The sequence below is a fragment of the Rhea pennata genome, chromosome 3 (assembly GCF_028389875.1).
Source record: "Rhea pennata isolate bPtePen1 chromosome 3, bPtePen1.pri, whole genome shotgun sequence".
NCBI classification, from domain to species: Eukaryota; Metazoa; Chordata; class Aves; order Rheiformes; family Rheidae; genus Rhea; species Rhea pennata.
The window spans coordinates 81,320,599-81,464,777 of NC_084665.1; the positions used below are offsets into that span (position 1 = coordinate 81,320,599).

General features: G+C 37.7%; 1 protein-coding gene across 10 annotated transcripts; it reads left to right on the forward strand.

Moving 5' to 3' along the window:
• Positions 1–5,708: 5,708 nt before the first annotated feature.
• Positions 5,709–64,228, forward strand: HACE1 (HECT domain and ankyrin repeat containing E3 ubiquitin protein ligase 1). 10 transcript variants are annotated; one of them, XR_009957988.1, is made up of 24 exons: positions 5,709–5,885; positions 10,242–10,296; positions 11,514–11,603; positions 13,518–13,622; positions 16,441–16,516; positions 16,796–16,927; positions 17,349–17,431; positions 20,198–20,294; positions 24,395–24,496; positions 27,413–27,519; positions 31,546–31,792; positions 37,572–37,906; positions 41,299–41,367; positions 42,015–42,102; positions 43,797–43,908; positions 43,996–44,093; positions 44,287–44,374; positions 46,399–46,548; positions 51,614–51,810; positions 56,438–56,569; positions 57,297–57,395; positions 57,681–57,751; positions 60,944–61,054; positions 62,848–62,936. XR_009957988.1 is itself a non-coding variant. In XM_062572698.1 (24 exons), the coding sequence occupies exons 1-24, from the start codon at positions 5,810–5,812 to the stop codon at positions 63,613–63,615; spliced, it is 2,826 nt and encodes a 941-aa protein (XP_062428682.1). In that variant the 5' UTR covers positions 5,709–5,809; the 3' UTR covers positions 63,616–64,228. The 10 variants fall into 10 exon arrangements, 9 of the variants coding, with proteins under 9 accessions (XP_062428682.1, XP_062428684.1, XP_062428685.1 ...); XM_062572698.1 differs by lacking the exon at positions 60,944–61,054 and adding an exon at positions 63,513–64,228 and having other exon boundaries at positions 62,848–62,961; XM_062572700.1 differs by lacking the exon at positions 60,944–61,054 and adding an exon at positions 63,513–64,228 and having other exon boundaries at positions 31,546–31,696; positions 62,848–62,961.
• Positions 64,229–144,179: the final 79,951 nt, after the last annotated feature.

Sequence of the window (144,179 nt, forward strand, 5' to 3'; positions counted from 1 at the left end):
ATGCATGTGTACTCTTACATACTCCTGCACACTCTTACAGAGTTTATGGAATAAAGCATGTAAAGCGTGATTCTTTACTTGGTTTCCACTCCCAGTTGCGGTAGTGTGTACTGTGGTAGTTTAGGAACTAAGCCAGGCTGCCTCCAAGCCCATCATGCTTACAATTTGCTAATGACCAGGAATTGTTTAATCTGCACTAGAATCTACTTTGTACACTGGCCTCTGAAACGTGTTTGTTTTAAGATTGTTGCCTGGTAACTTTATTTTATATTCACCTTCTCCATATTGTTTGAAATTTTATAAATCTTTATCATGTCCACCTGAGTCTTTTCATACATGAGTCCTACTCCTGTTTACCTTATCTCAGAGACAGGACATTCCATGCTGTTGACTATACTTCTTGCTCCTCTTTGTAACTTTTTTTTATTACCTCTTTTCTATAATAGAGTGGCCAGATATGTGCCCAAAATACTCAAAATGTATAATTTTTTTTCTACCCATAATTCCTTTATCAATAATCACTACAGCAGTCAAGTTTTGCTTGCTTCCTTCCTGTACTTTGTTTTGGCTTCATGGATGTTTACATATTGGGATATTTCTCAAGTTTTCTAAAAAAGTGTGCTGATAGCCTGTCTTCTGAGAATCTGCAGGATTAAGTCTCAGGATGCAACATCACACAGTTTTCAATCCTTGGTTTTCATTTCTGTGTCATGGCCCAGGATGTGTTATAATTACCTGGGCCAGACACTCAGAAATCTGGCTATCCACAAACCTTGCGTAAGCATGGTGAGGTGATTCTGTCAAATTAAAGCAAGAGCTGGTGTGTGTGTGTGTGTGTGTGTGTGTGTGTGTGTGTGTATATATGTTTGTGTGTGTGTGTGGTGTGTATGAATACTGGTAAGATCAGAAGGTTTGCAGTGGAAAACAGACAATATACCAGAAAATGTAAGTAAGGTTTGTGAAAAAATAAGCCAATGAAAACTTCTCAAGTCTCTGTATATATGAAATATTTCTAGGAGACATAGTCCAAGCATTAAGGTATGTGAGCTCAACTTGAAATGCTACCTATGTATTACCCAGGGCACTTTAGGACAACTAACAAAACTGGGGAAATTGCTATGCCATCTTTTGAAGTCAGTGTGAACCCTGATGTATAAATTACATATTCTAGCACAAGTCAGCACAACAGCATTATAACTAGTGCCTGTGTCCCACTGTGAGCACTTCTCAAAGAAGTGAGACTGTTCTGTGCTTTAAAATAATAAATGAGGACTGTTGTGTTTTTGACATTCTCTGTGAAGCATCTCCAGGATGAGATAACCAAATCACCCAGTAATAAATCCAGACAAAACTGGTAGTTTTCACTGCATAGAGAATCCCTTTAACAGTCTGATCCTTGTTCATTAATTGAATTTGAGTAAACATTAAAAATAGTATCTGCAGCAATTTACTTTTTGCTTCAAATATTCAGGAGATGCTCATCACATTTAAGAACTAAAATTGATACTCTTACAGCCTTTGAATCCTGCATTGTGAATGCCTGTTACTGAGGTACCTAGAGAATACAATATAAGTTTAATCTTCTTATTTAGCCCAGAAATTGTGAAATAACAGTAAATGTGCTCAGAACAGCCCTTTGTTGATTATCTCATTACATTTTAGAGGTTGATACACTATTGATACTTGCACTTTCTTAATGTAGTGACTGTTAATATTGTATATAATTCACATATTACTTTATATAGAACTATAACATATATATTTTTTCTTTTAGAGTTCTTAAAGTCTTAGATCCAGAGCCATTTTCATCTGATGTAAATTTTTTCACTAACTCACTTTTTTTTTTTATTATTATTGTATAAGTCTTGCAGGTGAAGGGAAATAACCACAGGCGTTCTCAAGTCTAGGTTAGTATCTAAACCACTGAATTAATGTTCATCTCTCTAATGGAGTTCTGTGAAAACTGCCAGAGTTAACTGAGAATGGAACTGGCACTTAGTATAAATAATTCTTCTGAAAGCACAAAAGAACTTTTCCTCAGATAAGTTGAAACATAGCTAATAAGCAGCTGCTGCTAAAACAGAGATACTCTGTAATTATTTTTTAAAAAGGACATTTTCACTCCAAAAGTCAAAAACAAAGTAAATGTAAATATTTGTAGAACTAATACCTAGAGAAATCATCTCGAACCACAAACAATTAAAATGTATCAGTATTCATATTACATGGAAATAGTAATTTTACATGTTATAAAGTTAAAAAGCAAGAGCTTTAAAAATTGTCATTTACAGAAAAAAAACAAAAAATACACTTCAATTGCCAATAAAACAAAGGTTTGAGAAAACAGATAGCTTTGCAAGATTCTTGAAAGTTGAGATTCAGACATTAGGCCAGTGCAGACAATAAATTCCGACACTGAAAGTCTTCCACTGTGTATTCCCCCTTAGCACTTCCCAGCTATTTTAATCTACTGACTCTTAGATGGAAATACCTCAGCTGCTATCATTTACCATGGGGGTTCAGGCTGTCACTTGGGTAGCTAGGAGCTTTTTGAAGATCAGGCAGTGTTATTGTATGTTATTTTTTTTAAGATATGTTAGCAGGTTAGCAACCCCTTTCTCTAAGACTAAACCTCCATTTAATTTCTGTTCTTTTTTTTTCTCTTTGTTAAAGGCTGTCTTCAGAATTTAAACAACTACTCTGTTTTTATCTGCTATCTGTAAACCAAGACTGATCCCTAGGAAGTACAAAGTCCTCTCATTCATCATCACTGGTGTGTTAACTTCATAGTCTTGTCTGCACAATCAATATCTCAATTACCTTTTAAAAAAACATTGTGAAAAATAAATTTGATACAAGGACTGAAAGCTATCTGATAATTTCTTAGAGTAGACTAGAGTCTAGCCACCACATGTCTAGGAGGTATTAGTTTGAGACAGGATCTTACTGACACCGGACACTAATCTGTCTTTCTCCTCTTTTTTGACAGGTCAAAAAAGCAAACTGTACATAGTTAGGTGTTTTAAATTTGGCAAACAGAAGTGGACGTTTTGGTACATACGATTGTTTCTAGTCTATTACAATAGTTTATGGATGCTAATCATTAGAAACAGACATCTAAGTTACTAAATTTTCATTCAAATGACTAATTTTAGTGAGTCGGGTAAGTATACCTGGTTAGCTGCTATCTCATTCATACATTAATGATAAGGCTTCATTTGTTAAGCTTACTAGTGTTTTCGATATAGAAATAATCATCACTAATTCATAAATTATTTTTTACAACGCTGTGAATATTTAGAACATTTATTTTTGAAAAATGGAAAAGCTTTACGACATTTTCACAGCATTCCATCAGCTTTTGCTACATTAAAAATCATTACATAATTTTATTCTCCCTCAACAATTCTGTGTTTTCATTTAAAAAATCCTGCTCATTTTTTACATAAATTGCTTATTTTTGTGACTCTTGTTTGAAGTACATCAGTGTTATTGTGATATAAGTAATAAATTTTTAATATTTTCCACAGAATTTTAGGAAATATGGCTGGAAGGGACTCCAAGGTGGTCGTCTGCTCATCTCTTTGTCCTAAAGCAAATCAATGGATCTATATCATTTCTTTGATTTGATCCTCTCATTCATTCTTAAAGCTCTAATGCTGGAAACTGCATGACTCCTCAAACAATCTATTCTATTACCACTACTATTAGGAAATATTTTCCTAATATCAAACCTAAATCTGAAACTCCAAAAAATTTGCAATTAGTAACTTCCTGAGGCAGATATGACTTTTACATATATAGTTGTCTTCCATGGATTTTCCTTCCATGAACTTCTCAAGTGTCATTACGTCAGTTTTTAGCAATCATCACATCATTTGATGTGGCAAGAACTGCAGTAGCACTACCTCTTTTTGTTTGCTTTTGACACTAATTGCTACCAGCTTTGTTCAGTGCCTCCTAGTCCTACTGCTGGGAGACAGAGAACAATAGATCCCTATTTACTGTCTCCACGCCACTCATGATTTTATCCGCTACTACCATAATCTCTCTGTTGTTTCTTTTCCACATTGTACCTTAGTTATCACTTATATGGAAGCCATTCCATATCTCTGGAACTATTCCATGCCTTTCTGAACCTCTTCCACTTCTAAGGTATCTTTTCTGATTTATCGTTTGAATTTTAATCCTTCCAGGTCAGTCATTGGAACATATAACAAACATTTGTTACTCCATTATCTCAGTCATTACTGAAAACGTTATACAGAATCAGATCAGGATAGTTTCCTGTGGATTCCCAAACAATACCTTCTTTCATTTAGAAGTAAAACATTAACAATAATTTTCTGGGCTACAGTTATCCCATCATTTTTATATTTCCACTTTACATTATTTTCATGTAACCACTCCCATGTCTTTGGCTTGATAAGATTAAATAAAATCTAAAGCATTATTAAGGCCAAAACACCTGACATTTAATACTTCATTTGACAATATGTATTATCCTGCCAAAAAAAGAAATTGAATTGACACAGTTACTGACAAACCCATGCTGGCAGTTCTTTCCTTCTTGACTGTTATGTTTCTTACTAAGTTTCAGCTAGTTCCTGACACTCTTAGGAGGGAGTTCATGATGCCTATGTGATTTGAAAACACTCAACTGATCTTTCCTTAAGCCTCTTCTCAGAGCTTAACAATTTGTGCTTGGAATCAAATGTTTTATCTGCTTTGTTGCAGTTGATAGTGATGACTGAAACAAAAAAAAGACTTGAAAAATAATTTATGAGGATGTTCTTTGCTTCTCATGTGCTATTCTCTCGGTACAGTTGCTATTATTAAACGCTGCTTACTTTTTTTTTTAGGTTACAGCTCCTGAACCTTCCTTCTCCTGTGTTTATTTTGAAGGTAGTGAATGCTAGTGAAGTCAACTATATTTTTCATCCTTGCTACACGCTTGCTTCTTTATGTTCTTTAATGCTGTGTTCAAAGCTCTGAATATTCTGCTGGTGAAAACGTGTTTTTCCCTGGCCTGGAAGGCTGTACTTTCAGGGCAGAGACCACAAACGAGGCGCCCATTCTGTATGTATGTATTTGCTAAACCACTATTGCTGTCCCCCAAGGTAACACTGGAATGATTACTCTGCAGAGTAGGTTTTAAAGGGCAAGAAGTGTTTACAGAAAGTGTTTGTAAAAAGCAGTTGTTGAAATATTAGTATTCCAGAGGTTTTGGTAATTTTCATTCCTTTTCCTCGGGGAAATTTTATTCCTGTTTTTCCCTCAAGGATCATGTGAGAGAAGGAAAAACTAAACTAAAGCCTCTCGGATTTCCGCACATACCCTGGCATGCCCTTAAGCACGTCTGACACCCCCACAGGCCCCTTTCCCTCGGCGAAGCGGCAGCGGCGGCCGTTGGGCGGCCCGGCCCGGCCCCGCGCCTCCCTCCCGACGGCACTCCCCAGCCCCCGCCGCGGCGGGCCCGGGGCACGGCTCTCCGAGGCACAGCGACCCCGCACCGCTCCCTGGGGGCTTGAAACGGGAATAAAACACGTCTTAACGGAGAGCCCGCCACAGTGGCCTCATGGCGACTCCGCCGCACACCGGCCCGGCAACGCCGCTACGAGATCAGCGAACGCCCCCCGGCCCCCGGGCACGCGCATGCGCGCTGCGGGCCGCGGCCCTGTCAGGCATCTGAGCATGCGCGGAGGCGCCGGGGCCGGCGGCGGAGGCTCCGCGCCGCCACCGCCGCGATGGGCTGAGGGGAGAGGCGGCGGCGGCGGGTGTGCGCGGCTCCGAGCTGAGCGGCCCGAGGATGGAGAGAGCCATGGAGCAGCTCAACAGGCTTACGAGGTCCCTGCGCCGCGCCCGCACCGTGGAGCTGCCGGACGGTAGGACGAGGGCGGCCGGGTGTCGCCGCCGGCCGCCTGCGGCCTGGCCGGGCCGCGGGGCCTGGCCGGGGCCGCGGGGCCGGGGCCGCGCGGGGCGGGCCGGGCCGGGCCGGGCCGGGGCCGTTGGGTCGCCACGGCCGGGGCCCGCTGGGCGCCTGAGCCCCAGCGCCCCAGAAGTGACTCAGGGGAATGGAAACCGGCGCCTCCTTCGGCTCCGAGGGACTTTCTTTCTTTCTTTCTTTTTTTTCCTTTTTTTTTTTTTTTTTTTTTTTTTTTAATGATGACGACAACAGCAAAGATTTCTCATTCTTCCTCCTCCTTTGCCTAGTGCCTCACCCGAGGAGGACGCCCCAGCGTGGGATTTTGCACGTTGCTGTCGTGTGCAAAGTGACACTGTTTACATCTGTGTCACATCTGGTCCGAGATTAGTGGTCTGTGGTACTGGACCACCTTCTTTCTTTCATCTGACTTTAAAACCTTAATTTGATGCTTTGTGGACCATGTACTACTGATGATGAAATTTTTTTTCTTTGCCTAATGCTGAATTTTGTTTGAAAAGATGTTGTGAGTCACTATTGCTGGTAACAGCCTAAATCTTTTGGCTGTAAACTTGTCACGGGTGCTAGCAGCATTACCAGGGTCAAGGTGGACTTAAAAATACAGCTTTAGATCTTTATAAGAAATAGTGTATTATTTTTTCAAGATCCAACTATTGAGAAGACTACCTCTGTAAAAGTTTTTGGAAATGTAAAAGTTTCTGTTCTTCTGAGAACAGAATATACTGTCATTTTACTTTTTTCAGGAACTTTTTTATACAGACAGGTCTTTGGCTGTATATCTCTCAACTTTAATTCCCAGTGGTAGAGGGAAGGGGAGAATATTCTGTTTTCTTTGTACTTTCTCTGTTTGGACTTTTCCTCCACTGCTAGCTGTTACTGAGGAAGAGCCAATCTTGTGCACCCTTTTCTTATTGTCTCTAGTGAATAGTTTCAGTGTCTGCCAGTGCAGAGCAGTTGCTCATAAATTTCACAAAATGACAGAAGAAGTTCAGATGGATTTTGCTGTTTCTGACAAGCCCTTGAATGACAGGAGTGAAAATTGACCTAATACTATTCAATATAAGCTCAAAGTTACAGGAATGTTAAAATAGGACCAGGTCAACTGATTGTTGATGTTAATATGAGTAATGCTTAACACAACCTGCGCCAGATGGGAGTAGCTTTGAATTTACTTCAATATTAGTTTAGACAAATTCATTTGTAATTTGAGTTCAATTGTTTTTATTATATCTGATACCTGAAAAGCATATGATAATAATGTAATTATGTCCGTGGTAAGACAAGTACAAGCCCTCTACTCTTTATAACAAATAATTTGTTTGCGTTGTAATGTGAAATGAGTGTCAATGCTACTTATTCTCTATGAATTATGTAAAACAAATTACACCTAGAGGAAGTAAGGGCTCCAGAAACTGAAATTCCAAATAGCATTCCAAGAAAGCCTCTGTTCAGTGGCCATCTAACTTTGGATACATCTTAACTGGCTAGTTGTTTACTTTCTTGACCTTGATTTTCCCCAGGCTGATGTAGACCTGCCTCAGTATATGTCTCAAACTGCCCTTTATTAGCAACTAATGCCTAAATAGGTTGAGGATCTAGCAATTTACTTCATAGATCTAGTGAGATGCCCGATTCTTAGCACTCTGAATGCATACTGACAAGGTCTGTGTAGAAAATAGTGTCTTTACAACACTTCTGGGGAAGTGTTGTAAATACACTGTAAGCACTTTTTATGTCTGGCTATATTCAAATTTAACTATGTGTCTTCACTCTAGTATGGCCTGCAGTTTGGTGACTTCTTGTGTGCTGACCCTGGCCTCATGAATTTTTATATAATTTTCCCTTATGTTTGAATAGCTTTAATTGGAAAGATGGAGAATTCACTTCTTCTGCCTGTCCTTAATCTGTGGGTTATAGTGCTCAAGTAATGGAGAGGTATTTCCGTATGCTGAAGAAGGGACTAAATCCAGACAATCAACTTCTTGTGCATGTGTTGTAGCCATTAGGGTATTATATAAATGCTCTTGGCACATCTTCCTTAATGTTGTGATCTCTGCCAAAATCGAGACAATTTCTGTTATAAAACAAAATAGTGTGTGCATCTTGTCAGGGGAGGATTCTGGATGATAGATCTTAGTTTTGTTTGTGTTTTTGTAAAAATGTGCTTGAACCCCTGAGTCCAGGCCAATGAATACACTAAGCTGATCTTGCCAACAAGAAAAAGTTTTTTTTTTTTTTTTTTTTTTTTTTTTTTAATCACTCTTCTGAAGTAACCTTCAGCAGGCATTTTTGGATGCTTGAGAACTCAGCACAAGTTTCTGGACTGTTCTAGACTTCTACTGTTAGGGCCTAGTTCTAGGAAAACTATGCTTTGTACACTTAGGTTGTAAAATTTTAGACCTTTTTTTTTTTTGTTTGTTTGTTTTGTTTTGCTTAGGTATTCATGACTTGAAATGCAAACAAGTTAGATAACAAATAATTTCTGTAAGTTCACTAGGCATATGATGTTTCTTCTCTCCCTTGTCATGTAGTTTTATTTTGAGTCAGTAGGAGTTTGTTTATGAAGAGAAGTAATATTTGACGAAAATAAACGCTCCTTAGTCCCAAATCCTTTTAATTAGTTTTATACGGTCAAAAATTCTGGGGAAGTGTTGTAAATACACGGTAAGCACTTTTTATGTCTGGCTATATTCAAATTTAACTATTAGCTCTTTGTAAATCACTATACTTGCACAATAATTAAATTTAGTTAAGATCAATCTTAAGCATTTGAGTGAAGTGTGCTCATGTATTTAAAACTCTTTATTAGTTCTTTTTTTTCCCCCCCCTTATGTCCGTTCTTTAGTAGAACGTGGTTATGAGAACACACAAGAACGTCATTCTCAGATTTAATTCATGCTCTTGGGTTCTAGTTTTTGTTTTAATTAGAGACCTTTCTCTTCCTGCCAAGAGATCTATGGAACAGAGCTCAAGCAAGATTTTTCTATTTTTGTATATTATGAGCTAATCTTGGATACATTTAAAAAAAATAATTGAATCTTCCAAAAGTGACGCCTATGCTTAGTATCTGTTTAGATTTATTTCCGACACTTTTCTTTCTTTTTTTTTTTTTTTGTTAAGTCACATTCTAGTGGTATGTGTCAAGGATGGACTGATGCTTACAGAGCTCTGTCATAAGGAGTAAACTATATCCTGTCCAAACTTTTGAACTTGCTGACAGTTAGTGACTCACTGCAACTTTGAAACTTAATTTGGTGTTGAGAGGCTTACATCTCTTCTACCATGCATTCAATATAAGCAGCATTGATTTTTATAAAAATCAAAATTAATATGGTTAGTTATCTCATTTTAGTGTTCAAAAGTACTAATAAATTAGCATCTGTCTTCTTACTTTTGTAAGTTACAGACAGACTGCTTCAAATAGTGGGTAGCAGCAGAAAAAGCATCTTGGGGCAGTACACAAGACTAATAATGAATCTTATAGCTGTTGAGCGATAAGTGTTTCTCTCAGTCCATTTGATAACTCGTAAGAATTATTTATTCAGTATTTGATAAATGTCAGCTTGCCCATCTTGGTAGTATCAATAGTATAAATAGAATGTACATGTAGTAAACTATGTGCACATAGGCACATAGTGAACTACGATGCCTAGAAATACAAAAAGTTACACTGCTTCAAGTCTGTTTTAATTCTTCTTGTTCTGACAAGAACAAGAACTTGTAACTTTGGTATATTAGTTCAATTAAGATAATGAACAAAAAGTTCAAATTAAAGTTTGACTGGAACAGTCTTGTATCTTCATATTCTACCTGAGTTGCCAGTAAGCGTAGTTCCTGCAATCATGGGTCAAAAATCAAGCTGAAAGAGTCTGTGCTCCCAAAGGTGTACTTTACTTCAAGCTAGAAAATACTGCCTAACAGTTACTATGTTCTAAAGCGTTTTTTCTGTTTTGTCAATTTTTAAGTAGTGTTTTACTGCAGAATGACTATTAGTGATTAAACAGGCATGTGGCACAAGCATATATGCACTGGAAATACTGACAGAGAGTGTGTTAGTTGAACGCCAATCTGTTTCCATCACTGATCTGCACCTTTATCTGTTCTGGCCTTTTTCCTTGCCTTCAAACTTGGGATGTGAGAAATGGTGGTTTTTTCTTTATAATGTAGTTGTAGGTACCTAAAACCTATAATAATAATCTATTGAACCATAGCACCAAAGACGAATAAGTGTTCTAGATGAACTTATTTTATGTAAAAAATTACTTTAGGATGATGGAATAATTTAATTTTTACACAGATAATGAAACAGCTGTCTATACGTTGATGCCAATGGTTATGGCTGACCAGCACAGGTGAGAGCTATTTTAGTTTCCTTTATTAGTAGTATCTTTTAAAAAAGAAACCATGTTAGATTTGCAGCTGCTAGAGCACTTTGAGTTCTGTTGCTGAAGTGCTGTGCAGGTTTACAGAGATACCTTCTAGCTGAAGCTAGTTTATTCATACATTCTCCCATATTCATACCTGAGTTGCCTTTGGAGTTCAGAATTAGAAATTTATTATCCTTATGCTTTAGACTAGAACTGGGAAATGTTCTGTTGATGCACATGGAGAAATTTGGCCAAGGATGAGATAAAAAAGCATTGCTTTGTAACTTAAGTTGTAGTTTCAAATGTGTGTTTACTGATGATATAAAAGCTCTTAGTCTCATGTTACTGGTTAAAAAATATAGGGAATAAGAATTGGACAATAAGATTTGTGCTTCTGGAATTCCCTGGATGAGCAGCTGTTTCTCTTCTCCAGTAATGGTTGTTTACTATCTGGAGACTGTGTAATGCTAATTAAGTGGTGCTGCCATCCATTGAGCTTTGTAGGCAAGCAGGTAGCACCTCCTGATGACGTTGTAAATTGTATATATAACCAGGATAAATATTTGTTCTACTGCATAATATCTTGCTAATATTGTGTACAAGGGTTTTAAATTATGTGATAAGCTCATTACTGCAGGCTAAAATCACCATTTCACTTGCAATTAGACCTATTTAGAGAAGTTTTATCTTTACTAATGCCATGATTCATTAAGGCTTAAATGAATCTATTTAAATTTCATACCGTTATCATACCAAATGTTTCCTACATCATCATCATGATTTCATGTATCAGTCTTTCTTCTGAACTTTGCCTATGTTTAGGAAAGCTGCTGGATATCTGGATAGGATGCTTATGCTGAGATAACGAAGAAAACAAGAATTTGCGGTTTTTCAGTCCAAAGCTAATTATATGCTTGTTTTCCATATCAATAAAGAAGTGAATTGGCCTTCTGGTCTTGTTCTTACTAGTTTACATTTAAAGCAGTTGCCCAGTGTCACAATTTGTCTTTAAAAACAAGGGAGAAGTGAAGAGTAAAAGTATTGTTAATATGCAGATGTTGAAAGGCTTTTGGATCTCATGTTTAGAAGGTAGCTGGAGGAAAAAGAAGTGATAATGAAAGAGAGCTTTCTTACAAATTACAGTATATAATTTGGATATTATGAATTTTTTAAAAACATTAAAATTATTTCTCTGTTTTAAGGTCTGTTTCAGAACTTCTGTCAAACTCAAAATTTGATGTGAATTATGCATTTGGACGTGTGAAGAGAAGTTTGCTTCATATTGCAGCAAAGTAAGACTTGTTTGAGTCCCCTCCAGAAGTTAACAATGAAAGTATTACTACAAATCTAAGGCACAAATGTAAGCTGGAAACTCTGTAGCATCAGTAGCATCAGTTAACTTTTTATTTTTACACTTACTCTTGTATTTTGTTGGTTCACCCCTATTGAGAAAACAGATTGTACAAATGATATCAAATGGCTTTCCAAACTATACTGAGGGGAAGTCTTGGTGGATTTTTTTTTTTTTTTTTTTTTTTTTTTTTTTTACTTTCTCTGGAAGTTCAATCTGAGAGAAGTGTAGCTACTAGTGTATTCTTAATAGCCAATTTACCCATGCTTTTCTAGATTTAGAGAAGCCTGGTCTACTGCACTAGGTGCTGCTTGTTTTTTTTTAAGCATTTTGGTATGCTGCTCTCAGTGGGGAGCATTTGGATACTCATTGGGAAGCAGCTGTACCAAATTACTTTGTGTGCTCATAACTGAATTGAAGAAAACTTGGTCATTCACTTCTAGTAATTTTTTGTACTCTGGATGAAGGACTTAACTGGAAACTTCCAATTCATCACCTGTATTGATTTATTATCATTTGATAACTGAAATCAGATGAATATGTGTATATTTGTATAGCTCTTCCATGAGATAAATCTACATTTCCAAGAAACAATCCACTTAACCTTTTTTAATAGAAATGAACCAAATGGGTTTTGAAATAGCTTTGTAGAATACTGACTTAAAACTAAGGATTAAGTGCTTTGTTTTTTAGTCCTATTCTAAGTGTCTTGACTGCTCTTGCATTTAAACTCTCTTTTTAAAAAAAAAAAAAAAAGGGTGGGGAAGGAGTGTTTTGAAAGTGTATATACTTTCTGCAACAGCATGTTTTGGGGCACAGTGAAGGTAGAACTTCCAGGTTTTTAAAGCAGGCCATTTTAGGAATATCTTTTTCCTGAACACTACATCTCATAGTACATCTTGTATAAAATCTACTTAGCAGAAGAAATAAGCTAATTTTAATTTATATCTGAAAAGTTTTGAAATGTTATCATCTTGTTGATCATAGGAAACTGTCTAAATGTCTTCTGTTTTTACTTTTGTAAGTGTTTTTTATTACTTCTTGTTTGTGAATTCTCACTTCTTGGATGTCTATTGGGTATCTCATTAAGATACTATTTTTGCAAGTTATTTATTGTACAGCTAGACTATTTTCTGGTGGGTGGTGTGCAGTAGTTCTGTCATTGATGAGACTGGTAATAATGGATAAACCAGTCAGGAGAAATACGAAAAATACTCTGTAGTAGTCAGCCCCTTCTGCAGAGTACAGGAGCAAGATGAACATCTAATTCAAAGTTTCTGTACTGTAGGTGACACTGGTTATCTGGAAGAGCTATTCTATTATGAAAAGTAAAAGGAAGATAGACACAGATTCAAAGCAAATAGAAAAGAAGTAGTTGTATGAGTTTTATTTTTTACTGTTATTTAAGCTTTTAAATGTAACTTCTAGAAACTGAAATGTAACAAAAAATTATACTGAAATTGTTGTTTAATGAACATTTCAATCCTGTGAAATAGCAAAAGGATGAAGGAGGTTAGAGGTGGGAAACAAAATGTTGAGGGAAAAGCACATTTTAAGCAGTTTTCAGTTTAAATGGTTAACAGCTTTAAAGATTCCTTGTTGGATTTTGAAGTCACTAAAATCACATAGAAGTCTAATACCTGTTCATTAGTAAAAGCTGGTTGTAGCTTCTACTATATTTCAGTGTCTTTCCTTTAGCTTTATGTAACTTGAAATATGAGAGTGTAAAACCAGTTCATGTTAACATTCTTTTGTGCTGATTGTAATCTGTAGGTAGTACTGCTGTTGTGTGTGCATCAGTAATAGGCCTAGTTTTTAAATGTCTTTGTTATAGTTTTTCCTTATCTATTCTTAGTTGTGGGTCAGTTGAATGCCTTGTCCTATTGTTAAAAAAAGGAGCAAATCCAAACTATCAGGACATTTCAGGATGCACACCTCTTCATTTAGCAGCAAGAAATGGGTAAGAAAAAAGTTTTTTGTTCTTTCTTTAGGAAAAATAGTGTACATTGTGCACTTGAGTTGATCTGTAATATTTTTGTATAGGTTAAATAAAACACTTTGTTTTTCACTTTTGAAAGTGGCACATTTACGGTGAACTTGGAGGTTGATGTTCTAAATATTCAAAAATAATTGTGTATATAAATGGGTATGTCTGAAGTGGCTAGTGTTATATAATTATTTTAGTGTTTTCTGTTAACCAGCATCTGAGGGGACGGGGATGTTTGATTTTGTGACTGACACAATGATCCTTATTTCAAACAAAGCATGAATTTACCTTCCAGTTAATTAAGTAAGGAAATATTTAGAAGAGGAAACTGAAAGGGTTTTTGCTGTTCAGCTGTTCAGATTGTTACTCAGAAAGTGTTTCCAAGGAGACTTTTCCTGCAGGGAGAGGAATACAAAATTTGCATGAACAGTATTAAAGGGGGGGGGGAAGGTATATATTTGTACGAACTTCATGAACTTCAATTTGAAAGAAGAATTTTACAGTAAAAATACTTTAATGCTTTAGTTTCTCTTTGTAATTATTATTTCTTTGTTAAAGGCTCCTGTGAGATATCTTCAAGTTTGCAGGAGAAGAACCTATTACATAAGTTAGGGCAGTGCATGCAAGATGTTAGTGTGCGTGACAGGAAATAAAACTGGTCTTCTGCAAAGGAATGGAATGCAATTTATGCAACATAGCAAGTCCAGTACAAAAGAACTGGACTTGAAATGCAAAAAACCCACCACTGGGTTTGTGTATACGTGTGTGTGTGTTTATATGTATACACATATATACAAAGAGAAAGACAGATACATATAGATACCTGTCTTGCAGTCCTCTATAGTTGCAATGTTTTCCATTTGGAAGGTGGTTTTCGATGTTATCTGCAATACAAGGAGTGATTCTGGGACTAGACATACGTTTCTTTTTTTTTTTAAAAAAAAGTTTTAATATTATATAATGACTTAAAATTCACAAGAAACTAAACTGTACTGCTCATCTCCATTTGTGCCATCCATCATCTAGTTTCTACCTTTGTAAGTTATTCATGATTTGATCTTATCTGTACAGGTTTCTCGCATTTATATTACCGCTTTTCACTTGCTGTAGGGCTACTTCTGGAAAGCCTTTGCGTTGCTATTCCTGTGATGACTTCGTGAATTGAAGTGAAATAGGAGAGAAGTGGAAGTGTAACTCAAGATTTTAGTTGCCTGCATAATTCAAAAGAAATTAAAAAAGCAATGTCACTTGAGAGATTTACTTTTGACAAATAATGGAATGGCAACAAAAATCTCCTATTAGAAATACGCTTAATTTGCCATAGTTCAGCTTTAGTAGCCCAAGTCATACTTGAATCAATTTGCAGCAGAGATTTTCCACTAGGAGCAAAATGTCTGGAGATGAGCAGCTTGTCAGTTGAAGCAACTCTTATATTATTTGTGATAGAATAATTGTGTAACTGATCACATCTTTAATAATAAAACATTTTTTCAAGAAGGGTGATACTTCAGTTATTATGGGAAGTGTTTTTAATGGCATTCAAACATTTAAGATGCATTTACTGTGCTTTCTAGTTGCTCTCTGAGACAAATACCAGTTTCTTGTTTTGGTTTATCAAAGAGGTTTTTTTCTACTTTTCTTATGAGAAGACAACGTTAGCTTTGAATAAACTGTGTCTTTCGAACTGGATAACTTTTAATTTTGAAAGTAAATTTCACAATGTTAAAAATAAACCAGGTTCTAACTCTGAAACTGGTGACAGCTTTTTACTTCCGATCATTACTGAATTTTCTGAAAATCTATTTAAATGATGCATGAAATTTCCTTTCAGTAAAAGTTGGTAAAACTACCAAATCTTTATTAATAAATAAATAAATAAATAAAGGTTTTAAGATCTTATTTTTCAAACTGTAGTATGTGGAAACACACAGCTGTTAATTATACTATTGTCTTTTTCATTTTAGAGCATATATATAACACAGTAACTGAATTATAGTAGGGGCAATACTTCAAGTGATTTGGAGGAGTTATTTAGTGGCTCTTAGGTATGTGGAAAGAGTATATGTAGGAGAAGGGAGAAATAGCAGTACATATTCAAATGCAGAAATTCATATACAGGAGATAGTTATGTGGAAGGGAAGTATGAGAAAGGTCTGAGATATACTGATAAAAAGAAAAAGTAAGAATAAAAAACTCTTTAAGGAATCAAACCCTTTAAGGGTAAAGCATTTACAGAACTAGAGAGCATTAATAAACCGGTAAAATATGAAATAGGAAAAAAAAAACTCTACATTTATGAAAGCAGTTGTAGTTACTGAAGATTTACTTAATGTTAGAGCGAGTGTCTCATTAAATAACAATGTAGTAGTGTACTAAAGATACGTTCACTGAAGTGCGCTGATGATGATAAACTTTATGGATTCCCCTTATTTGAATTCTAGCTTTTTATCTTCAGGGTGTAGTTCATGCTCAACTGAAATTGTTAAAGTAGTTAGATATGTGTACAGTCTCCGCAACTGCGCAATTATGATTTCTTTCCCTTACCTCCTGCCTTGATGATTAATATGCTGCACTTGCACTGTATGAGTCTCCAGTGCTATGGATGATTATTTCTCTTTTTTAGATGCTCAGTACTGTGCTCCTCAAAAGTTAAATCTACCGGCTATGGTTTATACATGTGATGAATTATTGTGAGGGAAGCTTGAGAAGATATTTGGTCTCTGTAAATCATTTTGCATGACTGGGATTTATTGTATTTATTCTTTTATTTTTATTTATTTATTTTTTACAGCCAGAAGAAATGTATGAGCAAGCTTTTGGAATATAGTGCAGATGTCAACATTTGTAATAATGAAGGCTTGACTGCAGTAAGTACTTTTAATTCTAGTGATACTCTAAAATGAATGCAAAATTTGAAGACACTGGTTTCTTAAGCCTCTTCTATCTTACATGTAACTAAAGAAAACGGCTGTGTGTCCAGTGACCTTAAGAGTCAAGAAGTGTGATCCCAATATCTGAGCATGATATGATAATTTTATTCAAAGCTTTTCTTTGTTTCTCTGTTGACAATAGTACAGTCAGGTTTAAAAACGTATTTACGAAATACCATTATTGCTAAAGAAAATATATATTTGCTTTGTACTTAGATTCATTGGTTGGCCGTCAATGGACGAACAGAATTGCTTCATGATCTTGTACAACACGTCAGTAATGTAGATGTTGAAGATGCAATGGGACAGACAGCACTTCATGTTGCTTGTCAAAATGGCCACAAGACAGTAAGTTTTGTAAACTTTAACATATGTTGGAGTTGCCAAGAATTGGATATTGCTTTGGCTTTTCATATGCTCACTATAACGTTTAGGAATGTAAAGAATTCTGTCATTTGGCTAAGTAAATGGTATGGACTGCATACACTACTGCATACACTTCTATGGAAATAATTAATTCCAGGTCTTTGAGATTAGCTTAAGTTCTATAAAAGGCATCGTTATTAAAATGGGAAGTGGTAAGAAAGCTTTATTAGCAACAACAGCCATAATTCTCCATACAGTATTTAGGAATTTTGTTTTTGAGATTTATTACTGGAAATTAAATCCTTCAGTATAGTGCAAGATGCATGACACTAAATAATTGCAAGCCAAGCAATATCTCTGTTGATGTCTTTCTAATGCTGGCATTTTCTTCTGTTCCAAAAAGACAGTGCAGTGTTTGCTAGACAGCGGTGCAGATATTAACAGGCCCAATGTGTCAGGAGCAACTCCACTCTATTTCGCTTGCAGGTATAGTATTCTTAATACTGAGTTAAAAAAAAAAAAAAAAAAGTTGAGTATTTTGGGAGTACACAGGTGCAATAACAATTATTAGAAAGCACAAAAATGAGGCAACATAAAAGCTGACTTGTATTTAATCTTGCCTCATGTTTGAATGTAGTTTGCTTCATCTGAAGGCTTATGTTAGTACTGCGAGCTAAGATACCTGTTTCTAACAGACATGTTAAATACATAGCTCTGCATGTTTTTGCATGAGTCATAAATCAGAGTACTGAGCTTTTCTCTGAAAAAAATGAGATCTACCAACCTAGCCTATTGAGTAGTCTTTTTCTCTTTTTTTTCTGTGGCTATTTAAAATCAGTGAATTGTTAAGATAAGAATTTGACAAGCTTTTTGTACTGGGTCAATATTCTTTGCAAACAGTTCTCAGAGATTGTTAAGCAGTGATAACCTTCCTGCCTCGTCCTTCCTAGACCATTCATAAATACAAGTCTGCTAGACATTTTTAAGATAGCATCTAAATTAGTTTCTTTCTTTTTTTTCTTTTATTTTTCCTTCTTTTTTTCTGTGTGAGAAGACCCCATGTTAAAAAGTAGTAGTTAGGCTAATAATTGCTACATTCATCAATTTATAAAAAACGAAAGTTTTCATAGGGTAAGTTTGTCTATTCTTTAATGTACATTATGTCATTATAGTGTACATGAAATTACATCTTTAAGGCACATATGTACATGTTGGCCTGAAATTATATTGTCACAGGTCAGTTCTGGTTTCTTCATTGTTTAGTTTTATTTCAAAACTAATCACATATGATTAATGATGTCTTGTTTTAATTGGAGCCTTTCAGCTATTTGTTAGAACATTTACAATTCTGTAATCCCTGTGCTTTGGTTACAGGTTAAATAGTTCACTTATGATTAAACACTAATATAAACAAAGGGAGAAATGGACTGACCTGGTGGCCTGCCAAGGCTTATGTTGTGGGAGCCCTGGTCTCTGGAGCTCATGTGTGCTGACTCTTGGCAATTGAAGAGAGGGGAAAGTAGAGAATAAATGGCTGCTAGCTAATTGAATGCCTTGGTGCTTAAAGGCATCCTGGGTGTATTGGCATCCACCCTAGATGAAGAAAGTGACTTGCTTCAGCTCAGAACCTTTCGTGAGAAAGGAATGCGTTGCAGGTACAACACTGGTATTTTAGAAATGAACAACTGGAGCAATTGAAAGTGTGGAATGAGCAGGGTGTGTAGTGGAAATAAACACCTGTTATTGTCTGAGGTACTAGTTGGTGCCACCCAGGAAGAAGGGCTATATAGGTTCCTGATGGAAGAGTATGATAGCAGTGGCTGGTGATGGCTGGAGAAAGTTTCTGAGCACTGGTACCCTAACTTTGAAACCCCTGTTCTTCAGGGTGTTAAGTGGACATACTGTGCACTTACTTTGGAGGTTTAAACTGAAGAATGCTTCAGAAGGCTATTAGTTTTAGCTCCTACCAGTTGCTGGTAGCTGAGTGTTTGCTGGGGAAAGTCTAGTATGTTAGATTAATCTACTGGTTTCCTGAGTTGGAAAGGACATTGAAGAGGAGAATACAGTCAGGAACTGTTGAGAGCTCGATAAAAATAACTTTTGCCCGCCCCTCAGCTGTTAATTGTCGCTTTTCCTTTGCTCTCCTGGAACTGTTAGCATAGGTGGTCTTTGTGCGTTCCAGAATGGCAAATATGAATTTATGTTTATGTAAGAGCCACGCCACAAACTAGTTATAATCTAAAACATAGTTGTAAAGCTTGTAGCTGTAGCATTAGTTGATATGCCTTTTGTACCAGTCTTTAATTTCACCCATTGGATTTTGCTAGCATATGTACTAGATATCAGTGAAGGTATGTGCTCAACTAGACTTTAAGGTAAGCTTAATAAAGTTAACGTCTATTCACTGGTTCCTAACTTTTCATTTTCTTCAGAAGTGTTTTGGAAAATAATGCTCTAATTGTTAAAGGATATGTAATATAAATAATAATTCATGTTATTTTATTGTAGCCAGTGATGACTTATTGGAATAGTTGATTGTGACATTCTTCACTCAAGGGAATGTACAAGTATCTTATGTAACAGACACACCAGTGAGAGTGTGAAATAGACTCTGAATGGAACAGTAAAAGTCATCTCCCTTTATACATTTAAAGACTAGGCAAAACATTCAAATTCACTGCTTTTAAAAAGCAATTACTGTAATAGATCATAGAATGATAAGGTTGGAAGGGACCTCTCACTCTTTGATATATCTCTTGTGGAAGACTGACACTTTAACAATTAAAAATTTTTATTAATCTCTTTCTGATAATTAAAGCACAGTTAGACTCTGCTTCACAAAGGTTGTATCAAAATCTGGGAAGAGTGAGCAAACAACTCATGTAGTAAAAATAACTTTTCCTGTGATGTAAGTTAGGATGTAAATTTACATGGAGCTCTTTCTATGCCAAAAGTGCAGCTCATACAGATTTATGAGACTAGACAAAGATTGATTGTTTCTGAATGGTGAGGACCACTCTGGTTTCATAAATGGGCCGTATCTGGACAGTGTTGCTCTGTGCTTCTGCAGTGACCTTGAAATACAGTAAAGGAATATCAGTGGCATCATCTTTCATCCCTATTTTTCTACCATCAACTGTTTGTGTTTTCTCCTACCTTATTTTGTTTTTGCTAGTTGGATGAAGTAGAAGCAGATTTATTACTCTTGGATGAAGTGCTGTGTTAACTCTCTTTCTTCTCTGTTTTTAATAGTCATGGTCAGAGAGACACAGCACAAATCCTTTTGATGAGAGGAGCCAAATATTTACCAGACAAAAATGGCATTACTCCCTTGGATCTCTGTGTACAGGTATTGAGTTAGCAATGCTTTTTTTTCTGTGAACTTATAGAAGTTTATACAATATCAGCTGGTTAATGTTGTCTTTTTAATTTGAAGGCTTGTGAAAGATTATAGTCTTTGCAAAACAGAATTACAAACATAAAATTTAACCTTTAAGTCAATGGTTCCCAGTTTGTAACTTTTACAAAAGTCTTTAATGAGATCTGATTAAAGTCTTTAAAAACTTTGCAAAATTGAAGAAGCAAAGAATTTGCAGAACTCTTAGACTAGAAAGTTTGAGAATTCTTTGATGGTAAAAAGCTCTGTTTAGGTGTTTGTGTGCTAAATTGTTAAAAAGTAAGAGGTAGAGACATTCAAAAAGGAGTAATTTTTATTGCCTTAACTAATATATTTTCTCTTGAAGAAATGTGACTATTAAACAAACAAACAAACAAAAAAACCCTTACATGCTGTTGGCTGTTCTACTTTTCCAAGGTATTACAAATTCTACATCTGGATGATGAATTTTGAAGAACAAAGCTATAAAGTCTTGCATGTTCTCAACTGCTGGATAAAACATAGTCTTTCTAGTTTGATGCAAAATGTTGCTTGTACTGCTTGCTGATACATCTTTCTGTGATTTGTTTCCAATAGAGTGAATTTTAAGATTACTACTTAATCAGCAGAGTAGAAAATGTTTTAAAAAAAAATCACTGCACTTAGTGGGCATTATGTAAACCTGGTGAATGTCTAACAGGATGCTGCACTAATAGATTAAAATATTCTCAAGTTACTTAAATACTGAAGATTCCTCATTTTCCTTAGGACCAGTAGTTGAAGTAGCTATCTGTATCCAGTAGTGACTGCTGTTTTCAGTACACTTCAGGTACTTTTGGAATATTTAATGTTTAATTCCGAAAACTTTATTTCACGGATTGTCTGTGGAAAGTCTTGATTAAGTTAGGTTACTGAAAACATTCCTTTTTGGATATGAGACATCTTAATAAATCCTCAGCTCCAGTCTCTATTTTATGAATTTTTTCTTTAATTTTGACCTGTTCCTAGAAAAATAAGGATATTACATCTAAGTAGAAATAACAATTTTGAATTTATTTCAAGTCTTGGTTGTACTATAAGGTTGTACTATGTACTGTCATGTTCCAAAATCATGCTAGTGTTAATTAGCTTGTGTCTAATTAGCAAATGCAGTAAGGCTGATGCTGACCAACAAAGAAACTAGCTATTCTTATTTCCCAAATAGCAGGTGGAAAAAAGGTGGTCGTATTATAAATGTGTAAATATGCCATAAAAAATTAATGTAGCAACAGAAGAGAGTCTTAAGCATGTTACTGTCTTTGGGTCACTTTAAGTAGAATGCCTGGAATAATTAGAAGTACAAGATTTTTAAATTTAACACTAAAGACTTCTTTATGTTTTTTAAACCTATTTTCATGTTTTATTATCAAAACTATATATACAATTCATTTCTAATGTTTATTTCTGACTTCAGACAGGACAGCTTCTCTGGTTGCTTTGTTGGAGTAACCAGTCTTTCCATGGATATTACTTATGTAGATTCTGTTTTGGCCTCTCTTTCTTTTTACAAAACATTTTGAGTGTCCAGCTGGTATGTTGCTTTTAAAAAGAATTCTGCAGAAATTGCACTGAAGAAATTCGAAGTCTCCTCAGAAACTTAGTGTGGAATATTGTCCTCACATATGAGGATGTCCTAACATTCACCCTCTTTTATATCTGTAATGAAGCTTAGTGTTTGTAGGAACTTGGGGTATATTTAAGTGTTCTTTTACTGGAAGCCTGTGCTGGGGTCACTTTAATGGAATCTGAGTTAATGATGCACAGAATTCTGACAATGATATTTCATATGAGAATGTTGCAGAAATAATCCTTCATGTTGCAAAATGTGCTTTTTTTCCTTATTATGAAAAATGCTTCCCTTTTTTAATGCTCACTTGCATATAGTTTTTTTGAATATTGGCATATATATAAGTGCCATGTTAAGTATGCAAGGGAGTGCGTGTGTTTTCAGCATATGTCAGGAAGAGACATGTTCTCAGTTGTGAGGGGGAGGGTAAAAATGGGGAAGCAAGCATAAACAATCTCAGAAGAACTTGTAAGTTCTTAAATTGTAGTTTCTTAACTATTCATGCTAGACTGAAACACTCAGGTAATTAATTCCATGATGGTTATGCGATTTCATACATTTTTGTTTTCAAGGCTTAAGGAATTTTGTCATTACTTTTTTCTTCTTTTTTTTAATCTTCTGTAAAAAATCTTTGTTGTGAGAGTCAACGGTAGGTGTGTCTGATACTGTATCCTTCCCCTTGTGAAGAAAGTACATGCAGGAGGGGGAGGTAGGAGGTGTGTATATCATTTAAGGGAAAAATCCCCCAAAGTGTAACATAAAGCTATACCTGATGAGTAGGCAATGCGTCTTCTGAACCAGAACTCATGAGTCATGGATCTGATTACACTTCATCTCAAGCTGATTATTTTGTTATGAGGTCTATAAAAAAAATGGTGAGGTTTGTTTAAAAGAAGATCTATTGCTCTCATCTTCTGTAACCCAAAGCTTTAAAAGCATTATAAGGCATCAAAAATAGATGAGGCATATTGAATGTGTCCAAATGATGCTCTCTAACTTTGTTGTGACTGGATTTTCAGTTGTCTGCTTCTGTCTCCATTTTTACAATTCCTAATGGGCTAAAAAAGATGGGCACCACTCAACATCCAAATTCTGTTCCCTGCCCCGCCTTAAAAAAAAAAGGGGGGGGGTGGGTATGAGTAATGAAACCTGGTGTTTGCTCTTTTGTAGTGATGATACTGCCTTGAGTCAAGACAAACTTGTGATACTAAGTAAAAAAGGAAACAAATGGTTTCTTTCATTTTACATCTAGGATTTTATTTTTTACTTACCAGCTTGCTTTTCAGTGTAGATGCATGTTTTTGGTAGACTGAAATAGTAGATTCATATACTCCTTGCCAATGTGGTCTAACCACAGGTTTAGCGAGCTAACTTAAATTTGTCCTCATGGATTCTGAATTATTAAAATAGATAGGTCCTTGGCACTAGGAACAACTTAATCTGTTGCCATTAAAGGAATTATAGACCATTTGTACAAACAGAAAGGAATTTCTAGAGTTGAAGCATTTAATGGATTACATTTTTTATTTTCCAGTGTTGAATTTGATGTTTGCGTTCAAATGTTGGGTACCTCTTCCAAAATGCAACTGTCTTAAATAAGACTTGATGTAAATAAGCCTTGAACTCAAATTCCCCCCCCCCCCCCCCAAACCCCAACCTTTTTCCCCAAAGGTTCTGGAAAGTTAGTCTGAGCTGTTGATTTAGGAGCATATGTGGGATCATACTTGTGTAATAGTTTTAATGTTAGATAACCCTTTAATGGATTTAACCAATTTCTGCCTTTAGAAAGTGAGATTTGTGCTGAATCATGGAATCAGAAAGGTTGGAAGGGACCTCTGGAGATCATCTAGTCCAACCTCCCTGCTCAGCAGGGTCACCTAGAGCACGTTAGACAGGGTTGCATCCCGGCAGGCCTTGAAGATCTGCAGAGAAGGAGACTCTACAACCTCTCTGGGCAACCTGTGCCAGTGCTCTGTCACTCTCACAGTGAAGAAATTGCCCCTCACGTTCTGGCGAAACTTCCTGTGGTTCACGAATATTTGGAAAAAGCGTTTGTTTTGTAGGATTAGATTCCGGAATGCAATTAGCTGGTCTGTTGTCATCCATCAACAATAGGACGTAACTGAGCTAAGTGTTGTACTGTTCTTTGGTGAATTGTTAGGGGAAATGTTCCGATATAAAGTAACTGTGGCTTTCTAAAGCTTTATAAAAGAGGAGAAAGGGAGTGGATTTGTATGAGTTGGTATATTGAAAGAATTTGGATATCAGTCTGTCTTCTCATAAACATTATGTGATATCTAATTCTGACACTTTATTGAATTTCAGTTTATTTGGGGATTAAATTTCTGCATTCAGCTTTTTTTTAAGTTGTCTATATTTCTCAGTAGGTTTTAACATCTACAATATTATAAAATTCAAATTCTTGTATTTGTTTTAATTAAGTGTTTCTTGAACTATTGCTTTTTAGGGTGGGTATGGAGAGACTTGTGAAGTCTTAATACAATACCATCCTCGACTTTTCCAGACAATAATTCAAATGACACAGAATGAAGATCTGCGGGAAAATATGGTAATATGATATTATGTATTGCATAGCTACAAATCTATCTGTTTTGTAGAGATCTCATTGTTTAATATGGGTGTTCTGATTAGAAGATGCTATCCAATAGCTAACCACTATGCGCTATTTTTTTTCACATGGAGAATTTATGACCTTAACTTAACTTTAAACAAGAGAATTCAGTATTAAATGTAGAATCCATTTAATCTAGTCTTCTAACTTGGCAGAGTGATCTAGACAGTGCGACAACTGGAAGAGCAGACCTCTTCCAAGCTCTCTTAGAAATGATGCTGATAGAACACTCTAAATACACAATTATTTTGTGTAATTGAGCATATTTGCCTTCACTTATTCGTTACCTGCATCTGCATCAATTCTAGGATTTGTCTCACGTTTTGAATCATCTAGAATGGAAGTAACATTTGGAGTGAACACTCATCCTTATGAAGCTAATGTGTAAAAATAGAGTGCGAAAGACTGCAAACGTAGTTTCTTTCTTTATTAGTGCCATAGATGGAACTAGTGCTAAACTATTCCTTTCTCAGTGGTTCTTCTGTACCTTGTTTTTTTCGTTATTGTGGCTTTAGTGCACTCTAAAGCAAGAAAAAAAACAAGTAAAAGAATACTTGTTTCTTCATTGTTTAGGGGGGAAGGAAGTATGTGGTAGTTTTATCCTCCTTTCCAAACCCAATTACTTACAGATTTTTAATACATTGCTTGCTTGAAAATATCTGCAAATAATTGTACAGACCTTAGATTAAAAAAAAAAAAAAAAAAAGAAGAGAAAAACTCTGTAGTATTATGATAAGATGCTATCTGCCAATTTACTGAACTTGATTTGCCAGATTTTTGAAGTTTGTGGTGTTTTCTGTACTTCGGGTGTTTTTATTGCTTCCATTACAAGACTGAGCACTCACAGATGCGTATAGAAACAGTGTTTACATTTCTGAGACTGGATTGGCTTTTACGAGGTAAGATGATAGGTGAAAACTCTGGAAGAATGGGGGAATGGTGTAGAGGATTTCAAGTAAAAGATAAAGAATTGAAACAACAGAACAAAAAAGATCCTCGAAAAGTAAATGAGAAAATGTTATTGTAGAAGACAAGAAGGAAAACAATGGTTTTTTTTTTTTGTTTTTTTTTTTCCTGTGTGTGACTAGTGGTGGAGGTGTATGTAGAAGAAAGACCTGATATTCACTGTCAGAATGGAAGAATGTTTTTAAGTATGGTTCTTTCATGACTTAATTCTGAGCTGTTTTGCCCAGAGTCTTGGTTAAGACCAGTTCATTTTATATTGAAGTGATAACATGAAGATAAGAGATTGAAGGTATGTTGGAAGTCAGGAGTCAAATTTTAAATTTTCTTGAAAAGCTAAAAATATTATCAACACACTGCTGGCAGAATGGATGAGCTTCACTGGGAAGAGAAGCACGGGGCTCCTATGTTTAGATAGGAACAATAAACATTTGAATACAATATGGGAAGCTGCTGCCTATGGAGTGGTTCTGTAGAAAAGGTTCTGAAGTTCATAGTGGGTTACAAGTTGCATGTGATTTTGAGATGGTGAGTGAGAGTAAAGGAGTTTCTGTTGCCTGTAAGACACGTGAAGCAATCTTTATGCACTAGTCGTCATTGGCTGTCTTAGTTGAAATATGTTGTCCATTTTGGAGACTACGTTCAAAGGAAGATGAAGATAAATTGGACAGATACTGAGGAGATTAATGAGACTTACAAATATAGGGAATGCGGACTCTTATGAAAAGGTTTGAAGAACTGAAGTTACTTAGCTTAAAGGAGTTTAGGGTAAGAAACGGCTTGGTGGTTATCTTATATATGTGAAAGGCTGCTCAAAGGAGCAAAGAAATAACATTTTACAGCAGATAAGATAAAGGTATTGCCATAGAAATTTGTAGCTAAAGATTCAGTTTGTCCATGAGGAAAACTCTAAAATAGTTAAGGATAGTGAAATATTAAAAGAGATGATGTGCTGAAGCTCCAGAGCCTTCAGAATCAAAAAGCCCTAAAACGATAAGCCAGTCTGGATCACAGATATTTTTTTCCTGTCTTGAGGCAGAGAATTGGACTAGATAACCTCCTGAGATTCCTTTTCATCTCATGTTTCAGTAATTCTATGAGAAGGATTACCAAGCTTTCTGAAAATGAGAGTGAGATAAGGGAGGAAACAATAGGGATGCATGAAGAACAGTGTCACTGAAGAGTTAATTTATCTGTAAAAAAAACTGCTTAGGTCCGAGAAAGGTGTAGAACAAAGGATTGGAAGACAGAGCAGTGTTTGGACATTGATGGCCTCTAGTCTTTGTGAGCCAAATAATGCTGCTAGCAAGAAAAAGAGCAAATTAGATAAGAGAGAGTAATTATAAGGAATTATTGATTAGCAGGATATGAATTTTTACCCAACGGAGGGTATTCAGTGTTTTGAGCAAGAATGAAGGTTGTGAAAGCAAACTCTATAATCTAAAGTTCGTCTATACCATGCCATAATCTAGCAGAGGAGTGAACTGGGGAGGTGGGTAAATGGTAGAATTATGAACTTGAAAGATGTATGCTAATAGCCTTCAGAATTTGAATGTGCATTCCATTTATTTTTCAGATGAAAATAAATTGTATAATTTATAATTTGTACAAATTAACACTATATGACTAAGCACTTAGCGTTCTTAGCATTCATGCGATGATTATATCCTGTAGTCCATAAAATGACTATAAAAAGTATATATTTTCTCTAAAGTTTTGTTTGCAAGATGTAATGGAATGTTAGGTTAGACTGGATATTGGATAATAGAGAAGCGTGCATTACCATTTCTAGAAGCTACAGCTAGCTTGGGTGCTAGTGATCTGAATTAAATTTAAGTCAAATTTTGCAACTCCTTGACATTATGCAATTTCTTCTGTTTAATTTACCAGTTGCGGCAAGTTCTGGAACACTTGTCTCAGCAGAGTGAAAGCCAGTATCATAAAATCCTAACAAGTCTTGCTGAAGTTGCTACAACAAATGGTCACAAACTGCTGAGGTAAGTGTCAGAGGATCATAAGTAGGTTGCTAACCTACCTAGCAGTTGATGCTATTTAACAGGGTTAAAAATTTAAACCATCCCTTATTGGCTGCATGCTGAAGTAGATGGGTCTCAGATCTGATTCTGTATGACAGTGCCTTTTTAGATTACTGCCTTCACAAGAATTTCAGGAGAGAAAGTTGGTGTCCTCCTCCTGTAGCTACTGGCAAGTAGAAACTTAGGTTGTGGGAAAAGAAAAATGTTTGTTTGAAATAACTATGTAAGCTCTAGAAAGGGAAGCTTTTTAGCAACTGTAATTCTTTTTCCTTTCTTCCTTTCTTTTTCTGTTCTACATCTTTACTATCTGTGTGCTTTCCTAGCATGTTTGAAGAGGATTTTGTTACCTCAGACTTGTCTCATTTGTTACATTTGCTGTCCTTTTGTTGTCTGTAATATATAAGAACATCTCCTCTGCAGCAGACCAAAAATGCATCTAACAGTGACTTACCTCAGCAGTGTAAGTAGTTACTTGAGAAAGCACCTCAAATAAGCAAGCATATTTTCTTAGTATGCTTTCCTAACTTTTGTGGCCTTTGTTTGAGGGACTTTGTGTAAAACGCCTCATCTGTAGTCTGTTGAAACATCAGTAAAATCTGACAGTTTTCAATAGCTAGCAGAATTTGTTTTAACCCTTATGCCTATTAGAAGCTAAGGAAATGTTTTCTGAAAGGACTCAAGAGCACGAAAGCCTAGCAGAAGTTCTTTAGTAACATGTTCTTGGATGACTTTTTGGAAAAGAGAAGGTTAAGAGATCATTCTGTATCTGGAGAGGATGTCTGCATAGGCTGTAGGAGGACAACATTTTGAGTGATTCTGTTTAGCTGTTTGGGGGCTTCTAGCAGCCCATCAGTTAGCAGGGAGACTAAATTACATACTGTAGTTCTAGCTGTTTTTTTTTCCTTCCCTATCAGTCGTGTTAAGTTTCTATCCAGCTTGTAAATGGCAGATTAGAACCACTAGGCATTGCTTGGGATCTCCTGACCCTGTTAATCACCATGTTGTTTTGAGAGGCTTTTGCCTCAATGAATATGCACAAAAGATTTAAACCCCACAAACTTTTGGGGTTAAAGTGGAAAGAAGTGTTAATGCCATTTTATTTTGCTGTTGCGAAGATAATTTTTTTTAAAAGAATTCTAGCTGTTGGTGTGGTTAAGTATGCAGTCAGCTTAACTAGTAACACATTCCTACTTCTGTAGAGCCAGTAGGTTTTCAACATGTAAACTGTGCTAAAGTTTAAATCCAACCTACAGGAAAGGGTTTCGAACTTGCTTTGTTAGGTGGATATTGTCAGAAACTGTGGGAGCTGGATTAGATCATGTGAGGCAGTATTTGTTTCTATTTCAAGATCTTCGAAGATGAATTGGTTACTTTGTGTTTAGATTTGATTTATTGGTATTGTTACTCATTTATATCAAGCAATGTAAAGTTTCCTCTGCAAGGCTCTTGAAACAATATTTATGGAATTGTACTGTTTCTGAATCTGAGCTGATATTTATTCCTGTATTGCTGAAGGTGGATTTACTAGCTCAGGTTGGGGACAAGTTGGAAGCTTTGCATTGTATTGGGTGGGAAGGCACTTCCAGAGATACCTGTAGCTAGGGCATCTTGTGACCTTATACTGGCCCACTTATATTTGATATGTTGTAATATGTCTCAAAGGAAATAGGATTATTTTCTTTTTCTATTAAAAGAGGCAATTTTGCAAAAACTACATCTCTGATTATTCTCAGAGATCGCTCTCTAATCTTGCTAATTCTATTCTATGTCAGAGGTTTCAACCTCTGCTTCAACTAAGTATTTCTTAATTATTTTGTTAATTGGCATAATGAGGATGGTACTTGGTGGATATAGACCTCTAAGCATGGGCCTCTTTCTGCCCTATCTCAGTAAATAATAGGAAATACACCCATTCTGCATTACAACCTCAAATAATGATACTTACATGGCTGAACTAGTATCTTCAAAAAGTTGGTTTTGTGAGTCTAACCCTCATCCAATTGATGTTGAGTTGGTTTGTCTTTTAAATCCAAAGAGTCAAAAATATATTTTCTGTAATACTTAACAGGAGGTAGCCTGGAGTTCCAATAGGCTTCTGGCTGAGGAGTTCTGCCTTGAATGCCAACAGGGAGCTTGTTAAGCTAGCATTACCTCAAATGAGTATTTCCTCTTTCCAAGAAATAATTTTAATTTGACATAATTTGGTTTTGCTGGTTCAGACTGGGTTTAGCTATATATTTATGCTGGTAAAAGAGTCAGTAAACTATTAAAAGCACTAGAACTTTTTTCAATTTATGAATGTCATGCGGAAAACACTGCTGAGGGATGATAAAGCTCAGTTAAAATATATTTTTTTCCAATATTTAAATTACTTACTTGTGTTCATAGATTGTATATAAGTAAAGATTTTCTAAATGCTTACTTATAGCTGTGGCCAGAGCCTCTGGTAAACATAAATAATTTTGAACTAGGTAATGCAAGTTTCCTGACTGGGGTGGACTTCAGTATTCCTACCTTTGCACTGTTCACTCTTTGTATTGCTTTGTTACCCAGATTTACCAAATACTTCTCTGGCAGAAATTTAAATATTGGCAAGAAAGTTGTATTTTGTGTATCAGTTTGATAAAATCTTTATTTTTTTTTCTTTTTAATTAACACCTCACCAGTAGTCTCACTGCTGTAAGCAAATTAGTTCTTTTCTTTACCCTTTATTACCTCTATACCATAGGGAGGGCAAGTGATGATAAAGGTGCTGTGATGCTACAAATAGTCCTAGACACAATTCAACAGTAAGTATTATACATACCTAATGTTAGAAATTCATCATACCATTTACATTTTTCTGAAGGCATTAAATTTATGTGTTATTTATATTATTGTGGGAGATCTAAGATGCTTCTGCAAATTTGCCTGTAGGAGAATGAGGGAAGAGTGCTATTCAGAAGTAGAATTCTGTGATCTAGTTTAGATAGATTGAAACTAGCTTTTTTTTTTTTTTACAGATTTGTGAATAAACAGCATCTCATCAGAGGCTTACAGCATCTTCTATGGTGTCTGTTTTCTGGTATAAGCCAATCATATAGTTAAGCATACTTTTAAATTTACAAATGTTTTGAGGATAGAGTTAGATATATAGTCAATTATAAATATTATCTGTATAGAATTTTATACAAGAAGTTTTAATTTCTTACAGTTTTTGTTATGTGTTCAAATTGAAGAATTTTTACTACTTGGGTCTAAGGAGAGAAAAGTAAGCTGAATATGAGGCTGTTCTGCTTGTACATGAACCTGTGGATATCTTAGATACTACACTGTATTGGTGCTAAAGGAATTCTTGTAGAGTTCAGTGTTGGTTAATTTATTTTAAAAAGATGTAAAACTTCTCATATATTTATTGATGACTGTACTAGTAAGGTGTTTTTTTATTTATGTAATATCTTTTAGATCACTTTTCTTGAGTAGAATCAGTGCCATTTTTATCATCCTCATCTCTTATCTGACTGAGGTAGTTTATGCACATTTGAGATAACAGGTTATGTTGGGCTGTGGCAGGATATCCAGTTAATACAGTTGACCAATGAACTGAAAGATGCTATCTTTTCTGTATTGAAAAACATTTCCAACTGGATGTCCAAATTTGTTTCATATGTTATAATCTTTATAGTAGTAAATTGTGTTTCTGTCGTATGGTTCATAAGAAGTGTACATATGCATAAAATTAATTGAATTATTTTTCAAGATCTGGAATTTGCTGTTTTATTTAACTTCAAATTAAACTTATGAATAGATATTAATAAAAATGTGGTGTTTATGTTTGACTTCCTGGGATGGTGCAGGGAATAAAAGTTCAAATTTACTAGGGTTAAAGCCTACTTTTTTTTTTCAGCATGCAAATCGGACCCTAACATTAGGTTGTTTACTCCTTGATATACTAAATTGTTTCATCTGGAAGAGAAACTTAAATATTCAATTTTTTTTTTCCCTCAGCTTGTCAAGTAATTATGAAGCTCAAATGAAGAGTCTCTTAAGGATCGTGAGGATATTTTGTCATGTCTTTCGCATTGGCCCATCCTCTCCCAGTAATGGAAATGACATGGGCTACAATGGAAATAAAACTCCAAGAAGTCAGGTGTTCAAGGTCAGAAAAGTATATGATGTTGTTAGGAAGATAGACGTTAAAGAGATGAATTTCACAAAGCATGCATTCATTAATCAGACATCTCATGAACAGGAAGTAAGTTTGGTTGATGTCCCTATCCCTTCTTAAGTTAAGTCTACCTCTTTTCTTCTCTTTATTTTTTGCGCTAGATTCATTTAACCACTGATGCACATCTCATCTTACAATTTTTGTTTATTTCTTGTTTATTATTTTATTAGATGCTTGGCGGTTTAGTTGCTTGATTATTTTTCATAAACTTTGGTTTTATTTCTAATTTTATTTTTAACAGTATAGTAATCTAAAAATGTGCTAATATTAAGCAGTAGACTGGATTGTATTAATGTAACTTCAAAATCATACTTAGAGGTTTATTGAGAGTTCTTGTGATTCAGTTTTATCCAGCTCCACAAGATGGATGGAAAAAATTGAATTCTTCATCTGTTCATTGTTTGCACTCTGATTGTGGATTTTTCCCCCAAATTCCTGCATTTTATTATTACACACTTTAAAACTTAACGGTTTACTACTACCCTCACAAACTTACTGATTTATAGCAGCTTTCAAGCACTTGAGTTAGGTGCTAGCCATTTGTGTGTTTAATTTCTGAAGGTTTATTATATTTGTTGGTGAGGAGTACCTAGATAGCAAGAACAGAAGGGTTTTTGTTTGTTTTTGTAGTCTGTGTGCTTCTGTCCTGTTACACAGCACAATTTATATCTCCCAGTTTAGATGCCAGTGATTACATGATGTGAGTTTTCCCTAAACTTTGCATTTCCTGCAGTACTGCTATGAAAATGATGTATTTTAAAGTTGCTGCATTTGTTTGATGATTTGATGTGTTCATCAGGTTACCACTAATGACTTTTAAGACAGAGCTACACTGATAATGTCATGTGAGGTGATACCTTAATTACAGCTATATTTAGCTAAGTAGTTTTTTTTTTTTTTAATTCCTTCTCTTGGAAGGAAGGATAATATTAGACTAAGAAAACAAACACAAATGATTTTCTGATGGCAAAATTATTTTAATAATAAATTGATTTATATCATAGATATTAAACTAGTGCTTGAGTGTGAAAAAGTACTGTGTGCTAAATGTACGTAATACTTGTCCTTCAGAATTGGTCTCTGAAATATTTTGAGCTAAACTGTTCCATACTGAACTTAATCTGATTTTTCAAAACCAGTGACCTACACTGTCATGTATCATTTTTATTAAAGACAACATTTTCCAGTAGTTTTAGTTAAAATTGGCTAAAATATATCAGATCAAGTAAACAAGCAAATGCTAAGCGTGTTTAATAAGAATATATCTACAGTGAGACGATTGTACAAGTAGTCTCTTATACTTTCTTGTCAAATCTTCATCTCCCTGTGTTTAGTTTTTCACTCATAGCCTAAAAGGGGGGGGGGGGGGGGCGGAGCTAGCTATGTTTCATGATTTTCAGCTCGATCATTTCAGAATTCACTAAAAAGAACAATTATTGAACTGCAGTTTGCAAAACAAGTAGTATTTCAGGAAAATCACTTAGCTGTCTAGCCATAGTACTTTGTATGCTGAAAAAAATTGTTTCTTAGTTTGCTATGGAGTTAAGTCTTATGTGGTAGACTTGTATTGCAAAATTGATCTTGTCCCAGAAAAATAGCAGTATTCTTAATTGTATAAAAACAGTGTTAATGATTTTTAACAAATGAGCAAAATACAACTACTGTTGTATTAACTAACAAAAAAATTTCAGGATGGCTTTAAGTTTATTATTGTTGTTATTTTAATGAATATATTTACTTTAGAATTTTGAAAACAGAGGCGGAGCTGCGTTTAGGCCAATGTTTTCACCTGTGATATTTCTTAGAGTGATTAAAATATCAGGGTGTGACGTATAAAACTGGAGATGCAGACTTACTCCAGTCTGGCAATGGGCACACTGGTCTGGCAATGCTAACTTCAGCTGAGAATAGTTTGTTCTCATTTAGAGTTGCAGTAACCCAGTAATGGGAGATTAAACATACTGCTGAGTCTGTTGGATAACTTCACATTTTTGTCTTCCTCCTGTCTTCACTTTTTCTTTTTTTTTCTTTTTTTTTCTTTTTGTCCTCTCCTTGAGGACAGTGTTGCTAAAAGGGAGAAAAGAACCCCAACTGTATCACTAGGTTATTGCAATGGTATGGAAGCTACTTGAAGACCTGGCAGTTGTATGATTTTGTTGTTTAGTGCTGATACTTAAACCTATGGTAAAAATTGTTTTTACATTAAAAGCCATGGCGGATGCGTGTGGGACACTCATGTCAGTGGACCAGAATTATTATTATTATTTTTTTTTTTGTAGGCCGTGTAACTTCTAAGGACAGACTATGAAAAAACCCATAGAAATTGTTGTTCCAAAACAACATTAAATCCATATTTTCAAAGAACCAAAAAAGTCAAATATACTGGAGTCTCTTTAATGGAACCTAAAGTTTTTGAACTTGAGATCAATATTGAAAATTCTGCAGGAAGGCACCTTTACAATGTAATTTGCCATTAGTCTTAGAATTCAGTTGTAGGGATAAATGTCCAAGATAATCTTAATTTTGATACAGTTTTTATGAAGGAAAAGTCTTTCATGCTGCTGGATCATGTCATGTAAGATTTTCTTTGACTTGTTTCCAGATCACAAGAAAGTGTGATGCAAATGACTTTCCTTTCCCTCTCTGCCTGCCTTGACAGATGAAGACTTCTAGATATGGTCTTCAGTATATAGGAAGCTAATTTGTGTTCAGTAGTGGCTTCTTTAGCTTCCTTGAAACTTTTGGAACGGTGGCAAAACTGTCTTCCGATATCCTTGTAGCTTATGCAGAGGAACAGTAGTCAAGCTTTATTGTGTATTATAAGGACCATTCTCTCTTTTAATCTCAATACACTCCTCCTAGGTCCAAAAAGGTCTGGATCTGATGACCTTTAAAGATGTATGTCAAAAGTCCTTTTAAAAAGCTGGTGCAAAAGCATGTTTTATCCAATACAAGAAATGAAGAAAAACTTATTTAGAAGTTTTTCTAAATGCTGTGTATTGGTTTTCTGTATTACTAATTCTGATTCTGATCAGCATACTATGCTGTGATCAGATCAGTATGCTGATGGGCTTATCTGATCAGATGAGCCCATCAGAAATTTTTAGAAATTGAGCCACCTGGCTTCTGAATTTTTGTTTTATTTTATTTTTTTTTTTTGAAAAGTCACACTGTACTCAGCCTGGAAATATTTGAAAATGTGACTACATCTTGATCAGAGATTATTGAAGAATTTTATCTCTGACAGGACAAGAAAATGACAGGGCCATCTTTGCTTTTCTGAAGTCCCATATATGTAATTTATTACAGGCTTTTCCAATTCAAGCCTATCCAAGTGTCTGAAAGTAGCACTATTAGCAAATCAAAACACACTTTGATACCCTGATCTTGTAAGAAACTAGTTATTGAATTTAGATGCTTGAAAAAGAAACCTACTGTTAACTCAAATGAAATTCTTCTAATTGCTGTTCAGTAAAATTAGAGAAACTAACTATAAAATCTCCCTCTCCAATTGAGCAAGATAGGGAAGCTTATAATATTTTTTTTCCTCATTTTAAATACTATCCATTTCTAGAACCGAGTTGACTTACCTGCTGTGATCTCTTACTCCCTGTATTTAGAAGTCTGTCACCTGGTGAAAGATTTTGCTCCAGTGTAGAAGATTTTGCTCCAATGTAGCAGTTTGAGTATGGGTTTGATTTCTAGTGTCTTGCTTTCTAGGTAGGTCAGGAGGAGGGTGTTGTGTAGTTATATCAGTAGATTTGAGAGATTAGATATGCAGTGGCAGAAGATTGGTACTCGATCCGACTCTGATGTCTAATTCCAAAAAATCAACTGAAAAATGCTGACATACAGTTTTGCAAAAAAAGAAAAAAAAAGTTTCTAATGATTTGATTGAATATGTCCGTACCAGACTGAAAAGGCTTGATCATGGGTGCTGATATAAAATGCTGACAGCCTTGGATGATAGTGTTGGACAGTATGTAGAGAGGAGTGCTTTATGCTCTGAAAAATAGAAGGTGAAGTATTCAAGTCACTATGCTTGACTACACCTTTGAATGAATTTGTGATCAGGATCTATGAAATACTAGCTTTGGAAAAAAAATCAGTTATAAGAGTTCTGAAAGGCACGCAAAGTCTGTGAGGAAGTTAAGGGTAAGACCCTAATACCAGTAGAAAAACTGTCTGACAAGCTAAGTGATGAAGGAGTAGAGAGGAAAACTGTGTTTTAGAGAGGTGGAAATACTCTGGTAAATAACTACCAAGTAGTTTTCTCTTGTTGAGTTATATGTATGAATACAGCTGCTTTTTCATTCTTCCGTATGTTCAATAAATCTTATTTTCCATTAGAATGCTTGTTCTACATTGTGTTTTGTGGTGAAGGTCTGGCAAGTAATTCTTGGAAAGAAGCCAGGCTCTTGATGTTGTATGGCAGACATTTAAGTAGAAAATGATACATATACTGGAGGTATTCAGTACATCATCTAGAGAAACTTATCGGTAGTAGGAGCACAAGGCTTTCTTTTCTCAAATTCCTTATTTAAAAATTAGGAAGCACTGGAGTGTTTTAACAAGTAAATTTCAGCAGATATGTTGAACACACAGTTTTAGTGAGAAATAATTTATTACATATTGAGAGCACATGGCTATTAGGTATACTGATGCTAACCCAAGTGGTGTAGACTTATGGTATTGTATGTTACAAATAGCTCTTAATCTCTAAAAGCAGCTTTAGAAATTGAGAATGTAATTTTCAGTGTCTACTAGTCTTTAAATGCTTTAATTGATGAAAAACGTTGATGGAACAGTAATATATAGACAAGGAAATGCATTAGATATTCACTCTTGTTTTTGGAATGCAATGAAAGATTTCAGTCAAATTTGAGTATGTAGAATGAGCATCTTTGTATTTAATAGACTCTACCCTTCTGAAATGTCCCCTTTAAATATCTCCAGAGAACCGTGTGGTCAGTCCTCATATTTTTTGAAATGCTTCTGAGAAAGCAGCAGACTCAGTCCTTTCTCTTCCTTTTAGTAAGCCCGCAGCTGAGAGCAAATGCGTAATGATAGAATAGTGCCAGATTTTGATTATATTGTTTATAAGCTGGTGATCCTGAATAAAAAGTGACTTTGTTCAGTATATATATAAAAAAAATACAATTAATTAAATGAGTAACTTTAAAAATTGATGTTAAATTCCACTGTTACTCATTTCCATTTTATAAAGCTAGTGTTAGTGACACTTACTTTGAGACATCTATGATACTATCGGAACCTATATGATCTTGCTCTGTGCGTAAAGGGTATCTGGTAAGATATGTGCATGAGTGTGAATATCAACGCCTTTATTTAGGGTTTTTGATACTTACAGTGCCCCATCTGCATGATGAGGGGAGCTTCTTTGACCAGCACCTGAAAAAAGAACTGGTATACTCTTGTTCTGAAAACCCAGCGTGTATATTATCACCTCTGCTTGACTGCAGCAGTCAGGCAGTAGTGTGCTGTGTAAAAACCATAAGGCCAAAATGTGTTAAAGCCTTCAGTGTTCTACTTTTTCTGAATTGTTTTGTCTTTGGTTCATCTACTACTTGATTGTTTTCCTTCTATATGAAATTTTCTCTTTATGTATTCTGCGGCTACGAATAAATAAGTTTTTATGAGTATCTGACTTCAATCTCTAACACGACTTCTAAAGTATCATTGAAAGCATAATGATATGTGTGATACTTAATGATGTGATCATTCTGTGTCTAATCTACATCTGTCCTGTTTTTTTTTTGTCTTTTTTCGCATGTGTTTATTGCAGCCGCTAGAACTGCTCTGGCATTCTTTAGATGAATGGCTAGTCCTTATAGCCACAGAACTGATGAAAAACAAAAGGGACTCTGCCAACATTACTTCTATTTTACTGAAGCAAAAAGGACCAGATCACCAGGATGCTACTCCTACGCCTTCCTTTGCCACTGCAGGAACTGACAGCAAAGTGCTATCTGCTGACACTGGGGATTCGAAAACATATGATGTTGCCGGGAAGCAGGAAGCTTATGCTGATTGCCAGGATGTTATCTCCATGACAGCAAACAGACTAAGTGCTGTCATTCAAGCATTTTATATGTGCTGCTCCTGTCAGATGCCTCAGGGGTAAGGAGGATCCTGCTCATTACCTAAACTCTTTTATTTTTAAAATCATACGTGCTTTCTTGAAGAATGTTGGTGCTGACTAGATGATATTAATGGCAATCAAGTGAATGCTTTCTAATGCTTTCATGAGTTCAATTTGAATATTTTTTTTCCTGCTCTAATGGCACCTGCAATCAACAGAGCAAATTTTCCATAATGCTGCTGCCTATGACCTTAGCTACACTGAGACAGATTTCATATTGAACATCTAGTGACTGTTTTAATCTTGGGGGATTCTTGCAGGAAATGTCCTTTTGGTTTCTTGAAATTCAGCCACTTCTGCTGTTGGTTTGTAATGTGAAATCGTCCCTAAATTTAAAGTTATCTTCCAAAAATAGCTATAACTGAATTCAAAAAAAAAAAAAAAAAAAAAAAAAAATGGGAATTTGTATGTAAAAAGGACAACTGGGGCAAAACTCATTTGGCTATATTGCAGAGGATTATAATGAGATGTCTTTCACCTCAAAGTAGCATCCAGTTGGAATTCTGCCCAGATTGGCAAACATTGTGCCTGTTTCACACAAAATAACTTATGTAAGTTTATTACCTTCAGTATCTGGTTTAAAAACAGTGAGTGTCCCACTGTAACTGAACTCGATCTGTCCAGAATTGTCATGGATAATATTTGTCAAGTAAACTTGCTTGGTATGCTACGAGTACAGCATTGAAGTGCTGTAAACTAGAAAGTTGCAGGTGAACTTGCAGGAGGGGATCCTTTGACCCTCTTGCAGTGAGGATTAAGTGTGGTAGTATGATAAAGTCCCCGAGGAATACTGAAATTCAGGAAAGGTCCCCACTACTTTGCTATGTGAAAACTCTCTTGGTTATTCCAGCTACTACGAAGGTTCTTTTTCTGCAAAGCCTTCTGGGAGAGAGAGAAAAAAAAAAGTTTCCAAATCAGCATGTACTATTTGGGTACACTCTTCTGCGGATATTCTGTGGATGAGCTAGAGATCAGCACATTCAGCAAGCACTTCTGCACTTTGACATTTAATTTCACCCACCACGAATAAGGAGCTCCTGCTTAGCTATTTGCCTTGGAAACCTCCATCAAACCCTGCTAAGATAGAATGCTGGTAAAGTCTTTCTTACAACATCCACATGAACAATAGAAATGTTTATTGAAGTGAAGAAGTGCATTTATTTATCTGTTAATCCTGAGATGAAATCTGAGCAGTGTCTACTTCCTGTGTCCAGCTGACTTGCTGACAAGCCTTGTAAGGGGGTGTCTCTCTCTGTGTACTTCACACTTCCATTTGCTCCAATCCTTCTAGAGAATCTCTGTGGATATGGGATAGGTTTAATTTGAGAATTCTTACCGTAGGTGCCAGGATAGGAAGGACTGATTCAGTGACGTGGTAGTAACTGAGAGAACTGCTTGGGATGCAGGAAAGTAAGGTGGAGTACACCTGCATCCTGGGTTTCCTTAGGGTTTTTCAAAACTGCGTTGAAAAGTGAAAAGCTGAAACTAATTCTGTCTTAAATAAATTTTTATAGGAATAGGAGTAATTGGCACAACAATGTAACTGAATCCAGTTGATGTCTTCAGATGACGTTTGAAATTATATAATAACATTAAATAATTAATTAAATAACATTTCCAGACATAATATATAATGACTTTAGTTTTAGATTTAGATATCGATATATTTAGTGGAGGAGAGTTAACAGAGCTCATAGTTTTCCGTTGTTCCTAATGTTTATACAATAAAGACTGCAATTTTTGCTTAAGTGAAAAATGGGTTGGTTAACAAATTACTAAATGTAAATAAAAGGTAGGCATGTGAACTCTGAAAACATTTGAAATATTAAGGCCATTTTGTTTTACCTGTCATGATTGCTTTTGTTCTGCAAGTACTGGTATTGAATCTTGGCATTCTGTGTTAATGTGCTGAAACTGTGTCCCAAGGTTTTAGCAACAAAACCAAACTGTATAGTAAGTGTTCTTCTTATGTTGAATCATACAGCTTATATGGCACTTCACAGATAAAGACAGTTTCTTTCCCTTGGAAAAAGACCCTCTTATAGGTGTTTAATACTTTCAGGTCATCTTGGAAGAACTATCTTAAAAATTCCGTGCTTGGGTTTTGCCTGAAAGATTTCACTTGATTTTTTTTTTTTTTTTTTTTTTTGGGGGGGTGGGTGGGACAAGGAGGGAGTCTGGGAGGGAATAGAAGTAATGAGATTCCCCCTTCAAGGTAGGGGAAGGGTGACTAGGAAAATAGCTCAGTTTTATGTAAGATGAGCAGCTCTTTTGACTAAAATAATGTGGGGAACTTGCTGACAAGCCTTGTGAAGGGGTCTGTCTCTCTCAGTACTTCACACTTCCATTTGTTCCATTCCTTACGGAGAATGTCTGTGAATATGGGATAGGGTAATTATTTTCAGACTTTTATTTTGGTGGTTGGAAGTCCATTTGATGTGATCCTTTTCAGCTTTTTTTTTTTATAGCAGTCAAATTTTTAATTTTAACCTACAGAGCTTCAGTAATTTTGCAGAGGTATTCTAGGATTACTGCAATAGACTTCCTGAAGCACTGTCTTTCTGGAGCTTTCTTGGCACTGAATGAGCAAGGAGTCCTTCCTGGTTTGCAAGTCTTCATTAGTTCTGGTGGAAGCTAAAAGACCAAATCAAGTATTTCTCTATTTTAAAATGCAGAACACACATATAACCAAATGGAGTTGAATTTGCACCCGTGTTAATCCTTCGCTTGTTCTCCAAACATTATATATGAGAAGAAATTAAATTCTGTACTAGTATATGAGACTCTTGCCTGGCAAGTAATTCTGTTCTGCTTTTGCGAAGCCACTAAATACCCTCTTGGCCTTCAATATTAACAAGTTCACTAAGTTTATGATATTGTTTATTCCTGCCTGTTTTCCTCACTTACTACGATTTACAAGGTATGAAATTGGAGTTTTACCCAATTAATAAAAATATAGTACAATATGCATATCATGTACATTGTGCATATAATCTTGTTCTTTCATATATGTACTTTATTTGCTGTATTGAAAACTGGAAGCGTTTGATGGAAAAAGTGTATGTCCATTAATTTGAGGATTTTTTGATCATATTAACTATATGTTAATGAACATATAGTTAATACAGAGTTAACAATCAGGTTGCTTGATCTTCTTGACCACAGGCAATTTTGCCTTTTTCCTTGGTTTATTAGGTAAACTTAATGATGCTGATGTTTTTGAAAGTATTATTTTCGTAATTAACGCAATTAAAAACCATCAGTCGTTTTTACTTACATAGATTTTTCAAAAAAAGCAAAAATTTGTCATGTAATTTAAATTCTTTTCAGTTTCATTAAACAAAAGCATCTTCTGTTTTTATTCAAACAGGATGACATCACCTCGTTTTATAGAATTTGTCTGTAAACATGACGATGTCCTTAAGTGCTTTGTTAACCGGTAAGCTTCAAAGAATACATACTTTTTTTGGTCCAAAATAACTCAGACTTTTTTTTACTGAGTTGCACTTTTTGGTTATTGTTGTTACCGATGTGCCATGCACATTAATGATCCTACTGAATTCAAGGGGAGTGTATTTTACTGATTTAGAGATGAGGCTTCAATGGACTATTCTGCATATATAAGCAACCCTTTTGCAAGATTTTGTGAGCTCCCGTGAACAAAAGCTTGTTCACAGAACAACAAAATAATATTCATGACAGATTTTTTTCCTCATCTTTGTTCAAAACAGAGCCTTCCAGTTAAAGGCAAATCAAAATTTTCCTTCTTCAGATGTGTTATACTTGGTGAATTATTAAGAGTCTAAGCCATCTTTGTACAGTTTACTGCTTCCAGAGTGTCTCTGGGATTGCCAGGCTCACAACCTTGTCTTCTGTCTAGAGAGCTGTTCCTATCTTCCATATGCCAAGGATGATGTAGTATAAGTCATTTGGAAACAAAAGTTAGGAAAACATTACAAAAATAAAAGTACCTTTTGGAATTGTTTTAAGTAATTAAATCATCTGTTAGTAGGCAAGGTGTATCATGAAGCATTATTATTCCATCTGTGATCTTTAGGCTTCTAATCTAAAATATTTTTCTTTCAGAAACCCCAAAATAATTTTTGATCATTTTCATTTTCTTCTTGAGTGTCCTGAGCTAATGTCCAGATTTATGCACATCATAAAAGCACAGGTAAATGTCAAGAAATACTTACTTAAAAGTCCTAAATACAAAGAGGGCATTTAAAAAAAAAAGTCTATTTAGGGAAAATGAAAGGAGTAAGTGTGGCCTCTAGTGCTTCTGAATCTGAGATGTTGAAAGACTTGGAACAACAACAGACAAGGCAGCAAGATTTCTGTACATTTCATTACATTAAGTCTTTTAATTTCATATATAAGTCCATTTTAGATTATAAATGTTAAGTGTAAGTCTAACTTTCAATTAAACAATGTGATTTTCTATTATCAGATCTGTTTGTACGCATATAATAGATTGAACTTTAAAATAAACTGTCCTTTTTCCTTAATTGACCTGTATTTTGAAATAAACTGGAGCACAGATATGCTGTTGTTAATAAAGTGATTCGACTATAGTTAAATTAGTGGCAGCTCCTTCAATGAAATATCATAGGGCCATGTTACCCTTAGCTCCGTTTCCTACCATCTCCTACTTTTTTCTTTTTTGAGTACAATCCTGATGTTTTGATTATGTCTTGATATCTCGATTCTTAGTTTAACACACAATTCAAGAGTGAAGAGTTATTCTAGGGAATGCTAGTGTAGAGAAGTCTTTAGTCTGCTCTTAATTTCTTGTAGTATAGAGTTAAGTGAAAAATTAGCAAACAAAACCCATTATGAAAGTTTGCGCTTTACCTAACACTGTAGCATTAGAGTGACTTAGTTTTTTATCTAGACATTCTTTCTCCCCCTCCAACGGTAAGAAGTTTTATGCTATTTTTTCCCTATGTAATGAAAAATCTGTTAACCATTTCTGTATGACTGATGGTCCAGTCTTCCTGCATCCCAGATTCAGCAAGCAGTCAAGGTCATGCCTAGTCCTTTCATCTTCACAAAATACTGTATAGCCTTTTGAGGTAGCACAGAGCAACTCTTTGCAGATCTCAGAATGCATTGAGACATATGTGTAACCATTTTTCAGCCATGCTTGTGAGAGGGGCACTGTCTAGTTGTATGCATATGTATAAAATAAGTGGCGCAGACTGATTACAAGTTTAGCTATGTTTCTGTAGACCAGATAGGATTGATTGTGAGCCAGTTAGCAGATGGCTAATATCTCGTAACTTAAAACGTTTGCTTGTTCTACTTTAAATACATATTTAGATGCTGATTTTATAGTAAATTCTTTCTGTTAACTATTTAGTAAGGGCCTGTTATATATGACTGGTTATGAAACTGCATAAAGGATAAGCAAGTGCTGATTTAACGTACTAAGTGGTTCAAAGTTTCCTTTGAAGATATTCTCCATGTTACATTAGAAATCATTATTGTACATGTTTTTGAATGTTTAAGTGAGCTAATTGGTTGCAAATATATTCAGTTGCCAACCTAACATTAGGTGTCTGGACTTAAGACCCTGACAATTCAAAAGCTTATTTTTGGAATGCAAATGTGAGCTTTAGAATTGTGCTTTATGTGTTTGTAATAGTTAATAGTGATATTTGTGTTTAATTGTCGTCTTTTTCCCTTTGTGAAGTCTTACTTAAAATTTATGACTTATTGTCAATTAATTACTCACTACTAGAGTTCCTCCCTGAATGTTAATATTTAAAGTGAAATAGTTTTCACTTAAAGTTTTCAGTGAAATAGTTTATTACCAGCTTCAGAATTGATTAATACACTGCAAATGTTTTATCTCATGTTTTGTAGCCATTTAAAGATCGCTGTGAATGGTTCTATGAACATCTACATTCAGGACAGCCAGATTCAGACATGGTGCACAGGCCTGTCAATGAAAATGACATCCTTTTGGTTCACAGAGGTATTAAATTATGAAGAGAGTAGTACATTTTTGAAATACTATTATTATAACAATGAATGAAGATATTAATTGATGCTTCATATTTAGATTCTATTTTTAGGAGTAGCTGTGAAGTTGTGTCTAAAGCAAATTGTGCAAAACTAAAGCAGGGGATTGCTGTGCGGTTTCATGGAGAAGAAGGCATGGTAGGTAAAATCACATACTACTTTATTATTTATATGCAGAAATATGAATTCATTTTTTCACTGATATTGTGTTGAATTAAATCCTAATGTTAAAATAATTCTTACACTTCAGTAAGAAATATGTGGTTACATAGCTTAACTGCCCAGTGGAAATGCTGTGTATTAATGTTGTTTCTATTTTTTCAACATGCAGGGACAGGGTGTGGTGCGTGAGTGGTTTGATATTTTATCCAGTGAAATAGTTAATCCAGATTATGCCTTGTTTACCCAGTCAGCTGATGGTATGTCTCTATCTTATTTTTGTAATCTTTAAATGAGGTCTTTTATAAAGGCATTTTCATAATCTAAGAAGAAAGTTACTGAATTGGTTCAGAATGTAAGATTATTACTTTTTAAATGGAAGACTGAGAAGTATTTTTGTAAGTAAATAAATGATCTAGTCAACATAAATTTTTAATACAAATTAATTTATTTTTTAATTTGAGTTTGGTTAACTTTGTCCTCCTTTCGTTAGAGAAGAGAATATTGGTTTTAGTGAATCTATGCTATTTCTGCCTGGTAGTAAAAGGACATGGTACTCTGACACTGGTTTAGAAAGTGTTTTCCTTTCTTTTACAGTAGTGAGGGAACTGTGGAGGTGTGCCTCTTTAGAAAACCACAAAGTTTATCAGTTTGTAGTAAAACTAGATGTTGATCTCCGTGGGACTACTTTGTATATGACTTTCTTTTGGGTGCTTCATACACAGCAAATCTTTTATTGGCAAAGCTTTCTTCAGCAGCAGTGATAAATGTTTTGCCTTCTATCTTGCCATGTTTTCAGGAGTGGCAAAGAATTCAATCAAGAGTAGAGGCATATGTTACTGAAAGTTAAAAGGAAAGCTTAAAGGGATGTCTGTCTGAGATGGTCTTTTCGAGGATGATCAGGACTGGACTGTCTCTTTTGTGCATCTGGCTGTGACTAGATGAAAGGAAGTGGTATATTCTGATCCTTCCCTTGGGCATATTCACAGGTTGATACAAGTATGGCCCATCAGTGTGAGCAAACAATGCACATAGAAATATAGCAAGATGGAGGACTAAGTTCAGCAGATCGTTACAGCCCTTTTCTTGATGATAATTCAGAGTGGTATCTTGGGAAGTGGCTAAGCACTATAATAAAATGATGTCACTCCATTCTAATACATTTCTTTCTGAAGTTACTTTAGTCTCCTGACAGTAAACAAATTAAAAATGGAGTTCTCAGAAAGAACAATGAAAAGTATGGAATTGAACAATAGAGTTCATATCTATTTTGTGACAATTTTTGTATTTAGGAGTAGAAACAAAATAGTTCTCAGATGTATTAAGGGTAAGATGAAATCTGTTTAAACAACTTAAAAAAAAAAAAAAAGACCAAAAACACCAAAACAAACAACCTCCCAGAAACCCCCAAACCACCTGATGCATTCCTTATTTTTCTGAGTAGAGCACACTAAATGAATAAATGACAAATCAACTTGTGTAGAACTTAAGGCTTCTAAGAACTTCACAAGTTATTATAGTGTAAAATTTATTTGATAATAATGATATAAAGAAACATCTGTTTCTCACCTTTCCTTTTTTTTTTTTTTTTTTTTTTAATATTGACACAGCTTTGTTCGTGTCTGGGTTTTGGACATTTGTATTTAGAGGGCTTTATGGATGGCTTGTAACAAGTATTTTGACTCCCTCATGGTGTATACTGGGAAAATGCAGACTTTTGTAAAGGATAAAATTCTGATTGTTGTTGAACAGAATAAATAATAATAACGAAGAGAGCTATGATAGGATGGTTGTGTAGTATATGGGTCTTGTCACATGCACAGCTTTTCTGAGTCAAATAGGTCTTGAATAATTCCATGTGTGACCTGTTAGTTCAGATTAAGAGTGCATTATTGTTGATGGTAAAAATAATAGGAGCAAGACTTCTTATTGTATAATTTGTGCCCATTTATGCATTCTCTTGGAATTATTTTTCCTTTCTCTAATAAAAGATTTCAAACAAAACTTTGCCAGAAGGTCAAGAATGTGTATAGAATCAGAAATGTCATCATTGCAAGATTAAAGTTATTTTGATAAGTTATAAAAGGTAACTGGAACATGGAACCTGTTTATCTTCCTTCTCCTATAGTGTTATAATGTCATAAGACACATGGAAAAAGAATTGTACCGTTTTATTTCCTGTATATTGATTTCATTGTTTTTAGATGCTCAGTGTATTCTACAAATATGAATGTCACTATTTATATATATATATTAGTGAATGTGATGATCTTCTGTTTTATAGGAACAACTTTCCAACCAAACAGCAACTCTTCTGTAAATCCAGATCATTTGAACTACTTCAGATTTGCTGGACAGATCCTGGGGTTAGCTCTGAATCACAGGCAGTTGGTGAACATTTATTTCACAAGGTCCTTCTACAAACATATTCTTGGTATGTTTTTATTAAAATTCTATTTAGAGAAGTACATAATGTAATGCAACTATTGCAATGGTTTGGACAGTAAATTTTGGTTTTTGTTTTTCTTTTTTTTCTCTTTTTGAGTGTGTTAAAATTGAAAAAGAATCTTGGAATTGAAGGTCTTGCTACACTTGCTACACTTATGTGCATCAGTTAAATGCACAGCATAATATAGCAGTAACTGCTATTCCAGTCTAAGTCTCTCTTAGAAAGTGTTATAGTTACAAAATGCAGAAATACATTAGCAAAGGTATGCAGAAATTTTATGCTGTTAGCAAATTTTAACAAAAATGTCTAATCTTTCAATTTATATGTTGAACTTGAATCTTATTTTTTTAAGAAAGCACCATTAACTTCTCCAAAGCATAATCATATAATTTAGGAGACTTTAATCTTTAGTGTTAATGACTTAACTGGGAATGTCTGAAAGGTAGACTGGTGTGGCCAGTGAGTCCATATTGCTGCCCTCTTTCCTGTCCACCAGTATTACTTATTTCTCAAAAATGTTGTTTTAGAACTAATGCAGATTCATCCTATCTCCTTCCCTAGGAAAATGAATATATATACTTACTGCAGTATTCAGAGGAATGATCAAAAATCCTTAAAAAATACAAATTTTCTTTTTAATATTTCCTTTCAGTCCTTTTAGCTCATCTTCCACTTTCCCCTTCATGTTCCAAGTTTGAACTGGGATTCCTAGTAAATCATGGCTGATATCCTTTTCCTCAATGACAAAACCCCCACCTTTCAGCTATTGCCTGCAGACTTAGCAATACCACCTTGGTTGCTGTAAATATGTCGCAGTTATGCCCTTTTAGACTTAAAAGGGACACTGTTAGCTTTTGTTACCTGTGGCCTGCATCTTGTAGGACAAGATGCCTCTTCATTCAGCTGAGGTTTTCCATTGTCATGAAAACTTTTCCTCTTGCATAAAGATGAGATGGAAGGCTGAATTCCGTTTGTCTTCCTGTTACATCTCCAAATGAATATAATTCATTTGCCACTGCATGCAGACTGCTGTTCCTTAATCTTCTTTGGAAATATAAGATAGCTTGAAGCAGGAAGTCTTACCTCTTTCTCAAGAACCACCCCTTACTTTAGGCCCTAGCAAGGCACTCAAGGGATCCTCGTTCTGGTTTTCTGTAATTATTCTGTCTATCTACAGTCTTTCAGTGATGTTTGCTGGGTCTGAGACAAATCAACTCTTAAATTTAGATTTACTATGTCACCTTTCTGAAGGTGTTCAGGCCTTACGCTGTTACAGGTCTGTTGATGATACAGACAAGACACAGTTGTCTTGATCAAGGTCTTACATAAGACTGGGGATACATTTAAATTCTGTCCCTTGTTACTGCTCTCCCCTGTGGGCCAGTGACTAGGATCTCTTTGGCTGTGTGCTGGAAAAGAACCAGTGGAGGATAGCCAGGTTGAAACAGCATCACTTTGGCAATGCCTCCTAAGGCTTCCTTAATCGTTGATCTTAACATAAGAAAGGTATCAAAGTAGACATATCACTGCGCGCATAATTTGGTACTGAGCCAATAGTTGGTCTCTGACATCAAGAGATTACTCAGTAGGAACAAAAGAATGACACAAGCTAATCTCCATGTGAGGAATTCACAAATTGGAGAAAAGTATTTGTCTGCTGTTCATTCTGTGAACTGAGAATAGTCAGATGTTGTTATCTACTATCCTTTGAAGATGATTGCTAATTAGAGTTCTTTTCTGGTTTGAATTGTGATAATACATTAGATTTCTTTGTCTCTGAATTGACAAGATGACCTATTGTTTCTTGTCTTTCTTTTTTTTTTTTTTTTTTTTCCTTTTCATTTTGCTGCAGCAACTTCTTATATTCCCAGTTTAAAGATGTCTGCCACTTTTGAAATTTCAGGCTGCCTCGAGTTCATCTCAGGTTACTGGATTTGTTTTTTTGCTTCATAGCCAGATATCACAGAATGATATTTTTGCTAAGTGGGAATTCAGCACAATATGCAAATAACCAGTTAGCAACTGAGAGGAAAGATGGCCTCTCTTCTGACAGAATATATATACACCTTTAGGTGCGCACGCGCACACACACACACACTATGCATATGAAATATATGTATATATTTTCATGACTGTTCCAAACTAAGCAGCCATATATAGTCTCTATTAATAAGACCTCACCAGTCCCTCTTAGCAACATCTTGCTATTCTGTTGAACAGACATCTTGACATTTTTCCAGTTCTGAGTCTGGTAAACTCTCTGAGTCTTATGCTTTCCAAAATGGTTGCTTTTTCTGGCTCAGTTGCTACAGTTTATTTAAATCTTTCCAAGGCCTCTTCCCTCAGCTTTGTGTTCTCCTCTCTCCTTGCTTAAGGAATCAAAGTTGCACAGCAGCAGATACTCCTGCAGGGTTTTTGGTTTTACTTTTTGTTTCAGGTTCAACCATGGGTTATGCTAACTGTTGTTTATGCCAAATACAGATTACCACAGTACAGACATAATAGAGGTTCTCTTCAGCTACTCAAGAGGCCTTAAGTAATGGAGTATAAAAACTTCATTTGAAGACTGAGACCATTCTCTTCCTTTGCCTTCTCTCCTTGCACCGAGATCCTTGTTTTTCTAGCCTTTCCTGTTAATGTTGCACTGAATCCACCAGTTGTGTGGTAAGACCTCCTGTGTCTGAGGAATAATGTGAACCACTTTCAAAGAAACGCTTCTCTTTGGTCAATAGACCTGAAGTAGAAGTGCCGTAATTAAAAGCTGAAACCTCTATGAACGAACGTGGTCACTTTTTTTTGAGATTCAGGTGGGTACATCACCTTTTTTTTGCTGTGATGAATTGAGGTCTTTCTGCAACAAAACTAGATAGCGAAGATCACTAACTCTCTTTCTTTTTTTTTTTTTCAGTGATGACCAATCTAACACCTATCTAATGTGCCTTACAACACATTAGATATATAGTTTGCATGATTTCTTTCTGTCCTGTTAATAAAGGATTATTCCGTAATTCCTTTTGTTTATTAGGACTGCACTCTATTATGCATACAGAAACATAATCAAATCAAGGCCTCTTATTCTTGGCTTTACTTTTCTCCAACTGCCTATGTGTCTGCCTTCCTCTTTAATGACAAGAGCAGCTTCACTAGCACTGTTATCCATTTACTCTGTAGTTTTTCTAAGGAGGTATTTACTTTTCTATTTGGAAAAGGAAAATTCTAAGTTCAACCCACAAAGACACATAGCACCTAGTGGATAAACTCCTTCCTATGCTATCTGCTCTTAGACTTAAGACTTCTCTCTAGCAGTGTAATAAGAAATAATCCTTGAAATGGCATAAATAAAGGTGAAAATTATTTTCTGGTTCAGTGCATTTTGAGCTGTGGGCCCTAGAATCCTTGAATACTTACTGATGTGTTAGAGCGTACCTGTAATATCCTTGAAGGTCTGAGTTGTACATAGATATTTGTTTATCACAATTATGTTTAGATCAGTTTGTCTTCCTTTTCAAACTACAGATGCTGTAAAGACATAATAAGAGAATATATGTAGTATTTCATGGGACCCATATTTGGTCCTAATAAGCTGATAGGTTTCTTGCTTGAGTCTTTATTGAGCTGTCAGAAAATAAATGAGTTTAGTACTTTAGCCTTACAGCATGCTGTCCACAAATGTAGTCTTGCCATGAAACTCTAGTTCAGTTTCGTATCTGAGAAGTAGAAATCTGAGACTCCTTTAACTTGTGTCTTTTCTCAAGTTTTGCTTACTCTCTCAAACAGCATTATTTTCACATTTCATGTGTGAAATCCACATATGCTTGCTGCCGGGGAAAATAAAAGTCTTCTAGAAATTACTAGATAGCTATTAAATTTTATGGAGCGATGACAGTGAAAATTCATTACTAAATTTATCTGTTTCTTCAAAAACTGCTATGTTGCTTTTATTAGAAAAAAAAACTCTTATAGTAAAGAAAGTTCTTGTGTGCACCATTTCAGCCTGTCAGGGCCTCTAGTGAAATAATACAAAACATCATGTTATGACTTGGTATACTGCTTCTCCAGTCTATACCATGCTAAGACATCTACTAATGGAACTCTGTTCTGACACTTCACAATGAAAGGTGTTGAAGCAATAACTTGTTTTTCTCTAAGCTTACTTACCTTTCTTACCCCTTTCCAGATATTTACTATGGCTTAGTATTACATAGAGTTAAAGTAATTGGGGTTGTCTTTGTTTAGTGAAGAGGGTAGTTCTCTTGCACAAATTCATAGGCACCTTGTTGTGGACGTGTTTGCTCAAATCTGTTCCTGTGGGCTGTGACTGGGAAGGGAATGTAAATAGGTAGTTTCTATACTTTGCTAGAAGTGAAGAATATAGCAAGTGTATATCCTTCAGTCTCTATGATTTGCAATTTCAATTTGGTAACACACTATTTCCATAAGTCTGTCTGTCTGTCTGTCTGTCTCTCTCTCTCTCTCTCTCTCTCTTTTTTTAACCACTGAGAGGTAGGTCTCATAGCAAACATAACAAAACATGGGGAGAGTGGAAGAAATTTAAGTACAAAAAGAATTTTTAAAATTATAAAGCCTCTTCCAGAGGGAAGAGATTTGAATAGCAAAATAAGATATTTCTGTTTCTAAAAATTATGTAGAAAACAGTTTTTTTTCCAGAGATTTGTTTAACCTTGAGTATGCATACGTGCTTTCACTGAAATCTCTTATTGTAATAAAAATCTGCAACCTGTTGTGTTACAGTGCTTAAGTGGTATGCCATTGTTTCAGTGTGTGTGGGGGACATACACAAAGGATACTTTTTTCTTTGCTACTTCTAAAATATGATAAGTAGTACAATTCTGCTGTAGTTAATGGTGAATCTTTTCCCTCCCTTTCCTGTTACTGCATTATTCAGGTTTCTCTCTAGAGGGCAATCTTCTACCATATATTAAGTTATTTCCTTAATGTGCTCTTTTGTGCTTTATCCAATTTGTTCTATTGTTTTTTTTTTCTGTGTTTTTCGTTTTTTTTTTTTTTTTTTTTTTTTTTTTTTCCCTAGGTATACCCGTAAATTATCAGGATGTGGCATCTATTGATCCAGAATATGCAAAGAACTTGCAGTGGATTTTAGATAATGATATCAGTGATCTGGGTTTAGAGCTGACCTTCTCTGTTGAGACTGATGTATTTGGAGCAATGGAAGAGGTGCCACTAAAGCCAGGGGGTGCAAGTATACTTGTTACACAGGATAACAAAGTGAGTATAGAGGTTTATTCAGAAGTTGATCGTATAAGAAAAGCAATTAGACTGACTTTATGAATAACTGGAAGCATAAATTTGGTCCCTTTTTCTTAAAGTAAATACACAAAAAGTTGGCAACACTGTTACTGCTTTGTGTAGGTTAACATGTTATAAAAGTGGAACTGCTATTAAAATCTCTATAAAAGTTTTCAGGTTAGAGGTTCTCCTTTGTGTCAGAGTATTTGGAAAGAAAATAAGGTCAAATTTAAACAAAGAGTTTATTTTGTAAGTTGCAAAAGCTAAAGTCCTGAAGTTAAGTCATGGGAAAATACAAGAAAGGTAGTACTCTAGCAATTGCCAAAAATAAAATTGTAACTATTGTTGCAAAGTGTGCCTCCCCCTAAGGCAATGTAGGGCACTAAATTACTCTGCAGTAACACATGCAACCCAGGACCGAATAAGTAGGTACAATTTTGTACTTCTCATGTAACTGCATATTTTCAACATCTGAAAATTAGATTAATGTATTTTAACAATGTAGACTATTTTCTTTTTAGTAAATAAAATGCATTCATTTAAAATAAGTGGAGAAGCTGTCTTACACAGCCAGCACTAGGATTTAACAGCGTAACACTGGAATTGCACTTAAACAGATGATTGTAACAGAATAGCCCTTCTCCCTTCTTCCCTCTCTCCTATCTGCTTTCTGAAGGAACAAGACGTCTTGTGCTGAAGGATCTGCTATTTCAGTGTATTACCAAAGCAAATTCTAGCTAAGTGTGCTGCTTCTGTATATTAAACATATGGTAAACATCTTGCTGCCACTTACTACAGAAAAACTGAATCTTAGTCTAAACGATGTTTCAAATATAAACTATATATATTGTATGCAATAATCTATAAACTCTGTAATAGATGGATCCAGAGAAAAAAGTTCTGAAGAGTTTCTAATTGGGTAGATTTTTAAGATTTGGTTCTCTGATTCATAGTTAACATGCTATATATACCCACAACGGAAGGACTAATTAGTGTGTAACACTAAAGATTGTAATGGCTTCTTCTGCCCAGTTTCTTTATTTAAAATGAAGTCCTAGGTTAAGTAATATAACTTAAGCTGCTGAATAAAGAGATATACTAAAGTTAAAATTTAAAATATTCAAGTAGTCTTGAATGAATTATGCATTTAATAATGTGTTCTGTGTATTACTGGTACTCTTGAAATCATCTTTTATATATATTTTCCATTGTTTGCGTATGTACTTATATCTGGGCTGTGCATGTACATATAAGTAAGTAAAAATAGTTCTCTGGTCTATTTACTAGTGTCACTGACCAGACAGCATCTGAATAGAATGAAACTGAAATGATTTTGCTATTGTAGAATGGAGTGCTTTGAAAGTGCTGCAGGAAGCTTTCTGGACCATGTACAAGTTGCATGGAGATAATTTTTTTTTTTCTGTTTAATTGAATAGTAACAGTATGATATTCCAGCATAAAAAAGTCCTTGGATTCTCTGAAGCGTTAATTTAAAAATGAAATTGAAATAATAATGCAATTGAATTTTTGAAGATCATATAGAAAGCTAAAATGAACATTCTCTAGTTGTATTCTCCAGTTCCGAACTGGATAGTTTTGGGTAGCTACAGGAGTGTCATGGGTAGACCTACATTTTTTTTCTTGTGTTGTTGACTATTTTGATCCTTATGTTTAGATCTTTATTTTAATTTTCATTCGTTTTGCTCTAGCCTAACTTCACTTCCTTTGAGTATGCAGTATTTTTTCTGCTTTACTCGTCACTTAGCTGCTATCTTGCTAAATGACCACTTGGTGTCAGCATTTGTTCTAACAAAATTTTAGCTTGAGTTGGAGCAGTGGACACTGAATTCTTGTATGCTAAATCCTCATTTCCATTAAGGTGGAGTGTCATTCCAATAACTAGAATACATATTATTAACCTCATTCTGCAGTGTCTTCTCCTATATCATAATTCATGAAAGAATACAGATGGTAAAACAGATCTAATTGGAAAAGTAATGGATAATTAATTTTTTTATTACCTGTAAGAGAAGGCAAAGACATAGATTTTTTTGTTCCTGGCAGTACTAGCTTCTTCTTAGAACATATATATAATTGAAATAAATTGTGATTTCATAATAGCTATTTTAAAACTGGTTGTTGTTTATCAGTTTGCTTGAAATTAGACGTTTGTTCACAGGGAGATGACCTCAATCATTAATAGCTTATGTTATTCTCTTAATTTCTGACTTGAGAGGCAGACAAAAAAAGGTAGTTGAACATGTGCAACAGGTAAATTGATAGTAGCTCATCAGCCTTCCTCAACTTTTACAGGAGGGAACTAGAGTTTATGTAGTTTTTGTTTGAAGAGTGCTTAAAAACAGCTAACTATTACAGTAACTTCTAAACTGTTAACAGTAGTTGATTTTTTTGAAATTTAAGGCTGGAAAATCTAAAGTCAACAAACGTATATAAGATGGCACTGTCTCTTTTTCACTGCTAATTTTGACAGTGTGAACTAAGTTATTGAAAATTAAGTCTGTATTTTAGTGGGTTTTAGCAGTGTTTAGGGATTTTCCTGGATTCTTTAATATGACATTTTTATGCTCTTAACAGGTTAAACAAAAACAAAAATGGCTACTTTATACAGCTTTTTTTTCTATGACAGACATCATTTTTTTCCCCTGTTTAGTTGAGGAGTAGAAGACTGTTGCTTAAAATTCGTTGTGTTTGCTATACCTCTGAGAGCAGTAAGCTCAGGTTCTACAAGTTTGCTCTAGCAGATTAACTGTTTAAAGGATAGCATAATTTTTTGAAAGAAACTTAAGAGTTAATATTTATTCCTCAAAAATAAATAAGAAATTAAACCCAGAAACCATTCAAAAATTTATCTCATTTAAACCCAAACTGTAGCAGAATAAATATCCCATTTAAGAAATGTAGTAATAGCTGCTTGTCAAAAGCTGTTGTCTTTGGATGAGGGAAATTCCTCTTTTTACTATAGCTATGTAATAGGTGAATAGTTGTGAGGTATTATGGTGCAAATACATAAAAAAAAAAAAAAAAAAAAAAAAAAAAAAAAAAAAAAAAAGCTTTGTCCATTGCCTTCAATTGAAATATCAGTTATAGTAGTATTTCAGCTTTAGAGGGAAAAGTCTTGCGCTTTTCCAGTGTCCTTGAGATACTTTTTTCTTTTGTTCTTTCCTGAATAATTTCTTGCAGCTTTCTACTTACTTTTTAGGATAAAGAAAATTAGAAGTAGACAGAGTTTGACCACATGGTATTTTAAAAATAGTCCGAAAACTCACACTGCACAGTTCTGTGGCTTTCGCTAACCGCAGGGACTTGTCTGTCTGTCATTAACTATTGCATGTTCCAGTATAGTTGCCGTGCGGTTTGGCAGTAAATAATTCTTTACTTTTTCAAATCACTTTCAAATGTAGCTGTTCTTTTAACTTGAACATCATAATGATCATTAATCTTTGTCATACAGCATATGGAGTTGTGAAATCAGGGCAGTATATGATCTTTGCTGGGTTTACCTCAAAGAAAAATGTAGAACAACCCCGTTCCCAGAGTAGACCTTGTCATTGTATTTGTGTGTTAATAGTCTCTAAGTTTAATTACACCTCCCCTTGTTAAGAGAAAAGGAATTGTACCTTTTATGTACTATATAGGAATGTGTATGTAGATCTGAAATTATGAAGATATGAAGATGCTTCTGTTTTGTGATGTAGTCTTAAGGCTTCTGAGAAGAATGAATAAAGTGAGTTGAGGGGAAAAAATAGAAATTGCCTTTTTTTTCCCGAACTGGTATGTGTTATATAAATTTATTGGTACAGGTGTATTGGCATGAATCAGTTTTGATAGTATATGCTGCTGTTCCAGGCTGCTTGAAGATATCTTGTTGTAGCAGAAAGCACAGCAACACTTTTCTTTTTGGGAACTGTCTGGAAGTTATTAATTTTCTTTGACCAGTGTTGCATTTAAACTTAGATCTCTGGAATTGGGAGTCCTGTAATACTTACGATGTAGTGATAGTTTAAAAGCATTAGATTTTTCATACTAAAAATTTTAAAGTAAATACATTTGTGATGCATAAATAATTTGTTATGTAGATCATATTTTCTAATGGATTTAAAAAAAAAAAGATTTTGAAATTTCTCTCTACAACTCTATTTTCTGGGTAGTTTAATGTATGTAGCAGGCATTGAAGATGTAAAAGTAAATGTTTCTGATCACTGAAGACCAGTGTTAACACTACTTTTAATCCTGGCAGTGTTAAAATTTCTGTTTTCTTCCCAGAACTGCTCATAAGGGATGTTCATAGAGACTGATTTTCTCTAGTGCAATTAATCTTGTTTGACCCAAGTAATTTATTAGAAAAGGGAAGTTTCCACAGTTCTGACTGCAGAAGCAACCTAGCGGAGATTAAAACCCATTTTTGGGGACGGACTCTATAGTGGAAGATAGACTCAGGAAATGTCCCTCCTCTTCAGAGCACTTCAGAATAACAAGTATATTATAACTGTAGTATGTTGAGAGCTGCATTTGTGTGTGTGTTTGTGTGCACGTGCATACATGTAGGAGTACTCTATATATCTTAATATCATTTCCTTTGTTGCAGGCTGAGTATGTCCAGCTTGTCACTGAACTTAGGATGACAAGAGCCATTCAGCCTCAGATAAATGCCTTTTTACAAGGTTTCCATATGTTCATTCCACCTTCTTTGATACAGCTTTTTGATGAATATGAACTGGTAAGCAAGATGCCTGTAGTGTTTGTAAAAGATGCTGTTTAGCACACTTCATCAGTAATGTAATGATGTAGAAGTAAAGCTCAGTATCCTGAAGCACATTATATCTTTCATTTTGGTTTTGCTTTCTGTACCTCTGATCAGTGAGGATCTCAAAACAAGTGCTACTGCTCATTCTAGTTGCTTAGAATGAGCATTTTCCTGGAATATGGTAACTTCAAGTGCCAATGATAGATGACTTGTTTTGTAATTTCCAATTGGGAAGTGAATGTTGTTGCCTTCAAACCTTTTCACATTTTCTTTCAGGAGGACAGAAGTTATTTAAAAGTTAGGAGATGCTGTCTATTGTTTTCACTTTTTCCAAGTCTTGGAATCAAATTCCAATTATTTTTTGCAGTAGTTAGGTATTCTGTAAATAAAATAACTGCAATTTTGTCTCAAGTCATACAGTTCGGTTATTTATATTTCAACTTCTTTGATCGTAATTTCTAACTCTTGATAGTATATGTTTAGACTGGACATATCATGTTAAATGATCCGACTTCAAGAATATTTTTATATTAAAATTTAGTCTTGGGTTCTGTAAAAATGCATTGTTCTGCATGGCTGAAACCAAACAGAGGAAGCATTTTAGCTTTTATACATCATTATTTTTTAAATAGTGTAAACTCTTGAAATTAGCAGTTACCCATGGAAATTAATCAAGATTCTACTTTTTTCCTCTCTGAAGGAGCTCTTACTGTCTGGTATGCCAGAAATTGATGTGAATGATTGGTTAAAAAATACAGAATACACCAGTGGCTATGAGAGAGGAGATAAAGTTATTCAGGTAAAGTATTTTTTTGATTAAAGGAGGTTATTGCACGTGAATCCAAGGGAATATGTGAGGAATTTGTTTTTTATCTGTTTGTTTTTATGGAAGCTTATGTGAGCTGAAGTTTGTGGAGCTTTTTTATACTCCATTCCTATATTAAGTTAGTGATGTATGAGTTTGATGTGAAAATATCTGTAATTTAAGTAACAAACACACACTCCATTTGTTGTTTCACCATTGTATTTTTCAAGTGCTGTAAGTATTTAATGGAAAATACAGACTAACTTATTTTTTGTTTAGTGGTTCTGGGATGTTGTGGAAGAGCTAACTCAGGAAGAAAGAGTATTGCTGTTACAGTTTGTTACTGGCAGGTGAGAAACTCTTCTGTAGCAACACATATATTATGTAGCTATTCTGAAATAAGTGGATACAAGATTATCTATTTAGAAACCCTTTTACATACTTTAGTGTTTTGTATGTTTGTCCAAGTGGACAAAATGTGTGTTAATACTTCTGCCAGTATTTCCAGAAAAATGACTGATCACTGATTTATTATAGTTGACTACTTTGCAAGAGGACTTTGTGTAGGTAAGCTGTTGTCTCGGACAGTTTTTAACACTAGTGAATTTAACTGCACTTAATATTGTTCCTGTTGCATATTCATGTGTCTTTTGGCTTCTCTGGTAATTCAGACTTTAATATATGAAGTAACTAGATATCACCCTAGTGTAAACAAAACATTCTTCTTCCTAAAATTCATTTGGGAATTTAACGTTAGTGCAGCATATCAAGATAACTGAAGATGTATCCATATGCAAGGGTGTGTGTTTGGTCTATATAGGATTTCTGTCCTGAATTCTAGGTGTTCTTCAAGGACAGCCACTTGCTTTAAGCTTTGGGAGGTTTTCTGAGGAATAAATGCCACTGTGAGCTGAGTGAAGCAGTGAGTTTCCAAGTTTGTGTGTACATACATATTCTAAAAAGTAGATTAGTAGACATATGTATGCCATCACATTTCTGTAATCCTGCCGGTTTTTGGTGGTAGGTGAAGATCACACCATCTTCTTAATTTGGTGTTCCCTTCATACTTCAGGATTAGAAGTGTTTGACATTTCTTTTGTTCCTAAGTTTTGTGGTTAAGCAATGGTAAATACAAGATTTAGATCATCAAACTTTCATAGCAAGGGATTTTGCAGTCGTCATCATACCATCCAAATGGCATGGCCTTCAAATTCCATTTGTTTCACTTGAATTATTGTGAATTTAATTGTTTTTAGGGACCTCAAACAATTTAAGAGGCTAGTTGTGTGCACACTAATCTTTTGTCTTGTAGAGAAATGGTTTCTGCAAACCTAACTGCACTTCTGTTTCACTTCAGTTTCTGGTTTTTAATTTTTTATGGTCTAGTCCATTTCTAAATCTATAAGGCAAATAATAGTTTTATGATGTAGGTCGTGTTTCAAGTACTTCTTAAAAGGTTCTAAATGATAGGTGGCATTCACTGGTTTCATGACATTTGGGATAATCTGTTGAATTCTCAAGGAAGCCATCTATCAAGTGAGCAGTTATATTGTCTGATTAATTCATACTTAGGCACCATTCATTTTGTTCATGCATTACATAATGACTTTTTCTTACTTGTTTCTTGTTAATAGGAAATAAATTTTTGGTTCCTTTTAAAGAACTTTGGACTAGAATTAAGGAAAAAACATGCTGCTGCTATTTCTTACATCAGCTAGTATGAATCTTATGTTTTTTTCTTCAGTCTTTGAAACATAATAGACTTCTCAACAAATAGACTTCTCAACAAAAATTTAGCTTTCAGAAGTTGCCTCTAACAGTTGTACGCAACTGGCGTTTTTGCACGTAAATCCAATGATGCCTGAGAAAGTCCTAGTTTCCAGGCATGGCAGTTTAGATGCTGAGTTGCCTGTGAGCTAAAACTCCAGTCGTCATATGTCTAGTACAAGCAAGTATGTTAAAGTAAAATTTTCCATTAAAGCGTACCTGATTTCAAACTAGCCTGTTTTAAGAGCTGAATGCTTAATGAGGAATTTGTTTAAAGATTCTACATGCGCTGGATGGCAGTCTGCATTCATAACTTGCGTTATTTTTTTTCATTCCCCTTTAGTCTTGCGTATGCCTTTTTTCCTGAAGTGATACTATTCTTTCTTTGCAATCAAGACTAATTAATTTAGTGAGTTGAATAGAACATATTTATGCTAGTGTCTTCACTGTTGCTTTGACATCTTTATTTCTTAAATGTTGCCTCTTCCTTTCCCTCATTTTTATCTCTTCAATGTAATTAAGTCTTGCTTTTGGTAGTTCTAGTACAGGTACTATTGTATTCATCATTAAGGCTGATTTTTTGAGACCTTTTCTTAACGGTGTACTTTTCATGTCGTGTGTAATGTTTGAATAGCAGAGTCTTTATATTAGGAGGTCTTAGCATGCGTGAGAAAAAGGTTATGGCTTAGCTCTGAGTGTTCTGTGTTTCTTGTGACAGCCTTTGCCTAAATTCTGTGGTGAGGCCGTCTGTTTGGTTTGGTGGGCAAGTGTTGCAAACTGGAAATCTATTCAAGATCTCCCTATGTATATTCTGTGCTTGCTGGACATGTAGCATGTGTTCAGCGTGAGAGTATATGGGCTAACGCTGTCTGTGTGAGGCATACCAGAAGCCTAAATATTCTTGTGCCTTGTGATGGTAGCCTGAAAGTTTACTTATTCACCACTTACTTATTCTCTGCTCGCAGTTTGGAATAGTATTGCGTATATCCATGTGCTTCTCTTTCTTTTTTTTCCATTTTTTTTCCCCCTCCTGATCTATGTTTGGTGTTTGTAACAGTATTTGGCTAAATAGTTGTTAATTACCCATTGGCAACTTCTGATGAGGTTTTTGGTTAGCAGTTGGGGAGAAGTGAAAAAATCTCATCATGATAAATTTTACTTTACTAATTTTTTGCTGATTACAGAAGTTTTACATTGTGGTATATTGCCTCTTCTGTTTTAAACTGCTTAACGTAGGGGTCTGCAGTTTCTGTTAAGCAATAAGCAAGTTTTAGGGGAACTTCCACATCTTTAGTAAATGTATTTGTTTTTAACAGAAGTGGTTATATACCAAGCATAAGGGAGGTGACTTAATCTCTTGTATACTGCTTTTTCATTTTTTGTAAATTTATGCAAAATCTGAAGTGTTTTGTAGGAATGTTAGAATTCAGACGTATACTTAACTGTTATAATAGTGTTGAAATTTCCAAAGTTATGAAATTGTCGTTACTATTACTGAAGGCTATTTGCATATGCAGTAAGAGAAGTAAGATCTTGTGATCTTATTTGTACTTCTTTAGAAGGCTTTATTTATTACACTGGCAGTGTTTTGTTTGGAATGAAAACTCACACTTGAAGCCATGAGTTTCTTTAACACATTCAAAAGCCTCATCGTATGAAAAATTTTGTAATTTAGATTATAAAAATGCTAGCTAATAGCTGGATGAATGAGAAGTTTTAAACAGAGTTTCCTTGTTCTGTTGCTAATTTTAAAGTGGAATTCTCTTGGTTCATAGAACAGAAGATCACTGAAGTGGAAGCAGCACTGCATTAGAAATCCAAGCCAAGAACATGATATAAAATAAGAGTACTACTGTAAAATCTTTACAACATTTTGAACTGTGGCTGTGAGCACAATTCCATTTGTCATTCAGAAATTGTATGCTGCAAATAATCAATACTCAATCCATGGTGGTTGCTTTATATACCAGCTCTAGAAATGTATGTTGGATCTTGCTGTCATTAAACTGAAGTGATAGTTGTTGGGTACTGTAGCTAATGCTTAAAGGTACATTTGAAAAATATTGTTGTGAACTCTGCTCTAGCTCCTTAACATTTGGAGTTTGCAATAGCAACCACCTTACCCTTTTGCTTTTTTACCAAGTAGTTTTAAGGTGAGTGGAAATGCTGCTTCATTCTCCTATTCTCTTTTTGCTTCTGCTTTTTAGAGTCATTTTGTTTTTCTTACTATGGAAGCATTGTTTTCAGTGCAGGTACCTGTAATCCAGAATTCTAACAACTGTTTCATATTTTAAGGAAGATTTATTTTGTTTTATTTATTTTTTTTCTAGCATCAGAGTCACTGAATAGTTAAGGGTGGACAGGACTTCAAGATTGTCTAGTCCAAACCCCTACTCAAAGCAGGGCAGCTAGAGCAGGATGCTCCAGACCATGCCCAGTTGGGGTTTGAATATTTCCAAGGATGGAGACTCCTCAGCCTCTGAGGAATCTGTTCCAGTGTTTGACCACTCTAACCATTAAAAAGGTTTCTCTTAGTTTAAACAGAATTACAGTTTGTGCTGATTGCCTCTTGTGCTGGGCAGCACTCTTAAAGAGTGGCTCTGTCATTTTTACTCACCTCACTTCGTGTCATGTATTTATGTACTTTGATTCCTCCCTCCCCCGCCTTTTCCTTTCCATGCTGAGCAGTCACAGCTCTCAGCCTCTCCTTGTATGAGGCACACTCCAGTCCCTTCATCTTTGTAGCCTTTTGCTAGACTCACTGCAATGTGTCCCTGTCTTGCTTGTACTGGGGAGCTCAGACCTGGACCTGGCACTCCAGATGTGGCCTCACCAGGGCTAAATAGAGGGGGAGGATCACCTCCCTTGACCTGCTGGCAACAGTCTGCTTGCAATGCATTCAAATATAAGTGAATGTTATAAAAATATTTCTGAATTTTATTATATTAGTTTCTGTTAGTTAAAAGTTATAGGGAAGGATTCTGAAGACTCTGGGTCCTTTCTCTATTTAACCGTCTCGTCATGCTCGAATAACATACTGATGATGATTATATTCTTCACATTTTTTTTTCTCTTAATGAATGTATTCTGGTTTATGGTATTTTTTTTACTGTTTTTAGATTATTGAGAGAATTTATTCATGAAAATTATAGCATTTTTTAGTGTGTTATCATTTTGCCATAGGTCATCACTGTGTGAAGATGTGATTGATGTAATGATGTTATTAGTTAAAAATGTGGAATATTTAGTCTTGAATAGTCAAAGAAAAGAGATGTCAAGAACACTTTGATCAGCTGTCCCACAAATAGTGATGTGAAGAATAAATTCTTGTTATGATGCAATATTTCTTAAGCTGTAAATAATCATATGTGTTTGCCTAAACAGAAAATCTTCCTTTATAAAAACTAGTAGAAATGAGCACTCTTCACAAACAAAATTCTCTTAAGTGGTATTCAAACAATTTGTCTAATGTGAATTGACAAATGCATTATTCATTAAAAGCACTTAGACAAAGAATTTTGATAATGATAAGGAAGAGAGAGCCTTTGTTAAAAAAAAAAAAAAATACTAGAAACTGATTATGCAAAGTGTTATGGTAAGAGATATTTACAATGTAAAAGCTATACTTTATGGCTTAAAACTGTTCTTTTAATGATGTAATTTCTGTGAATATTCTTAGTTCCAGGGTACCTCATGGTGGCTTTGCCCATATAATGGGTGGCAGTGGATTGCAAAATTTTACAATTGCTGCTGTGCCATATACTCCAAATCTTTTACCAACATCAAGCACATGGTATGTTAACTAGTCTCATTTAAATAAAGTACTTTAAAATCTTATTTTATTTTTAATGTATTTTTTACATTTTGTAGTAAACAATGTAGTCCTTTTGTATACTTTTATAAAAAGACCAAAAAAAAAAAAAAAATAGATATAGTCAGTTTGGGAAGTATCTACTAGTTAACATGAAAGTGGTATTTTTAATCTGGAAGTAGTTGTGTCATGTTCGTTCATTGTTTACTACTTCAGCTTGTTTAACTAAAGGCCGTGTGACCACTAAGGGAATTCTCAAGCTTAATTAATGTATTACATGTTAATAAAGTGAAATAAACTTCTTATCCTGCAGAATATTTGAATACTGAATGGTACTGTAGTGCAGCACTGTTTTGTTTTTGTGTGTGTGTTTTGTTTTTTCCATAAATATGACATCTTCAGGGCTTACTGTCTGAATGTAAATCTGGGTGGTGGTGGGGAATCACACAAAGGAGTCGGAAGACTTTATTCTTAGATTTCTTGCTTATCTGTGTTTGTGTTTTTTTTTCTTCTTCATTTTTTTCCCTCTTCAGTATCAACATGCTCAAGTTACCTGAATACCCAAGTAAAGAAATCCTTAAGGACAGGCTTCTTGTAGCATTGCACTGTGGAAGCTATGGTTACACAATGGCATGAGGAAGTCCAGAAAACGCATCTGACTACTGATGTGCAATTTAGAGTGGCAGAAATAAATTCAGAAACTGTCAATAGAAAGGTAGCTTAGATACTGCAGCCATTGACAGGGATGGCTTTTAAAATTCATAGAGGATAATCAGCTCTTCCTCTCCATTTCCTGTTGTCCAAATAACTTTGATACTGTCACACACATTAAATTTCTGAGTATGCTGTATTTTTTTTAATGATATATCTATAAAGAAATCATTTTATGTTCTTTTTTGCATTACTTCAATCAGAAGGTTTGTCAGAATCTTTCTACAGCCTTGTTTTTGATTTTTAACCATGTGTTTGTATGAAATTCTATTTATTTTGCATCCAGATGGTATATGACTAATGGACGGACTTGTACTTTTATGCCTTGTTGCATGTGAAAGTGCCGTTTATTTTTGCAGAGAACAATATAAAAAGTTCAATTTGGATATTGTACAGTAAGACAAATCCAATGTATTTTCCATTTCTTCTTTACATAGTAGCAGAAATAAATTTTTAAAACATTTTGGTATTTTAATGTATATAGTATGTAAAGTTTAGACTGTTACTGGAAAAAATAACAGATGAAATATTTATATTAGAATTTATACTATGTTCTACTAAATATTTAAAGTATTTGTGACTTTATAGTCAGTTTGCAGTTTAAAATTTGAAAATATTAAGATCTATATCTGTTTGTTTGTTACTTGAATGCCTTTGAATGCTCTTTCCTTTACATAACTGTATGTTCAAAAGATCTAATTAAATCTTAATATTTTTACCAGAATCTGAATGTGACAAGTTTGTGTGGGTAGTGGACTTTATTCATCTTACTAATAACTTAAGTTGCTGTGTGAGCAGCAACTGAAGAGGGCATTGGCAAAGTTACATGAGTAGGTATAAACAAATGCACAAGGAAGGAACTTAAACTTATTGAAAGGTTAGCTGACAAAACTGTAAGTATCCCATGTCAAATTTGTACAGAATTAGAATATATTACTTGTTTAATATCTAAAACTACACAGCAGTAACTCACCTGCATACATTTTGATTCCATAGATGGTAAGTAGCTGCACATGTTGGAATAAATTACAGAACTATAACTTATGGAGCTAGAGTGGACCTATTCAGGCTGTTTTTTTAATGAATCTGCTTATCCTTGCTTGTGGTGCCTTGCATTGGAGAATGCAGACTGGATTATTTCTGGAGAAACTAAACAGAAAAATGTGTCCTAAAAATGTACCAACCACTGGTGTATGAACATTTAATAACGTCTGTAGGACACAACTGTTCTGAAGAGGTGATTAGACCAGTTAGCCTAGGCTTAGTGAGTTCCCCCATACAAGTAACTCTCTACTGATCCACTTACATTTTCCTACGCTAGTTGCTAATGCAAGTGTAGCCTAAGTTAGCCATCTGGTATGTTTAGGCTGCTTGGCTGTGCTGTTTTCTCAAGTTCATTTATTTTAAATCTCAAGCTTGCATAAGTTCTCTGGGGGTGGGAGAGAGAAATCTGTGGGGTATCTGATTGAGTGTTGCCACAGTGGTGTTCCACAAAGCTTAAGCTTTGAATGTTGACTTACTAGCTTTATTTTCCTCCAATTCTGTGTACGTGCATAAATGTTGGCTTTAATTCTGCAGTATTTGCAAGTCTCCGTCTGACATCTTAAATACCACAACTTCAGGAGACCACTGCGTTTGGTTGATGGGGAGAGACAGGCTCTTCCAGCATGACAATCCAGAGAACTCTTGTTGCTAAAGTCAGTGGAGAGAGGAGCTGTTCCTCTTAGGCGTCCTCTAGGAAGCTGAGGGAGACTGTTCAGCCAGGTTAGCTGTTTAAGGCTGTGTGGCATTTTAGCGGTATGTTCTGGCAGTCTTGGGTTTGTCAGTCCTTCACTTTTTGCAGTTATGCGCTACTCGATTCCCTGGCTATGTAGCTGACCTCTTACTTAAGCAACATAGATGGATAGCAGTTTGTGAATTTTGTTTGTTTCACATGTTATATTTCATGGAATATACAGTAGTTTGTAGGAGACTGGATCCTTGGGTGCTAAAGTATAGTGTCAAATCACTGTCATATCATAAGACTGAAGGAAAAAAATCAGATTTGTTATATTTCTGTGCTTTGGCAACTTTGCAAAAGAATAGCTATAATCAGTGAAGAGCATAGTTTCTTGTAGTCCTGTACCTGAGTCCAAGAGTTGGCCATAGATAGATGTGTAGGAAAGTATAACAGCATAGTTTTTTTTTCTGCAGAAGAATTGCAGCAACTGTATGGTAACAAGAGAGAGTCTGAAGAGAGGAAGACTTTCCTTTGGTTGAGGGGGATTGAGTTAGAGATCGTTTAGGCAAACTTGACATCCACAAATCCACGGGCCCTGATGGGATGCACTCACAAGTGTTGAGGGAGCTGTCACAAGTGTTGAGGGAGCTGGTGGATGTTATTGCTACTCTCCATCTTTGAAAGGTTATGAAGAAAAAGAGAGGTGGCTGAGCACTGGAATCCAATGTCACTCCAGTCTTCAAAAGGGCAAGAAGGAGGAACCAGGAAACTGCAGGCCAGTCAGCCTCACCTCCATCCCTGGAAAGGTGATGGAACAGCTGATTCTGGATGTCATCTCCAGACATATGGAGGAAAAGAAGGTGATCAGGAGTAGCCAGCATGGATTCACCAAGGGGAAATCCTGCTTAACCAATCATCAGCTTTCTATGATGGCACGACTGGCTGGGTAGATGAGGGGAGAACAGTGGACGTTGTGTACCTTGACTTCAGCAAGGCTTTTGACACTGTCTCCCATAACATCCTCATAGGCAAGCTCAGGAAGTGCAGGCTAGGTGAGTGGACAGTGAGGTGGCTTGAGAACTGGCTGAATGGCAGGACTCAGAGGGTTGTGATCAGCAGCACAGAGTCTAATGAGAGGCTTTGAGCTAGCAGTGTCCCCCAGGGATCAGTACTCTCAGAACAAGACTGCCAGTCTTGTTCAACTTTTTCATCAATGACCTGGATGAAGGGACAGAGTGCCCCCTTATTAGAGGCCAAAGTAGCTCAGCGGGGAGAGTGTTAGACTGAAGATCTAAAGGTCCGTGGTTCAAGCCTGGGCTTCAGCATGGGGGGGGGGGTCCTTGTTGCTCAATCCTGTTTAACATGCAGGTGACCCTGCTTGAGCAGGGGGGTTGGGCTAGATGATCTCCACAGGTCCCTTCCAGCCTTACTGATTCTATGATTCTCAGCAAGTTTGCTGATGATACAAAACTAGGAGAAGTGGCTGCTCCACCAGAAGGCTGTGCTGCCATTCAGAGAGACCTGGCCAGGCTGGAGAACTTCATGAAGTTCAACAAGGGCAAGTGCAGAGTTCTGAATCTAGGGAGGAATAACCCCATGCACCAGTACAGGCAGGAGGCTGGCCTGCTGGAAAGCAGCTCTGCAGAGAAGGACCTGGGAGTGCTGGTGGATGACAGGTTGCCCATGAGCCAGCAATGTGCCCTTGTGGCCAGGAAGGCCAATGGTATCCTGGGGTGCATTAGGAAGAGTGTTGCCAGCAGGTCGAGGGAGGTGATCCTGCCCCTCTACTCAGCCCCAATGAGGCCTCATCTTAAGGCCTGTGTCCAGTTCTGGGCTCCCCAGTAGTACAAGAGAGACATGGAGCTACTGGAGAGAGTCCAGCGTAGGGCTACAAATATGATCTGGAGCAGGCTGGAGCACCTGCCCTGTGAGGAACGGCTGCGAGAGCTGGGCCTCTTTAGTCTGGAGAAGAGAAGACTGAGGGAGGTCTGTAAGTACCTGAAGGGAAGGTGTCAAGGGGAAGGGGCTAAACTCTTTTCAATTGTGCCAAGCAGCAGGACAAGAGGCAATGGGCAAAAACTGAACCACAGGAAATTCCACCTGAATATGAGGAAGAACTTCACTGGGGGGCGGTGAAGGGGGTGACAGAGCACTGGCACAGGTTGCCCAGAGAGGTTGTGGAGTCTCCTTCTCTGGAGATACTCAAAGTCTTCCTGGATGTGATCCTGTGCAGCGTGTTCTAGATGACCCTGCTTGAGCAGGGGGGTTGGACTGACCGGATGATCTCCAGAGGTCCCTTCCAACCTCAACCATTCTGTGTTTCTGTTATACTCCGGCATGCAGAAAGATGTGTGGTACAAAAAATCCCTCAATATCATCATGTGGTTGTAGGTGTCCAGACACTAAGCTACAATTTACCTACAAAAGGATGTAAATGCATCTTTTTTGTTGTATTTCTTCCACACTGGGATACTTTCAATGATTTAGTAACAGTAGGGTTAGATTTTTATATGGAGAAGGTAGCAGCCCTGAATTGTGAAAAGATGCTGGTATTTATATGAGTATGATCAATATATTACACTGTAGGTGACATAAATATCAATCAGCAAGCAGAATATGGTCTCAGACAGTATTCCTAAAATGTTTGGCAATCAGTTTTGACATGTAACTGACTGCAACAAGTTTTAATGTTCTATACAGTTTTCTATCACAGATCTCCCTGTAATAACCTCAAAAATGGTATGAAAACAGCTTACCTCTTCCTCCCCCATCTTGATATTAGTCATAGATCTTGTAAACGTGATTTTACAAAATATTCCCTTGATAGGTCAGAATGAAACTCCTTTAAAATACTAATGCAATGAACAAGCATGATGAAAATATGTAGAAAATAGGAGTAGTAGTTCTGTTGCTGCGATACCAAGAGCCCAGTATCCTTGTTGTTGCTAGTTTGAACTTTTTTTTCTTTTGAAACAGCTAAACAGTATTGCCTGCTGCAGTTGGCCATGTGATGTTAGCAGGATTTAATTATTGCACGGAAAAGACTGTTTTCAGGACACCTGTGCCCTGTTAACAACAGGGTGTACAAGCCTGTTGAGAAACTATAACTTAATATAGCTTATAGTTTAAAATGATGAACTGGTTTGTATTTGTTCCCTCCTACTGTGCCAGCACAAGGCAGGGTGAGTGTTTTATCTCAGAAAGAAAGAGCAGATGTCTTGTCAGATCATAGATCATGAGTGCTCATTAACTTTTATTATCTTTATAAAATGTTAGATAGCAAACCCTAGTTTTTGATGCTTGAAAATGTTGTGCATCTAATGTTGCAAAACCATTAAAAACATAAACTGTGAAATGTGACCTAATGACTACTACTGTATATTCCGTATGAATAGTTATAGTTGATAAGATAGAAAATGGAAGAAGAAAAATAAGGTGGTTGCCCCTGATCTTCCAGAGACTAACCTTGGAGACTCGTATGTATACGGTGGAAAAGTACTAGGACCAGCTCTGTTTACAGAGGGAGAACTTGCTGTTGAAAAGAATAAATTTAAAATTGTAGTTTTTAGTTTAGTTAGACTGTTCTTGAAGTCTAATGCGCTGATTTAGCTCTGCAAGTACAGCTTAATAGTGCCTCATAAAACCTTTGCTGTTCCATTTCTGGACTACTGAACAGGAATGGGAGCTCTCTTCGATGGTGTCCGGCATCCATCCATGTACTTGGTATGGAGCAAGGAAGGGGGAGAAAATTGCTCAGATTACTTTCCTCGAGCATTTAAATAAATAAATAAATAAATAAAACCTTGGTCCCACATAATATGCAGACGAGCACTGCTCTGTGGGTGTTTCTCTGAGTGTTAGTGTGTAGAAAATTTTCCAGTTATACTTCTGTAGCATTACATACGGTCAATTGCAGAAATTGATTCAAGCGTTTTTTGTTCTTGTACAGGTAGTGTGCTGTGTTTTTTCACTCTGAGCGAAAGTAATCTTTGCAGTTCTGCTGCCTGACGCAAGATGTCCTTTGCTGTTGAGGTAGTGGAGCTCTGGTGCTGGAACTGTCCTGCTTTCATTCCTCCCAGTGCCCTTGGCTATCCGAGTGTCTGTGACTTGAAAAGCAAGATCCAGAATTCTCTCAATAATCAAGAGTTAATTTTTTTTAAATGACTGAATTTAAAGAATACGCTTGCTAAATGCTCCCGACACAATTAGCTACTTACAAAATTGCCTGGTTTAGTTCTTTCTATGAGTTATTATTGATATTATTAATATACAGTTGCTGAATTCTCAATTCTTTGTTCAGTAAAGACCCAAGTTTTTGTTATCTTTGTTTTTTACCTAGAATAATCTTGAATTCCTTGAAATGCACTACTGCTGATTGTGTGTCCGGCTATATCACTGACAGAATTTTCATATTTTCTTCTTCGTAGCTTAAAAACAAATTTAATTTCTTTAGGACAGTCCTGAACTAGAATTAAAAGAAAAAGAAGTCCACCATAATCAAAAGTCTCACCACTCAGAAGTCTCCTCATCATGCTTAAAGAATTTATAAGTAACTACATCTTATAAAATACTCTGTTAAATGCATGTTTCAAATAAATATTAAAATCCTAATGCATACCGAGCAAGTCATCTAACATATCCCACTTTCTAATATAACTTTTATGTGTTAATATTTTCAAAAAGTCCAATGGATTCAAAAAGAAATTTTTCTTTTGGGAACCTCTATAAAAAAAGAAGACAGCTAAAGACAGTTAAAGAATGCCATATCTTAATAGCTTACTCCTGTTGTGCCACCACTACAGTTCTCAGACGTCCAGAGAGAAGGACAATCCTTACCCTAAAGGGCTTACAATTTTAGTTACACGGGTGTTTTCCTGTGAGATTTTTTTTTCCCTCCTTCCCACGTTGTCCTTTTACTTCTGTATCTTCTAGCTTTGGGGGAGTGATTTTCTTCTACAGGGAAGGGGAAAAGAGTAGGAATTTTTCCTAGCCTAGGAAGGGGGAAGTAGGTGAGAAAAGGAGTTGAGATTAAACACAGTGATACAGGTAGCTTAAGAAGGTGTCTTCCATAGGGTATATCAGATGTCTACCCACTTCTGGCAGATCAGAGAGGAAAGTAGGGTCTCTGCAAGGTTTATTTTTTCCCTTTTTCCACATGTTACGTACTTCTCTCTTGTGGTTATTAAATGGAACTTCGTTCATGATTAATATCGACCTCAAGTCTCTTGATTAATAAGCAGTGATATGAGGAGGAAAAGAAGACAGGATAGCTTCCAAAGAAATCTGAGATGGTGGCTGATACGTAACGCAAGGAGCAGCTGTTTGCCTGGAGTTCTCCCTGGTTGGTCCCTACAAACTCTTACAGTGCAAAATTATTTTCTAGTAGGTGCTTTTTCTAAAGCAAATCTTTTTGGTGTGGATGCAAGAAGCCAAGCAGCTGTAGTATTAAACTGAACATATTGTTTATTGATAGCTCCTCTTGAGATCTTCTGTACCAGGTAGTAAGCAAGCTGTCTTCTTTGTTTTCCTTTTCTGATTCCCGTAAAAGTGGTACTTACCTCTACAGTAGTTTTCCTTTACATTAGAAAAAGTGCTTGAAGAAAACTGACTGATTATTCAATAGACTGATAAATGTGAAGCATAGTGAGAAGAGATGAGTGACCTTGTCTTACTACTATGGAGGCAGGCATCGTGATCTGTGTTTGGCACCTTTTATATCCACCACATGCTTTTGGAATGTGATGCAGAGTTTGAAGAGTGGAGAACAGGAAATCTTTCCCAAGAGAGAAGACATTTTAGTTTTTTTAAGGCTAGTTCCTGCTTCTTTACAGTTTCTATATCAAGTCTTAATTCAATTTTACAAACCTAATTAAGAACAGTAAAATAAAAATATGAAACACTGTTTGTATTAATGTAGTAAAATACTATATACCATAGTTTTTAGGCTATAGAGAATATATATTATTCTATTAATGCCAATAACTGGGCTATTTTTGCACAGCTTAAATAAAGGAGGCTTTCAGTTTTAGGGGTTGGAGATTTTTGCATGTGTTCTCCTTACCTCTATTTTGACATAGTAGAGGCGTTTTCAATTAGGCTATTGAAAGAATGGGCAACTCAGCAGTTTGGAGTGTTACGGGTAGACAAGCTTTGCAGGCTCAAAACAAGGGCTGCAGTGATCCATCAGAAAATATTTCCTATGAAGCCAGTTTCTACTATCCATACAGATTAGCTCATCTGATCATCTACTATTGATATACTATATACTGCTAAATTTTCTCTCATAAGAGAATCATTCCAATTCTCTCTCTCTCTCTCTCTCTTTTTTTTTTTTTTTTTTTCCTGGACCATTTTCCATGAATGTAGCATGTGACTATAGGAATATCAAGTAGCATCACATCCCTACATGCGTGTCAAGACTTCTTCCTGGGAAGTTTTGAGGAAACCTTGTGCCACTACTAACTAGAAATGGACTAATGGCAAAAAAGATGTATAATTTCAGCAGAAGTGCAAACCCCATTCAGGTATGCATCACTGAGCACGCTCTTTGCAGCTCTATATACTTACTACATTAAGTGCTTGTGACATTCTGTGCCAAGAGTTCAACTATTGAGTTTCATACAGAGCAAAGTGATTTATCGGGATTATTAGGATTCTCATGGGAGAGTTTCACTGTACTGATTGCCTTTGACGTATCAGTTTGCTTAGATTAAAAAGCAATTGCTACTGTCTAGTCAAATTTAAACACCCTGGTGAAAGGAAATGGAATCCTAATGCTGTCCAGTTTGTAAACATGAATTGGAAAGAAAACTCTGTACTCGACAAGTGATACATGCACATGGGCAAAGATTTCACAAGTATCTAATATACAGCTTGTCTGTGTTAGTAAGGTTATTCTGACAAACTTAGGGGAGTCTATGTATAAGCATCATGTTTAGACTAACTTTTCTAATTGTCATTTTTGTGGAAATAAAGAGGTGCAGCTATTGCTTAGTATTGGATTCCTGTGTATGTTATGACACTACAGTTTTTAAGCGTGCGTGGCTGGGGAAGGATTGTAGTGTATGTAGGCAATCTAGGTTTCCTGATAGACTGGGCCTGTAAGCTGACCTACAGACAAGAACTGCACTTACCCCTGATTTGCTGCACATATTACTGATGCTCCAGATGGAAGACATGAGCAAAAGAGAAAAGGAAATAAATGGTGGAAGAACACTTCAGGAGGTAACGAATATCTTCAGGAAAGAGATGAGTGGTGTCCTGATTGAAAGCATGGAATAACAGGGATGTTTTTGACATCAGATAGATCATTTACTCGGTGGATGGGAAAACTGACTGGGTCTGCTCGTGATGTGATGCTTTTTTCTTTCCTGCCTGGTTCCAAGTCTGTTTGTGGCCACAGAGACTGGGGAGATGGTAGGGCTTGACAGGGCTGGTGGAGATGATTTATTTTCTCTTCTGCATTTGATGCTCATCCAGGGCAAATCTTGCTGATTGTTCATTTTGATTACTATATTTTTCTCTTTGCCTTAAGGTAGGTTTTCTTGGCAGTGTTTGCTGAAGAGAGTTAAGCTTCTGCTGAAAGGGCACCTTTCTGGACTGTATGTAAGAGAAGGCTCGCTTCTGTAAAGACAAGGTGCTCCCTGTCAGGCATAAGAACGTGCATAACTTTGCTAAAATGTCTTCCTAATTTAAGAAAACTCTGAATCTGTACTCCATGGGCAGGACATGTGGGGGCTTATTACCCCGTTATCTGTACTTCTGGCCCTTAGCCTGCTGACATGCCAAATGCACGTTACGTAGCTTACGTGTATAAGTCTAGGAAATACTCTGTGCATGCATCTGTAAGTACTTGCTTTAAAACACTCTGAATATTAGTATCACCTTCCTTGTCAGCAAAGAGCTATTCTCCTAACTTTACTTTGAGATCATTTCCACACAAAGGTTGACAGTCCGGTTGAATGAAATTCAATAGATGCTGTTTGCTTTATTTAGATCAGTGTTTGTATGGAAATGATTTTATTTTAATGCAGTAAGAATCTTTGTCTTCTTGACTATGCTGTGATAATTTAAGAACTGTATAAGAAAGACTAGACAATCTTACGGTCTTTGCTATTCATTAAAGTTTTTTTCACTGTATGTGATGAGGATTGCCTCTGTCTCTGATAGTGTTACCAGAGAGGTGGACTGAAATAATGGAAATGCATGAAAAGCTGTGGTAGTCTTTAACATAAAGCTACTCTTTCTGTAAGCTGGTAGTACTCTGTATTAATGCTTTGGTTTGATTAAAACTGTTCAAGCAACCAGTATGTTAATTACAGCTCATAGCTACACGCACTTTAATTTTGTGTGTGTGTGGGAAAAAGCCTGAAGAAAATGATTTCTTTATTGTTTTTCACAGAAAAAACTCTTTGGCCATGCCTTGCACTACTGGAATATAGATCTTGTTTCTGCTTCTGTGGCTGTCTTGTCACCAGTACCAAGCCTTTTTTGTTACAGTCTTGACTGGTTTGATGCGAGTTCACTAAGGGCTTTTGCTCTGTCATGTACCTTTGTGCTTAACAGCCAGCAAAGTTCAATGGATAGACAGATTGCACAGAGACTGCAGAGGCCGGCGTTTGATGTCTACCTCTGCCACTGACCTCCTCTGCGACCTTAGTAAATCACTTCATGCGTCTGGGTGTAAGCCCATGCTACTCTCGTTAGACTGCAAACTTCTGAGGGAAGGAGGTACCCTTTGTACAGCTGTGTGATGCCTCACAGAATAGATGAGGTTGGCAGGGATATCCACTTGAAGTGTCTGCAGTATCCAGCTGTAGTATGCGTGTTTTTATCCAGAATTTAATACTAGTGACCGTTTCTTGGAGACGGTCCTTGATTAGGGCTGACAGCCCTCAGGAGCCTAGTTCATCTTGTTTTGCCTTTGCCTTGCCCTGCTGAGTACTGTTGGCAGCTGTATCCAAGCAGGGTGGATATCTATCATAAAAATACGATTAATTAGGAAACTGTCTTGAAAAAATTATTCAGTACTCACTGGACACACATACCAAATTTTGAAAATGGTTATAAAATTGTGCAGAAGGACTAAGGATCAACAAAACATTCTCCAGGGCTTTCTTCTGCTTCAACATCTTTTGTTGTCCTGTATCGCCTCGATTATATGCTTAGAAAGTGTGGAGCAACAGGTTCATTTCTGTGATCTGTCTGGAAAACACTAATGTTCCAAATCTAGTGAACTGGTGGGAATGCTCCATAAGGATGTGACTCAAGAGCTTTAACTTGGTCTAGAGGTGCTGTCCTCCAAAGAGCTTTAATTGCTTTATTGCTGGAGGCTTTTGTGTCCAGAAACTGATGGCCAGAATGGAGAGATGCATTTGATAAAGCTGGAAAATCCCTATGGTTTAATGAGGATTCCTTAATTTCAGACAGTAAGTTGCTAGTTGCTTTCCATCTTTTGATGAAGTTGCTTTCAAGGACTATGGGTTATCCTGTGGGAAAACTTAATTTCTCCTTCCAGTAGAGATAAAGTTCATTTTCAGAGGCTTTGCTGTCAGCATCATGCTCATTTTGGCTGGGTGTTGCTCTGTCTGGGTACATTCAACTCATCTGGCAAGTCCTGCATCAAGACTAAACCTAAAGTTGAACTCACAGTTTGTCTTGTGTAGATCCCATCTTTTTCTCTACACATACAAGCTCTCGCTAATGCAATCTATACTGAAAAGTCTGTAAGTTTTTTTGATCTGTTATGTCTACATAAAGATGTAAAGATACAAGTCAATATTGTTTGCTCTGTTTTATTATGTGCTCTCATCTCAATGTGTGTATAAAAGGAATGGTTACATAAAGGGAAAAATTTAGCTCAGTATTCAACGCAGGCAGTACTTAAAATCAAAAAGGTGGATTCACTAAAAAGGAGATGGTGAGGGGGGGTGGTGAGTTACTTGGTTTTGCAGATATGTGGCAGTCTCCTCATCCAGGGTGCCATCTTGCAGCTCTGCAAACAGTTATTTTCTAAAATGTAATGTTATTTTTCTGTGACTGTGGAATATCACATCTTTAAATTTCATTCTGTCCTTCCCTCCAGACAAATTGAACTCTGCAGTGTCAGGAAGGCTTCTGAGCATGCCTTGATGAAGGCAAGGATGGAAAGCAGTAAACTAGCAAAGAATCTGCAAGATTCGAAGGTTTCTGATTCTGAAGGTAATGTATATCCAGGAAGTGATATAGATATATGCCAAACATCAGCTCCTACCAGCTCTAAAAAAAGAAGTGCCAAATATAAATCTATCTGAAATATTTCTGCTGCTTTTGCTGCCGTGGCATTAATATATAGCCCGGTTCCTGGCACATATGGTTGTGTTAGTTAGGTATGTCTGAGACTGCTTAAGAAGGGGAACTTGATCATTTGAGAGTTTTATGAAATTAGGATTTCCCTATGTGTGACACTGAGATCAACATTATTAGAAGCAAGAAATCACACATTAAAAATACATCCTAATGAAAGAAGTGTTGTGTGTGTAGATGGTATAATGTATCTCAGAATATAGCTTATGAAATTCAGGCTAGGGTTGCAATATACCAGATTTCAAAGTGTGCAGGGCTACTTACAGAACCCTTGCTTCTGCTGAGACTTGTATTTTCTTTTTGACTGCAGCAGATTTGAGGTATTTGTGGCACCTGGTTTTACAGGAGGAAAAATCCTGCAAGCCGTTCTATTAAATATAATAAGATGATGTTACTTGTTTAAGCTGTTTTTGACATATAAAGTTACATCAGAAGTAAACATCTGGTTTAGTTTTACTACTTGGCTTCATGCAAAGAATGAAGCAGAATTGTCAAGCTGTGGGAATGTGTTTAGGTGTAATTAGCATGAGTTATTTGCTGCTAACTCTCTCTTGCCAGTGATAGAAAGCTCTGATTTCTATCTTTGCAGGATGCCAGGCCTTAAACCTGTCAGTGGCATAAGGCAGGACTAAATGTTGGTCATCTTGTACCTCAAGCTAGTGTAACTTGGTGGGTAAGAGCAAGTCTTCCATCTGGAAACCTTTGCTGAGTTTCCAAAGATGTTTGGTTTTTAACTTTTGGGCAAGAGCATCACTTGCATCAACAGCTTGTGTAAGAAAATGGTCACTTGTAAATCAGAATAAGGAACTGAGGGAATGGGAGGAGCATATAATATTCATCTGTTGGTGTATGTACAGCGCAGAGAGTTGTGGAAAATTATTTATGTTATAATATAACAAGGGGGCTCTGATCAGTCTCAGTGTGCTAGTATCTGTATGGGCACGGAAACAAAATGATGATCTTTTCCCTAAGGCATTTGGTGTTTATGTATTAGACAACAGTCTGTAAAAACCATCTATGGGAAGTGTGGGATTGGCTGTCCCTTGGATCTCTTACTTTGTCATTTCTTTCCCTTTCTGATTACTGGCCCCTTTTAACTGCCAAGCGGGTATATTTATGTTCTAGCCAGAGATTTATATAAATACTTACCAAATTCAGGTAATATAAATAAGGACACTTAACAGAGCCTTTTAGTCTCTTTAGAGTTTGTTTTTCCTTATAGAAGAGCACCTTGAAATATGAGTGTTAACATCTGCCCTGTGCTACATATTTTTAAAAAGCTTTACTCTGTATATCTTGAAGAGTTCTTAAAATCATGAATTTTAGAGGAGCATGTAGTTCTGCTTATGGTGTCCTAAGACCATATTTCCTCTTTATTGCTGGGTCTCAGTTATGGTAGGAAAGGACTCTCATCAGCGCTCTGCAGGGAGAACATTGCTGTTTTGAAAGACGTTTCTCTGATAATTATCAGAAGAGGAAAATGAGGGAAAAAGTCTCCACAGGGATGTGACGTGCAGGTTCCTGAATGGGGCAGTGCACATCACCTATTCCCTATGGAAGTGGGGTTGCAAACCCCTTTCCAATGCATGCAGTAAAACAGCTTTACCTGGAAGAGGATAAGGTTAATGTTGTGAGCGAGTAGCCTGATGGGCAAACACAAGGACTGTAAAAGCTGTTGGGACTCCTTTGGGTGCACGGAAGGGAACGGGCGCCTTTGATTACTAATCATTTGCAGAAACTGCGGTAAGGTACAGCTGCTGGGATGTTAACCTGCGACCCACCGGTTTGCCCCGGTGTTCCTGTGCTCCCACAACCCCGACGGCTGTGGCCACCTCGCTCGCTTGCTCTCTCCTTTCCTCTTGAGCTCTTTTTCTCCCTCTCTGTTTTCTCCCTTTTTCTGTTGAATGGCAGAATAATTCTTACCTTACTTATGAAAATGCTATGGAGAAGGCTGGTCAAAAATGAAGAGTTTTGTTTTCTGGAAACACTTAAATTATATTTTTGTCCTGGATCAGAATTTTATTTAGCTCCTGCCACCAAAAATAGGCGGGAGTCTGAGAGATGGTCTTCACTGCAGGCCTCCTCAGCTCACTGCTGTTGGTTGTTTTGCATGTGTGGCTGCTCTACTTGCAGATACCTCAGGAACATGCCTGTACTGGCCTAGGGAAATGTTTGTAATGAATTTCCATTACATATAAAAAGCTTGCACAACTATATCATGTTTTTATAATCAGTTCTAATCCTGAGGATAAATACTTGAAAGGAGGTGACATATTCAGGTAATTAATACAGTGATGAGGCCCAGGGAGGTACCTGGATGCTCCCAGACCACTGTCAGGAGCAGAAGCAGGAATATTTCAGGCAAGTCAGCACTGGACACTTAACAAAGTTCAGCTGAACATTAAACCAAATCAGCAGGCAACTATAATGCTTCTTGCTTCATTCTCGTTGTATTCCTGATTTTCTTCACTCATTACATCATGTATTCCAGCTGAACTTAAAAAGTATTTTTTTTTCTCCCCCCACAGAAGTACAGGTTTTGTGGCAAGGGTTTTGTCTTTTACTTTGTGAGAAACGTCTGCTTACTACAGACAGGGAAACAATCTGTAGCTACGCAGTATTGAGGTTTTTAATGTGAATTGCACGATCCTTTCCTTTTATACCAACTGGCTTTGGGTTTGCCTGCCAAGGTGGTGTGTGTTGAATGGAGGTGCCCATGCACGTGGCTTCGAACGCTCTGCCTGCTGCAGCAGTAGGAATGGGATCCAAACCTGGAGATATACGAGAGGTCTTTGTATTTACCGCTGGGCAATCGTGCGGTGGTACCCGTGAGCTAAGCCCCTGGCCAGTGCTGCCTGTTGCACTCAGTGAGGTGGTAACGGTCAGTAATAGGTAAGACTCAAAGAAGTCTGCAGGACAAATTTATCTAAACGTGACTAAAAGTGTTATTGTATTATTCCTCTTAAAAAGGGAAAGGTGTAAAATTTATCAGCGCTGCAGATGATTCTACTGCCTTCTACCAAATACCCCTACCCACCCTGCAACTCTATTACTGACCATAAAATTAAGTTGCTTTGTTGCCTGTGGTTATTCGTTTTAACTTTAGCATAATAAATTTAACGTAGAGACATTTACTTACTGTAAATTTGTCCCCAGTGAAACAAAGGGCCACCAGCTTTGCGGACTTATGTAAAGAGTATCTATTTCCATTAACAGTGGTGGTTGCACTGTTAGGACATCTCGTAAAGTAAGTTTATACACTAAGAATCAATAAGTGTTTTATTAGTGCTCGGGATTGTTTGACTATAAACACTTAAAAAAAATCCAATTGCAATAAAAAGGTAAATTAAAAAGTTAACTGGCTGTTACTTCACTTTTCTTAAAAATCTTATATTTGATTTCTCCTTTCTAGATAATCAATGTTCCTCATTTTGCTATAACATTGTAGCTTGGAAGAAAATAGCTTTAATTTATAACTTTTATTTATTCAAAGGTATTGTTAACATCATAGGTTTTGTGCTTCCTATTAGAAGTTTGGAAAATATTTCTTACTACACTGAAAGAGAACAAAATTCAATTTAGAAATATAATTTCCTACCACTAAGACACTTGATAACATGGAAGAGATTAATGGAGCCTTATGGCAGAAACTTGATTTAAAGCAGGAGATTAATACTGCTTTATCGGCCCATACCACCGGTGAATTAGCTCGAGAAATCTGTTTGAAGTTGCTGAGTTGTCTGTTAAGAAAAGGTCTCTGGACATTTATTTGATTATTGCTGAGTACTTGCTACAGGCTTGTCTGTCTGACAACACAGGAACGAACCTCACGCCACACCAGCCTCACTTATTTTACAGTAACATGTTTCTTATTATTCCTTGTTATCCCACAGGAAGCTGGAATGTTTTGGAGGTCGGCTACTGGCTCAAGGGGATTATTCCTAGTAAATCAAGCTGAAATTAACAAATGGAATTACACTGCCAGCCTGATTTCATTGATATTGGGGGCAAAAAAAATGCTTAAGTGGGGCTTTTAATTGGAAAGCTTCTGTCCTAGGGCCTGCTGTAAATCATATTTTTATCAGCACAAGAAGTCTTTCATTTCCTTTCCTAAATATAGGAGTGTTTACCTTTGGAGCACATTAAAGCTGTCCAGAAGTTGTGCCTGACAGGTTGATAGATCTGCAGATGTACACAACTAACAGAGGAAACTGGGAGCTAATGTGTTGGGACCGCAGACGGCCTTTGGTCCGAGCTGGTATTCCAGCTCTGCTTCTGATATAAATTACTTCAATGTCAAAAACGAAACAAAACAAAACAAAACAAAATCCTTGAAGGTGACCAATCTATTTCTCTGTCATTTGGCAGTTGTGCTTTATATTTGAAAATACAGCCACTGAACTGACTGATAATTCTTAGGATCCTGTATGCTTCATTTGATGGAAAGGAAAAATCATACCATGAGCATGCATGTATATATGTAATGTATATGCAGGTGTGCACACAAATGCTTTTTCCTTCAGCAGTCTTCAGTTTGCTTGGGAAAATGTGTAAAGTAACTGTGCTTGTGAACGGAATGAGTTCAGAATGAAATCTGTATAGTTTTGTAGCTTTTAGTTTTTATTTCCCCTAGAATTGTGGCATCCAGAGTTTTGCTTCTAAACCACTTTATTTTTTAATATTTTTTTTCATGTTGTCTAAGCCAATCAGTTACATAGTTGACCTTTTAACATATGCTTTGGATAGCTGTGAAAATGTCTACCTCATTACAGTAAGCTTGTATTTGTTAGCTGCAAGATAGTAATGCAAAAAGGCACATTCTCAGATGATACCTTGCAGAAACGTAGACAAATGGCATATTTTGTATGCACTAATAGCAAAGGCTAGTGCTTAAAGAATACCTTCAGAAAATATTTCAAAGCATGATAAGATTGTCCTGTGTCACTGCTACAGAAGAGAATTAACAAGAAAAATCCTTACAGGGCATGCAGATTTTGCTTAGGTGGATAGTTGCATTTCATAAAATAAACCCAAGAAAGTACATCTGCTGTGTGCTTAACACTTGCTGACCGAAGACTAGGATTATCATGCAAGCAGACTGAAGCTTACGTGTGAGGGTAAAAGAAAGAAAAAGAGAGAAAGACAAATCTCTCAAAATTGCAAAAAGCAGGTGACAGTTATGTCCATCTCAACAAGGCTGCTACATCTGCTCCTCTTGACCAGTACATACTCAGACAGGTTTGACCCTTGTGTAAACAGTAAACACAAAAAGCCCTTCCACTTTGGGAACTGGTGTCAGTGGAGATGTTACTTTGTGATCTGTAAAGATTTCCTCTGTGCTGGGACCTTCGGGGCTCTCCTTCCTCTGAGTGCCATCAAGAAGGCCAGACACCATCTGGTCTGGAGTATTTGTAAAGTTCATCATTGCAATAAATGTCACTTTCAGGAATATAAACAGGTTGTTGTCCTACTACATTATTGGTGAATTCCCATCAGAATGCCTATAATTTTATCTGAATATATTAATGCAAATGAAAGAAAAAAACATCTTTATCAGTGGAAAAATCCTTAGTGGCTCTACTGGAAGTGGTACTTGTTGGGACAAACATTCTGGCTTGCTGTGCTGCTTGCTAAGTATTTTATTTACTGTATAGCAGAACCAAGAAACTACATGCCTCATACTTATTGCCCGACCTCTTGTATAGGAGGCCACAAGATACGTCCTTTCAGGAGCCAACTATTTCTACTCTTCCTTTCCAGAAAGACAGAAGAGCTAGAGACTCCATCTGTTCCTTTACAAATGTTTTTAGTGGTCAATTTTTTCACTGCTTTAAAAGCTTATGGCTTATGAATAACTTAAGTTTAGCTGGCTTCAGCTGCTATCAGTTCTTGGTTTCTTCTACTCTGCTCAATTAAGTATTCCTTTAGTAAGTTGTGTTTCCCTCTCAGGTACTTGGAGAGCATGACCGAAGTATTTCTTGCCTCCAATTATTTCTTGAGACTTTTAAACAAATTGACCTCTGTGTTCCATGTAGCGAAATACCACTGAATATTTAGAAAGAATATCAATAGCCAAGAATACCTAGCAATACCTCCCTCCACTTTCTATGTCTGTCCTGAAACACTCTCTTGGGACCATTTCAGTCTCTCCAGTTTATCTGCTCTTTTTTTTGTTTTATTTTCAAACCGTGGGCATGGAAGATATGATGGTATTTGACTTATCCACCTTATGAAAACCATACATAGGCATTAAGAATGCTTTCTTGCTCATTATTCCAGTTTTGAGATATGCAAGGATTATGTTAGCACTGATATGTTTATGTAGATAAACAGAACTTCTTATGAGAAGTTTTAGAGGCAGAGAGTTATTTCCTATAAAGGCAGACTCTTTAATTACTCAAGTGTTATGAATGCACCACTGGAAACAAACAGAAGAAACTTAAAGTCCATGTACAGTTGCAGACCTATGATATCATTGGGATTACAGAAATGTGGTGGGATAATGTGCATGATTGTAGCACTACAATGAATGGTCAAGGGGCCTTTAGGAAGGACAGGCCTGGAAGGTCAAGTGAAAGGGTTGATCTAGTCAAAAGCTTATGGACAAGAATAAGAGCACAGATGAACACGGGTGACTTTGTCATGGGCCTCTGTTACACACCGTCTGTTAGAGAAGAGGAAGCAGATGAAGTCTTCTTTAGATGACGGGAAGAGATCTCATGGGGGACTTTATCAAACCTGATATCCAGTGGAAGGGCAATAGGGCTCAGTATAAGCAGTCCGGGAGATTCTTGAAGAGCTTTGAGGACAATTTCGTCACACAAGTGATTGATATACTGACTAGGGGGGGTGTTCTGATGAACCTGTCACTGATGAACAAGGAAGAACTAGTCAGGGAAGTGATGGATGATGATAACCTTGGCTGCAGTGACCAGGAGCTGGTGGAGTTTAAGCAACGGAGAGAAGTGGGCCAGAAAATTGTAGAGTTACAACCCTGTACTTCTGAACAGTGGCTTGCTTAGAGATCTACTTGGCAGGATCTCATGGGACATGACCCACAGGGGCAAAAGGGCACAAGGACCTCTAGTTGATCTTCAAGGACACCTTCCTCAAAACACATGAATGAATAGAAAAATCCCCACAGAGCTCAGATACAAAAAGAAAGTGCTCAGAAAGTGGAAGCAGGGATGAGCTGCCTGAGTCATCTGGAAACATTGTCCAAGTATGTAGTGATAGAATTAGGAAAGCCAAAGCTCAACTGGACTTGGAGCTTGTTAAGGCCGACCAGAAGGGCTTCTACAAATACATTGGCAATAAAAGAAAGACCAAGGAAACTGAGAGACCATGTCTCAGCCTCGGGACATGAGTCCTAGTTACAAAGGACATGGAAAATGCCAAGATACTCAATACCTTTCTTTCTGCTTTGGTTTCCACTAGTAAGGCTTGTCCTGATGCCTCTCAAGTCTCTGAGTCTAGTGATAGGGACTGGCAGAGTGATACATGACTTAACAGGAAAGGAGGACTGAGTTAGGGACCATCTAAGCAAAATGGGCATACACAAGTCTGTGGGACCACATGAGCTGCATCTAGAGTGCTGAGGGTTGCTTGATGTAACTGTGAGGCTGTTCTCTATCATCTTTGAAAATTCATGACAATCAGGGAAGAGAAAAACGGCAAACATCATGCTCATTTTCAAGAAGAGCAAGGAGGAGGATCCAGGCTACCACAGGCCCAACAACCTAACTGCAGTCCTCAATAAGATTATAGAGTCTGTCCTCCTGCAGAACGAGTCCAAGCACATGCAGGGTTCATAAGGTTATTGTGAAGAGGCAGCACAGATTTACCAAGGAGAAATTATGCCTGATCAACCTGACTGCCTTCTGTGGTGAGATGACAGACTGTGTACAAAGGGAGCACAGCAGATGATTCTGCTTCACCATTGTTCTCTGAGGTTCACAAAGGATGAGAGGCAACACGGACACTAGGGGTGGCACAGGAAATTCCGGTGTGGAACTGGAACAGGTTGCTCAGAGAGGCTGAGGTATCTCTATTCTTGGAGGGGTTCAGAGCTCAAATAGGCAGCCTTGAGCAACCTGATCTAGCTGACCAGCTTGGAAAAGGAAGTCAGACCATATGAACCTCCTGCGATCCCTTCCAACCTAAATTATTCTATAACATTGAGCTGGGATGTGAGAGAGACAGGCTGAAGTGTCTGCTTTGCCTAGCTGACAGTAAGAGCTCAAATGTTCCTATCCCACTTTTCAAATGACTATCCTAATTATTGGGTGGAGATGGTGATGTTTTCTTAATAGGAAACCTTGGAAAGACCTTACTTTGTTCTCACACTAGCCAATTTTGCAGGAGACAAAAGATAATTCTTGGACATTACCTTTTCCTGTGTCCTGTTGCCTATAAAAATAATTTGCTCTTGAACAGGCAAAATAATCATTATATGATTTATTCTTTGCTAACACATTTTTGTATAATAATAGAATCCAATTCATTTTTGGGAGATTCTCTTTTATTGCCTTTTGTTTCAGACATCTTTGAAACTAACCAAAAAAGCAATTTTCACATACAAAAAACAAAAAGCAATACTGCTTCATTTTGTGAATAAGGAATCTGTGATTTTGCTATTCATGTGGTAAACAGCATGAAAGTACCTCTGATAGAAAGAAACAATCTTCAAGGTTAAGTGTCATAAGAAGAGATCATTTTGTTTAAGCCATTCTGTTTTCATTTGCTTTGGAGAGTGTATTTTCAATGAATGTTTTAAATCTGTTGATTCTTACAATTGTGCTGACTTGTCCTGGTGGTCATCTGACAAAATAAGTTCTGTTTTTCTTCTCAGGCAGCCAAAAATGTATTTCAGGTGGAGAAACAATGTATGGTGATAGCTGACTCCTGCCCTGCCAAGAAGCTATTCTTCTGGCAAGAGATATCTCTTTTAGTGCAAAGGACTAGGAGAAGACCTTTGAAAGCTAGTGAGTGGGCAACTGTGTTGTTGCATCTCTACCATGGTTCAGACAGGTGGATGCTGTGGCCTTCTCATCCGGGAACAGGCAAAAACATCACTTTGTTGCTCCTTCTGCTGAGAGACACTTTTCTCCTTACAATCTACAGAAATGTGACAAACTCTAAGATATTGAAATGTTGCTTACTGAATGCTTTTCAGAAGGTCCTGGATGAGTTTCTGCAGTCTCTTTCGCACTGTCCATCCAGAATGTGGAAGGGATATGCAGCACATCCTCCTTTTCTTTGCCACGCTTTCCCCAGGGACACAATCAAGCACACTCCAGAAATGAAGTAAACAGACTCGTCTCCTAAATTTCTGGGCAACAGAGTAGGCTTGCCAACTGGGAAACCAGAGACATGGGGCCCTGCTCATTCAACCTGTTGTCAGGGCCTTCATGCTGATCACAGCTATGTAATAAAAAAGGGCAAAAGGGTGGAAGAGCTTCAGAACTGCATGAGGCTGTTACATATTTGCTGATGCTAAGCTAAGCAGTTGGAATAGGGATGAGGTTTTTGACACATACTCTCACTTTTATTTAATCTGAAAGGCAAGATTCAAGATGTCAGGGCTTGGTAGTTTTTAAAACACGTTCCTTAGGTCAGCAGCCAGTCTTCTTGAAGAGCTGAGTGCTTGAGGAACTTGGAGACATCTGAAATTCAGTGCCTCAATAAGGAGTTGTTCACTCAAATGGAGATATTCAAAATTGTGAGTGAAGTTTTTAATTTTGGGGCCAAAATAATTTCCTCAAGGATCATGAAGCTGATCAGAACCTCCATACAAAAAGTTTAGACAACAAAAAATTGCTTCTTCCTTATGTAAAAAAGGCACTGTAGTTCACCATGAGTAGCAGGTTTATATGGGTCTTGTCTGAAGTATTCTTTCTGTCACTTTGTAGTTAGGTCTTTGAACCATCTCTAAGAATATGAAGGTTATTGCTAGAGAGACTGGAGACTAGTAGTTGATAAATAACACTACATCACACTGCAAAGAACAGTTGATGAATGTTACCATTGTATGCGAAATGTTTCTTTTTTTCTCTTTAATAGCAATGTTTTAAACTACATTGTCCTGCACAGGGGATTGTTAAGCAAACCAGAACTGACATATGACAAATGTAAAGCTGTGGTTACGGCCCCAGAAATCAATGAATTGCATGTTTCACATGTACAAGGGCAGTCATGCTGTTTCCGCTTGCAGAGTGATAAATGTAATTCAATCTATGAGCAGTAAAACATGAGCGTAACTTGCTAATGCAAGTGCATGCCTCAAAGAGGAAAGAAAATTTTGTGAGGTGCTGTGTGGCACTGCTTTGAAACCACTCATAAAATAGTTAGTTCTAAAATTTGTAAGTAAATTGTACAAGAGTTAGAGTATAAGCTGAGAAGTGAAGGCATATTTCTCTAATAAGCAGGAGTATTATTGCTTTAGTTCAGATGATGGAGGACCCGGAAAAGTGTCATTTTGAGAAATATTAAAAGCGAAGAGGCGATGCAGTCATAAACGAAGGCCATTACTTACGACACTATGAATGCAAAAACGAACCTGTGGGTATGACTGCAGTGGCAACTCAGGAAGTCAGAAATCATGTTAATCTGTCTTTTAAATGATGGTCTGTAGCACATTCTAGAATGAAGGAGAAAATACAAGTTAAAGTACACTTCAGGGACTGGAAAATGGAGGTAACAAACTTTAAATTCTTGCCGGGCTATATGATTTTGATGTTTGGCAAGCAAACTGCTAAACATGGGTGGTTTCTGATAAAGAATATACTACACCAACTTTCCAAAAGCTAGTTCATTTTGATTTGATTCTGTTCAGTTTTTCCAGATAGAAGAATAACTAGAATTTGTATTTAATAAAGATTATTTTCTCTCAGAGCATTTCCAGGAAGCTCACACAGCGTTACATTTCACTGAGCTTATGGCATGGCGTTGTGATGTTCCTGTAACATTTGAAGAAACATTTTTTTAATGCTAACATCCTGTTAAACAAGCCCACCGTAGCTGTCAGCATGCCCTTATCAGAGAGTTGTCATCAGTAGGCCAGTAGACCGTGCCATTATCGAATGGGCAGGCAGAAAGTGAAAAATTCCTTATGCAGTTCTAACATTATTTTCAAATGAATAGTGGTCATGGGGGGGTCTAACAATGCGCCCAGCAATGATTCAAGTTCTACAGGAGTGTTCTAGGAAAAGTCTAACCGTTCTGCTCCATGAGAATGAGCATGGGATGACTGTTTCAATTGCTTTTCTTCTGAGACAGGATAATGACATGAAATACATCCGTCTGGAACAGAAATAAATCCACAAATGTTTGATTTGGATATGCAACTCTCTTCATTTTTGCTTTTCTAAACTGAGATGCTTTCTTATCCACACAGCTTTTACCAGGGGCCTAGTTTTAGTCTGGGCAAGCGCACACATGAATGCCTGCATGGCACCACCTGGGGCTGCTGTTTACGATTTCTAAGGTTTAACACCACATTCTACATCTCTTTTACAAATTGAAAGGCCTATGTAAGACAAAACAGACCATGTAAATGAATGGAAAAACTGTAGCAGACGTGACTTTTTTTCACTCGTCTGTTTTGTGTTATCTCGCTTTGTAAAGTGATTGCACCCCACCTTAATGCTGTGTGTCCTGACACTGAACTTAATGCATTGTTTACTTGAACAAAATACAATGCTGCTCTGATGCGCTGAGTCAGGACAGACTGTCTATGAAAACAGAGTAGGGATGGTTATTGGAAATAATGTCACCTGCTACTACAGGAGCACTTAGATCAGCTAAGTTTGTGGGGATCAGAAAAAGGAGCTTTGAGCTTGGTACATTCTGCCCAGCCTTACTGCTTGCTGGGGATATAAAGCAAAATCTTTATTCATATAGCTCCAAATGTGAAAAGGAGCTGATACATACATACATACATACATACATATATATATATATATATATATATTCTTTTTTTTGAGAGAGAGAGGGAAACAGCATCAGATGCAACTGAATAAGAAAAATCTGGTCACCAAAGTGGAATAAAAAGGTAGAAATGCAAAATGTTTTTGTGACAAACAAGATTTAAATTTCTTGGGAGTGTGAGTGTATGTTTAACCTCTCAGCGTGAATGTATTTGTTTTTTGTCAGAATAAATTGCCAAAACCAATCATGAGACAGAGAAGAAAAGAAATATCAGAAAGATCTCTGTATTGTGGCACAAGTAAATTTCCATACTCTCTCTCTCTAAAAATACTGAGAAGAAAACTGCATCAAATTACGATGCCTCTTAAGAGAGTCTCCAAATAGATATTCTTATCAAAAAATGAACCATGAATACCTCCCCAGCTTCTAATAGATTGTTTTAAAAGGTGTTGTATTTAGAAGTCGATGTCTCTTATCTCTGTGCTTTTTTTATTTTATAACCAGACATAACACTTCCAGCATTCTATATCCAGGCATATTCACAGTAAATATCTTTTCTCTACCTATTTTCACAGAGACTTGCAGGTTTTTATGTCAGTTGTGTAAAATCAATGCATGCCCTTGGAAGAAAGCTGGAGTTCTACTCTCAGCACATACGTGCTCTTTACCATGACACCCTCCGCTTTGCTGACAGCCCAGTTTCTACAGGATTCGACCTCTTGGTTGATTTCGCAACTACTGACATTGGCCATACCTGACGCCTTTCTAACCCTGAAAGCCTTTAAAGGTAGTTAAGCTGTTTTGATAAGCCAAATAAATGTGGTATTGGTAGTTAGAAACCAGGTGCTTCTTTATATTAAGTTTCGTGCCCTTGTTTTTAAGAGCTCAAAACCGACCTCTTAAAAAAAATCTTAGATTAAAAGGTTTTGAAATTGTAAATAAAGACACTTTCAAGTTCTAGCGATGAAAGTCGAGGGAGAAGTAACTTGTATCTTTGTAGCTGATTTCTGTCAGAAGCCGGAGTTTAGTGTGAGAAGTGACATCTTAAGTATTTTGGAAAACCCTCACCCCCACAAACGTCATCAATTGAGTGGAATGAGGTCAATGACAGTTCCCAAGGACTAGGAGAACTATAAACTTTTCTTCTGTGCTGTCTCTTTTCAGAAAGACTGAACAATTGCTAATCGCCTGTGCCAGGCACCCTCCTTCCCTCCCCAGGGCAAACTTAGGAGAATGAACTGGATGAAAAGTGTAATTATTTGTACTTGTTCTTCTGCTGGTACTAGACCTTTGCTTGCAGTCTTCCTCCTCCAGCACAGCAGTAACTAGACTTCAAGACCCTAACCTAGCAGCTCTTTTTAGTTTCTGTCTCTTTACAGACATGTTGTCTTGTTTTGAAAATACTAGCTGGCTATAGCAAGCTTGAAGCAAAATGTAGAGGAGAAATTCATGTGGCATTGCTTTCTGAACACCACTGGATATGCTGTTTGAAAATATCTATTCAGGTGAAGTATTCAGGTCTCTGTTTACCCTCAGTCACATTTTATATGATCAGACTTGAGAAAATAGTCAGTGAATCTGAAAAGCTCACAGTCTGCAGAATTTCAGAAGAAAAAACCTGAAAGTCTCGTTGAAAGGCCCGAGGTCTAATAACTTCTTGCACTTTACCCGCTAAGACGTTATTGATGGGACTTGTTTAAAATCTACCTTCTTCCTCCCTGCAGCCCCCAAACCCTGTGGTGCTGGAGTCAATGTGCTGCCAAGCAGGGCACCACTGGCAGTTTCAGACACAAAGCGAAAGAATGGTCTTTCCGAGTAGCTGAGCTGTAAGTAGCTTTTGTCAAAATCCACTTGAGTAGGCTTTTCCCTGAGATTTTTTGTCAGATAAGTGAAATGAATTCTTGCCTGAATTCACAAGTTGTTCTGCTCTCTGTGTGCCGGGATAATGGTAGGGACACAGCCTCTGCCCCTTTGATCCAAGGCAGACCTCTGAATACCACTGCAAAGTTATCTCACAGTGGAATTGGTGGTTCCCATGTGGCCAGCCTGTGGCTGCAGAGCCACATGCAGCCTTTCAAGCTCGGCTCCTGTGACCAGCAGCAGGGCAGTGTTAAATGCTGGGCAACAAGAGACCTCTCTGCAGGAGACAGTCCTCAGATATTCAGCCAAATAGTGCTGGGGTGCTCTTGCTTCCAGCTGGGTAATATCCTGTAGAGAAGTGGTAGGGTCTGAGGAGCTATCATCTCCTGGGCTTCCATGGCTCCAGCCCCCTCCTTTCCCTTGGTTTTATGAAGTACCTGTTTTTATGGCTCATAGGAGTTTTCTACACTATTCGTATGGTCAGTAAGGCTGGCTGCTATTTGGATAGAGAACAGAAGAAATAATGTTAATATATGATGCTATCATGATGTTCCTAGTGTCCACAGAAGGGCTTATACAGGTAATTTATGAAAAGTCACATCTGTAACTGACATAATTCTGTTTTTATAGCAGAGTCTGCCCTGGCACTGTAGAAGGGCTCTCCAAAGATGTTCTGAGAGATGAAAGAGCTGAAAAATTTCCAGATGACACCTAAGGAGTAGGCTGCAAGGTGGGGGGAAGCAGAGCCTCCTCAGTTCATGTTTGAGGCTAAATGCTCAGCATATCAGTTTTGCAGCATCACTGAACTGATCTGGACCTGCTTATCTGATCTCTTCAAGGCAGCATTTCACTTTCCATATCAGAAATCATTCCTGTCTTACCTTCTGAAAACCTTTCTAGCTCAGTCTACAAAGCTTTTTGCAACTCACTGTTCGTCAGTGAAAAGCTATTTGGAAAGGCAATGAATTATGAAGTGGTCTGGTAAATACTTGGCAAAGGAAAGATGCTCCAGTGCCTGAGAAGCTAGCCTGGGATTTGGACAATCTTATTTATTTATTTATTTATTTATTTATTTATTTACTCTGCAGCTGACATCCTAAATAAGCTGGAACATATTCTTTAGCCTTTCTTTAAAGCATATAGAAGTATTGTGAGGATAGCCCACATGATGATGATCAGTGATAACAACAGGAATGTGTCCAAAGAAATATTGGAGCCTGTTCTATTGCATTTGCTTCTAATTTTTGTTACACATACTGTCAATTTCAGTTTATTTCAGGAAAGGGTATGAAATCTATTAAAAGCAACTCAACTTTTATGAGACAAGACCTCATCCTGTAGCCCTGTTTTGGCACCCAGAGGACGCAGCTGTAGATTTCTCCAAGCCTGTAGGAGTCTTGATAACATCCCCCTTACTGCTGCACTCCTGATAGCATCGTACAGCAAGGTTTTGCCAAGGACACTACGGTGTTAATCTTTACAGAGTGATGGAACAGGCCAACTGTTTCTATTTATTAATCTCTGCTCACTTCAAAGATCATTTGAATCTATGGCAGATGATAATAATAAAGAAATGGTGCTTGAGCTCTCTCTCCCTTCAGCACTGTAGATGGGGTATCGTACAATCAGGTATTAGGAATGACAACTTCAAGAGGTCAACTGTTGTTGACAGACAGCTTTCTGTGTAGCACATGTGATTGCAGAAGTACTGTTTGTCTTCCTACAGGTTTATTACTATCATTTTCTGTGCAATTGCAATGTCATTTTTACTAGGCCTTTTTTCATTTCCTGATCCAGAAAGGCATTCACTATTGGCACTGGTAAAAGGATTTGTCATAGCACTTATCAGCTGAAAGTCACCCTGAACAAATACACACCTGACAGCACACGTGACTGCAGATAGCATTTAGCGTAGGCAGCCAAGCACCAACACACTGAAGAGGCAGAATCTGTAGCAGGTTCATGCAATCCATGCTAGTGTGCAAAATAATGGTCTCTATCCTTCCCAATATAGAGTAAAATGCTTCCCAGTAGAGTTGAAAGTTTTGTTACAGCATCTGAAGGCTGAGGCTTTCTGCTAATGTCTTGAGGTCCCTCTGTGTTGACCTATTAATGATGGCTTCAAAGAGACTCCTAAAGAGAGCCATCATCTTGTTAACACTGCTGCTTCCTCTTCTTTAGTCAACCCTTTCTATGGCACTCCTAAAAAGCAGTGAAACTAGTTGAGGAGAAATGACCAAATTAAGTGAAGTCAGGAAACTATTCACACAAATTGTCCTGTGGCATGATGTGGTTCAGACACGGACCATCTGTCCATTGAAACAAACAGTTGCTAATGTAAGAAGACTGTGCATGGACAACTTTCACAAGAGTTGGTAAGATAGTCTACTTCCCACATCATTGATCAGACTATGGGACATTTGGGTGAGCTCTTATTTGCTTCAGGAGAACACCTGCAGTATTGATGCGAGCTAATTTGGATGGCTTGGCTTGAAACAAAATGAGAGTGCTTGGACAGACCTCTCCAGCTATGGGTCAGCACGGACAAGAGCCTGCAACAGGGAGAAGGACGATCAGCAGCTAGAGATGGTCACCCTTTCATCTGGCATAGCTAAGGCTGGAAAACAATTATCTGTTTGTGGCTAATCAGGACCAGCTTCAGCTGTGTTGCTTACCACAGTACTGCTGCCAGGGAGCAATTCAGGGCATCAGCAGCAATGAAGCATTTCACATAGCCTGAGTCACGAGGCCTCCTGGCTCTGTCACCCACCGCTGGTCCTGGCAGAGGGAGGAAGCTCAGCGTTCATATCCTAGCTAGATATCAAAGCCAAAAGAAAGGCCTTAGAGAAAACAGCTTTATCCGAAATGACAGACTTGACAGTAAAAAGTCAAGCTGATATGATCGCAGATGTGGCACTCAGTTACAGACCGCACAAAGGTAAAAGGTTCGCAGGTGAGCTGATCAGTGCTTTCTTGGTGATATTAAGGGGCTATCTAAGTTTTGTCCCAGAAGATTTCAGCACTGATATTGCCAAAGCTTCAGCTGCAAAGCCCCATATCCCAAACGAAGATTACCTTGCACAAGTCACCCCTCCCCTGTGGCCACAGCTGAGCACTCCCCAGGCTTGCTGCATGAGTTGAAGAGAGAGCACTGAAGCATGTGCCCTGGACATTTGCTTCTTTAAAGCAGCAGTTTCCGACTTTCTTAAAAAAAACCATTTCTTACTATCTTACACATGATATTCATTAATACGTGGCAAAATAACATTTGCTTTAGGTGCAACAGCTTCACATCAGTGATATAACTTACCAGCAACCTGCCTCTTATTCTCTAGGGTGGAAACAAATCAATACATTTATGACTTTAACTGTTGCGTGGGAGAACTGTTCACCTGTGAGATTTATCCACCTCTGGTCATGCAAGCGTGATAACTCCAAGTATAATTATGAGGAAAAAATTATGCTGGAACAGCTAGTTTGTAGCTTACCCAAGTTAATAAAGACAAATAATTAATTGTGTGTCCTTTTCGGTAATTTGGCAAGCTCTTGAAATGCTTCCTTGCTTAGTTAGACCTGATTTTTGCCACTTTACTTGGCTGATGGAGGTGGCCATTTTTATGAACGCATTCAGAAAAATAGATTAATACCTAATAGCACAAAACACTTGAAACCTTCTGGTTCAGATGTCAATCTTGTTATCTCTCTGAGCCTTTTCAAGTAACACAAAAGCTATTTATTTCCAGGCTGACACAGAGTAGCTTCCTCTATTCCTTCTTCCTCCCCTGAAAGAAGATACTATTTACTCTTTTATTTATAAATAATAAAGAACACTTCATATCTTCAAAGCACTATAGACACATTCTTCTAAGCATGGATTGTTGTTAGCTATTACTTTAAGATTAAATGGTATTGAATTAAAATAATCTCTTAACGATAATCCCCTCCTCACAGGACCTAATGATTTTTAAATTGGGTTTTGGCAAGTATGAGATTAGGCAAGTATGCAAGGCTGGGTCTTATCCAAAGACCATTTAAATCAATGAAGTCATCAGGTCCTTTCAATGCATCATGCCACAGCACGACAACTAACATTTAGTAGAATGCTTGCAGAATATTACAAAGTCCATAAAATATGGATTAAATGTACCTGACACACATCCAGCTTCCTGACAAACAGGAGATGAAAGCTTTTTTTTTCAGACTGACTCTGCTGATCTAGACCTGCTGTGAGCTGTAGAAAATGCTGGCTAAATTCCAAACAGTAATATTCATTACAGCAGGCAGTCCAACAAGTCTCTTCAAAATCTACTTTCTTATATGAATGATTTTTTTTTTACGTTGAAGGTTGATGATTTTAGTTAGTTAAATGATAGATAGAAGTTGTAAGTGACTCTAGTGACTAACGTCCCTATCTTCTCTGTGTCAATGGACAATCTGCAGACCTTCCTGTGCAGCCCTAGTTGCTCTGTAAGCCATTGCATCTTGTTGCTCACTGATTTTTATGCTCTCTATGAGTTTTGTTATTTCTAATGATTTTATTTTTGCTTTCACATTTCTCAGGTTTTTGCAATTCATATGAGTAAGTTGCCTTCAAAGGCCTGAGACTCAGATCAAAGTATGGTTTTAACTAGGAGGAGTAGGTAGTGCATGGTTTTTGCTCCTCCTGCAGATGCATGACTGTTGGTTAAAGAAGTGGTTCATTCTGTACTTGTATGATGCTAACGATGTTTTGAGTAATCTTAAAAGCAAATGAAAACAAAACCAAACAACTTCCCCAAGTCTAATGTCTCTTTGTGTTTAAGCTCAGTATTAATGCAAAATGCAACACGTATTACTAAAAAAAAACATTACTAAGGAGGTCTGATGACTGGATAGGAAGACGTCAGTGAAGACAGGATGATCTGAGCTGATCTATGGAGAAGACGGTTGTTTTCAAAGAAGGCAGACTCTTGAGCTCACTAAGTTTATAAACAAATTTTAGATCCACTTTGCTTCTCTCTCTCGGTATGAGGCAAGCAGCCTTTGATACAGAAAAAGAGTTCTGCATAAATAAGATGTAAGTTCAGAAACTGATGTTGCTTTTGTGAATGGTGAAATTTGCTGATCACCCTTTTCTGAGTCCTCTGAAGCATCCATATTCTATGGGAAAACATGAAAACTTAGTTTCAGAAGTAAGAGATTGTCTTCTGCAGAAGCCAATAACTGGGGACAATAAATGTATGCTGCAGAAATAGCTGACCAGGTCACATTTGTTCTATGTGGGCCCTCAAGCTGCAGAGTAGGAGTCTTTAGTACAACAAAGTAAGTTCAGGCCATAAAACACCACTCTTGGGCACTCCCTGAATGTGTCATTGCTGTGCCAGCAAAGCTAGACCTTGTGGTGGGGCTAGAGAACTAGAGGGAGGACTGCCCAGCACCTGAAAGGGCTGCAGCTCTGCGTGTTGAGAGGCAGGTTGAGAGGGATCCTCTTTAGGAGATGCCCTTCCTCCCTTCCTTTCCCACTCTGCTTTTTCATACTTCGTGTTTACAGTCATGATTTACTCCTGTGACAAGACCAAAGGGGACACACACAGGGAGTGCAATGGTTTTAACTGGAAAGACCACTATGTTTTAGGGGAAGGAAGGTGGGATACTTGGGCAGAGCTGGGATTTCCTTCTTCCTTGCTCTCTGCTGTGATATTAAAGCTTTGCTATTGATTGCCCTGGTGTCATCTGACTTTTCCCAGAGATTTCTTGGGCATTTCAAGGCTAACTTTGTTAACTTTTTTGGTAATTTGTTAATACACCCCATTGTTACCATTTTGCAACCTTCTTCTGCTTTAGCTCAGGAAATTATGTTCTGTCTCTTGCAGATTCCCATTGCTTGATCAATAGCAGAAGTTTAGTCTTCATTTCCTTCATAACAGCTATTGTTTAATACTGCAAAATGGCTGTTGTAGCCAGCTGTAACTTGGCAGTAGATGAGTAATCCTGCACTCTGTTAAGCACCCGAAGTTCTTATGGGATGAAAAGCGATATAATCATCATTAGTAGCTCTAGTGCTCCTTTGACATCTCCTTTAAGTATTAGTTGGTAACTGGAGGGTTATCTTGGCATTAATGTTGCTTCAATCAATTATCCATGCATTTTTGCCATCCCATTTGATGACTGTTTCTCTCACAAACCACTGGTATCCCACAGGGTCCTTTGATTGAATGTGAGTCTACAGAATTTTTTTATCTGGTTCCCTGCTCCCTTCCCGGTGGTCTGTTTTCCAGCCATCTAATGCTCTTATACAGAACTGAGCCCTAGAGGTTAGGACTGCTGGTTTCCTTTCTCCCACAAACAGCTGGCTTGTCATTGCTGTTGTCTCTAGACACTGAGCCAGTTGGACTCTGACAAGCCTGTTGGCGATATCTGATGTGTAAAGTAGATGATGGAGGAAGTGCTGGAGCAACCTAATAATTGTGCTGCAGTGATCATCAGCTTCTGCCTTTTGTCCTTGAAATAAGAGACTTTCTCAGGGTCTCAGATTCTAAACTGTAGTATTTCGTTGTTCAGAATATCTAGGTTAAACAGTAGAAAAAAACACATTTATTGTTGCATGACATTGTGCAGCCAAATGCCTGCTTGATTTTTTATCAGCATGGTGCATTTTGGGGATCTTGATCTGGCACCTATAAAGGCTCCTGAAAGGGCCTGGCAGTATGAGAGAGAGTAATCACATCTGAGTGGGAAATGATACCTGTACCACTGCAAAAGGCAGGCACAAATACTACTTGGTTGCAACACTAATATTTACTACCTACGTTTTAAGGGTTTGAATGACTATGCTTATTTTGGATAGTGGGTGGTACCTGGGTCCTGTAATTTTAATATTTTTAAACACCTTCTCCACAGAAAAATTGAGACAATTGTATTTTATTGCACAGCCCCTGGTGGAACACAGTGCTGTGCTAATAGGGAATTACACACCTAGCTAATAGAACAGGACAACTAACAGGATGGGTAGGTTGCAGGGAAGATATTTCAAAAAAAAAAAAAAAATAAAGTCCTAGAGGAGTATGTCACTCTGTTTCATCTTTTGTAGGGGATGCTAAAGAAATCAACCTTTTCTCAGGAAATAGGCAAATGCGATATCATCAGCAGAGCTGAAGAAAAGTACGACCAAAATGCTGAAGCCTAATACAGGCATGCTCTTCACTGTCATTAAAAGAACTGAATGTGTCCCGTGGATGTTTATGCTAATGAAAACTTAACAAAGAATCTTCAGTCTTTAAGTGAACTACTGCACAGAAACCAGGTTTATAAAGCAATTTTGTTTCTGCATCTGCATCAGCATAAAACCTTTTGGCACAGCCTTTTTACAACTCCTCTCCACTTAAGTATCTCATGCAAACTATTTGCTTTAGAGTATGATAGTAAGGTTTATTGAAAACATTAAATAATAAATTACCCAACTTTCTTATTCTCTTTGAGCTGAAATGCTTAATAGACAAAATTCAAACATAGGTTTAATTCGCCTATAAAGTACTTGGGCATCTGAATTACAGTTTTAATCTCCAGCAGCTGAGTTATGTCCTACTGTTACAATATATTCAGGGAGAGAAGGTTGGACAGGTAGAATCTCCTTATTTTACAGATTGTGGGGATAACTTATGCAGACAGCTAACAGCCTGTTCCTACTAGGCAGGGAGAATTTACTGGGAGGCTCAACGTCTTGCTCCTCCTGCCACTGGTGGGATATTAACTTGTTCTTCCCTCTGCAGAGCTGATCTGTTTGGGTTCAGCCTTGAGCTGGCTACACAAGTACTGCTCTTTGGAGGAGATGGGCTTGCAGGGCAGCAAGAGGGCTGTGCCTGCATGTACTCCTATCCAGGAGGGATGATACAATGAATTAGCTGATTTTTTTTTTTTTTTTTTTTTTTTTTTTTTTACAATCCCCAAGCTAAAAGAGGCAAGCTTTACTATTACTTGTGCTCTCTACTAAAGTATGAGGTAACTATGGAGGGAGTTTGAAGAATATATATCAATTTATACATGTCTGAAAACAGTCATGGTCAGATATTTATTATGGTCTGGGTTGAGCCTTCAGACCTTCCTTCTGACCACTCAAGCTATAAGGTAGTCAGCTGGAACACAAACCGGCAACTCTTGCTCTCGAGGACAATAGGTACGTGCCCAAGCTATTGGAATTTCTGTTCTAGAGGACCAAATACTGCATGTGAATCACATTGTTAGTCTTACAGGGTGAAGAGTTATTTTCCTTGGGGCACCTGGAAAGTCAAAAAACTTGCTACTTGCTCAGATTCCCACTCCAACTCTGGTGAGTTTAATTAGTAAGGCCACATCTCACTTGACCTCTGCTTCCAACTTGCAGACTTCTTCCTTTCTGCCATGTATGAGGACTCACCAGCTACCAGATATTTTTGCCTACTAGTTGCTCCCCAGGCCTTCCAGACTCCAGAAGGAAAGGACAGAGGGTGGAAATCACGCAGGGCTTCAGTCTCTGCAAATACCAATACATTATAAATGTCATTATATGTGTTAGCAACAGGCAGTTCAAAACAAGTCAAACCAGTGCTCATGTGAATATGGTCTTATGACTAGAACAGAAAAAAGAACAGTGGATTTTGGCCATAGAGAGAGAAGAAACCCGAATGGCTCAATAGTAGAAAAATAGTGGTCTTTGGTAATATGTTAACGACTTCTGGTTAATACTTCAGTGCCTCAAAAGCCATTTGAGATTGTCAGATGAAAGGCAATATGGAAAATAAAAAGTATTAACGTACACTGCATGCTATGCAAGAGAGTTACACAGATAAATCTTACTCTGAAAAATAGCTTTACTGAAAGTCTGGGCACAGTACACTTATCTCATATTTACTAAAAATGAAGTGTATTGTTATCAGTTGTTTTTTCAGAAATTTAACCTTAAACTGGGATGGGTGATCTGAAAAGAAAAATTACAAGTTAAATCTTTAGAACAAGTGAGCAAGATGCAGACTGGGAGATCTAATGCTGGAAATAAATAGAATAATTGCACCTAATGGAACAATTTAAAAAGGGTGCTTTTCATGGTCTTTAAGAAACATTTTCAGGTTATAATGATTTATTTTCACCATTCACAGAAATGATATGAATGACTAATACACTCTGATAAAATCTCTATCCTATTAAAGAGGCAACTTTGCAGTAGAGGCAAAGAAGAATATAAAAAGTTGCAAAGACAAGGTAAAGCTATTAGTGAATCTCCATTTCAAAGTTGTTTCCTACTTGCTGTAAACCATTTCTATCAAGGGAGCAATTTCCTATGTGCTGCCATTAGTGGATAATATTTTTCTTCAAATAATGGGCTGTGGACGGTGACTAACCACAAATGGTAATATTCTCTCTTCTAAAAGCCTGCACAACACACTTTAATGTTCTGCCATGCTGCATTAAAATATAAAGTAGACTATTTCCAATATGAAAACTCATTTGTTTAGAAAAATCTCTCTTCTTCTCCCATTACCTCTCTCACAACTGCTGAATGAAAGTTGAGTTTTCCATTAAGTTTCAGTTGTCCCTGAGCTGAAAGGTACATTCTATAGTTACCAGACCTTGGAAGAGCATTTTATTTGGAGTTAAAAAAAATAAAATAAAATCTGATGACCAACAGCGTGTGTGCTTGTGCCATGAGATTTGTTACCACTTCCATCTCTGAGTTACTATATACAAAGATAAACTGAGCTTGGATTAACCAGGTGCAGTATAACAGTGCTCTGTTATCTGTCCCTGACAAAATTACAGGCTACTAGCTGGAATTGCCACTTGCAGATAGTAGTCATTTAGTTGTAAACTGTGCTTTTTTTTTCTAAAAGCCTGAAACAAGGGCATGTTTATAAATATGTTGAAATATGAAATGCTCTGAGTTCATGTAAGGGAAATGAAAACCTTCGTAGCCCTTTCATTTCCTATCAAACGTTTACTGCATTGCAGGTCTTTACAGCTCAGTAGCAACGTCAGCGTTGTATTCCTCATGCAGAAAGTGTTTGTAGTGCCGTGGTAATGTATTATTTGAGGCCATTTTAAACCTGTATTCTGTTTTTATAGGACTGATTTTGATAAAAGAGAATATAGAAACATTTTTGGATGTTTTCAACTGTGACAATTTATGAGGGAAGGTAAATGCACTAGGCTTGTGCCTGATTACAGGATTCCTTGCTGGGTAGAAAAAGTCCCTGCTCACAACTGAGCTTGCTTAATGGAACTAAATGATAAGCACAGCAGAAAATGCTGAGCTCCCTAACGTAGTTTTAAAAGATTCTGTTTTCAAGTGCTTTGATTTCTATTTTTTGAAAAGTAAAACTGCATAATGAAGAACACCGTTTTGCACTTCAATACTATAACACTTTTCTTTCCAGAATTGTCTAAAATAAAATTCACTTAAACCTCATGTCCTGCCATCAAGGGATACATAGGGGGAGCGTTTTGCTCTTCATCAAGCGAGAAAAATAAAACCTTCACAACTGCATGGGATAGGTAGTAAGAATAGTGTGTCTGAAGCACATTTGCATGTAAATTTAAGGAAAAAAACATAACTGGAACACAGGGACAAGTTAAGTCTGCATTTTATACAGTGCTGGTTATTGGTTTCATGGATTATCAAAAAGCTGCACCTTTGTTAATATCCTGTTCCAAGCTCCTTACTTGTATTTCATTGCCAAACAGAGGAAAAGAAGTTTCATTTTAGATATGCTGAAGTTTCCATTAAAACATCTCTGCCAGCAGTAACCAAACTGTTGGCTTATGACACCTTAAAAAGAAAGTTGTGATGTCATTTCCATTTTTCATCTCTTTCTTTGTACACTTCTTTTATGCCTTAAAAAGTTAAAAATTTTCTAGACTCTACACTAAAATAATGCCAGGGGATATCTAAAATGTCCAATTATAGTGTCCCTTTAAAACATATCAGGTCTTTCAGGCAATATATCAAAAAAGTAGTCATTATTTTATCACTTCTGTTACACAGTTTATAAGAAACAGTTAATAAGGTCACAAATGGTGCCTTGACCCATTTTGGTTTGCTACTGGCATACCTCCAGTTGTCTGACTTCTAAACTTGGCTAATTTTTTGTGAAGTGCCTTCCTACTCTTGTTTGGATCACTTCTGAGTGTGAGCCAGAGTTCACAATAGCAATTTTACAGCACATAGATTTAATAAAATACCACAGCTCTTGAAGAAAAAAGAAACAGGTGAAACAATGTTTCAATGCATGTGTAATTCTGAAAGAGAGAGAAGCAGAGAAAAGTCGGGGACGTGATACTGGATGTGAGACAGCTGACTGGTGAGCAAGCCTCAGCTTCACCTTGTGTGTGATGTACATGTGATGCCTTTAAAATCACATGGTTCTAGGAGGCTAAATAAATTCAAAAGGACTCCCAGTGTTGTGAGGCACCAGAAAATTTAGTCAATTATTTTTTCTGCTTGGAAAGACCAGTAATATGTCTACCAAGGAGCTCTCGTATTGCTGTTTTTAAAGTGTTGACTTAGTTTTCTAATGGTATGTCTGCCTCGCCAAAGAGTGCATGGATTATTGCACAAGTAGATGTGCAGCAAGGTTGGGTCATCACAGCAGAGGTGGGATGGCACTGACTTGTGAACAAAATATGTGCTCAGTGCATTGGAAAGTTTAGGCTGTGCTTGCTAGCTTGTGCCAAACTGATGTGTAAAATACAAAGTACAGTATTGTATGCCTAGCTATATAAGAGGGAGAGTTTAAGTGATACTCGTCATCCCTTCTGGTCTAAAACACTTGTTCAGTAGGTCTCCTATGTCACCCATCTCCTCCTCCTTATCAGCAGGACGGTGTAAAACAATGGTGCTCCTTTCATTTTGTGGTGGTTTCATTTTCTGAATATGGAAAGCACTATTTGGGTTATAAAATTATGCAAGATGTACAACAACTACCTAGCAACAGTGCTCTTTAGGATTGTCCCTTACCAGCTGAGTTGCTAGAGGTAAAGGACCTTGTTCTTTTAAAGGACTTTTCTCTGTAAACTGATTCATTAATAGTCTTGTATGTCTGTTTGCGTAAACAGGTAAGGATGGGCTCTAACAATAGTGAAGGAAAGCAGAGTTGCACCCTTCTTTGCTTGGTGGCACCTACAGCCACCTCTGGTGCAGTTTGAGAACTGGACTGTAGCAGATTTTGCTCCTCACTAGCAGACTGAGTTGGCTTTACTGGGAATATCTGGAGCAGTCCATGGGAAATAGCCCCCATACAGAAAACTGCCTATTTGGCTGATCTCCTCCTTCATTGGACAGCTTATTAGCAGCTGTATTTCTAAGAGATCACCCACCATGTCATCCCATAGAGTTCTTTATTTCTCAGAAGTTATTATCCTTTGTATGCAATGTCAGCTTTGCTAATATGCTATTTTGCTGTCGTCTCTATCTGATGTCGTGATACTGATTCATTGGTCATGCCATGTGACTCCTTGACTCATATCTACAAATACCAAAATTGTTCCCTCACACCACATATCACAAGCAAAATTCTCTGTTCCTACTACATTATCCCCTCCCTCCCTCCCCCCCTGGACCTTTACTGCAGGTGGAATCAATTTAGCCTTTGCTATATTTAAAAATGTTGGATGCTGAGAAGATGAGGTCTGAGAAAAAATACTTTGCCTTTCAAATAGATGATTCTAGGATTAGAATTTGGGATAGTTCATTTTTTCCCCTAGCTTCAATCATTTCTGTTTTGCAGATACTCTTCCTAGCTTTTTAAAGTGTAAATCTTAAAGTTTTTATGTGTTTGTAAATCAAAAACTGCAGAACTGATTTTAGTCTCTTTAAAAAAAGAATCACATCTGGACTAAGGATTTTGTATGCCAAGCTCCAACATCATGAACGTAAGGAGAAGAGTTAAAATATTCTTTGAAAAAGGAAGGAGGTTTATAATGGGAATGCTTTTCGGAGTGGAGGTATGAGAGAGTATCGCTACAATAAATCTAGAGAACAGAGATAAAATGAGATCTTATGATGCTTTCATGGAGTTTGGCAAAAAGAAGTTTTGCATCTGAGTTTGGCTGATTCTGCCCAGCAGATGCTATTAAGGGTGTATTTTTCAAATGCTTATGTCTCACCACGTCCTTCTCTCTCTTTTTTTTTTTTTTCAGTGTGAAGAAAGTCACAAAGTCAATCACCTAAAGGCAGAACTTTTCGTAAGAGCTTTGTATAAGGATGAGATATCAACCCCCTCCAGCCCTGACATTCATACCCCTTACCCCTGGGTTTGCTCTGACTCCCCTTGAGGCTGCTGAGCTGCAGATGACCCTGAGCCAGACAGACTCTCAGATATTTGTGTGGTTTGCTGGTGGAGTATAAGTTATTAAAGCTTCTCTCTGCACTTTGGGACTCAAAGAGACGGGGAAAGCAGCTTTACACTATGGTCATACTTAGAAATGTTTAAGGAAAGTGCAGAAGTTGTTTATGGTGGACTTGTGTCCTCTAGAAATGCTCAGCCAACACTTTCCCAGGCTTTAGGCTCCATTGGACCAGCAGAGGACTGCAAAGTAACCTCACTGGAACAAAAATATCCAGCCTTGAGAGCCCTGTAGTTAGGAGCATGGCTGTTTTCAGAGATCCTAATAAGGACTGGAGCACTGTCGTGTCCTAAAAACTTGGCATCTCCTGCAAGTGAGAGTTTCATTTTGTGGTACATAGGTTTTTCAAGCTTTGTGTCAGCTTGTAAATGTTCAGTTCAAGATCTCTTACACTAAACTGACCAAAATAGAAGGATTGGAACAGAGTGAGAAGAAATATGCCCAGCAATATACAATTATGAAGATATCAATTTGAAAACAGCTGTTTGCAGGAATAGGAAAGAAGAGGCATTTTTAATAGCTGAGCAGACAATGGGAGACCTGCACTTGTAGCCCAGTGTTTTGAACTCCAATCCCATCGGTGCCCTGTCATGCTCACTATTCCTCTGCATGAAAAAAATTGCCTAAATTAGCAGAAGACATAAGAAATTGTTTTTCAGGTATACTTACTGGGAGGAGATGATGACCAAGGAAGAGTTTAGTCTGTTGCTCAACAGAGCAGTAAGGCTGCGGACAGAAAAGGCCACCAAAACAGTGCACAAACCTTTTGCATTTTCGTACATTTTCCTTTCATACATTTTCATTACAGCTTCAGCTATGTCCCAATTAAAGCTGGTGAAGCTGGAGAACAATTATCTCAAGGTGAATTCTTTGAACTGGGTGTTCCTGCTGGGCCTTAGGATGTTTAGGACTAGAATATTCAGAGAATAGCCTGAAATGATCCCGGAGCTGCGGGAAGCTATTTCTGAGAGCTCAGGGAGTGTAGGCAGGGGAGAAGGCAAGATAGTGTCTCTTTTTATGAAGGAAAAGATGAGTGGAAGAATTGCTGAGGGCCAGTCAACTTGAACTGAGTGACTTTGTAGTGGGTGTCTTCTACAGATTGTACTGATCAGGAAGAAGTAGATAAGATCTTTTTCAGACAACTGGAAAAAGCCTGACATTCACAGGCCCTGGTCCTCATAGGGGACTTTAATGACCCTGATATCTACTGCAGGGACAACACAGCAGGGCACAAACAATCCCAAAAGTTTCTGTACTGCATTGATGATAAATTCCTGACATAGGTGATTGAGAGCTGATGAGGAGAGGTGTTCTGCTGGATCTTGCACTTACAAATAAGGAAGGACTGGTCAGGGGTGTGGAAGCTAGGGGCAGCCTAGGCAGCAGGGACAATATGGTGGAGTTCAGGATCCTGTGAAGGCAGAGTAGGGCAAAATGCAGGATCACAACCCTGGATTCAGGAGAGCAGAATTTGACTTCTTCAGAGATATACTGGGAAGAATCGTATAGGATATGGCCTTGGAGGGAAGAATGGTCCAGGAATACTGGATGATTTTCAAAGATCCCCTCCTCCAGTCTCAAAAATCATCCATCCCAACAAACAGGAAATCAAGCAAAGGTAGCAGGAGGCTTGCAGGGATGAACAAGGAGCTCCTGACTAAATTAAACATTAAAAGCAAACATGCAAGAGGTAGAAGCAGGAACAAGTGACCCAGGAGGAATGTAGAAACACTGTTTAATGGTGCAGGAGCGAGGTTAGGAGAGCTAAAGCCCACTTATATTGAATCTGGCAAGGGCTGTGCATGGCAACAAGAAAGGCTTCTACAGGTATATCAAAAGGAAGCAAAAGGAAGACTAGGGAAAATGTGAGTCCACTACTAACTGGAGCAAACACCCTGGTGACAAAGGACACAGAGAAGAAAGAGGTACTTAATGGATTCTTTGCCTTGGTCTTTACTAGTAAGACTGGTCCAATGGCTTCTTTGCCTTAGTCTTTACTAGTAAGACTGGTCTTCAGGAATCCCAGGCCCCTGACACCAGAGGGAAGTCTGGAGACATGAAGATTTGCCCTTGGTGGAAGAGGATCATGTTAGGGAACACTTAAGAAAACTCTGTATACCTAAATTCATGGGACCTGACAGGACGGACCTGTGAGTGCTGAGGGAGCTGGCTCATGTCATTGTGAGGCCACTCTCAATTACCTTTGAAAAATCATGGTGACTGGGAGAGGTTCCTGAGGACAGGAAGAGAATAAATGTCACACCTATCTTCAGGAAGGGCAAGAAGGAGGATCTGGGGAACTACAGATGGCCAGCCTCACCTCAGTCCCTGGGAAAGTTATAAAGTAACTAATCCTGAATTCTACTTCCAAGCACAGTAAGGACAGAAAGGTGACTGGGAATAGTCAGCATGGATTTATGAAAGGGAAATCATGCTTAACCAACCTGATAGCCTTGTATGATGGAATGACTGGCTTTGTGGATGACAGGAGGGCAGTGGATGTTGTTTACCTTGACTTATCTTGAATAAGGCTTTTAACACTCTGATAACATCCTCATAGACAAGCTAATGAAGCATGAATGTCAAGGAGCTGGACTGAAAACTTCTTGAACTGCTGGGCTCAGCAGGTTGTCATTAGTGGCACAAAGTCCAGCTGGAGGCTAGTGACTAGTGGTGTTCCCCAGGGGTAGATACTGGGCCAATAATGTTTAATATCTTCATTAATGACCTGGATGATAGGCCTGAATGCACCCTCAGCGAGTTTGCAGATAATAGAAAACTAGGAGGAGTGGCTGATACACCAGATGGTTGTACTGCCATATGGAGGGACCTCAACTGGATGGAGAAATGGACAGAGAGGAACCTCATGAAGTTCGGCAATGGGAAGTGCAATGTCCTGCCCCTGTGAAGGAATAACCCCATGCACCAATACATGCTGAGGGCCAACGAACTGGAGAGCAACTTTGCAGAGAAGGACCTGGGAGTCCTGGTGGACAAGTTGACCATGAGCCAGCAATGTGCCCTTGTGTCCAAGAAGGCCAGTGGTATCCTGGAGTGCATTACAAAGGGTGTTGCCAGCACATCGAAGAAGGTGATCCTTCTGCTCTGCTCAGCCCTGGTGAAGCCATACCTGTAGTGCTGTGTCCAGTTCTAGGCTCCTTAACACAAGAGGGACCTACTTGAGCAAGTCCTGTGAAGATCAACAAAAATATTAAGGGGACTGGAGCATCTGTCATATGAGGAAAGGTTGAGAGAGCAGGGTCTCCAGCCTAGAAAAGAGGATGTTCAGGGGGATCTGATCAATCTTTTTAAATATCTGATGGGAGCGTGTAAATAAGACGGAGCCAGTGGCTCAGTGATGCCCAGCGACAAGATGAGAGGCAACAGGCACAAACTGAAATACAGGAAATCCCATCTGAACATAAGAAATCACTTCTTCACTGTGAGGGTGGTTGAACACTGAAACAGATTGCCCAGAGAAGTGCTGGAGTCTCCATCCTGAAAGACATTTAAAACACAACTGAACATCACCTTGGGTAACCTGCTTGAGGTAGGTGTTGACCCTACTTGAGCAGGAGAGTTGGACCAGATAAGCTGCAGAGGTCCCTTCTAACACCAACTATTCTGTGATTCTGTGAATTAAAATGCAGGAAAATACTGGAGCAAATGCACTCTATGCAAATACCTAGTGAAAACATTAAGCTGTTGTCTGTGAGGTGTCTGAGTTTGTCTTCATGATGTTCTTAGGAGCACTCTGGAAAACATGGGCCGGATGAAATTATTGCAAGGTAGATACAAAACACATTAGAAAAGTGTGCTCAGACAATATTTCGCTGACAGAATGGAAGGATTTATAGAGCTCTTCAGTCCGTTCTCGTTGAGGTGCAAGTCAATACTGTCATTAATGTCGTACTTGATGGATAGAGAATATCTTATTAAATTTAAAGTTGAAACAAAATGAAGAGTGGAGACAGGTTAAACGGTGTCAGTAACCTGTAGAAACAGTCTGAAAAAAAAAGGGACAAGGACAGGATTCTACGCTCAGTGCAGTTTTTACTCCTGCCAAATACAGGATTAGGAAGAACACAAAAGGAACTAATTCTGCTGAAAAATTCTAAGTGCTGTTGTGGACCACGCTGTTGAGTGTTCTTGAGACATGAACATGTTGCTATAAAAAAGGCACAAAAGTTAATCTGTTCTACTTATCATTAGAAAGGCCTCAGCTAGAATACTGGTCTCATTTTGGATGGACCTGTGAAATTTCTTGTCACAAGACTGTGTGGATGCTAAAAGTTCAAGTGCATTTAAAAGATAACCTGGCAAACTAAATGAAAGCAAATTACAAAGACAACTATGCTCATTCTAGGCACCTCTAAACAACAGATTTTTAAGGGCTTCACAAAGTCCTGGAAGAATATTGGTACATTTGCTCTGTGCTTATCCCCTTTGCAAGCATGAGCTATATGAACTTTCAGACTGATGATCTACTATGACCTTTCTTATGTCCTGCCATTTTCCTACATTCAGTGAAAGCTGGAGGTGGCTAAAGCAGTGATGAGGATGAGGGGTGGAGATAAAGGGGCCCCAGGCTCTACTAGAAGATGCTAGTGCATGTTAGGAGCTGCTAAGTCAGTTCTAGAGGGCCTCTGATGAGAGATGGCTGGACAAACTGAATTGCTGGAGTGATTTTCCTGAGCACCCAGCTTTTGTCTTGTTTTTGCATCAAATCGTTGTCAGTGCAAATCCTTCTCTGTCTCTGCCCACCTCCCTTCCTCCTTGTCACATCCCAGGCTCTGCTGACACCCCCTCTGAGCATTGCTGTAATGCAATAATACTATTTTTGATTTTGTTCCTGCACATGATTCTGAGGTCATCTGGTAATCTAGGCAGGCATCCAAGGTGGAATTGGGATTTATGTTTTAAAAATCTGGCTGACTTGAACAATAGATTACAGGGGTTGTGAAGGAGATGTTGTCCTTTCTTGGCTAAGCTCTCATAAAGTTTTATATGACAGATTAAAAAATAATAAAAGAAAATGAAATAATAAAAGAGGACATTATAGTAACGAAAGAGCAGAGCAATAGAGAAGATTCAGATGCCAGACAAGAGCCAAGGGCAAAAATCCATCTTATTCTAGGAGGTTAGTGCTGCTTTTTTGGTTTTAATCCTTTTGCTTTGGCGCATTTCACTCACGGCCTTTGCAGGGTGTGGAAAGCGAACATTATACTCTGGTGGTTTAGTACAGCCTATCATCATGTTTGTTTCACTCAGTTGCTCTTGTTTCACTAAAGGCTGAGAGCTTTAGGGATTTCTTTCACAGTAATTCCCCAGATCTCATTCTTGGTCATTACAGTGCAGCTGATTGCCACTAAGCAGATAGTTCCTCCTTTTTATTCTTTGCTTTCAGCCTCATAATTCTGTGCTTATCTGCGCTGAACTTCATTTGCATTTATTAGCTATGTTGGTATTTAAAATATCTACTCTAAGACCTTCTTTATCTGTCTGCATTGTTTCTTATTATTTGCTGTCTCTCCTAATTTAACTTTAAATGCAAACTTGTAATGTTTGTTCGAAATGGCTGTCCAAATTCTTTGCATAAAAAATTGAGTGCTGATCTCTTCCCACTCTCTGTCCTGACTACCAAACTCTCTCTAGCTGAGGTGTTACCTTTTTCAATTTTACTTCTTTTAATCTTCTTATAGATCCAAGTGGTTCCAATCACTTGCTCTTCCTTTTCCTTCCTTCCTGCTGGATGTGGAGGGGACTTAACAAGGTAGGATCGCCTCTGTTTTCCTTGCTGACACAGTCGCTTACCATGCTGACTGCACACACCTTGCCTTCCCTGCACAGACCCCTGTTCATTAGGAGGAACTTGATGTCTCTGGATTCACACTCCAGTGCTGTGACAGGCTGGTATATACCTTTTGAAAAGGGGAAAAAGCACGCTGAATGTGCTGAGTTGAAGATTTTCACGTGATGTCATCATTGCTCCCTATGTCTTCTTTGATATCATAGATATCAGATATCAGATATTTGGTTAGTGACTGAAAACAGTCCCTTCGGATCTGGGTAACCTACAGGAGAACAAGTTGGTTACAGTCGAAGCACTGAACTGGGTTCCAGTTTTTGAGTCTAGCATAGTCTTTCTATGTGCATTCAGGCAAATAAAGCTCTTTCCCTAGTCCCCTTGCGTAAAATAATGGAGAATATAATGCGTATTAGCTCAACTCCTTTCTTGTTGTTGTTGGACTTTTCTCACATTTTAAAGCAGATGTTGCTCCCAAATAGAGCAGAACTAAGAAGCTGCAAATCCCGGGGTGGTCATGAGACATGGTAGGACTGCAGTGTACGGTAGCATAAGTACCTACAAGTTCTGGCAGACAAGAACAGACTCTCGGGGAAGGGTTCAGATCCAGAAGGAGACTCCAAAATTTAGATATTTATGTCTACGTGTATCTAAATTTCTTTTACAGTCAGTAGAGAATAGCCAATACAGTCAAGGGAATTAAAGATGCAGCTAGGCTGAAAAATGGACAGGTGTGTGCTTTTGGGTGGAACTACTGACAGGAAACTCATTTCAGTCGCCCTCACATAGGCATTTACAGTCATTTGAAGTTAATGCCTTAGCATGTTTTCCTTGCCTCCAGCTGCTTTGATAGAAAGAAAAAGGTTGAGCGTAGGTCCTGTATGTTATCTACCAACCCTGTACAGATATTTTGGATATTTCAGACTATCTCATAAAATGCTGTGCCTGTGTGTTGGCAACTGGTTCAAGATCCTGATCTCTGCTGAATATAATGAGATCAAAAATCTCCATTTACAAAGAGATCTCTGTATGAAGGCCTAAATTTAGATATTTCATGTTGGTGGAGAATCCTATCTTTACTTATTTTGCTTGTGTTGTGCTAACTGTCTCCTACTGACATCTTTGAAAGTTTTCTGTAAAATCTGAGGATAACAAGTGCCTTCTAATTGTGAAGAAAAATTGGCTATTCTCTGAAAATAAAGAAAATACTTTAAGATTAAGAACTTTAAGGAATTTTCTGTTTCACTTCTGTCCTACTGACTAAAATTGATTGTGTATGTATGATTTACAAATAGGAATCCATGTCTCATCCCATTAGTTGCTCCCCTGCTGTATGTGGTAGGACTCACCTAGACCATGATACTCTCTTTTCAGTCCCACAGCCCTGCTGAGGCTCACTCCACCTGTATGCTGTAGCTGGGAAGGATTGAGATGCAATCTCACCTAGCCTTGCTGGTCCCAACTGGGACAGGCTTTTGTAAACAGCATGAGTTCAGACTGTTATGAAATGTTGTATGGGAGTCTGATCCAGGCAATAGTATGGTCATAAATTGAAATAGGTCATAAACTGCACTGGGCTTCCGACTCCTTTTGGCCCAGGCTTGTAAAGATGGGTTAGATGCAGACTGGTCCACAGGAGAGCCTTGAAGAGAGTGCCAAGCAGTAACAAAACAGCCCTTGCCTGTAGTCATAACTTCTTAGTGTCCCCCCATCTCATTCCCATCAGAAACCCCTTATTTTTTGCTGAGAGCTTGGTGATAATGTCAAATGTGAGAGAATTCCTAAAGAGAGGTACCAAAAGCCAGAGCCTCAGAGGGCAGAGGGTACAGGGTTTCAGTGCTAACAGCCAGGCTTTGTGGAAGTGCATATGGGTCCAAATCTCTGGGCAAAGATTATCATCAATTCCTTTTGTCTGAATCAATTAGTCTGAACTGGAAGTATATTTTTGGGACCTGACTGAAAGTCCAGAAAAGTCAAAAGAGCTTTTCTACTGGCATTGCAGGGCTACAGCATTCTCAAGGGCATAGCACTGAGCAATCTAAAACAATTCTCACTCCTTCAACATTTTAAAGATTGACAGAGTGTTACAGTAGTGGAAAAGAACAAAAATACTCTGCAGTTTGTGCAAATTTGAAAACAAACTGAATAGCATACTGTCCCAGGTGTCCCCATACACAGACTTGAAAACACAGGAAATCACAAAATGCTGTTTTCATTGCTGCTACCTATAATATCTATTTCTTGTGGATCATGCGGAGGTACCAAAAAGAAAAAAAATCCCAAACAAACAAATGAAAAGTCTTATAGTGTCTTTCCCTTGTTTCTGTGAAAAGAAAATTATAGTCCATATAGAAGAAAAATGTGGAAAAGTATGACAGATTTCTCTTTGGAAGGGGAAACAGATACAAAGTCTGGAAATATTGCTGTAATTTCTATTGCAAACAATAATTGAAAGCTGTTTTCTAGACCTTGTGAATTGTATTTTACCTCTTTTGAACTTTTATATCTGGAAAGACAAGCAACAAGTATATACTTATGTATCCTAAAACACTGTCAGTCAGTGTTAAGAGACCAAATTTAAGCTCTATCAATGAAAAGTGTTAAAAGATCTACCATAATTTTATAAGTAAATATTTTATTAATGTCACTTCTTTTGAACTCTTCCTGCCAGTGTGAGCACTTCATTGTTGCTTGTTTATCTTCCAGGGCCAATAGGATTTTGCCATTTAATGTATATCTTAAAAACCTAGCGATGCCTGCACTCTTTTCTCACTTTCTTCCAGTTGCGTATATTAGTCTATCGCTGTTTTTTTCTTTTTTGGTATGGGGTGCTAAGTTTATAGGAAGTTTTAAATAACAATGTTCTATGACTTGTGGTGCATTAGGGAGACCATCTGTTAACTGTTGAGGGCTTAAATGGCTGTTGAATGATCAGCCAAGGTGTCAGGGAACTGGACTTGAAAAAAAGAGATGACTCTTCCATAATTCTGGAACCAAACAAGTCTATACTAGTTCATTTAGATTAGAATACTGTCTTACCACATTTACTTTCATTTTTCACTTAATGCAATCTGGATAATAAGAATCATCAGCAAAATGAAAAATAATTTAATTTCCTACATTATTATAATGTTAATGATACTACTCTTTTTTTTTTTTTTGACAATGGCTTTCTTTGTAGGGTTATTTCGTTATAATAAAACAGTTTAGTAGGCTATTCCACTGTATCTTTATCTGCATGTAATTTATAATGGAGGTTAGTGTAATGTACAACACACCAATATCTGTGAGTATATTTAGTTTATTTAACATTTTGCACATTCCTTTTATTCTTTAATTGGAGATGGCCACAACTTTCCTAATGTTATGTTTCAGGTTACTTCATTATTACTCTTTGTACAGTCAAATGGAGCAGTTACAGATGATTGTGAATTCATGGTTGCCTCAAGCTACTGACAGAGGGGCCTACACACATGCAAATCTTCATGAAAATATAAAATAACTGTCAAGCAAAATCACTGGGAGGAGCTTCTAGGTCAGGCTACTGCTTTGCTTCTTGCACTTTCCTCCTAAGCATCTTGGCTGGGCCACAGCAAAAAAAACATTTGTACCTGGGGTTTCCCAAATCCTTCCTTCATCCTCCAGGCATCTGTCTAGGATGACCTAGACCTGTGCCTGCTCTCTTCGGCTGCTGGTCGGGCTTGGGCCGACTGGCTCCATCCTCAGCTGAATGCCCAGGGATGGAAACCTAATGGACACGCCCTGGTTGTTCCCATAGCCTTGTTCTGCAAAAGACTGACATTTAAAACTCACGCTTACAAGCAGGCTTGTCAACAAGGCAGACTGGAAAAGGGCATAGAAAAGAGGTAATTTCCTCATGTTTTATGAGCTGAGTGGAGAGACAGGTATTTGGAGATGAATAGGTCCACCTTGGGGAGGGTATGCATTATTTCTCCTGATCCAGAAGTGCAGTCCCAAAATATCTAGGCTAATTCTGCAGCCAAGATTTCAAAAAAAGTTCATCCTTTCTGCATCAAGTCAAAATAACAAGGAAAATACTATAGACTTGAAAAACAGTTAAGCAGAAAAAAGCTTTTTTACAGAAAGCATGAAGTCCACTGAAAAAAAGTGATGTGAAAGGTAGAAAAGAAAACTGAAATACTAGCTTCAGGACTCATAACTGTCATTTATAATTTGGTTGTCTCGATGTCCATTCCCCTGTTATCTCAGTTCTGGATTAAATATCAGCAATATTCATGTCATCTCCTGATGTCAAGCTGAAACCTGCTTGACAGTTTGCACAAAATGCCAGTAATTAACTTTCAGAGACACATCAACCTTTAGGTAAAAAGGCACTTTAAATTTATACTGTATCATAGTATTTGACAACGGGCCATCTCTTGTCTCAATTACAGTCTGGTGAAGTAGGTTGCATTTCTTGACAAATGTAGGTCAGTATTGACATAATTTCATTTCCTCTTGCTATCGGAACTTATTTTATCCTGGATATGTGGAATTAAACCCAGTTCTTGGTGCTAATGAGCTTTGAAAACTTCATTGAGCTGAATCCATGGAATATTCAAATTTACATCAGGGAGCTCTGAGATCTATGAAATTTTCCTGCATCTCTGGCATCTTTTAAATGGGCTCATGGAGAGTCTAGAGTGGGAGATGAGCGATTAGTCTGCGAGCAGACTGAAGCAGCCCTGTGTGTTTGCTTGAGATTAGATACGCTCTGTGTTTGCTTGAGACTAGATAACTCAGATGAAGTAGGACTGTATTCCTAGGATTTCAATAAGACTAACTGAACTCTGAGTTGCTGCTCATCTTTCCTTGTGAACTTTGGGCATTACAGGGAATGTAATGGAATGTAATGTTCCAGGCAGTGGAAACTATATGGATGTGCTAGAGTGCAGCTGGGTTGATGTTAATTGATGCTGCTGGGCCTCGGTGCTGGCTCTAGAGGGACAGTGCTGTCCTAATAGAGGAATGCTGTGGCTGACACCTGCACTCCTGTGCAGTGATGCTCTGTGCCATGTGGGCAAACTGACCTAGATTCCCACCAGCTCGGAGGGCTCAGAGCTGCCCTGTGCTTGCTTGCAGCATTCTGAGGCGGCTTTTGGCTTCCAGGGCTAAACAACCAACACGGGGAGAAATGGGACATCTAATCAATTTATCTGCTAGGGTGAAAGTGTTGCAAGTTTGAGTAGCTGCTAATGTAAAATAGACCTGATAGCAGAGCAACAAATTTATCATCCATATGCACTTGAACTGGGTAAATAATTTCTTCTCCTTAAGTAGAGGAGTTAAGAGTCAGCAGCCATACTACTGCCTCACTGCATATCCAGCTACAGTGATGCATCGTGCAGCTTCCTACAGAAATAAGTCATTCTGATAGTGGGATGCAAGAAGCAGAAGTACCTGTTTACCCAGCTAGAACTGCTGCTGATATGGGCACCATCATTTAGGTCTTGTGTGTGACAGTAGTATTTGACACTATGTTCTTTCCACAAGAATAAGTTGTGTGCAAATAAGGAAAATTCCCACCATTGGAAGAGAATTCATTTTTAAATAGCTTTGTTCATCAGATATGGTTCATGAATCCTCTTTTGATGAAATGGGAATCACATAACTAGAGCTGGAAATATAAATCAGATTTTTTTATATAAATTTGCAATGTGTCTGAATGATAGTTCAATAAATAAACACAAGAAAAATGCACATGAGGCCCCAAATAGCAATAGAAAGAGGCTTCAGATGTTCTACAGAGAGTTAGCATGTTCCTGGGGAAAGAATGGGGAAGTGGAGGCCAGGACAGAGGATCCAGCCCTTGTGTGTGCCCTGGCAGGGCAGACAAGGTGGACGCAAAGTGCTTCCCTATGACATGGTTTCTCTGACCTGTTCCTGCATTAGAGCAGAAGCTCTCAGTAGGATCTTCTTGTCTGAATGGTGCCTGGCACGATGGAGCCCTGGTGAGTCAACTAACTCTAAGCATAAGGGGAGAATTAATGTCTTTTTCATCCTCTAGTGCATCTCAGTGCAACCTCCATAATTTTTTTCCTGTGCTTTTCCAAGATAACCACTGTTTGTCAACATCATCAGCATATGAGTTTCCAATTTGGGCACTGTAAACTTTAAAATAAGTAGTCAAGTTCAGGAAATTTCCTGACTTCTTGAATACTTTTTTTTTTTTTTTTTTTGGTAACAACAGGGCATATAGTTCTACTTAAAAAAACCTATATCTGCTCTCTTCCTCTAACCTATTCGCTAATCATGTTTTGGTGACTGACTTTTGGGCACAATCCCAAGATTTTTCAGGCAGTCTTTAATAACCACTAATATGTCTGCATACAAAACCAGCTGATTATTATTCATGGGTGGGATTACACAGAATTAAACTTTCCAAAACTGCAACGAACACATTCAGCTAGACATGAAAGTAAGCTGAATTTCCATTTGGTTTGCTTCTTGCTGAGCCTTCAAATTATAAAGTGAAGCAAAGCCAAAAGATTAATACAATGAAAACAAAGATTGGGAAATTAAATGACACGATGCAATTTTCTGCCTCATTGGGCTGGCACCAATAATATGCAAAGGAAAGCCTGCTTAGTGTTGGTTAGCTGCTGTATAAATGCGGGACAATCAGTCTCCTTCTCAAGGGAAGGTATTTTCTTGAATCATATAGCCATTGACTCTTCCAATTACCAGAGACCCCATGCACAGCTTGAGGCATCTTTTTTTTTTTTTTTTTTTTTTTTTTTAATTTTACTTTTCTGCTCTACTTTGCTATTAGAGATTACACAGGTACATGATTTTTCATTATCTCTAATATTTTAGTGATAAGGGGAACACATTGAAAAGAAAGAAGGAAAACCCTGAAGCCTGCTGCCACCTCTATAGTTAAATATTAATATTTCAGAAAATGTTACTTTGCGGAGCCCACAATGTGCAATCTGGTAATTATCTCTTTCAGTGAACTTTTAATTCATTACATATTCAGGTTGCTGTTGGGATATTAGAGGAAATATATCATTACTTATAACTGTCTGGGAGGAGACATTGTCCCCTAATCCTCTTTTTTTGGGTGATTTACTTATTAAAAATTAAGTTCGTCTTTTAAAGGTTTGAGTAATTGCCTTTCTATTACATACCTATGAACCCAAGGCTGCTTACTCCTATCAGGTCTAGTTTGCTTTGCCACTGAGTCTGCAAGACTTAGGACAGTAAGAGGAAGCCTTCCTTACCTACAGATACCACAGTGTCCTCGTAGCAAAAGTCCCAAGCACATTTGTGGCTCCATGCTACCCTGGCATGTTCTTGTTTGCTGTGCCCCAGTTACTGGCTGATGGTTAAGTTTTCACATAACGCCACATGTCTGAAGAATAAACTCTGAACTGGGATTCAGGAGGGCTAGTGTTGGACCCAGTTTGTGTACTGATGTGGTATGTGACCACAAGTAAGTTACTTTTATCTTTGTTTTATCTTGTATTCTTGTTCATTTGGCAGCTTTAAACTGCAAATTCTGAAGGCTGGGAAATGCCTTGCAATTGACTGGGTTGTAGAGCACCTCTAGGTACAAATCCTTTCTGCTGCCCTGGTTTTGTTACTTTTTCTGTGCTTCTCAGAAAATGAGGAAAGGGTTATGGGAGAAAAAACCACTTAAGTTTTCATGGTGCCTATAGCCTGCTGGGACAGCATTAACAAAATTAACATCATATTGGTATTTCTAACTACTGAGAGCTTGAATCTACACTCTTAATTTTCATTGTTAATTTTCACTACTAATTTCCTATTTTTAAAAGGGCCAATTGTATTTTGCTATGCATGGGTGCAGCATTTGCTTGTGGGTATCTGCAGGCTTTGCAGACTTTCAGGGCTTGTGACAGGAGGCTTATCAGTTGCAAGAGAGAAATAGGCCCAGGAAGCCACACAGCTACATCAGCACAAGTGGCTTCTCATAGGTTAGCCGAATCACTGGGCTCAGAGGATTCTTCTCGGGGTGCCTGTGATAAAAGTGAGATGGAAAACTGTGTAAACTGCTTCAGGTGTGCAAGCTATTAAACATGGCTAAAATAACAGAAGCAGTCATGTGTCTCCAGTCCAAATCACGAACTGTACACTGGTCTATCTTACAGAAAAATCTGAAATCTTTTTCTTCTCTTGCTACTGTACCTAACTGCCTGGATGTGGCATTATGACACTGAAGTTTCTTGTGAAAGGTTCCAGCAGCATGGCATTTTAGAGTGAGATTTTCATTATCTTTTGTTCCTCATGTTGTATTAGTGATTTGCCTCTCCAGGCCTTACCTCTTTTCTTAGACACGATGCTTCTTGTTCTTGTAGCTGGTAAAGCTCCACAGCTTGTTTTTCTAGTGTAATAAACCAAGGTAAGGATTTCAGTTCCTCTTCATTTGTCTTGAGTAATATCTACTTAGTTATTTAAATCTGTGTTTTCAGCCATTCCATTGGACTGCAGCTGATACAAACTGCTTGTTGTGTGTATGAAATATTGTCCTTTGCAAATCTTCAGAATTCCTTGGACATGTATTGCAAGTCATTATTCCAAATTAGCTTGCTGTAAATACTATGCCCAGTGAATATTATTGTGGTCTGACTCACTGCAGAGCTCTATAATGTGTTTCAAAGCCGAGTTACTTTGACAAAACGGCAGCAATAATCAAGCATCAGCAGGCAGTAGTTTTGGCTATGTTCAAATAAATCAGGTACCAATTGCTGCCAAGTCTCTATTAGGTGCATCATGAACTGCAGTTGAATCCTTGCCATTTTTTCCCCAATACTTTACATAAATACAGCAACGTAGGAGAATTTCTTTTACCTGCAAAGTCTTTTCTGGAGAATTCCTATGCTCTTGTTTGCCTTTAATATAGTACCACAACTTAGCATCCTTCATGGGCTTTCTTCAAAATGTCTGAAAGAAACAGTCTTTGGAATCACTTTTTTGTCCGATCCCTTTGGTCTAGTTCACATCTCACATGCAGATTCTGCATTCTTGTTAATTCAAACATCTCCAATAGCAGGGGACACTGTTGCTTCTGTGCCTGACACCCAAGCCTCTTTATATTTAAGATCAAATCAGTGGTATCAATACATTGTGCTTCTCTCTCCATTTCTGTTGGCAGAGTCGTAGGTATGAGTGAACATCAGCATTGTGCTTCTGTCCCTTCTCTTTTTTATGCCATTGTGCTATTGCAAGAAAGAGGAGAGGCGGTACAGGATTTCTCTCTTGGTTTTTGTTTTCGCTCTTAATTCTTTCCATAATGGCTTCAGATCATATGGTGAAGCCTCAATTTTGCAGATGTGTCCAGTTCGTTCATGGAGGTTCGTACTTTCAAGCATTATCATTTCCCCCCTTTTAGGTTTAGATCTTCCTTTCTCTTTTTCTAAGATATGATTGCAGTGCTTGTTCTGCTCTCTGTTTTTTATTGTAACTCAGGTTTAGGTTTCATGATCTGCACCTTGCAATTACCCTGAAGCTTTTTTTGGTTTTGCTCCTCTCTGCTCCTGCTATAGCCTAGGCAGCTCGAGTCTGCTTGTCTAATACATAGAAATGCTTTCTTCTTGACACAGTAATGGAAGTAATGACCTTTCTGCTTCCCCTGGCAGATCAGCGTAGATGGTACTTATTCCTATTACACCGAACACAGTCTTTGAGGGAGCCTTGTAATTTATGTGTGTGTGTGTGGGGGGGGGGGGGGGGCTGTGGTACAATTTTCCGTGTTTAGCAGCGTGTGGGTCTCAAAGGCCTGAGTACGTTCAGAGCAACTCAGCATGTGTTTGTTTTTTCCTTACTTGCAGTGATCAAGCTAGCCCATTCCAATACCTCCTCCACCTTTCCAATTACACCTAATTATGCTGTATGCTGGAGTTGTTCACCCACTTTGGCCTTAATGTAACTGGCAGCCATTGCTCTGTAGGCACCACCAACTCTGCATGTGGAGACAGCTTGAGTTCTTCAATGTTCTAGCAGACAACCCATGCCTTCCAACATGTCAGGAAATCTCTTAATTTCCTCTGCCTTGAACTGTCCTTGCATGGATTCCACTGTATGTTTTCAAGACTAATGATATTTGCAGCTTTCCATCTCACTGCTATTTTTTTCTTATTTTTCCTGTTGTGTTTATCAAATTGAAATCTAGATTTTTAATGGTTTTTCTTTGACACTGTATTTCCCTGCTCTGTGCCTGCAAACGCACCCTGTATCCTGCTGGTGTCATTCCCACAGTGTTTGGGTTGGGAGGTGGCTGAGCTTTTCTTTAATTGTCTCTCCAGGATGCAGTTACTAGTGCCTTGCCGTAAGTTTTTAGAGTCAGTAGCACCTTTCTTGGATCTATTAAGATATCTTTTTATCTGTGCCTCCCTACTATCTCTTTCCTTGCTCTGTCTTGTAGTCTTATAGTCACTCTGCTTTGAAGGCAAGTATGGGCTAGCATGGACTAAATCTGTCGTGCTTTTGCCCATCCCCAGGCTGCCTTCAGTATCGCAGGCAAGTGATACTGCCCCTAGAAACTGTGGAAAATCTATTAACTTTCCACAAAAATGATAACTACGGGCCTCTTTTTCTAGTCAAAGGCCTCTTAGCGTTCCTCAGATTGACCCAAATGAATACAGCTCTTGCAATGGTCTCAAGAGCATATTGACTCGTCTACTAGACTTTCTTGAAGGAGTTTCTTTATCAACTTTCTACTCACTTCATCGCACAAGAACCAGATCCTGCTATTGGATGGCAGTGCTCAGTTCTTGTTAGTCTTACTAGTCTTAAATAGGAAACTACCCATTTTTGCAGTGGACACTGACATCACTGTTCCAGAGCTGAGAATCCAACCATTTCCTCGTACATATATCAAACTTGTGAAAGCCCTCCAACCACCCAAGCAAACCAGCCCCAGGAACAGAGCAAGCATGGACATTTTCAATGCTAGTGCTTCTGGTAGATAAAATGTTAAGTGGTAGTCAGACTTCATAACATCCCTCTGTAAGTTTAGATTACATAGCTGGACATAAGGATCTTGAGCTGCTGGTGCCCAAGGAAACCCAAAGTGCAAAAGGCTGAATCTTTTCTTCTCCCTTCTTCTCAATGTTTCGTGAATAGCATAAGACTGAGGCCACGAATATTTGCTCGTCTGCCCTAACTGTGAATTCATTTGCCCAGGCCAGAGAAGCCTCACATTTACCTTATGATTTCCTTATGACTACTCTTTACTGCTGTTGCTTTTAAGAGCCTCTGAGACAGGTTTCTCTACTAAGCAGATTTTGTCAAAGGAGCTATTAAAATGTTGGATATAGGAAAGGTGGGAGTTTTTATGTTTAAATTGCTGACTTTCTAGCCACCGTGGCTCTGATCATTACAATTTTGAACAAATCAGAAGCCACTTTTCTTCATAAATTGACACATAATTAAGCAATAAATTGATTTAGTTCTGCCAATTAGAAAGGCAGGCCTGAAGTTTTATGGGGGGTCAGTGGAGAGGCACAGTGGCTGTTTCATGTTATTAGTTTTCCTACAGATGTAATAAGTAACTACTTTAGCATGTGTTTTCCATTAGTGTCTACAATAAAGGCTTTATATGGGCACATTCTCCACTAGTAAATGTCACTCATGGCCAGGTATGTGAAGGGGAATAGGGCTTAGTTTTACAAGGACTAGTCTTGTTATCTCAGTAACTAGAATATATCTGCCCTAAATTAGGCCTTGGAGACATGGGAGCCATAGGCACTAACAACTGAGAATGGAGAAAGCTGAGATAAGAGAGCTCTCCAAGATCTGAGCATGCCTACAAGATACAGCCTTTCAAGAGGGCTTGGGACATTTGCTGGAGAAGAGGTTCCAATTGGCTCAGTGACACTAGAATTTGTGTGTTTGGATAATGAAATATAAATAATTGTGGCTTGGGAATTGTGTAGTCAGAATTTGACAACAGCTGGAAGAACTACATTTTGGATGAAGTTGCCTAAAAAATTCAGTGAGGTCACCCAGCTGCTTCTCTAGAGGTAACCTCTCGTCTTATCTTTCCCCTGGGCTAGATTGTCCCAGCCAAAAGGATGATTACTAGTATTTCAGGCTCTCCAGATGTCTTGGTCTGGTTGGTGAGCTGTGCAGGACTGTGTTGTACTTAGCTAGTTGCCTACCAATCAACTGCTCGTGCTCAAATAACAGTTGAGTGGAGCAACAACCGCTGCAGGCTCCCCAGTCAGAGCTTGTAGCAGGTTAGAGCAAGCACGACTGACTAAGAAGTGCGGGCTCTGGCTAGCACAACGGAGTCCTTTATCTGCAGGTAGCCAGGAACTGCTGCTATTTACTCTCCCATGTAGTCCTCTTTTGAACATCTGTTCTCTCTGTCTCTCTCTCCCTTAAAATGAACCCACAATCCCATACTTTCTTCTGAACCATAATTAGCTACACTTTATAATTGACCAATGTCATTCTTGCAGACAGAGGCAATTAATAACATCCAGGTGGTACCTGAATGTTTTCATAGGAATTCCCTGGTAGCTGTTCATTCCACATTTGCCTATTTGAATAGTTACGGAGAACTTAGCATTGAGAGTAGGGAGAATTTATTTTTCACATATCTTCTCCATTCCTCGTAGAAAAGGTGGATCAGCTGTTTTCCAAATTATGATCTCTTTGTGAGTCAGAAATACTGGTCAGCCAAGAGGAGGAGGATTTGCATTGTTTCTTATGCCATGTCCTGCAGGACACCAGTAAAAATAGATAAATAAATAGGTGAAACAAGAGGTTTCTATAAAACAAGGTTTTGCTTTGCTTACTTTTCAAAGCTTATCCTAACAAAGTTTGCTCTGTCTACAGCGTAAGGTTTGTGCTTATTAGCAACCATTTTAGCTAGATATTTTTAGCTATGCATTTCAAATGTCTGAACTCAGTCTTGGTCTGAAATCATCATGTTTTTAACACAATTGAGTGCTAGAGTTCTAGGCGGAGAAAGCTTCCATACCAAGATACCTTTACTTTTTTTTTTTTTTAATCTTCTGCCTCAGGATGGTAATCCTGCAAGAATTACGACTGGATAATTCTTTTCCTTGATTAATTCTGTCAACTGAAATATCATTGCATCTCTTGAGCTGGTTCCAATATCTTATAGTGAGTATAGATGCAGTGAAGCTGCATGTCTTCAGCGATGTCATTTGATTGTTAAACATTTCTAATTCAACAGGTGAAATGTCTGGTTGCACTTTCCTGATGTAAAAGCAGAACCTAGTGGGTCAGAGGCAATCATGAAAAAACAGCAGTGCAAACTGGAGATAAGTTTCTGATTGCAGGATGGCAGTATTGAGGAACCTAAAAATTATCTTTATTGTAGCTGGAAAACAATGAAGAAATCATTTAGGAGATCATGTCCATTTTAACTATGACATAGCTTTATCTTCAAGGACCAAGGCAGCCTCAATTTATATGCAAAGATATTCAGTAATTACTCTGGATGCAAATATGCTATGAGGCTTCCGACAAACAGTGACACTGACTTGTGCGTGTTCTTCGTTTCCCTAGGATAACTGTAACAACTCCTTAATATAAAAACTTGTACCACTCACTCTGCCCAAAGCTTTTTTTGTTGTTTTTTTAAAAAAAAAAGGTTAAAAAAAATAACGAACAGGGTAACCCTGTCCTGAATCTTAATGGTTTTCTGATGAGGTAAACAATGACTCTTAATTAGAAGTTAAAATTTTTAATTAAGATGATTCTTCAGTAATTATCTCAGTTGTGTGCTTCACTGAATTTTAATGAAAAAGATTGATTAAGTATAAAACCAGTAGCATAATTAAACATTCAGGGTCTACATTGGTTATTGAGGTGAAAGCAATGTGATTAACTTCAAAGTGCATTTTTCAACAAATAGTGTGAGACAGTGAAGCCCACTTCAGAAGCCAGGCTGGTCTATCCCAGCCTCTCTCCCTCCTGCCCCTGATTCACAAAGTCAATATGCAGGGACATCATTTTTGAGTAACCGTTATGCTGAGAGCTGGGTTATAATAGTAATAGTAATATATAACTGCTCCTCCAAGTAAGGCGGTCAAAGCGGTTATGCTTTCTGTATGGGGTCTCAGTAAATGGACTGGAACTTGTCGCACAAGATTTCAGATCTGGGAATATTTTTTTTTTCTCTTATGAAAGGTGTGAAATAATTAGTTCAGCATATTTATTTTTATATGAGCATGTAAACACACTATAGAAACCGACTGGAGAAAGATACTTTTGGGTTAGTATTATTTTACAAGCCAGTGCCAATCAAAAAATCTCATTTCTGCCTCTCGTCTCACTGAGTAGCCCCTCACTTTATGAACAGTATCACTGAAAACATGAGTAAAAGCTCTCTAAGTACAAAATTTGTTCTGAAGAACAATTGACTGCTGCACTTCTGACTATGATTTTATAGTCCTACCAGGCAAAGAAAAATTGTGTTTAGCTAATCACGATTAAACCTTGTAGCTTAGTGTCACTCAGTGGGCAAACTAGGGACGTGTTGACATCACAGCTAAAAATGAAGACGTCTGCACTGAGGAAACTGATTTTATGGAAATTCTGAATGCAGACTTTCAAACATTAAGCCATATTTCTAATCTCAGGAAAAAAACAGAAACTATGGGCATACATGGAAGGCGGTTATTTGGTTTCCTCTTTGCTTTAGGATACAGAATTCACAAGCTATATCTGGAATTCAGGGAGTTTCCCAAAGCCTTTGCTACGTATCAGTCTTTATGGAGAATTGTGCAACAGTATTATGCTCTTGCCAGTTGCCAGTAAAAGAAAATGTGGTAAAAATGCCAAAAGAGTCTCTGTATTCAATCTATTCAGCAAGAGACTACCTTGAATTGGTCCATATTCTGGTTCATTTTCCTCAGTGTGAAGTCAAAAGATATTTTTTTACAACTGCAATCAGTTCACCAGAGAATAGACTTTGAACCACAGGATTAATTCTCATGTTTTTCCACTTCATCAGCCCACATCAATTATTGTTCACCTTAATTTTTTTGTCAAGTTTCTCAGCTAACAGAGAAGCCGGCAGATTGCATTTCACACTTTTCCCATTAATTGTTGGAATATTTCCCTCAGTGCTAGACAGTCTGAGTTAATCATTAGTCACATTAGCAGAAGGGATGCCGCTTCTTTCTGTTGATTGCACTGACCATCACAGCTAATGTGAAAAGAGCATAATGAAAGAGCTTGTGTTTTTATAACTCCTTGCACTCAGTCTTCTACGACATACAGTAATAGCCAAGGCCATCTCCTCAATTATACGGTTCTAACCGGAGAGGCAATAGTTTGCGCAGTGGAAAGCCTCCTTTGTCCGCTCTGTTCTCCACCCTTGAAAATGCATCTTTAAAGGATTTTTGTTGGATTCGGTATCTGTGTTGTTCTCAAGTGGAGAAGAATCTAAAAAAATGCTTGTCTATCTTACTTATATAGAAACAACAGGAAATCCTGGAAGGACAATTCCTTGTCTTAATCACCAAATAGTAAATCTCATCTACTTCCATGGCATTCCTTGTTATAGTGAGATCTTTTGCAGGGAATCGCACATGCTGGTAAGTATAAGTACTCTCTGTTTGGGATTTGAAGTGTTGAATTTGAAGATCTTCTTATGTCTTTATGGTCTTCCAGCCTCCAAATATTTTGAGGTTATTTCCTCATGGACACTATTTAACTGCTTACTTACGGTCACAATATGACTAGTGAGTAGAAATCCAGATTTTTTAGTGAATGTTGCAAACACTACCCCTCTGAGAGCTGAACAGACTGTGGTGTGCTGTAAGGCTCGAGCCTACAAATACAAGAACCAAATATAAGGCTAGAAATAAAATTCGGTGTTTGGATATGCAGTTTCTCAAATTTTGTTTTGAAGAGTGTGTTGTCTTAAAAAAGGCCAGGGTGCAGTTTTGTGTATACTAAATTAATCATGATCCCGAATGTGTTGTTGCCCTGCTTCCCAGAACCCATTTGTCACAGTGGTCTTCTGAAATCAATTGAAATGTATCTTTTTCTCCTGCTAACTGACATGATAGATTGGTAATAATCAAACACTATTTGTGCAATGTCAGTCTAGCTTTTCTGTCATGAGTGATTGAATATGCTTTAAATACCATTGTGGCATTGCTCTTGAATAGAAACCTAATGAGAAAACTTTACAAATAGACTAAAGTCATGTTTCCAGTTCCCAGTTGTGCACTCAGAACAGGTATCTCTTGCTTTATATTTGCAGTTAGCAGGAATTGTCTAACAGGCTACTACTGCAAACTGTCAAGTGAAACACAAAGTACACACATAGTATTTCAATTAATCTTTAATGATTCTTTTCTGATCAGGCCTAAAATCCTCTCTGTGCAAGTGATTATAGGTAATTCTCTAGTTGTAACAAGATCATTTGATAATAAGGTTGATGAAGGAAAGCAATTATTTTACATTACCAGCTTAATATCAGTAATGACTATCTCCTGCCCATTCAGGCTTTGTGCAAATGTGTTAATACAGCATAAATTTAATCTTAATTTTCATGGCATTGGAATAGAAATTAACATGGAGTAGAGGTTTGCTGAGAGACAGGAATTATCAATGTTTGGTTCCTCTTTTTGCCTCACCATAATTAATTGGAAGAAAGATGTTCATATTCATAATTGACCTGGTCATTACATTTGTTAGTAAGAAGAAATTCTTCTTGTTTAGTCTGGTCTGATCAGCTCATAAAGCTCTGTTTATATTTGGCCATGTGTTTAGGTTCATGGGGAGAAATGATATATTTGTGGAGCTTCTCTTCTCTGAGTTTTGTCCAGGGCTGCATCTTGTGTATGCAATAGGAAATAACTTCAACAGTTTTGATGGACTAAGTACTGTACTGGTTTATAATAAGGTTTTTCTCTGAAACCACTGAAATTAGAGTCTACATACAATTGATTTGTGCTCTGGTAAGAACTATATTCATGTGAGAAAAAAATGTCTTATAATTTTGCAAGACAAGCAGAGGAAACAATCACCTTCTTGCTTGGAAGGCTTGAAGCAAAATCACATGGACTTAACAGTTCTTGGTGTCAGGATCAATGCCTTGAGCAAATACTATAGAATTTGGACTTGCAAGGTGGGTGTAATTGAGAAGCAACTACTTCTCCTCCATGTCAATGAAAATACTGATCTTCAAATAGTGACTAGTGACCTGAATTTTTGTTATATTTGAGAACACAAGAGTGGCAAAATGCTGTGGAAAAAAGCAGTGCCATAAAAGCCCAATAGATTTTTTTCTTGCTTGCTCCAAAGTATGGCCAACCTAACTGGACCATCACGTTGATAATGGGATAAAACACTGGTTTGTTAGATCTACATTGCTGACTCCAAAACCTAAAGCCCATCAGAGTCAATAACCATAAAGCAGTTATCAAGGATGGTGAAATGTGAAGACGGGAAGGGAAATAATCAGCAAAATAAAGCAAAATCAGAGATGACAGAGACTATATATGTACCTTAGACTAGAAGAACTTGCAGTGTACGTGTGGCCAAGAACAGAAAGCGCCTACGTGGACTGTGTAGGTGCTATATGTGACAGCACAGAGTATCACTGAGGCATGAAGATCATCCTACATAATTCAGCAATATTGCCTCCACATTCGTGAAGGATGGCTAATGCAGAAATAGCAGAGGTGCCTCTCGTAGGCAGGGTGGTCAACCTGCACATTGGTCATCTGTTCATGGGAGGGGATAGTTTGGAGTTCAATTCTGCATCCACCAACTTGAAGCAGAACAGGGGAGATGTTCTTCAGTTACTGTTTTAGCTGTGGATTTTAATGCTGTCTCCTTTAAAAGGTGAACAGTCGAGTGATCTTCTGCCTTTCATCCATATGTATATTGACATATAAGTAACCATAGCAACTATGTCTAGAAAGAACTGAGTTTTTAAATTGCCTTCAAAATAAGGACAATGAAGCTTGAGTGTGGATGATATTGCCCGTGGAAGTGTGGCTGACAAAAATAAAAGGTATTTTGTTGCTAAACTTACTCAAAATAAAAAGAAAAAGTTCCAATAAGTGAAATAATAGATTGTCTTGCTAAACAGGCACTTTTACAATTCATTAACATTTCAGCTTTAGCTCTAGGCAAACTACTGTGTTTTTGTTACACACTTGTAGTTTACTCAGAGTAATTATTCTTAGATACAGAGTTTAACTCAGCAGAGGCATTTTTACTTCAATAAGGACAAAAGAATTGGTTACAGTGATCATTGACCACGTAGTCTAGGGATTTAAAAAGGATTCTTTCAGCTGCAATCTCCCTTCTGCTCTGAGCCCCACTGACTGGGTCTGAGCAAGCCTTACTCCATGACTACAGAAGATTTCATTACATCTGGGAGCCTCTGTTTTTGGGTACCTGGCATCCAGCTGTTCGAAATGACAGAACACCCACACATGCAGCTGATGTGGACAGGCCACTGCTAGGCAGGACAAAATGGCAAATGGGTTTTGTTAAGGTTAAGGACCATTAACAACCTTCAACTGGATGCTTTTGGGAACAGAAAATCAGGACAGTCAAAATCAGGACACCTAAAATCACTTGGGTATCTTTGGGAATTCAAATTGAACTTTCCAGAATGAAGCTGACAGATACTTACAACTCATCAGTTTATTATACAGGTAATATTCATATGATGCTTCTTGAAAATAGAGTGGTAGTAAACTAAAGTGCTGTGCCTTTTTGTGTCAGCAACTTGATCTTTGAGATAATAAGTAGGTGAGTTAAACTTAAGAAGGTTGTATATGTGCAATACAGTCATATTCCTTATTTAGAAAACCTTTTCAAGAGGACAAATGAATCTTGTTCTTTCTCCATGGAGCATTTTTATGCATAAATAAGAAGAATTTTGTTTCTTAAGACTTTCTTTTGTCAGAAACTGTATTTTAATAAATGAATCTGGACAGACATATCCCATGCTTATTTCTGTTCCCTGGAAATTAAGCACATTTTCAAGGCTTAGTTAGCTTGCGTGCAAGTTTGCTACTGTAGTGGGAGTAGTGAGATTTTGAGAAACATAATTCTGGGGGCTGATGTTGGTAGAAGGAAGACCACACATCAATGAATTTGGGGCTTAGGCAATGAGTCAGGCCTCATCGTCATGATACCTATTGTGTCAGTTTGGAGATATTGAAATGTAGGACAGAGGCAATGAGCTATGGTCATCACTGCTGCATGGCTTAGGGGGCTAGAGCACCCTGGGTGAGGAAAGGGTTTTGGTAACATCATGGCTGTTATGGCTGAAGGGAAGAAAAAAGGCAGGCTTTATAGGGATAGATGATATCTTCTATTTAGGTAACCAGTGCAAGAAAGAAGTAAATGTACAAGATCCTTTAGCCAAATGGGTCTCAGGAAATGGAAGGCTCAGTAACAAACTGTTGGGTCTGGGGCTGGGCAGACTGGCCACCTGAGAGGAGCATCACAGTTTTCAGCTAATAATCCACCCTTGGTGTCAGGGCTTGGCAGAAAAGGAAGGATTTCCTAGTAAAGGTATCCAGAGGAGATGTTTATCTTTTCCCCTTATCCTTCTCTGGATAAGGAGTTAACATGTTGGTACTTGTTTATTGCAAAATGAATTCCCATAAGCACCTGGCAAGAAGGCCATGTTAATCTAAACTCAGTCAACCATTATTTTGCCAGTCGTTTAAAATCTTAAAATTACAATGTAAACTTATAATTACAATGTATATGAACTTTAGCATTTGGTGATGGTTGTAACTATGAAGTCAAATTAGCTTTGTTAATAAACTATCCTAAAATTATTTTTCAAAATATATATATATATTTTAAATAACATTTTAAATTCTGGGAAGACTAAAGCTAAAAGTATTCTTTTTTCACTTCATTAAGAACTAGAGGGTGGTAATCAGGCCAGTATTAAGTATTAGTTAGGCTTTTATGCCACTAACATTAATGCATATAAGTAATTTTAATAATGGTGAGTCTGTATGGGTAGAATGACTCACAAAACTAGCTGCTTACTCTAATAGACCCTTCTAGCTGAAGCCTCTACTTGATTTCAGTAGGTCTCAAAGAGAAAGGTGCTTTGCAATGGACATAAGTATTTAACAATATGCCATGAAGGCTTGGGTTTGCCCCAGGTTTTTTAGGTGTTTAGCCAAAGTTCTCAGTGCAGGAGCGCAGTCCTCCTTAATTGCTTCAAATCTGGCAGTGGCACAGGGGCACCTTCCTGGGGAAATTCCAGTCATTTAAGCCATTTGTTACAGAGTCAAGTCAGTGACGCTCCTTAATTTGGGTCATTACAGAGAGTCAAGTCAGCAATTCTCCTCAATTTAGGATAAGTGCAAAAAGTTAGAAATTAGAAAATTTTGATCAGTATGGGCCTAAACATGTATATGGTCCCATAAAGACAATTAATTATATCTATCTGATTGCTGTAGTGAAATTCTTAAATATCCAATGCAGTCAGTATTGGTATATTCACTTAAGGTGGCAGCAGAAACATTGGCATAGATTTTTTGCAAGAGGATAGAGTAGCTATTGGAAACCTGGAGCCAATTATATTCTTTCACAATTCAAGAACATGGCAGCACGGAATTTTGTGTATAAAACTAGAATAATTTTGTGATTATTCTTGAAAGAAGTGAGTTGTGCCATCAAAAGGTATTTTTATGATAGTCAGACGTGCTGTACCATGATGGTAGTATGAAAGCACCTGTTCATATAAAATTCCCCAATTATGTTTAAATGACTTAAGGTTAATTATCTAGTGATGATGGTAGGAAGTACATTGAACTCTTTTCTGTAATGACAGTACTATAAGAAGTCTTTTATATAAAGGAAACAAGCCTAAAATTAAGAAAGATAATGAGAAAGAGAGAAAGTCTTCAGGTTCCCTAAAGGATGTTCTACAGATACCGAATAGAAATCATGACTAGTAGTTAGATTTCATGTACAAGAGCCATTTTAATTATAGCAAAGCACCCAAATGTGAAACATTAAGTTCCTTGCTCTGCCTGTTCTGCAGGTCTTGTCCAGGGGCACAAGGGAACTGCGTGCTTAGTGAAAAGCATTTAGTTTGCATAGGAATAATTCTAAAAGAAATGAAAGAAAATGCAGAATGAGTAGTCAAGTGTTACGTCTTTCAAACTTAGCAACAGGTGTTCCAATTTTGGAAAACAAAATCCTTTAGAGCTGAAAAGCAACCAATATAGTTCCGGAGGAAATGAAAACTTCCTGAGTTAAAACGATGTATTTCAGGAGGGGAAGAGGATAAATCTCTAGTATGCTATATGTTGGCTGTAGCACTCAAGTGCTTTATTTGGGTATCTTTAAATATGGATCTGGATGCTGAATTTCAGATATCTATCTTTGATATTTGCCCTTTAACTCTTATTCCTTCAGGCAGCAGATATTTTGTTAAAGTCTGGTCATACCTTGGCCACTTTTCACTGTCTGACTGTCACTCAGGAAGGTGTAAGGCATAACTAGAGCTGCGCTTACCTTGTTTCCCTTCTGTGCTGGCTGCAGCCCTTGGGAGTCTGCCCTTCTGTGCTCACTGCTGCTGTTCCCTGGCAGGAGGAGTCAGCAGAAAGAGGAAGATGCAGCAGGAACCTAGCAGAAATGCAGAAGCACAGTCTGAGGTGGATGGCAAAAGCAGGCAATGCACAGTTCACTTAGTGAAAAGCTATTTTTTACTCATCATTTTAAGAAAATTGGTGGATAGGAAGAAATTTAAGTTGCTGAAAATGACTAACATTTTTGGCTGTTCAGGGCCTTATGTTACAGATGTCTAAACTATCTAAGAAATGCTCATTACGTGACAGAATATACTGGTAATAAATAAAGTAGCTGATTTTTGAAGAGAACTAAAAGTCAGCCATATTGGAGCCATGAATGAAAAAAAAAATGACAATTTGATTTCATAAGGTTAAATCCTGCTCTTGTACTACACTTTCCATTAGTGATTACAATGTGCTGATGTATCTTGAATAATATACCTTAGGAGTGAAAAGGAATACCAGATAAGAAATCAATAGGAACATATACTTTTATTGTTCATGTCTGTTATTGTTTAGGAGTCAGAAAAATGGTTACAGTGCTCATACAACAGAATTTGTTCTTGGACCATTTCCAGTAGTGTAAGGCGTGTTATCATGAATGATGTTTGCTAATATATTCTTTCTTGTTCCTCAAGAGAGTGAATGAGAGAGTAAACATTGAGTTATAATTTGGGTAACTGAGACAATAGGCTGAAGTGGGACAATTGCTATCAGAACTGATTATTCCAAGGGCTCATTCCAGAAGGCTTTAGCTCTTGAAACAAAGAGATCCCAAAGCAACTATTCATCAGAAAAGGCTGAAAAAGGCTTCTGGCTTCACTCTAAGATGATCCAGGGGACTGAAGTATCGAAATATACTTTACATTGTGGGATTCCTACAGATTGTGCTAGGAGACCAGCAATGCTTCGAGAATACTCTTGATCCAGGAATATCCAGCTGGGTAGTGGTACTATCAATGCAAATGTGTGAAATGTCATGTCAGTGACTTATGGTGTCATTACTGACTGAGTGATATAAAGTGCTGAACTGACAATCAGTCCAAAGAAGTAAGACTGTGTAGGTGCTTCTCATGGTCACCAAGGGCAGGACTGGACTGACTGTCTGCTGCCAAGGGTCAGCTACATCCCAGCAGACACTCGGTGGTGGAGGCACATACCATCCCATGCCATGCCATGCCACACTGCACCACAATCAGACCTTGATTTGGAAGGTGGCCATGTTTATCCTAAGAGGGCCATCAGAGAGGATTTTAGGCTAATGGTTTGTATCTGGCTGCATATATGCATCAGCAACCAATGACTGAACCACAAAAAAGTAAAGGGGAGAGTAGCTGCCACTGTGTGATTTAAAATCCTCTAAGCAGAATAGGAGATAAGGAAGCAAAAAGAAGTGTCCTTGGAAAGATAAAGGCAAGGATGTTGCAGCTGAGGCAGGAAAAGCAACTGCTGAAGTAAGTGGAGGTCTTACCAGATTCAGACAAAGAACTGGAAACTGCAAAAGGTGACAAGAATAAAGAGCCTGAAATCACTTTGAATTTAAAGGAGCTGAATCTTCAAGGATTTCTTAAGTATAGTGTCTTCAGGGTCCCAAGGCTCCCCGGATGTCTGGCCAAAAGACTGGTGAGATCTTGTTAATGGGGATTACAAATCACTGCTTTGTTTTGCACAGTTGTATAGGTATTGAATAAAGCCTGTCTGTTAGAGGGTGGACTGTCTTTTTCAAATGTTGATGGCTTCACTGCCTTGATTTACCACTTTGCCAGCAGTGCTTGTAGATCTGCAATTCCTAGAGAATAATTTTGTTTCTGAAAGTTGGGTATTAGCATAAAATGACAGTCTTACAGCTGGGTTACAAGGTTTTAATATGTTTAGAGCTACATTTAATATTATGCTGTTTACTCTTATTATTAACATACATTGAGAAATTTGGCATACTGAGAGCTGTTGTGTAAGACTTATTGTGACTAATTTATAGATTGACTGCATCTGATTAGAAAGCTGTGAAGCTTCTCAATACTTTCTAGATACATGAATAAATAAAGTTACTTCTTCCATCAAACTTAAATATCTAGATTACCAGGGCTTGCACTTAACCATTTAGGTTCAATTCAAGATGTTAACTACTCTAAAGATCTGTGACGCAGCTTTGCTCTCAGGTAACGGTTTCCTTGAGGTGGCACTTGAAACTCAAGAATAACTTGCAGAGTGTAGTTACTGCTGTGTTTAGTAGTCAAATACTTGAACAATTAATGAATTGTTCCCAGAATAATCATTACTTTTAATTACATGACTGCACACATCTTGCATCCCCTAGCTCCAGAGAAACAATGTCATCCTGGTATCTTGTTAAATGATTAAATACAGTGGATAGGATAATGTTCTTAAAAGTCCCATAATCCTCTCCAGGAAAAACACTGACTAAAATTTTTCTTCTCTCTACGACTTAAACATTTTTTTTTCTTTTGAGAATAGGTTAAAAGGCTTAATTTCCAGAAGATTTGGCAATGATTAGTTTGACTAGACTCTTTATTTAAGGTTGATTCTCATGGCATGCAGGTCTTGGTCAGAGATGGCTTAAAACTTTGTTTAACATTTTCTGGTTCACAGTTGACACTCAAGCGCAATGTTTTAGCTCATTCAGTTACTGTAATCATATACCAACCTTTACCAAAATTTCTGAAATACTGGTAAATATTATGCTGGGAATGGGAATTTCTGAAGAACTCCATCTAAACTTTATTTTGCCTCCTGACTTTCAGTACTTGGAGGAGGGAATAGTTGGAAACCTGATGATGTAAACACAAATATTTATTTATTAATTTATTTACTTATAAAAAATTCTGATTTATTTGACAATAGTGGAAATGGGAGATTTTGCAAAAATGTACTGATACCTTTGTGATATGGAGAGGCCTTTGAGTCTGTTTTCAGAGCTTTAAGGGTTGATTCCCTTGGAGCTGAAAAACTGATGGTGATGCCAGATACTACTTACACACAACTGATAGAGTATTCTCGTGAAAGCCCCGTTGCCTTATTTATAGATGGCAGGGGATGGCTCCTTTGCTCACGGCTCAGCCTCCCACCTTTCTTTTGTCTCACACACTGTGTTTAAGCATCCTTAGGGTTATGCAGCTGATATTACCACACTGGCAAGCTGCGAGACTTGGTGCACGTGAGTGGTTTGAAGGTTGCTGGGCACGCCAGCTGCCTTTTGCTCGGGCTAAGTGGAGGCAAAAATCACACGGTGCTTTAACTCTACGTGAAGATTTGTACTTGCTTGAATCCTCTGCCCTTGTATTTGCCAGCAGACTCTGTCTGGTCTCGGCTTGCTTGTGATTTAACCCACAGGCAGTTTTCCATCGTTTCAGCTGCAGCTAAAGTAATATTTGTCTTCTTTTTCACTTGGTCTGAAGGGAGGGCTGCTGTCACACACAAAAACTCAGGGTCTGTTTACCCAAATTCTAGCTTTTGCAGTGGCTACAAAGCACTTGAAAATACTGATGTGTGAGATCCACCCCTCTCCCCCCTTTTTGGACAGTTAGTGGTAGCTAAAACACTGGAGACTAGAGTCATACAATCAAAGTCTAACCTTTGTACCAGTGAAATGAAGGAAAATGCCAGAAGTATACTTTAGAGTTACAAGGGTGTAATGGATTTGACCCTGTCACGTGTCTTTGATGCTTTTCTCCCACAGACCTAATCTTAATGCATGCTGCCACTATAAAAACAACCCTTCTTAAATGAAAACATAACAAGCTGAGATTGGTCATTGAAAGAATCAGACCTCAAAGATTCGTTGAGAGGCCGAAAAAATTGCGTTCTCTCTCCGGCTCTGTAATAACCATAGTACTGAGACAAGCAGATAAGAGCGGGAGATTTTTTTCAGTCTTCCACTGACTCTGACCTACCCAAGCAGGGCTGTACATTTACACCTAATAGATATTTCTTAGTTTGCTTGTAACAGTGATTGGGTGAATGGTGATGGAGACGGTAGTTAGAGGCCAACAGAATTAGCAGATGTGCTTGGAAGATAACAGCAGCGTTGCTTCCTTTGGGAGGGTGCAAAACACTTACCACTGCAAGGGGTGCCCCGACGGGAGCTGCTGCGTGAGCGCGCGTGGTGTCGGATGGAGCAACCCGGCAGTGCCGGGGCTGCGCTCGGCTGAGCACCAAGTCGTTTTCTGAGGGGCTGAAAGCATATGTGCGACAGTCCCTTTTCTCATGCAAGAGAAAACCTTTGACTAGAGGGAAGTAACCCATCTAATCACAGATTCTCCAGCTGGAACGGCACATCCAGATATTCCCCTCATTGATGAATTATGCCAATGTGATGGTAACCGAATTGAACATGCAACTTCATTAGCCTAATTGTGATAGCTACAGAGCACCTCTTGAGTCATGAGCTGCAACCTTAATCCCAGCGAGGTCAGTGGCTTTACAAAATACTTGACTCTTCTCAGTGACCAAAGTCCAGCGCTTCAGTCCTGTTCTAACTCTGCTTATTAAGATTTCCTGACTTTTTCAGTCAGGAAACAGAAACAGCACAGAGAGGCTAAGGTGGAAAATTATGTAATATTAACAATACAAAGTGATTGGAGGAGATTGGACAAGCTCACTTTTATTAAGCATAATCTTTGTTTGCACGAAGCAGTGAAGTAACTATGGGCACTGTCACAGATATCAGTCTGTTAATAAACTATGAAAATTTGAAATAAACTGAAATTTGTCTACACAGGGATGACTTAATTATTAGCATCACAACCAGTCACAGTGACTCTCCTCTCCTCCCCTCCCCCTCTGTGTGAAGAGTATTTACTGGTTTCAGTTTTGACACTTTCCATCTTAGTTCTTTCAAGGCCATTGTAGAACCAAGACTTTTAAATTTGATAAATTGTGGTAACTGACATCAACAGACACTCAGAGACACAGAAAAAATAAGACTTATTCCCTGATCGATCGATCGATCGATCTATTGATCTATCTATCTACCTATTTATCTCATGCAGTTTTCTGTAGATGTGGAACACTCAGAATGAAATAGAGATCATCATATGGTGGGGTTCATAGGTTTACAAAATGTTCGTGGATGTGCAATGCTCTTTTTCCATAATTACCTGGTATTTCCCACTCCTGCTGGTCTGCCAAGAGAAATTGGATCAGATGTCTGTTTTTCAGGTTTTTGAATTATTTTATTATCCACCCAAGAGGTGTTTGGTGAAGTTCGTAAGCAGAAAAATAATGAAATGAGCTGGAAAAGTTTAATGAACATAGATAAAACCTGAAAACAACAGCTTAAGGTTTTTGATCCTTGGACGACCTTTCGATTGCATGCATTATTCACTCCTGATGGAAGTATGCATTGCAGCAAACAGACTGGTGGGGGGGTTAGGGGAATAAAAGCGGTATAAATAAAATGGGAGAAACAGAAAGAGGCAAAATTGGGCTGGAGGACTTGAGCTGTAGCTAAAAGGTGTTTCTTCACTCATGTTTGGCAAGTGTATCGGTTGAGAAACAGGCAGTTGGCTGAGTTGTTCCTTACTGCTTGAGAAAATGAGCTGTTTTTGAAGATAAACAAAAGCATGGGCCACATCTGATTCTCCTGGGTGCTCCTTAGCATGTGCGACCTGCAGTGCTGCTCTTCAAGGTGGGAGCTGCAGCTGCAGGGAACTGCTGCGGCAGCTGGGTCCTTGCAACCTTGGTGTCTTGAACACTGCTGCCGATTGCCTTCTGCAAGAAATCTGTTTGAAGTTAAAATGCTACATTTGGAGAAGGCATGGCCTTCTAAAAAAGTTTCAGGATAGTCATACCAAAACAAAATCATGGTTTCTTTCAAACAAGCAAAAACTCTCTTACAAAATGTCTATTACTCGTAACTGTGGTTAGAGGTCCAAATCTTATGACATATATGTTACGATACAGTCTTCTTGCTTGCATCTATGGTCAACAGTTCAGATTTACACTAATGTTTCCACTGTTTGCCAGCCAGAAGAAAAGTAACAATAGTAAATATCTATGTTTGTCCTGATGTCTCAGATTTTTTGGGCTGTTGTGGCCCTGTTCCTTCCCTTCAAGAAAGTCATTGCCCAGTGGCCAACAAATGTTCATTTTTTGCCAAGATTTTTTTATTGGTTATATTTATATTAGTAAAACTTTGCACATTTTTTTACATTCAGAGGACTGACCTCTCTCTTTTGCTAGTGCAGTTTTGCCTCATAAAAAACAATCTCTGCTTTGCAGCAGTTCAGGTGAATCCAAGCCTCAAACTGAAATATTAAAATCATTGCAATTTAATAATTACCAGACCAAGGGTGACCTTGGTGCAAAAGTTTAACTTTTCTAGCATAAGGCTTTCTACAGACTTGAAACTGAGAGTCTCCTCAGGGAGTCTAGTTTTCCCCCCTCCATCCTCAAGAAAAAGCTGATTTGATATTTTGTGAGAGTAACCCATATTGACAAACAGAGACCACAATCTTCTTTATTAATGACTGCAAGGTTGTGGTGTGAATATTTGTCTCAGTCTTCAGTGCTCCGCAAATGTATTCCTGCATGGCAAGCCTGGAACTGCAGTAATTCTGTTTTCTATTATGTTGTAAATTGACCTTCTACAAAGAAAGGGAGCACGAGAGGACAGCCTGGATAATATTGCAGTTGCTTCTTGGATTTCTCAGGGACTTGATGAGTCCCACCTTTGGACCTTGTGAATTTTGCAGCTAATAAAGACATAATAAATACTTTGTGCAGCTAAAGTTCAGGGTAGTTTAGATCAAAACTAAAAGGGGACTGTGAGAAACTGTAGCTGAATTTTAAATGAAAATAAGACTCTTACAACCGCTGATGTCTTGAATCCTAAGTTCTATATTAAGGTCATGATAATGGCTTAGTGTTTTATGAGGCTTTGTAGTCATAGCGGCACCATCTCTTTAATCTTAACTTCGCCTCAAGCCAAAATAAATCTCAATGTTGTAAACTATATTGTAACATAACTGCCTTGTTCAGGAATGATCATTTTTTCTAAATGTCACTAATGTCTTACTGTGGCAAAACAAGAAAGAAAATCTTGCTCTTTCTCTTGAAATGGAAAACCTGAAACTATTGTAGCATTTCTGTGTGAACTGAATCTTTATTTTTGAAAATTTTATCCCTGGCATTTTGAACTGCTTTGATTATTTTCAGCAGTGAATAACTCAGGTTAGTAATACTAAGAGAGCTTAGTGTCGTCTTCAGTGGCATACTTTAAATGTGTGCATTTATCTGTTTAAACATCTGCCATATCCCCCCCCAGATACATTTGCATAAATCAAAATGGGACCTTAGGAAAGCCTGTCTGAATGTTTAAAAAATTCTGTTCAGGTCTGATGGACAGAGAGAAGGTGGTAAGTTGGGTTGGATTTTATGTAGCAAGCATGTCAACCCTGTGGTTTTGCTGCTTGAGCAAAGAAGACACAAGGCAGTGCCTATATACAACATACCACATAAAGAGTTATTCAGAGGAGCCATTCTAGAGGTGGTATTCACAGAATCATAGAAAGGTAAGGTTGGAAGGGACCTCTGGAGGTCATCTAGTCCAACCCTCAGTTTTGCCTCTCTAATTTTCCTCAGCACTGTGCTCCTAAGGTTTTTTTCCACATCATTTTTTCTAGTTCATTATTTGTCTTTTAAAATTTATATTTATTTATTTATTTATTTGTTTTAGCATTGACAGTGACAGGTACATATTCAGCATCTGTTCCTTGTTTTCAGGATCTTAAAAATTAGGATACAATCTGGAAATGCAAATAAACTCCTTCCAAGTTAACTGTGACTGAATTTACAATCTCATGCAGCATCCTGTGAAGAGACAGAGGGTCAATTTTGGGTTAGCATGCACAGCAGCTGATTTGCATATTGCAAATCCAATGGAAAATGCCAGTATCAAAGTACAGGAATTGAAACAGCTGATGATTCTTTACCAAAGTAAAACAAACAGCAAGTGATGCTCAACAACAGTTTTAGTGTTTGGGAGGAACATCATGGGGAGAATGAATCTTTTGTCTCTGTGTTACTATAAATAATAGTTTTATATTCATCCACTGTTATTTTATGGATGCTTTATTCAGCCAGTAAAATAGCAATGATGGCAATAAAATAACCTCTAGCTCTGTGGAATTTCTGCCTGTTTTAAACCATACAGGTGAAAACAATGTGAATCTGAACAAATATGGCAAAAACTGTCATTTTTTTCTGACGAGAACTGTGGTGCATTAGGAAGAGGAGTGACGGAGATGGATTTCTTGCACCTGTAAGCAGACCTGTGGATATGAGGAGCAGTGAAAAATAGTGTACGTGCTTTAGTTGGTGCTTGCTTGGCTAGCTAGCGTACTTTAAGCTCATTTCACTGCTTTTACAGTATGAGGGCCCTAGAGAGAGATGCTAAAGTGAGTGTGTGTTTGCCAGTGCACGTAGCAGCCACATCTTGCAGTATCACGGTACTGTGCAAAGGAAACATATCCAGTGCCATTTCTGACACTCGGACTCCCTGGAACAGTGTAATTTCTGCATGAGATTCACCTACTGCACGGGGTTTTATTACTAGCTCTTTGGCTATTCCCACTTGCCCAAAGGACTGCTGGTGGTCAGCAGCAATAGCACAGACCCTGGATGGCCTGGCTTTGCTCTTCCAAAGCAGGGGGACTGTTGAGAAGAGCCAATTCAGATGGGACTTACTTTACTTTAGCTACCTAAAAGTTACGCATATAGTCCTACGAGTTTTGGCTCCCTTCATAACCAGTGGAGAAAGACACTTCTGGGAGATGATTCATTTTATCTCAAGGAAGTTTATCTGAGCTAAACAAGATGAATTGTCCTCTGGATGCCCCTACTTCTCCTCATTGCCTAGAGAGGGGCCTTCTTTGGGTTAAAGCTGGGTAGCATAACAAGAAATATAACTGGCCTCTTGTAAGACATCCTGGGCTGAAAGGGCAAGCGCGTTTGTAACGTGTTTATTATGGGAACATTCACTGTTCTGACAGGTAAGGCGTCCTTGTGGGACATGAGCATAAAATACTCTAAACCAATTCACTGTTTGCTAAGCCCTGGAGGAAGATCTTACTTCTCGTAATAACTTTCTTCAGTGGTTCAGGGTAAACAAAGATTGCTGTTTTGCCTGCATTTTTTGACCTTTGACCACTGCAATTAAATTGAGAGATACACTCCTTGTCAGTTAACATTCAAAAGCTGAACAGGGACCGTCTGTATCAGTCTATCTGTCTCCAGAAGCTCTGTGGGCTGCTGTTGGTCATCGATAGCCGTCACTTAGTGTTCGTCCTTCCAAGTGGTGTCTTGGTATCAAGGAATGTGTTAGGATAAATTCCTCCTTTTTCTCCTGCCATGTTTTACCACCATTCAACCATCTTGTGCAAGGCAAAAGTGCCTATTGAGTTTGAATCATGCATATCTGTGCAAATATTTCATTAAATACGAAAAATTTGCCTGGTAGGATATATTGGTAAAAGTTCTTCTTTTAGCTGAGATATTGCTTAATAAATTTGAAGATGACCTGTGTTTACTAATCCAGTTTGTTCCTTTAAAGCAGTGACATCATTAAAGGCAATTTGCTCTATAGCTATTAAAGGATAAGCTTTTCTGTAAAAACAACAGTATCTCAAGGAACAAAGTATCAAAAAATTGGGCTGTAAAATGCTGCCTTGTGGGCTGGAGTACAAAAAGTTGTTCTTAGGAACACTCAACCTCAAACACTGTACCATACATCAAGGTTTATGGATTTTATTTTATTGTGATTTTTTTAATGAAATTCTAAGTGCTTTTGGACAAGAATCTGGAATTCTGCCACCCTCCTACTCCTTGTCTTTCTAACCAAATTACAGCATAAGCTCTTATGGATGTAGAGTGTCTTTCAAAAAAAAAAAAAAAATACAATGTTAGGACTGTAAGATTCCAGTCTTACTTGAGACCTATTGGAATTACTACATTACTAGCAATATTGCCCTGGAAAAGTACTGGTAAAGCTTGACACCCTTACAGAGTTCATGTTAGTGATGTGAGCTATGAATTTTCAGTTTATGCTGGAGAGATTTTGATACACGTTCCTAAGGCAACCAGGACTCTTACTGCCACAGGCGTTTAAATTGTGTAATTTAAACCAAGGAACCATTTCTAAGCAAACCTTGTTTAAAGAGTGTCTCGTGGCAGAATTTAATCTCTGTAGACATAACCAAAATAGGTTGCTAGTAGCTCACAGTGAATAACGCATGGGACAAAATTAGCCCCTGCTGCTGAGCTCAGGGTGTCAGCACGTGGCTGCTGCTTTCTGCTGGGCAAAGCCATTGTGTACATCTCTGTGAGCATCCGTTTCTGTTACATTACGCTCAGAAAACATCTTGCAGTGGCCACTCAGAACTGAGTCCACTGGATACTCTCACGTGTTTGTGACTCGTCGCGAGTTGAGAGAAAAATTTCTCTTTCCTGCTTGGCTGGGCACAAAGAAAAACTTGAAAGAACAAGAATTGTGCAGCCTGTGATATGTCAATGTGAATACCTGCAAAAGCGAGTGTAAAATGCGCTTTCTGCCAATAGCTATGCAAATAAAACACGACTGTACCAGCATTCAGCTGAAGCAAATGTGAAGGGAACATAGACATCCTGGGTCTTTTTTCCTGGGCAAAGTAAAATTTTCTTAATGTTTCTTATTTTACCTCTATGAGTGTGCCCACTGATAACATCAATATGTTTACTTCGACAGCTCTACCATTTCACTAAACCATTGGAAGAGGGTATAATTTATGTTCCTCTACCATGTGAGGAATCCAACTAACAAATTAGCTACTTCTTGACATTTTTAAATTATACAAATTGCTCATCTCTTCCTTCCTGTGCCTGATAATTAAGTTTAACAATTTGGACTGCTTTTTTCTTTTTTCTTACATGTAACACTGAACAAAACTGTTTTACCAAAAGTCATTTGGTTTTAAGCAGCTTGAAATTTTTAAAATATTGTATCCTAGTAAGTAAGTCTTTTACTGCAGCTGTTTTTATGTTAAACAGTCCTTGGAATGTAATAGCTAATGCAAATCAATATTTTCTAAATAATTACTGTCTGCATTAGAGTGCTTATAATTGCTACCACAAGGTCATAAGGATATGAACCAACCATTTTATGGAAGAATATTATTTTAAAGGACAGCATAGATACACAGTCACAGTCACTCGTGTTGAATTGACTTAGTGATAACTGTGTTATTTCCTGAGTAATCTTACAAATTTAGAGCAGAATAAAATAATAGCTGGTAAGAGTTCTTCTAGGTTTTTTTTTTTTTAAATGGTTATGTAACTCAATGGAAGAAAAATCTTTCATGGACTATTAAAAACAAAAATACCAACAGTGATTTGGGAAGATACTGAACTACAAATTGCTGGAGAGCATTTTAGGGAAGAATCATGTTATGTTTGTTCTGTTTTTATGCTCTTTCTTACAGAGGGAAGCAATCACTGTTGGCCAGCACAGGCTGGAGACAGTCCTCTGAACTTGATGGGATCTGGTGTGCCCACTCTTGTCACCTGCTGCATCAAGTTGTCCTGTGGAATAACAGTAGATCTATGTAACATTCAATTTCTAAGTGAATAAAGACATATGTAGAATGAAAGAATGACCATACCAGGTCAGGTCAAAGGTCCATTTATGCCCGAATCCAATCTCCAGGACCAGCTTACAGATGAGGAAGAACAGGGATATATGTATATATGATACCTCCCCTTAAAAGTCTCCCATATTTCAACTCTTTTCATTTCAGGAAGTTTCTTGATTCTGCTGTGTTTTGTCTGTTTAATAAAACTCCTTCTTGCATCCACAGTGTTCTTTGACAAGTATTTCTATCTGCTGCTGAAAGAACAATTTTCCTTTGTTTTGAACCTGGCTCCTACGAGCTTCATCTGGCGGCCCCTGCTCCTTGCATGAGAAGGGACGGTGACCAGCTGATTCCTGTTTACTCTCTCCATGTCACTCACGCTGTTGCAGACCTCTACCATAAACTAAGAAGGTTCTTTTCCAGGCTGAAGAACCTACACTAAATAGTAGTTCCTCATTCCTCAGTGCAAAGCTGTCCTGTGTCTTTTAGCACTCTTGTTGCCTTCAGAGCCTTTTCTGGCTCATTTGTGTGTTGTCTGAGATGAGAGGATCAGAACAGCTTACAGTATTCAAAGTGTGGACAAGTCATGGATATGTAAGGTAGTTGAACTTCTGTTTTACTTTTTATTCCTTTCCTAGTTATTCCTTGTGTTTGATTCTCTTTTTGTGCTGCTCCTGAGCATGTTGCCTATTTTTTCATGGAATTGTATGGATAACTTTGAGACCTCACTGCTGAAGGCATCTTAGAGTCCATGTGTGAAGTTATATTTTTTCCACAGATTCATTTATCATTATTGAATTTTACTTTGCATTTTATTGGATAGTCAGTCTTGGAAATTCCTTCTATGAGCAACCTCATTCTTATTGCCTTGCATAACCTCATATTAGCTGTAAACTCTCTCACTGCACTGCTCACGTCCTTTTTCATATCATTTGTAACTATGCTTAACACCACAGTAAATAGTAATAAGAATGACTGCAGTTGCTCTGGACAAGAAAAATAGGTCCCAAACAGCAAAAATACTTTAACTTCTTCATGGTTTCTCTCCCTGTACTCAGTTTCTTCTTTTCTGTTGAAATTCAAATGAATTCTATCTGCTTTTTGAATAGTAGTGAAAAATAAGGAGTAGAATAATAAGAGGTAAGAAGAGAGTGGATTTTCTGCTGCCTATAGGTTGAGAGCAGTCTACACCACAGAACTTGCTGGCTTCAGTTAAGATTAGTAAGATGCTAGGATACAATCGTGGCGGAAGAAAGAAAACATCCACTTACAAGATGAAAATTATTAATGTAGAAAAAAAATGGTATACCTTCAAAAGCTTTTAGGATAAAAAAAATGAATTCTCTGGCTCTTGTCCATCTTTCTGATCTCCAGGGAGAATCAACATACTGTACTGTATATTTGATCAGCAGAAACTTTGCAGTTTAACAAAACAGGGTGCACTTCAGACAAAGCTTTCCATGTTGCACTTTGAGAAAGCCACTGACAGAGCTGGGGAATGGCATGAGCTTTCCCGAAAGGTCTTACTTTGGGGTCATGGCTTCAGAGACATGACTTAACTAACTCTATAGACAGAGTTAAACGTACTACTAAAACAAGAGCGGGAAAGACAAAGGGGAATGAGGAGAGAAGGGCTTTGCTGGTACAACTGATAGGCAGCCTGCCTGGGCTACTGCAAACTGAGAGTGGGAGTCAACTGCTAATTTGTCTCCTGAGAAAAAACTGATCTCTGATGCTACAGAAGCACAGGAAAAAAGTAATTTAAACTTATGTCTATATATATGTCTAAAATGGGCAGGGGGAAGGGGAGAATTACTGCAGTCCCAGCCCCTTGACTGGTATTTTGACTGACCTGCTGAAGCTATAAGCAGAATTAGATGGCTGAAGGACTCTAGCCTATGCCTTTACGACTGATCCCTCAGGCGGAAAAAGGGGGTAGGTGAGCTTTTCAAGGCCTTTCCAATCCGCTGCGGGTCTCTGCCCCAGGGCGGATGGGGAATCAACCTTAGTCACAGAAAACTTGTTAATTAAATACTTTACCATGGAGTTGTTTGCCTGGATTGTAATGTGCAATGAAATACATCAATATCACTGTATTTGAAAATTCAGTTTATAATTCAATATAATGAATGACTATGTAAACAAAAATACTTACAGTTCATGTCCAAACAGGAACTAACCTAAATAATCCAGAACACTTTCACATGTTTTATTGTCTATTTTAGAAGAAAATCTGAATTTGAATAATTAGTTTTGTCACGTATGTATTATGTCTCAGATAATCTTTGTCTACTCTAGTTTTCAGG

What these genes read in the sequence shown, in the direction of transcription:
- HACE1 (XM_062572698.1), top strand. Translation starts at nt 5,810, where the DNA reads ATGGAGAGAGCCATGGAGCAGCTCAACAGGCTTACGAGGTCCCTGCGC. An exon ending in AAGATCTGCGGGAAAATATG is followed by an intron (nt 24,497 to 27,412) that starts GTAATATGATAT and finishes TTAATTTACCAG; the next exon opens with TTGCGGCAAGTTCTGGAACA. An exon ending in CATCCTTTTGGTTCACAGAG is followed by an intron (nt 43,909 to 43,995) that starts GTATTAAATTAT and finishes CTTCATATTTAG; the next exon opens with ATTCTATTTTTAGGAGTAGC.